Here is a 108,216-nt window from a genome sequence, read left to right on the forward strand (position 1 = left end):
CCACTATATATACAGCAGAATGAGGACACCCCTTCATCCACTATATATACAGCAGTATGTGGACACCCCTTCATCCACTATATATACAGCAGTATGTGGACACCCCTTCATCCACTATATATACAGCAGTATGTGGACACCCCTTCATCCACTATATATACAGCAGTATGAGGACACCCCTTCATCCACTATATATACAGCAGTATGTGGACACCCCTTCATCCACTATATATACAGCAGTATGAGGACACCCCTTCATCCACTATATATACAGCAGAATGAGGACACCCCTTCATCCACTATATATACAGCAGAATGAGGACACCTCTTCATCCACTATATATACAGCAGTATGTGGACACCCCTTCATCCACTATATATACAGCAGTATGTGGACACCCCTTCATCCACTATATATACAGCAGTATGTGGACACCCCTTCATCCACTATATATACAGCAGTATGAGGACACCCCTTCATCCACTATATATACAGCAGTATGTGGACACCCCTTCATCACTATATATACAGCAGTATGAGGACACCCCTTCATCCACTATATATACAGCAGTATGAGGACACCCCTTCATCCACTATATATACAGCAGAATGAGGACACCCCTTCATCCACTATATATACAGCAGTATGAGGACACCCCTTCATCCACTATATATACAGCAGTATGTGGACACCCCTTCATCCACTATATATACAGCAGTATGTGGACACCCCTTCATCCACTATATATACAGCAGTATGTGGACACCCCTTCATCCACTATATATACAGCAGTATGAGGACACCCCTTCATCCACTATATATACAGTAGTATGAGGACACCCCTTCATCCACTATATATACAGCAGTATGAGGACACCCCTTCATCCACTATATATACAGCAGTATGAGGACACCCCTTCATCCACTATATATACAGCAGTATGAGGACACCCCTTCATCCACTATATATACAGCAGTATGTGGACACCCCTTCATCCACTATATATACAGTAGTATGAGGACACCCCTTCATCCACTATATATACAGCAGTATGAGGACACCCCTTCATCCACTATATATACAGCAGTATGAGGACACCCCTTCATCCACTATATATACAGCAGTATGTGGACACCCCTTTGCGACTATATATACAGCAGAATGAGGACACCCCTTCATCCACTATATATACAGCAGAATGAGGACACCCCTTCATCCACTATATATACAGCAGTATGAGGACACCCCTTCATCCACTATATATACAGCAGTATGTGGACACCCCTTCATCCACTATATATACAGCATTATGAGGACACCCCTTCATCCACTATATATACAGTAGTATGAGGACACCCCTTCATCCACTATATATACAGCAGTATGGACACCCCTTCATCCACTATATATACAGCAGTATGAGGACACCCCTTCATCCACTATATATATATACAGCAGTATGTAGACACCCCTTCATACACTATATATACAGCAGTATGTGGACACCCCTTCATCCACTATATATACAGCAGTATGAGGACACCCCTTCATCCACTATATATACAGCAGTATGTGGACACCCCTTCATCCACTATATATACAGCAGTATGAGGACACCCCTTCATCCACTATATATACAGCAGTATGAGGACACCCCTTCATCCACTATATATACAGCAGTATGAGGACACCCCTTCATCCACTATATATACAGCAGTATGAGGACACCCCTTCATCCACTATATATACAGCAGTATGAGGACACCCCTTCATCCACTATATATACAGCAGTATGTGGACACCCCTTCATCCACTATATATACAGCAGTATGAGGACACCCCTTCATCCACTATATATACAGCAGTATGAGGACACCCCTTCATCCACTATATATACAGCAGTATGAGGACACCCCTTCATCCACTATATATACAGCAGTATGAGGACACCCCTTCATCCACTATATATACAGCAGTATGAGGACACCCCTTCATCCACTATATATACAGCAGTATGAGGACACCCCTTCATCCACTATATATACAGCAGTATGTGGACACCCCTTCATCCACTATATATACAGCAGTATGAGGACACCCCTTCATCCACTATATATACAGCAGTATGAGGACACCCCTTCATCCACTATATATACAGCAGTATGAGGACACCCCTTCATCCACTATATATACAGCAGTATGAGGACACCCCTTCATCCACTATATATACAGCAGTATGTGGACACCCCTTCATCCACTATATATATATACAGCAGAATGAGGACACCCCTTCATCCACTATATATACAGCAGTATGAGGACACCCCTTCATCCACTATATATACAGCAGTATGTGGACACCCCTTCATCCACTATATATACAGCAGTATGAGGACACCCCTTCATCCACTATATATACAGCAGTATGAGGACACCCCTTCATCCACTATATATACAGCAGTATGAGGACACCCCTTCATCCACTATATATACAGCAGTATGAGGACACCCCTTCATCCACTATATATACAGCAGTATGTGGACACCCCTTCATCCACTATATATATATATACAGCAGAATGAGGACACCCCTTCATCCACTATATATACAGCAGTATGTGGACACCCCTTCATCCACTATATATACAGCAGTATGTGGACACCCCTTCATCCACTATATATACAGTAGTATGTGGACACCCCTTCATCCACTATATATACAGCAGTATGAGGACACCCCTTCATCCACTATATATACAGCAGTATGTGGACACCCCTTCATCCACTATATATACAGCAGTATGAGGACACCCCTTCATCCACTATATATACAGCAGTATGAGGACACCCCTTCATCCACTATATATATACAGCAGTATGAGGACACCCCTTCATCCACTATATATACAGCAGTATGAGGACACCCCTTCATCCACTATATATATATATATCAGCAGAATGAGGACACCCCTTCATCCACTATATATACAGCAGTATGTGGACACCCCTTCATCCACTATATATACAGCAGTATGAGGACACCCCTTCATCCACTATATATACAGCAGTATGAGGACACCCCTTCATCCACTATATATACAGCAGTATGTGGACACCCCTTCATCCACTATATATACAGCAGTATGTGGACACCCCTTCATCCACTATATATACAGCAGTATGTGGACACCCCTTCATCCACTATATATACAGCAGTATGTGGACACCCCTTCATCCACTATATATACAGCAGTATGAGGACACCCCTTCATCCACTATATATACAGCAGTATGTGGACACCACTTCATCCACTATATATACAGCAGTATGTGGACACCACTTCATCCACTATATATACAGCAGTATGAGGACACCCCTTCATCCACTATATATACAGCAGTATGAGGACACCCCTTCATCCACTATATATATATATACAGCAGTATGAGGACACCCCTTCATCCACTATATATACAGCAGTATGAGGACACCCCTTCATCCACTATATATACAGCAGTATGAGGACACCCCTTCATCCACTATATCTACAGTAGTATGAGGACACCCCTTCATCCACTATATATACAGCAGTATGAGGACACCCCTTCATCCACTATATATACAGCAGTATGAGGACACCCCTTCATCCACTATATATACAGCAGTATGAGGACACCCCTTCATCCACTATATATACAGTAGTATGAGGACACCCCTTCATCCACTATATATACAGCAGTATGTGGACACCCCTTCATCCACTATATATACAGCAGTATGAGGACACCCCTTCATCCACTATATATACAGCAGTATGAGGACACCCCTTCATCCACTATATATACAGCAGACTGAGGACACCCCTTCATTCACTATATATACAGTAGTATGAGGACACCCCTTCATCCACTATATATACAGCAGTATGTGGACACCACTTCATCCACTATATATACAGCAGTATGAGGACACCCCTTCATCCACTATATATACAGCCGTATGAGGACACCCCTTCATCCACTATATATACAGCAGTATGTGGACACCCCTTCATCCACTATATATACAGCAGTATGTGGACACCCCTTCATCCACTATATATACAGCAGTATGAGGACACCCCTTCATACACTATATATACAGCAGTAAGAGGACACCCCTTCATACACTATATATACAGCAGTATGAGGACACCCCTTCATCCACTAAATATACAGCAGTATGTGGACACCCCTTCATCCACTATATATACAGCAGTATGTGGACACCCCTTCATACACTATATATACAGCAGTATGTGGACACCCCTTCATCCACTATATATACAGCAGTATGTGGACACCCCTTCATCCACTATATATACAGCAGTATGAGGACACCCCTTCATCCACTATATATACAGCAGTATGTGGACACCACTTCATCCACTATATATACAGCAGTATGTGGACACCACTTCATCCACTATATATACAGCAGTATGAGGACACCCCTTCATCCACTATATATACAGCAGTATGAGGACACCCCTTCATCCACTATATATATATATATACAGCAGTATGAGGACACCCCTTCATCCACTATATATACAGCAGTATGAGGACACCCCTTCATCCACTATATATACAGCAGTATGAGGACACCCCTTCATCCACTATATCTACAGTAGTATGAGGACACCCCTTCATCCACTATATATACAGCAGTATGAGGACACCCCTTCATCCACTATATATACAGCAGTATGAGGACACCCCTTCATCCACTATATATACAGCAGTATGAGGACACCCCTTCATCCACTATATATACAGTAGTATGAGGACACCCCTTCATCCACTATATATACAGCAGTATGTGGACACCCCTTCATCCACTATATATACAGCAGTATGAGGACACCCCTTCATCCACTATATATACAGCAGTATGAGGACACCCCTTCATCCACTATATATACAGCAGACTGAGGACACCCCTTCATTCACTATATATACAGTAGTATGAGGACACCCCTTCATCCACTATATATACAGCAGTATGTGGACACCACTTCATCCACTATATATACAGCAGTATGAGGACACCCCTTCATCCACTATATATACAGCCGTATGAGGACACCCCTTCATCCACTATATATACAGCAGTATGTGGACACCCCTTCATCCACTATATATACAGCAGTATGTGGACACCCCTTCATCCACTATATATACAGCAGTATGAGGACACCCCTTCATACACTATATATACAGCAGTAAGAGGACACCCCTTCATACACTATATATACAGCAGTATGAGGACACCCCTTCATCCACTATATATACAGCAGTATGTGGACACCCCTTCATCCACTTTATATACAGCAGTATGTGGACACCCCTTCATCCACTATATATACAGCAGTATGTGGACACCCCTTCATCCACTATATATACAGCAGTATGTGGACACCCCTTCATCCACTATATATACAGCAGTATGAGGACACCCCTTCATCCACTATATATACAGCAGTATGTGGACACCACTTCATCCACTATATATACAGCAGTATGTGGACACCACTTCATCCACTATATATACAGCAGTATGAGGACACCCCTTCATCCACTATATATACAGCAGTATGAGGACACCCCTTCATCCACTATATATATATATACAGCAGTATGAGGACACCCCTTCATCCACTATATATACAGCAGTATGAGGACACCCCTTCATCCACTATATATACAGCAGTATGAGGACACCCCTTCATCCACTATATCTACAGTAGTATGAGGACACCCCTTCATCCACTATATATACAGCAGTATGAGGACACCCCTTCATCCACTATATATACAGCAGTATGAGGACACCCCTTCATCCACTATATATACAGCAGTATGAGGACACCCCTTCATCCACTATATATACAGTAGTATGAGGACACCCCTTCATCCACTATATATACAGCAGTATGTGGACACCCCTTCATCCACTATATATACAGCAGTATGAGGACACCCCTTCATCCACTATATATACAGCAGTATGAGGACACCCCTTCATCCACTATATATACAGCAGACTGAGGACACCCCTTCATCCACTATATATACAGTAGTATGAGGACACCCCTTCATCCACTATATATACAGCAGTATGTGGACACCACTTCATCCACTATATATACAGCAGTATGAGGACACCCCTTCATCCACTATATATACAGCCGTATGAGGACACCCCTTCATCCACTATATATACAGCAGTATGTGGACACCCCTTCATCCACTATATATACAGCAGTTTGAGGACACCCCTTCATCCACTATATATACAGCAGTATGTGGACACCCCTTCATCCACTATATATACAGCAGTATGTGGACACCCCTTCATCCACTATATATACAGCAGTATGAGGACACCCCTTCATCCACTATATATACAGCAGTATGTGGACACCCCTTCATCCACTATATATACAGCAGTATGAGGACACCCCTTCATCCACTATATATACAGCAGAATGAGGACACCCCTTCATCCACTATATATACAGCAGAATGAGGACACCTCTTCATCCACTATATATACAGCAGTATGTGGACACCCCTTCATCCACTATATATACAGCAGTATGTGGACACCCCTTCATCCACTATATATACAGCAGTATGTGGACACCCCTTCATCCACTATATATACAGCAGTATGAGGACACCCCTTCATCCACTATATATACAGCAGTATGTGGACACCCCTTCATCACTATATATACAGCAGTATGAGGACACCCCTTCATCCACTATATATACAGCAGTATGAGGACACCCCTTCATCCACTATATATACAGCAGAATGAGGACACCCCTTCATCCACTATATATACAGCAGTATGTGGACACCCCTTCATCCACTATATATACAGCAGTATGAGGACACCCCTTCATCCACTATATATACAGCAGAATGAGGACACCCCTTCATCCACTATATATACAGCAGTATGAGGACACCCCTTCATCCACTATATATACAGCAGTATGTGGACACCCCTTCATCCACTATATATACAGCAGTATGTGGACACCCCTTCATCCACTATATATACAGCAGTATGTGGACACCCCTTCATCCACTATATATACAGCAGTATGTGGACACCCCTTCATCCACTATATATACAGCAGTATGAGGACACCCCTTCATCCACTATATATACAGCAGTATGAGGACACCCCTTCATCCACTATATATACAGCAGTATGAGGACACCCCTTCATCCACTATATATACAGCAGTATGAGGACACCCCTTCATCCACTATATATACAGCAGTATGTGGACACCCCTTCATCCACTATATATACAGCAGTATGTGGACACCCCTTCATCCACTATATATACAGCAGTATGTGGACACCCCTTCATCCACTATATATACAGCAGTATGAGGACACCCCTTCATCCACTATATATACAGTAGTATGAGGACACCCCTTCATCCACTATATATACAGCAGTATGAGGACACCCCTTCATCCACTATATATACAGCAGTATGAGGACACCCCTTCATCCACTATATATACAGCAGTATGAGGACACCCCTTCATCCACTATATATACAGCAGTATGTGGACACCCCTTCATCCACTATATATACAGCAGTATGAGGACACCCCTTCATCCACTATATATACAGCAGTATGAGGACACCCCTTCATCCACTATATATACAGCAGTATGAGGACACCCCTTCATCCACTATATATACAGCAGTATGTGGACACCCCTTCATCCCACTATATATACAGCAGTATGAGGACACCCCTTCATCCACTATATATACAGCAGAATGAGGACACCCCTTCATCCACTATATATACAGCAGTATGAGGACACCCCTTCATCCACTATATATACAGCAGTATGTGGACACCCCTTCATCCACTATATATACAGCATTATGAGGACACCCCTTCATCCACTATATATACAGCAGTATGAGGACACCCCTTCATCCACTATATATACAGCAGTATGGGGACACCCCTTCATCCACTATATATACAGCAGTATGAGGACACCCCTTCATCCACTATATATATTACAGCAGTATGTAGACACCCCTTCATCCACTATATATACAGCAGTATGTGGACACCCCTTCATCCACTATATATACAGTAGTATGAGGACACCCCTTCATCCACTATATATACAGCAGTATGTGGACACCCCTTCATCCACTATATATACAGTAGTATGAGGACACCCCTTCATCCACTATATATACAGCAGTATGAGGACACCCCTTCATCCACTATATATACAGCAGTATGAGGACACCCCTTCATCCACTATATATACAGCAGTATGAGGACACCCCTTCATCCACTATATATACAGCAGTATGAGGACACCCCTTCATCCACTATATATACAGCAGTATGAGGACACCCCTTCATCCACTATATATACAGCAGTATGTGGACACCCCTTCATCCACTATATATACAGCAGTATGAGGACACCCCTTCATCCACTATATATACAGCAGTATGAGGACACCCCTTCATCCACTATATATACAGCAGTATGAGGACACCCCTTCATCCACTATATATACAGCAGTATGAGGACACCCCTTCATCCACTATATATACAGCAGTATGAGGACACCCCTTCATCCACTATATATACAGCAGTATGAGGACACCCCTTCATCCACTATATATACAGCAGTATGTGGACACCCCTTCATCCACTATATATACAGCAGTATGAGGACACCCCTTCATCCACTATATATACAGCAGTATGAGGACACCCCTTCATCCACTATATATACAGCAGTATGAGGACACCCCTTCATCCACTATATATACAGCAGTATGAGGACACCCCTTCATCCACTATATATACAGCAGTATGTGGACACCCCTTCATCCACTATATATATATACAGCAGAATGAGGACACCCCTTCATCCACTATATATACAGCAGTATGAGGACACCCCTTCATCCACTATATATACAGCAGTATGTGGACACCCCTTCATCCACTATATATACAGCAGTATGAGGACACCCCTTCATCCACTATATATACAGCAGTATGAGGACACCCCTTCATCCACTATATATACAGCAGTATGAGGACACCCCTTCATCCACTATATATACAGCAGTATGAGGACACCCCTTCATCCACTATATATACAGCAGTATGTGGACACCCCTTCATCCACTATATATATATATACAGCAGAATGAGGACACCCCTTCATCCACTATATATACAGCAGTATGTGGACACCCCTTCATCCACTATATATACAGCAGTATGTGGACACCCCTTCATCCACTATATATACAGCAGTATGAGGACACCCCTTCATCCACTATATATACAGCAGTATGAGGACACCCCTTCATCCACTATATATACAGCAGTATGTGGACACCCCTTCATCCACTATATATACAGCAGTATGAGGACACCCCTTCATCCACTATATATACAGCAGTATGAGGACACCCCTTCATCCACTATATATACAGCAGTATGAGGACACCCCTTCATCCACTATATATACAGCAGTATGAGGACACCCCTTCATCCACTATATATACAGTAGTATGAGGACACCCCTTCATCCACTATATATACAGCAGTATGTGGACACCCCTTCATCCACTATATATACAGCAGTATGAGGACACCCCTTCATCCACTATATATACAGCAGTATGAGGACACCCCTTCATCCACTATATATACAGCAGACTGAGGACACCCCTTCATCCACTATATATACAGTAGTATGAGGACACCCCTTCATCCACTATATATACAGCAGTATGTGGACACCACTTCATCCACTATATATACAGCAGTATGAGGACACCCCTTCATCCACTATATATACAGCCGTATGAGGACACCCCTTCATCCACTATATATACAGCAGTATGTGGACACCCCTTCATCCACTATATATACAGCAGTATGTGGACACCCCTTCATCCACTATATATACAGCAGTATGAGGACACCCCTTCATCCACTATATATACAGCAGTAAGAGGACACCCCTTCATCCACTATATATACAGCAGTATGAGGACACCCCTTCATCCACTATATATACAGCAGTATGTGGACACCCCTTCATCCACTATATATACAGCAGTATGTGGACACCCCTTCATCCACTATATATACAGCAGTATGTGGACACCCCTTCATCCACTATATATACAGCAGTATGTGGACACCCCTTCATCCACTATATATACAGCAGTATGAGGACACCCCTTCATCCACTATATATACAGCAGTATGTGGACACCACTTCATCCACTATATATACAGCAGTATGTGGACACCACTTCATCCACTATATATACAGCAGTATGAGGACACCCCTTCATCCACTATATATACAGCAGTATGAGGACACCCCTTCATCCACTATATATATATATATACAGCAGTATGAGGACACCCCTTCATCCACTATATATACAGCAGTATGAGGACACCCCTTCATCCACTATATATACAGCAGTATGAGGACACCCCTTCATCCACTATATATACAGTAGTATGAGGACACCCCTTCATCCACTATATATACAGCAGTATGAGGACACCCCTTCATCCACTATATATACAGCAGTATGAGGACACCCCTTCATCCACTATATATACAGCAGTATGAGGACACCCCTTCATCCACTATATATACAGCAGTATGAGGACACCCCTTCATCCACTATATATACAGCAGTATGTGGACACCCCTTCATCCACTATATATACAGCAGTATGAGGACACCCCTTCATCCACTATATATACAGCAGTATGAGGACACCCCTTCATCCACTATATATACAGCAGACTGAGGACACCCCTTCATCCACTATATATACAGTAGTATGAGGACACCCCTTCATCCACTATATATACAGCAGTATGTGGACACCCCTTCATCCACTATATATACAGCAGTATGAGGACACCCCTTCATCCACTATATATACAGCCGTATGAGGACACCCCTTCATCCACTATATATACAGCAGTATGTGGACACCCCTTCATCCACTATATATACAGCAGTATGAGGACACCCCTTCATCCACTATATATACAGCAGTATGTGGACACCCCTTCATCCACTATATATACAGCAGTATGTGGACACCCCTTCATCCACTATATATACAGCAGTATGAGGACACCCCTTCATCCACTATATATACAGCAGTATGTGGACACCCCTTCATCCACTATATATACAGCAGTATGAGGACACCCCTTCATCCACTATATATACAGCAGAATGAGGACACCCCTTCATCCACTATATATACAGCAGTATGAGGACACCTCTTCATCCACTATATATACAGCAGTATGTGGACACCCCTTCATCCACTATATATACAGCAGTATGTGGACACCCCTTCATCCACTATATATACAGCAGTATGTGGACACCCCTTCATCCACTATATATACAGCAGTATGAGGACACCCCTTCATCCACTATATATACAGCAGTATGTGGACACCCCTTCATCACTATATATACAGCAGTATGAGGACACCCCTTCATCCACTATATATACAGCAGTATGAGGACACCCCTTCATCCACTATATATACAGCAGAATGAGGACACCCCTTCATCCACTATATATACAGCAGTATGAGGACACCCCTTCATCCACTATATATACAGCAGTATGTGGACACCCCTTCATCCACTATATATACAGCAGTATGTGGACACCCCTTCATCCACTATATATACAGCAGTATGTGGACACCCCTTCATCCACTATATATACAGCAGTATGAGGACACCCCTTCATCCACTATATATACAGCAGTATGAGGACACCCCTTCATCCACTATATATACAGCAGTATGAGGACACCCCTTCATCCACTATATATACAGCAGTATGAGGACACCCCTTCATCCACTATATATACAGCAGTATGAGGACACCCCTTCATCCACTATATATACAGCAGTATGTGGACACCCCTTCATCCACTATATATACAGTAGTATGAGGACACCCCTTCATCCACTATATATATATACAGCAGTATGTAGACACCCCTTCATACACTATATATACAGCAGTATGTGGACACCCCTTCATCCACTATATATACAGTAGTATGAGGACACCCCTTCATCCACTATATATACAGCAGTATGTGGACACCCCTTCATCCACTATATATACAGTAGTATGAGGACACCCCTTCATCCACTATATATACAGCAGTATGAGGACACCCCTTCATCCACTATATATACAGCAGTATGAGGACACCCCTTCATCCACTATATATACAGCAGTATGAGGACACCCCTTCATCCACTATATATACAGCAGTATGAGGACACCACTTCATCCACTATATATACAGCAGTATGAGGACACCCCTTCATCCACTATATATACAGCAGTATGTGGACACCCCTTCATCCACTATATATACAGCAGTATGAGGACACCCCTTCATCCACTATATATACAGCAGTATGAGGACACCCCTTCATCCACTATATATACAGCAGTATGAGGACACCCCTTCATCCACTATATATACATAAGTATGAGGACACCCCTTCATCCACTATATATACAGCAGTATGAGGACACCCCTTCATCCACTATATATACAGCAGTATGAGGACACCCCTTCATCCACTATATATACAGCAGTATGTGGACACCCCTTCATCCACTATATATACAGCAGTATGAGGACACCCCTTCATCCACTATATATACAGCAGTATGAGGACACCCCTTCATCCACTATATATACAGTAGTATGAGGACACCCCTTCATCCACTATATATACAGCAGTATGAGGACACCCCTTCATCCACTATATATACAGCAGTATGTGGACACCCCTTCATCCACTATATATATATACAGCAGAATGAGGACACCCCTTCATCCACTATATATACAGCAGTATGAGGACACCCCTTCATCCACTATATATACAGCAGTATGTGGACACCCCTTCATCCACTATATATACAGCAGTATGAGGACACCCCTTCATCCACTATATATACAGCAGTATGAGGACACCCCTTCATCCACTATATATACAGTAGTATGAGGACACCCCTTCATCCACTATATATACAGCAGTATGAGGACACCCCTTCATCCACTATATATACAGCAGTATGTGGACACCCCTTCATCCACTATATATATATATATACAGCAGAATGAGGACACCCCTTCATCCACTATATATACAGCAGTATGTGGACACCCCTTCATCCACTATATATACAGCAGTATGTGGACACCCCTTCATCCACTATATATACAGTAGTATGTGGACACCCCTTCATCCACTATATATACAGCAGTATGAGGACACCCCTTCATCCACTATATATACAGCAGTATGTGGACACCCCTTCATCCACTATATATACAGCAGTATGAGGACACCCCTTCATCCACTATATATACAGCAGTATGAGGACACCCCTTCATCCACTATATATACAGCAGTATGAGGACACCCCTTCATCCACTATATATACAGCAGTATGAGGACACCCCTTCATCCACTATATATATATATATATAGCCGAATGAGGACACCCCTTCATCCACTATATATACAGCAGTATGTGGACACCCCTTCATCCACTATATATACAGCAGTATGAGGACACCCCTTCATCCACTATATATACAGCAGTATGAGGACACCCCTTCATCCACTATATATACAGCAGTATGTGGACACCCCTTCATCCACTATATATACAGCAGTATGTGGACACCCCTTCATACACTATATATACAGCAGTATGTGGACACCCCTTCATCCACTATATATACAGCAGTATGTGGACACCCCTTCATCCACTATATATACAGCAGTATGAGGACACCCCTTCATCCACTATATATACAGCAGTATGTGGACACCACTTCATCCACTATATATACAGCAGTATGTGGACACCACTTCATCCACTATATATACAGCAGTATGAGGACACCCCTTCATCCACTATATATACAGCAGTATGAGGACACCCCTTCATCCACTATATATATATATATACAGCAGTATGAGGACACCCCTTCATCCACTATATATACAGCAGTATGAGGACACCCCTTCATCCACTATATATACAGCAGTATGAGGACACCCCTTCATCCACTATATCTACAGTAGTATGAGGACACCCCTTCATCCACTATATATACAGCAGTATGAGGACACCCCTTCATCCACTATATATACAGCAGTATGAGGACACCCCTTCATCCACTATATATACAGCAGTATGAGGACACCCCTTCATCCACTATATATACAGTAGTATGACGACACCCCTTCATCCACTATATATACAGCAGTATGTGGACACCCCTTCATCCACTATATATACAGCAGTATGAGGACACCCCTTCATCCACTATATATACAGCAGTATGAGGACACCCCTTCATCCACTATATATACAGCAGACTGAGGACACCCCTTCATCCACTATATATACAGTAGTATGAGGACACCCCTTCATCCACTATATATACAGCAGTATGTGGACACCACTTCATCCACTATATATACAGCAGTATGAGGACACCCCTTCATCCACTATATATACAGCCGTATGAGGACACCCCTTCATCCACTATATATACAGCAGTATGTGGACACCCCTTCATCCACTATATATACAGCAGTATGTGGACACCCCTTCATCCACTATATATACAGCAGTATGAGGACACCCCTTCATACACTATATATACAGCAGTAAGAGGACACCCCTTCATACACTATATATACAGCAGTATGAGGACACCCCTTCATCCACTATATATACAGCAGTATGTGGACACCCCTTCATCCACTATATATACAGCAGTATGTGGACACCCCTTCATACACTATATATACAGCAGTATGTGGACACCCCTTCATCCACTATATATACAGCAGTATGTGGACACCCCTTCATCCACTATATATACAGCAGTATGAGGACACCCCTTCATCCACTATATATACAGCAGTATGTGGACACCACTTCATCCACTATATATACAGCAGTATGTGGACACCACTTCATCCACTATATATACAGCAGTATGAGGACACCCCTTCATCCACTATATATATATATATACAGCAGTATGAGGACACCCCTTCATCCACTATATATACAGCAGTATGAGGACACCCCTTCATCCACTATATATACAGCAGTATGAGGACACCCCTTCATCCACTATATCTACAGTAGTATGAGGACACCCCTTCATCCACTATATATACAGCAGTATGAGGACACCCCTTCATCCACTATATATACAGCAGTATGAGGACACCCCTTCATCCACTATATATACAGCAGTATGAGGACACCCCTTCATCCACTATATATACAGTAGTATGAGGACACCCCTTCATCCACTATATATACAGCAGTATGTGGACACCCCTTCATCCACTATATATACAGCAGTATGAGGACACCCCTTCATCCACTATATATACAGCAGTATGAGGACACCCCTTCATCCACTATATATACAGCAGACTGAGGACACCCCTTCATCCACTATATATACAGTAGTATGAGGACACCCCTTCATCCACTATATATACAGCAGTATGTGGACACCACTTCATCCACTATATATACAGCAGTATGAGGACACCCCTTCATCCACTATATATACAGCCGTATGAGGACACCCCTTCATCCACTATATATACAGCAGTATGTGGACACCCCTTCATCCACTATATATACAGCAGTATGAGGACACCCCTTCATCCACTATATATACAGCAGTATGAGGACACCCCTTCATCCACTATATATACAGCAGTATGTGGACACCCCTTCATCCACTATATATACAGCAGTATGAGGACACCCCTTCATCCACTATATATATATATATATATATATACAGCAGAATGAGGACACCCCTTCATCCACTATATATACAGCAGTATGAGGACACCCCTTCATCCACTATATATACAGCAGTATGAGGACACCCCTTCATCCACTATATATACAGCAGTATGTGGACACCCCTTCATCCACTATATATACAGCAGTATGAGGACACCCCTTCATACACTATATATACAGCAGTATGTGGACACCCCTTCATCCACTATATATACAGCAGAATGAGGACACCCCTTCATCCACTATATATACAGCAGTATGAGGACACCCCTTCATCCACTATATATACAGCAGTATGAGGACACCCCTTCATCCACTATATATACAGCAGAATGAGGACACCCCTTCATCACTATATATACAGCAGTATGTGGACACCCCTTCATCCACTATATATACAGCAGTATGTGGACACCCCTTCAAATTAGTGGATTCGGCTGTTTCAGCCACTCCCCGTCGCTGACAGGTGTATAAAACCGAGCACACAGCCATGCAATCTCCATAGACAAACAGTGGCAGTAGAATGGCCCATACTGATGAGCTCAGTAACTTTCAATGTGGCCCTGTCATAGGATGCCACCTTTCCAACAAGTCAGTTTGTCAAATTTCTGCCCTGCTAGAGCTGTTCCAGTCTACTGTAAGGGCTGTTATTGTGAAGTGGACACATCTAAGAGCAACAATGGCTCAGCTGCGAAGTGGTAGGCCACACAAGCTCACAGAACGGGACCACAGAGTGCTGAAGCGTGTAAAAATTGTATGTCACACTCACTATCGAGTTCCAAACTGCCTCTGGAAGAAACATCAGCACAAGAACTGTTCGTCGGGAGCTTCATGAAATGGGTTTCCATGGCCGAGCAGTCGCACAGAAGCTTAAGATCACCATGCGAAATGCCCAGCATCGGTAGGAGTGCTGTAAAGCTCGCCGCCATTGGACTCTGGAGCAGTGGAAATGCGTTCTCTGGAGTGATGAATCACGCTTCACCATCTGGCAGTCCGATGGACGAATCTGGGTTTGGCAGATACCAGGAGAACGCTACCTGCCCCAATGCATTGTGCCAACTGTAAAGGTGGAGGAGGAATAATGGTCTGGGGCTGTTTTTCACGGTTCAGGCCCCTTAGTTCCAGTGAAGGGAAATCTTAACACTACAGTATACAATGACATTCTAGACTATTCTGTGCTTCCAACTTTCTGGAAACATTTTGGTGAAGGTCCTTTCCTGTTTCAGCATGACAACGCCCCCCAGTGCACAAAACGAGGTCCGTACAGAAATGGTTTGTCAAGATCGGTGTGGAAGAACTTGACTGGCCTGCACAGAGCCCTGACCTCAACCCCATCGAACACCTTTGGGACGAATTGGAACGCCGACTGAGAGCCTGGCCCAAATGTACTAAAGCCATATCATCATCAAACACATGGCCTGGGCCATCTGTCTCTCTGTGTACTCTGATCTGCTTCAGAAAACAGCAGAACCTGTTTTTAAGGAGATAGCAGGGATGCAAACTGGTGAGGGCCCAAAAAAGTTGACACTGAAACATGCAAAAAAAATAAATCCCTGTTAGGGGGGAAATGCAGGTTAACTAATGAAACAACACAGAATATGATCTACATGATCAGTCTCTGTGTGTAAAATAACAAGTGGTTCAAGTGAACCTAATTCACAGCTAAAATGTAAAGAAAACAATCCAATGTTATTTGTTGTCTAGACTTTACTGCAAATGACACTCGAGTCTTGAGAACAAAACAATCCACTAATATTACAATTAGCCATGACAGCCTTTACAATAGAACGCTTGTTACCATGACAGCCTTTATAATAGAACGCTTGTTACCACGACAGCCTTTACAATAGAACGCTTGTTACCATGACAGCCTTTATAATAGAACGCTTGTTACCACGACAGCCTTTATAATAGAACGCTTGTTACCACGACAGCCTTTATAATAGAACGCTTGTTACCATGACAGCCTTTATAATAGAATGCTTGTTACCACGACAGCCTTTATAATAGAACGCTTGTTACCACGACAGCCTTTATAATAGAACGCTTGTTACCACGACAGCCTTTATAATAGAACGCTTGTTACCATGACGGCCTTTATAATAGAACGCTTGTTACCACGACAGCCTTTATAATAGAACGCTTGTTACCACGACAGCCTTTATAATAGAACGCTTGCTACCATGACAGCCTTTATAATAGAACGCTTGTTACCACGACAGCCTTTATAATAGAACGCTTGTTACCATGACAGCCTTTATAATAGAACGCTTGTTAACACGACAGCCTTTATAATATAAGGCTTGTTACCATGACAGCCTTTATAATAGAACGCTTGTTACCACGACAGCCTTTATAATAGAACGCTTGTTACCATGACAGCCTTTATAATAGAACGCTTGTTACCACGACAGCCTTTACAATAGAACGCTTGTTACCATGACAGCCTTTATAATAGAACGCTTGTTACCATGACAGCCTTTATAATAGAACGCTTGTTACCATGACAGCCTTTATAATAGAACGCTTGTTACCACGACAGCCTTTATAATAGAACGCTTGTTACCATGACAGCCTTTATAACAGAACGCTTGTTACCACGACAGCCTTTATGTTACCATGACAGCCTTTATAATAGAACGCTTGTTACCACGACAGCCTTTATAATAGAACGCTTGTTACCATGACAGCCTTTATAATAGAACGCTTGTTACCACGACAGTCTTTATAATAGAACGCTTGTTACCATGACAGCCTGTATAATAGAACGCTTGTTACCACGACAGCCTGTATAATAGAACGCTTGTTACCATGACAGCCTTTATAATAGAACGCTTGTTACCATGACAGCCTTTATAATAGAACGCTTGTTACCACGACAGCCTTTATAACAGAACGCTTGTTACCATGACAGCCTTTATAATAGAACGCTTGTTACCATGACGGCCTTTATAATAGAACGCTTGTTACCACGACGGCCTTTATAATAGAACGCTTGTTACCATGACAGCCTTTATAATAGAACGCTTGTTACCACGACAGCCTTTATAATAGAACGCTTGTTACCACGACAGCCTTTATAATAGAACGCTTGTTACCACGACAGCCTTTATAATAGAACGCTTGTTACCACGACAGCCTTTATAATAGAACGCTTGTTACCACGACAGCCTTTATAATAGAACGCTTGTTACCACGACAGCCTTTATAATAGAACGCTTGTTACCACGACAGCCTTTATAATAGAACGCTTGTTACCACGACGGCCTTTATAATAGAACGCTTGTTACCACGACGGCCTTTATAATAGAACGCTTGTTACCACGACGGCCTTTATAATAGAACGCTTGTTACCACGACGGCCTTTATAATAGAACGCTTGTTACCACGACGGCCTTTATAATAGAACGCTTGTTACCACGACAGCCTTTATAATAGAACGCTTGTTACCACGACGGCCTTTATAATAGAACGCTTGTTACCACGACGGCCTTTATAATAGAACGCTTGTTACCACGACGGCCTTTATAATAGAACGCTTGTTACCACGACGGCCTTTATAATAGAACGCTTGTTACCACGACGGCCTTTATAATAGAACGCTTGTTACCACGACGGCCTTTATAATAGAACGCTTGTTACCATGACGGCCTTTATAATAGAACGCTTGTTACCACGACAGCCTTTATAATAGAACGCTTGTTACCATGACGGCCTTTATAATAGAACGCTTGTTACCACGACAGCCTTTATAATAGAACGCTTGTTACCACAACGGCCTTTATAATAGAACGCTTGTTACCACGACAGCCTTTATAATAGAACGCTTGTTACCACGACAGCCTTTACAATAGAACGCTTGTTACCACGACAGCCTTTATAATAGAACGCTTGTTACCATGACAGCCTTTATAATAGAACGCTTGTTACCACGACAGCCTTTACAATAGAACGCTTGTTACCACGACAGTCTTTATAATAGAACGCTTGTTACCATGACAGCCTTTATAATAGAACGCTTGTTACCATGACAGCCTGTATAATAGAACGCTTGTTACCATGACAGCCTTTATAATAGAACGCTTGTTACCACGACAGTCTTTATAATAGAACGCTTGTTACCACGACAGCCTGTATAATAGAACGCTTGTTACCACGACGGCCTTTATAATAGAACGCTTGTTACCATGACAACCTTTATAATAGAACGCTTGTTACCATGACGGCCTTTATAATAGAACGCTTGTTACCACGACGGCCTTTATAATAGAACGCTTGTTACCACGACAGCCTTTATAATAGAACGCTTGTTACCACGACAGCCTTTATAATAGAACGCTTGTTACCACGACAGCCTTTATAATAGAACGCTTGTTACCACGACAGCCTTTATAATAGAACGCTTGTTACCACGACAGCCTTTATAATAGAACGCTTGTTACCACGACAGCCTTTATAATAGAACGCTTGTTACCACGACAGCCTTTATAATAGAACGCTTGTTACCACGACAGCCTGTATAATAGAACGCTTGTTACCATGACAGCCTTTATAATAGAACGCTTGTTACCACGACAGCCTTTATAATAGAACGCTTGTTACCATGACAGCCTTTATAATAGAACGCTTGTTACCATGACAGCCTTTACAATAGAACGCTTGTTACCACGACAACCTTTATAATAGAACGCTTGTTACCATGACAGCCTTTATAATAGAACGCTTGTTACCATGACAGCCTTTATAATAGAACGCTTGTTACCATGACAGCCTTTATAATAGAACGCTTGTTACCACGACAGCCTTTATAATAGAACGCTTGTTACCACGACAGCCTGTATAATAGAACGCTTGTTACCACGACAGCCTGTATAATAGAACGCTTGTTACCACGACAGCCTTTATAATAGAACGCTTGTTACCATGACAGCCTTTATAATAGAACGCTTGTTACCACGACAGCCTGTATAATAGAACGCTTGTTACCATGACAGCCTTTATAATAGAACTCTTGTTACCATGACAGCCTTTATAATAGAATGCTTGTTACCATGACAGCCTTTATAATAGAACTCTTGTTACCATGACAGCCTTTATAATAGAATGCTTGTTACCATGACAGCCTTTATAATAGAACGCTTGTTACCACGACAGCCTTTATAATAGAACGCTTGTTACCACAACAGCCTTTATAATAGAACGCTTGTTACCATGACAGCCTTTATAATAGAACGCTTGTTACCATGACAGCCTTTACAATAGAACGCTTGTTACCACGACAGCCTTTATAATAGAACGCTTGTTACCACGACAGCCTTTATAATAGAACGCTTGTTACCACGACGGCCTTTATAATAGAACGCTTGTTACCATGACAACCTTTATAATAGAACGCTTGTTACCATGACGGCCTTTATAATAGAACGCTTGTTACCATGACAGCCTTTATAATAGAACGCTTGTTACCACGACAACCTTTATAATAGAACGCTTGTTACCACGACAGCCTTTATAATAGAACGCTTGTTACCATGACAGCCTTTATAATAGAACGCTTGTTACCACGACAGCCTTTATAATAGAACGCTTGTTACCATGACAGCCTTTATAATAGAACGCTTGTTACCACGACAGCCTTTATAATAGAACGCTTGTTACCACGACAGCCTTTATAATAGAACGCTTGTTACCATGACAGCATTTATAATAGAACGCTTGTTACCATGACAGCCTTTACAATAGAACGCTTGTTACCACGACAACCTTTATAATAGAACGCTTGTTACCATGACAGCCTTTATAATAGAACGCTTGTTACCATGACAGCCTTTATAATAGAACGCTTGTTACCATGACAGCCTTTATAATAGAACGCTTGTTACCACGACAGCCTTTATAATAGAACGCTTGTTACCACGACAGCCTGTATAATAGAACGCTTGTTACCACGACAGCCTGTATAATAGAACGCTTGTTACCATGACAGCCTTTATAATAGAACTCTTGTTACCATGACAGCCTTTATAATAGAACGCTTGTTACCACGACAGCCTGTATAATAGAACGCTTGTTACCATGACAGCCTTTATAATAGAATGCTTGTTACCACGACAGCCTTTATAATAGAATGCTTGTGACCACACACATCTAAATATTGCACTTGGGAAAGAAAAAAACTTCTTCAAGTAGTAATAGAATGAAACAAACAGGCATTCTATTGTTGTTCTATTATAGTGGCCACTATTTTAAACACCGATCAAGTGCAGAAGGCTACATGTGTGGAAAAATAACATGCTCTGAGTAAAACATGTAATAATCCCCCTTAATCACACGTTTTACTGTCAAATTCAACACAACTAAAGCAATATCTTTGGGCTACACATTATTACATTGTACACTTTCTGCCTGTGGACATCTGTTCTACAATGTGCTAGCAGAGCATGATACCCCAGAGCATGATACCTCAGAACATGATACCCCAGAGCATGATACCCCAGAGCATGATACCCCAGAGCATGATACCCCAGAGCATGATACCCCAGAGCATGATACCCCAGAGCATGATACCCCAGAGCATGATACCCCAGAGCATGATACCCCAGAGCATGATACCCCAGAGCATGATACCCCAGAGCATGATACCCCAGAGCATGATACCCCAGAGCATGATACCCCAGAGCATGATACCCCAGAGCATGATACCCTCAGAGCATGATACCCCAGAGCATGATACCCCAGAGCATGATACCCCAGAGGATGATACCCCAGAGCATGATACCCCAGAGCATGATACCCCAGAGCATGATACCCCAGAGCATGATACCCCAGAGCATGATACTGCTCATGATGTAGCTTCATCACCTTCTCACCCCCCGGTCTCCGTGGTCAGGTTTCTCACCTAACGTTACCTCTCCGTTACCATTCAGGGGAGGTGCTGCTGTAACCTTCTCACTCCCCAATCTCCGTGGTCAGGTTTCTCACCTAACGTTACCTCTCCGTTACCGTTCAGGGAGACCCGCTGCTGTAACCTTCTCACCCCCCGGTCTCCGTGGTCAGGCTTCTCACCTAACGTTACCTCTCCGTTACCGTTCACGGAGACGCGCTGCTGTAAGTTAACTGACAAACTGCCTTTCAACTCTCCCGCTCTTTCCAGAGCGCGTTGATGCTGTCACTAGCACGTTGGTTGTCTCTTCTCTCTCGTGTCTCGTGCTGCGTTCTGTTGTTATGTGAACGATTGGCTGAGCCTTGGATACGGCCAGTTTTGGTCCAAACACGCATCACTCGTTCGTTTACAGCCAGTAGTGATCCAACCCCCCCCCCCACCCCGCCCCGCCCAAACTTTTCTCATAGGATCTACACAAATCACGTAGGTCACCTATTTTGGATTCAAAACAGGTGAATTTCGCAGAAAGCTGACTAGTTTGTATCCCTGAGATAGACAAGCGGGGCTCACTGGACAGACAGACAGGTCTACTGCTGCTAGACAGCTAATACTGGTGGGCATGCTCTACTCTCTGAGGGGGGCACGTTCAGTTAACCCCTCTGTCTGTCTCTCAGTGACAGGGTCATGGCAGGCGGGTGCAGGGGGAGGGAGAGGAGGGAAGTAGGGAGACACACAGACTTTCTGCTGACAGGTTCCATAGCAATGCAGTCAAACTTAAATCGGTTTTATCTCATTTCTACCAGCATGTCACATGAGCAACCAGAGTCGAAAAAAACTCCAGACCACCTTTACTCCACACACAGAGAAAAGCTCTCCCTCACCCTCCATTTGGAAAATCTGACCATAATTCTATCCTCCTGATTTCTGCTTAAAAGCAAAAATTAAAGCAGGAAGCACCAGTGAAAAAAGTGGTCAGATGAAGCAGATGCTAAACTACAGGACTGTTTTGCTATCACAGACTGGAACATGTTCCCGGGACTCTTCCGATGGCATTGAGGAGTACACCACATCAGTCACTGGCTTCATCAATAAGTGCATCGATGACGTCGTCCCCACAGTGACTGTACGTACATACCCCAACCAGAAGCCATGGCTTACAGGCAACATTCACACAGAGCTAAAGGGTAGAGCTGCCGCTTCAAGGTGCGGGACTCTAACCCGGAAGCTTATAAGAAATCCTGCTATGCCCTGCGACAAACCATTAAACAGGCAAAGCGTCAATACAGGACTAAGATTGAATAGTACTACACCGGCTCCTACGCTCGTCTTATGTGGCAGGGCTTGCAAACTATTACAGACTACAAAGGGAAGCACAGCCGTGAGCTGCCCAGTGACACGAGCCTACCAGACGAGCTAAATCACTTCTATGCTCGCTTCGAGGCAAGCAACACTGAGGCATGCATGAGAGCATCAGCTGTTCCGGACAACTGTGTGATCATGCTCTCCGTAGCCGATGTGAGTAAGACCTTTAAACAGGTCAACATTCACAAGGCGCGGGGCCAGACGGATTACCAGGATGTGTTCTCCGGGCATGTGCTCACCAACTGGCAGGTGTCTTCACTGACATTTTCAACATGTCCCTGATTGAGTCTGTAATACCAACATGTTTCAAGCAGACCACCATAGTCCCTGTGCCCAAGAACACTAAGGTAACCTGCCTAAATGACTACCGACCCGTAGTACTCACGTCTGTAGCCATGAAGTGCTTTGAAAGGCTGGTAATGGCTCACATCAACACCATTATCCCAGAAACCCTAGACCCACTCCAATTTGCATAGCACACCAACAGATCCACAGATGATGCAATCTCTTTTGCACTCCACACTGCCCTTTCCCACCTGGACAATGGAACACCTATGTGAGAATGCTGTTCATTGACTACAGCTCAGTGTTCAACACCATAGTGCCTATAAAGCTCATCACTAAGCTAAGGATCCTGGGATTAAACACCTCCCTCTGCAACTGGATCCTGGACTTCCTGACGGGCCGCCCCCAGGTGGTGAGGGTATGTAGCAACACATCTGCCATGCTGATCCTCAACATTGGAGGTGCGTGCTCAGTCCCCTCCTGTACTCCCTGTTCACCCATCGGGGCTGTAGTGGAGCAGGTTGAGAGCTTCAAGTTCCTTGGTGTCCACATCACCAACAAACTAGAATGGTCCAAACACACCAAGAAAGTCGTGAAGAGGGCACGACAAAGCCATTTCCCCCTCAGGAAACTAAAAAGATTTGGCATGGGTCCTCAGATCCTCAAAAGGTTCTACAGCTGCACCATCGAGAGCATCCTGACTGGTTGCATCACTGCCTGGTACGGCAACTGCTCAGCCTCCGACCACAAGGTGGCACTACAGAGGGTAGTGCGTACGGCCCAGTACATCACTGGGGCCAAGCTGCCTGCCATCCAGGACCTCTACACCAGGCGGTGTTCAGAGGAAGGCCCTAAAAATTGTCAAAGACCCCAGCCACCCCAGTCATAGACTGTTCTCTCTACTACCGAATGGCAAGCGGTACCGGAGTGCCAAGTCTAGGACAAAAAGGCTTCTAAACAGTTTTTACCCCCAAGCCATAAGACTCCAGAACAGGTAATCAAATGGCTACCCGGACTACTTGCATTGTATACCCCCCCAACCCCTATTTTACATTGCATATATGATAAACAGAGAGTAGCAGCATAGTCACTTTAAATATACATTCATGTACATACTACCTCAATTGGCCCAACCAACCAGTGCCCCCGAACATTGGCTAACCGGGCTATCTGCATTGTATCCCGCCACCCGCCAACCCCTCTTTTTACGCTACTGCTACTCTCTGTTCATCATATATGCATAGTCACTTTAACCATATCTACATGTACATACTACCTCAATCAGCCTGACTAACCAGTGTCTGTATATAGCCTCTCTACTGCTACTCTCTGTTCATCATATATGCATAGTCACTTTACCATATCTACATGTACATACTACCTCAATCAGCCTGACTAACCAGTTCTGTATGTAGCCTCTCTACTGTATGTAGTCTCTCTACTGTATATAGTCTCTCTACTGTATGTAGCCTCACTACTGCATATAGCCTCACTACTGTATATAGCCTCTACTGTATGTAGCCTCTCTACTGTATATAGCCTCTCTACTGTATATAGCCTCTCTACTGTATATAGCCTCACTACTGTATATAGCCTCTCTACTGTATATAGTCTCTCTACTGCATATAGCCTCACTACTGTATATAGCCTCTACTGTATGTAGCCTCTCTACTGTATATAGCCTCTCTACTGTATATAGCCTCTCTACTGTATATATCCTCTCTACTGTATATAGCCTCTCTACTGTATATAGCCTCACTACTGTATATAGCCTCTCTACTGTATATAGTCTCTCTACTGCATATAGCCTCACTACTGTATATAGCCTCTACTGTATGTAGCCTCTCTACTGTATATAGCCTCTCTACTGTATATAGCCTCTCTACTGCATATAGCCTCTCTACTCTATATAGTCTCTCTACTGTATATAGCCTCTACTGTATATAGCCTCTACTGTATATAGCCTCTCTACTGTATATAGCCTCTCTGCTGTATAAAGCCTCTCTACTGTATATAGCCTCTCTACTGTATATAACCTCTACTGTATATAGCCTCTCTACTGTATATAGCCTCTCTACTGTATATAACCTCTCTACTGTATATAGTCTCTCTACTGTATATAGCCTCTCTACTGTATATAGCCTCTCTACTGTATATAGCCTCTCTACTGTATAAAGCCTCTCTACTGTATATAACCTCTCTACTGTATATAGCCTCTCTACTGTATATAGCCTCTCTACTGTATATAGCCTCTCTACTGTATATAACCTCTCTACTGTATATAGTCTCTCTACTGTATATAGCCTCTCTACTGTATATAGCCTCTCTACTGTATATAGCCTCTCTACTGTATAAAGCCTCTCTACTGTATATAACCTCTCTACTGTATATAGCCTCTCTACTGTATATAGCCTCTCTACTGTATATAGCCTCTCTACTGTATATAACCTCTCTACTGTATATAGCCTCTCTACTGTATATAGCCTCTCTACTGTATATAACCTCTCTACTGTATATAGCCTCTCTACTGTATATAGCCTCTCTACTGCTATTTTTCACTGTCTTTTTACTGTTGTTTTATTTCTTTACTTACATATTGTTCACCTAATACCTTTTTTGCACTGTTGGTTAGAGCCTGTAAGTAAGCATTTCACTGTAAGGTCTACTACACCTGTTGTATTCAGCATTTCACTGTAAGGTCTACTACACCTGTTGTATTCAGCATTTCACTGTAAGGTCTACTACACCTGTTGTATTCAGCATTTCACTGTAAGGTCTACTACACCTGTTGTATTCAGCATTTCACTGTAAGGTCTACTACACCTGCTGTATTCAGCATTTCACTGTGAGGTCTACTACACCTGTTGCATTCAGCATTTCACTGTAAGGTCTACACACCTGTTGTATTCAGCATTTCACTGTAAGGTCTACAGCTGTTGTATTCAGCATTTCACTGTAAGGTCTACTACACCTGTTGTATTCAGCATTTCACTGTAAGGTCTACACCTGTTGTATTCAGCATTTCACTGTAAGGTCTACTACACCTGTTGTATTCAGCATTTCACTGTAAGGTCTACTACACCTGTTGTATTCAGCATTTCACTGTAAGGTCTACTACACCTGTTGTATTCAGCATTTCACTGTGAGGTCTACTACACCTGTTGTATTCAGCATTTCACTGTAAGGTCTACTACACCTGTTGTATTCAGCATTTCACTGTGAGGTCTACACCTGTTGTATTCAGCATTTCACTGTAAGGTCTACTACACCTGTTGTATTCAGCATTTCACTGTCAGGTCTACTACACCTGTTGTATTCAGCATTTCACTGTGAGGTCTACACCTGTTGTATTCAGCATTTCACTTTGAGGTCTACTACACCTGTTGTATTCAGCATTTCACTGTAAGGTCTACTACACCTGTTGTATTCAGCATTTCACTGTAAGGTCTACTACACCTGTTGTATTCAGCATTTCACTGTGAGGTCTACACCTGTTGTATTCAGCATTTCACTGTAAGGTCTACTACACCTGTTGTATTCAGCATTTCACTGTGAGGTCTACTACACCTGTTGTATTCAGCATTTCACTGTAAGGTCTACTACACCTGTTGTATTCAGCATTTCACTGTAAGGTCTACACCTGTTGTATTCAGCATTTCACTGTAAGGTCTACTACACCTGTTGTATTCAGTATTTCACTGTAAGGTCTACTACACCTGTTGTATTCTGCATTTCACTGTAAGGTCTACACCTGTTGTATTCAGCATTTCACTGTAAGGTCTACTACACCTGTTGTATTCAGCATTTCACTGTAAGGTCTACTACACCTGTTGTATTCAGCATTTCACTGTGAGGTCTACTACACCTGTTGTATTCAGCATTTCACTGTAAGGTCTACACCTGTTGTATTCGGCGCACATGACAAAAACTTTGATTTGATCCCTTGTATGACCGTCTTAAAACAATTCCACATGTTCGCTTAGCAGAACCCCAACCCCCATTTGAGAATGATACAATATGGATGCTGAATAGCCATTATATTCTCAATAAAAAGATTACACACAAACAGAACCGTTTTCATGCACTTCTTTAATATATCTGTTTTTCCATATTCACAACAAATACATTAAGCTCTTTCATCATCTTTTTATATAATACAGTTCTTAAATTATTTCATTTTTTTTTTTTTTTACACAACATTTTTTTCTCAGAATGTCATTCTATCAAAATGTCTTCTTAATCCCTTTATTTCTTCATTTTAAAACATTTTATATATCTCATTCCATGTTGAGAGTCACCATGCCTCCTATTTAAAAACGGCCAGTATCTCCTTTATACAGCTATTTACAGACGACAACAATCATCTTCCAGAAGGATGAAGGTCTCAGTTGGAGGGGGCTTGTGGGAAACGTAGGCTTAAGGTGCAGGCAAGGACAGATGGGGGGGGGGTTACAGAAAATAAAAAGAACAGCGAGAAAGGTTAGAAACCGTCTTACAGTAAAGTAATACAAATAGAAGTAAACCATAACAGGCAAAGCTTTGATGGAGAGAGGGACAACTCAACAGGTTGTCAGTAGAGTCCCATAGCTTTGATGGAGAGAGGGACAACTCAACAGGTTGTCAGAGTCTCATAGCTTTGATGGAGAGAGGGACAACTCAACAGGTTGTCAGTAGAGTCTCATAGCTTTGATGGAGAGAGGGACAACTCAACAGGTTGTCAGTAGAGTCCCATAGCTTTGATGGAGAGAGGGACAACTCAACAGGTTGTCAGTAGAGTCCCATAGCTTTGATGGAGAGAGGGACAACTCAACAGGTTGTCAGTAGAGTCTCATAGCTTTGATGGAGAGAGGGACAACTCAACAGGTTGTCAGTAGAGTCTCATAGCTTTGATGGAGAGAGGACAACAGGTTGTCAGTAGAGTCCCATAGCTTTGATGGAGAGAGGACAACTCAACAGGTTGTCAGTAGAGTCCCATAGCTTTGATGGAGAGAGGACAACAGGTTGTCAGAGTCTCATAGCTTTGATGGAGAGAGGGACAACTCAACAGGTTGTCAGTAGAGTCTCATAGCTTTGATGGAGAGAGGGACAACTCAACAGGTTGTCAGTAGAGTCTCATAGCTTTGATGGAGAGAGGGACAACTCAACAGGTTGTCAGTAGAGTCCCATAGCTTTGATGGAGAGAGGACAACTCAACAGGTTGTCAGTAGAGTCCCATAGCTTTGATGGAGAGAGGACAACAGGTTGTCAGTAGAGTCCCATAGCTTTGATGGAGAGAGGGACAACTCAACAGGTTGTCAGTAGAGTCCCATAGCTTTGATGGAGAGAGGACAACAGGTTGTCAGTAGAGTCCCATAGCTTTGATGGAGAGAGGACAACAGGTTGTCAGTAGAGTCCCATAGCTTTGATGGAGAGAGGGACAACTCAACAGGTTGTCAGTAGAGTCCCATAGCTTTGATGGAGAGAGGACAACAGGTTGTCAGTAGAGTCCCATAGCTTTGATGGAGAGAGGACAACAGGTTGTCAGTAGAGTCCCATAGCTTTGATGGAGAGAGGGACAACTCAACAGGTTGTCAGTAGAGTCCCATAGCTTTGATGGAGAGAGGACAACAGGTTGTCAGTAGAGTCCCATAGCTTTGATGGAGAGAGGACAACAGGTTGTCAGTAGAGTCCCATAGCTTTGATGGAGAGAGGGACAACTCAACAGGTTGTCAGTAGAGTCCCATAGCTTTGACAGACCAATGCTTGTGAAGACATCCACCTTTTTGCTGCAACAGCATATATATCATAACATAAAGAACATGGCTGTATGCATCCCAAATGGCACCATACTCCCTACATAGAGCCCTGTGGGCCCTGGTCAAAGGGGGGCACTATAAAGGGAATAGGGTGCCATTTGGGATGCCTGTCAATCTGTAAAATAATAAGGGCACTCGTAACAACTCCTTCCTGCCGTTAGCTCCCCGGGTCATATTTATTTCATCCTTTATTTAACAAGTCAGTTAAGGACAAATTCTTATTTACAATGATGGCCTACCCCTGGGCCAAACCCGGACGACGCTGGGTCAATTATGCGCCGCCCCTATGGGACTCCCAATCATCGGCCGGTTGTGATACAGCCTGGAATCGAACCAGGGTCTGTAGTGATGCCTCTAGCACTGAGAAGCAGTGCCTTAGACTGCTGCGCCACTCGGGAAAAAAAAACTTTATTTTACAGATATGCGCTGTTAGTTCCTCGGGGGGTCATATCCGCCGTTAGTTCCTCGGGGGGTCATATCCGCCGTTAGTTCCTCGGGGGGTCATATCCGCCGCTAGTTCCTCGGGGGGTCATATCCTCGGGGGTCACATCCGCCGTTAGTTCCTCGGGGGTCACATCCGCCGTTAGTTCCTCGGGGGTCATATCCGCCGCTAGTTCCTCGGGGGGTCATATCCTCGGGGGTCACATCCGCCGTTAGTTCCTCGGGGGTCACATCCGCCGTTAGTTCCTCGGGGGTCATATCCGCCGTTAGTTCCTCGGGGGTCATATCCGCCGTTAGTTCCTCAGGGGTCATATCCGCCACTAGTTCCTCGGGGGTCACATCCGCCGTTAGTTCCTCGGGGGGTCATATCCGCCACTAGTTCCTCGGGGGTCATATCCGCCGTTAGTTCCTCGGGGGGTCATATCCGCCGTTAGTTCCTCGGGGGTCATATCCGCCGTTAGTTCCTCGGGGGGTCATATCCGCCGTTAGTTCCTCGGGGGGTCATATCCGCCGTTAGTTCCTCGGGGGTCATATCCGCTGTTAGTTCCTCGGAGGGTCATATCCTCGGGGGTCATATCCGCCGTTAGTTCCTCGGGGGGTCATATCCGCTGTTAGTTCCTCGGAGGGTCATATCCTCGGGGGTCATATCCGCCGTTAGTTCCTCGGGGGGTCATATCCGCCGCTAGTTCCTCGGGGGGGTCATATCCGCCGCTAGTTCCTCGGGGGGGTCATATCCGCTGTTAGTTCCTCGGAGGGTCATATCCTCGGGGGGTCATATCCGCCGTTAGTTCCTCGGGGGGTCATATCCGCCGCTAGTTCCTCGGGGGGTCACATCCGCCGTTAGTTCCTCGGGCGTCATATCCTCGGGGGGTCATATCCGCTGTTAGTTCCTCGGGGGTCATATCCTCGGGGGTCATATCCGCCGTTAGTTCCTCGGGGGTCATATCCGCCGTTAGTTCCTCGTGGGGTCATATCCGCCGTTAGTTCCTCGGGGGGTCATATCCGCCGCTAGTTCCTCGGGGGGTCATATCCGCCGCTAGTTCCTCGGGGGGTCATATCCTCGGGGGTCATATCCGCCGTTAGTTCCTCGGGGGGTCATATCCGCCGCTAGTTCCTCGGGGGTCATATCCGCCGCTAGTTCCTCGGGGGGTCATACCCGCCGCTAGTTCCTCGGGGGGTCATACCCGCCGCTAGTTCCTCGGGGGGTCATATCCGCCGCTAGTTCCTCGGGGGGTCACATCCGCCGCTAGTTCCTCGGGGGTCATATCCGCCGCTAGTTCCTCGGGCGTCACATCCGCCGCTAGTTCCTCGGGGGTCATATCCGCCGCTAGTTCCTCGGGGGGTCATATCCGCCGCTAGTTCCTCGGGGGGTCATACCCGCTGTTAGTTCCTCGGGGGTCATATCCGCTGTTAGTTCCTCGGGGGTCATATCTTGGGTTGTGTCACAGTGAACTGAAGACAATGACCCAGTGTAATGGGAACGATGTCCTTCAGAAAAATCCATGACATTATACATCTCATGGCAGAAGTCTACATCTCTATTCTGGTTCATCTCCAGTATTCAAATTTGCTCTCCTGGACCTAATATATGGGCCAGTTTCCCAGACACAGTTTAAGCATAGTCCAGAACTAATAATGTAAAATGGTAGATTCTCCATTGAAAAAGTTATGACTCGTTTCTCAGCTGTAGAATATCTGTTCAGAGGTTCATAGAGGTCCTTTATCAAGTGTTTAATTCTTCACGTGACGACCGTGTCCCAAATGGAGCCCCTATTCCTTCTCCGGAACACTACCTGAGCCCCAAGTGCACCGTTAAAGGGAATAGGGAACTGTTTGGGATGTAGCCAATGCCCATTTTACACAGCCTTTGGCTTCCCCAGCAGAACATCCACTGTGTTTCCTTACAGATGGAACATGATGCGTTTAGGGTGTTATTCATCAACTCAAAATTCATGTTGTGACGGGATTTATTTGTTAATTAAAAAAATAATATAAAATAAAGGGAAGTCACCATTTTTGCTTCTTCGATACATCTCTCACAAAGACACAAGCAGTTAAAACAAGACAGATGGCTCTCTCTCCCGGTCTCAAAGACAATTCAGAAAATGGCATTAACAAATTAGACAATATTTTTTTTTCGCAGGCCTGCCTGTCAACAAAATAAAAAAAAAGGCAAAACGACATCAACAAAAGACAAGTTAAAAACAGCTCCTTCGACCTTTCGACACACCGGAATGACAAATACAGCTGCTCGACTATAGAAAGGATAGGCATAAAAAAAAATCAGACCACAGATTCCATTTTAATCCCCCACTCAAAAACACAGCTTCGGAGTGAAGTTTCCCCTTGGTACAGGTCTAGGATCAGCTGCTCCTACCCCAATCAGAACCTTAACCAACGGTGAGGGACATCCAATCAGTCCAGGGGCAACTTTAACCTACTCCCAACAACAACAAAACAAACCATTAAAATCCCACTAGTCTTTCAGCAGGCAGGAAGGTGATAGCAGCCATCTTGTTTACAGGTGCAAACAGGTGAATTGAGCTTCTGCTTCCTGTGTCTGTGATTAAAAAAAACAATAATGCAATGTAAAACCTCAGACTACAAGCAGCTGCTATCCAACATGTAGACTAAAGCAGAACCCTATTCAATCGTTCACTTCCGAGCGGGAATCTTGGGACGTAGCCTGGGATCTTCCTTCCTTCAGACTTCACTCGGACCTTCAGATAGAGGGAGTCCCATTGTACGGTGTTCTTGTAGCTTCCATCCTTCCTCGTACAAACTCACTACAAAAAGTCCGTCCCCCCCCCTTCTCCAAAATAAAGATGGTCAAACGTGTGGCATGTCGGTCAGAGAGACTCCCCGTCCTCCACACCCCTGTAGACTCCGTAATAGAGGATTGGGCTCTCCCGCCCCCTTCCCCCCCAAAACACCAAGTCTAAAGAGGCACTGGCAGCCATCTTAGATTCACAGTTTCTTTCTAACAAACCTGTTGATAAAAGCGATGTGCTATCCCTTCAAAATAACAATCCTCGGCTGATTTAAAAAAAAAAGGTTCTTTATGACGCTAACGTAGCGAGGGTGAGTTCCCCCACTTCTGGTTTTCAGGGGAAAAGGAAGTTAGGTTGAACATTACTGTATACCTGAAAAGCTGATGCTGGCGTTTTCTGGTCGACTCCACATCAGCTATCAAATGATCCAAAACAGGGGTTAAAACATGGAGTTTTGTTGAGGCAAATGACAAGGCAAGATCCCGGAGTCTGGCAAAAATGTGGAAAGGGCATCCTTCATTTCGAAAATGGACAGATCTGTGAGAGGCGAGGGAAAGTCTCAGAACCTCTGTCCTTTCAGTGAAGCTTGAGTCGAGTGTATTCGCGTGTGGCCTATCACCGGGTAGGAATGCTTTGTAGTGACAGTAAAAACATTAACGATCTCGCCAACAAAGAAAAGCTCAGAACAGCATCCCCCCCCCACCAATATCCTTAAAATCCCAAAAACAAACAAGAACTGGGGATTTATTTTCTTCAATAAATTAATCTTTCAAGTCCTCTTCCCACAGGGTCGACTCCACCCCCGTGAAATCCAGCTTATCAGCGATTGGCTTAGACCTGGCCCCTTCATCTCAGGTAACCAATGAGCAGGCAGGGAAGAAGTGTGGTTTCCTGTGCCTGTAGCGCCGCCCCTCTTCGTCAGGGAGGGGAATGAGAAGGGGTGTGCTGCCCAAACCCTCAACCTCTAACCTCTCTTGACCCCCTAACCCCAATCCTGTCCTTGTGCTCTCAGTTACACTCCTCCTTCATCAGACCTACAGTCAAGAAGTGCTGTTCTCTCCTTTTGCACGATTCCCTTCTTCCTCTGGTTTGGTGTAACATTTCTTCAGTGTGTCTTCATTTGTGTATCTGCTATATGTGTCATTCAAGTTTTTCCTATTTTTTAATCAGATTTTGTAAAAGTTTTTTCGATGTGGTGATTCCCCCAGCAGAGAAATCATCTGTAGTACTCCTGAGACGTGGAGCGGAGAGAGGAAGAAGCCGTCTTGTCTCTTCAGGTGTGGGAAGTAGAAAACAGCACGTTCTTTGAGACTAGTATGTTGGTTTTTGGTTAATGGATGAAGAAATCCACGGCAGGAACACAAGACTTGTTGAAGAGTGACGAGGGATGGACTGGCTGACTGGTGGAATCTGGATCAGCATCTTATTTAAATGCTGAAAACTCCCCTGGAAGGAAGAGACCAGAGATACGATCAGTGTGGAAGGAAGGAGAGATATGATCAGGTTGGAAGGAAGGAGAGATATGGTCAGTGTGGAAGGGAGGGGAGAGAGACAGATCAGGTTGGAAGGAGACGAGAGAGACAGCAGCAGTACAGCGTGGAAGGGAGAGAGACAGCAGCAGTACAGCGTGGAAGGGAGAGAGAGAGACAGCAGCAGTACAGCGTGGAAGGGACGAGAGAGACAGCAGCAGTACAGCGTGGAAGGGAGAGAGGAGAGAGACAGCAGCAGTATAGCGTGGAAGGGAGAGAGGAGAGAGACAGCAGCAGTACAGCGTGGAAGGGAGAGAGGAGAGAGACAGCAGCAGTACAGCGTGGAAGGGGAGAGGAGAGAGAGCAGCAGTACAGCGTGGAAGGGAGAGAGGAGAGAGACAGCAGTACAGCGTGGAAGGGAGAGAGGAGAGAGACAGCAGTACAGCGTGGAAGGGAGAGAGGAGAGAGACAGCAGTACAGCGTGGAAGGGAGAGAGGAGAGAGACAGCAGTACAGCGTGGAAGGGAGAGAGGAGAGAGACAGCAGTACAGCGTGGAAGGGAGAGAGGAGAGAGACAGCAGTACAGCGTGGAAGGGAGAGAGGAGAGAGACAGCAGTACAGCGTGGAAGGGAGAGAGGAGAGAGACAGCAGTACAGCGTGGAAGGGAGAGAGGAGAGAGACAGCAGTACAGCGTGGAAGGGAGAGAGGAGAGAGAGCAGCAGTACAGCGTGGAAGGGAGAGAGGAGAGAGACAGCAGTACAGCGTGGAAGGGAGAGAGAGAGAGAGACAGCAGTACAGCGTGGAAGGGAGAGAGGAGAGAGACAGCAGTACAGCGTGGAAGGGAGAGAGGAGAGAGACAGCAGTACAGCGTGGAAGGGAGAGAGAGAGAGAGACAGCAGTACAGCGTGGAAGGGAGAGAGGAGAGAGACAGCAGTACAGCGTGGAAGGGAGAGAGGAGAGAGACAGCAGTACAGCGTGGAAGGGAGAGGAGAGAGAGACAGCAGTACAGCGTGGAAGGGAGAGAGGAGAGAGACAGCAGTACAGCGTGGAAGGGAGACAGCAGTTCTGTTCTGATGTGATAAATGAGCCTTATTCATTGTGTCTATGTTACAATCCTATCTATTATTTCAACAGGCCAAATCGTTGATGACAGAATAGTTACGTGAGCACGTTTAAAATGGCAGTAACACTCTTTACATGGAGAGATGATGGGAACCCCCTCACCATATCCCCCCTGTATAGGGGTTTTGGGGGAGGCGCAGGCGTACAGGCTGAAGTCCTCCGTCTGGAACCCGGCTCGGTTCAGTGAGGGTTCCGACGCGGAGCGGTGGATCTTGGGTAAAGAACGCGCCAGAAGCTCAATGGACGCCAGGATCTGACGGAGGAGGTCAGAGGTTAAAAAGAGACGGTCACCACCAACAAGGTTAATAAGTCATCACTAGCCAATCACCTATCTCGAATCACTCGTCTCAAATAGGGACAAAGCTGACAGCAAGTCAGAGAATCTTAGATTCAGGCTGTCAGCAGAACCTCAGCTGGGCTTTCCAGCAGCTTTTAAACACAGTGAGACGTCAGTGTGAATTTATTTCTAATGCTCTGAGGCCACCTGGTGGTGGAACTAACACGTTCTCCTTCAGCCATACAAGCAAAACAACTCCAAGGAGGGCTGGCTCGGTCCCCACACAGGTTACCAGCCTTAACCCACACAGGTTACCAGCCTTAACCCACACAGGTTACCAGCCTTAACCCACACAGGTTACCAGCCTTAACCCACACAGGTTACCAGCCTTAACCCACACAGGTTACCAGCCTTTTAACCTGTCTGGGCCAGTGGGAGGCTTGCGTCCCACCCTAATCAACAGCCAGTGGAATCGCGTCGCGCTAAATGCAAAACCTCACAAATGCTATAACTTCAATTTCTCAAACATATGACTATTTTACACCGTTTTATAGATACACCTCTCCTGAATCGAACCACGTTGTCCGATTTCAAAAAGGCTTTACAGCAAAAGCAAAACATTAGATTATGTCAGCAGAGTACCCAGCCAGAAATAATCACACAGCCATTTTCAAAGCAACTAGCATGCATCACAAATACCCAAAACACAGCTAAATGCAGCACTAACCTTTGACAACCTTCATCAGATGACACTCCTAGGACATCATGTTACACAACACATGCATTTTTTGTTCGATAAAGTTCATATTTATATATAAAAACAGCATTTTACATCGGCGCATGACGTTCAGAAAATCTTTTCCCTCAAATGCTTCCGATGATCAGCGCTACAATTTACAAAATTACTATTCGAAAACATTGTTAAAATGTAATATTGTCATTCAAAGACTTATAGATTAACATGTCTTGAATGCCATCTCTTTGCCAGATTTAAAAATAACTTTACTGGGAAATCACACTTTGCAATAAACGACGTGGTATGCCCAGAAAAATAGTCTAGGCTATAAATGTTGGAGCCATCTTGGAACGATCAACCATCTAAAATACTATTGTAAATAATCCCTTACCTTTGATTATCTTTATCAGAAGGCACTTCTAGGAATCCCAGGTCCATAACAAATGTAGTTTTGTTCAAAAAAGTTAATAATTTATGTCCCAATAGTGTTAGCGCTCCGAAGGCTAGTGAAAATGTACCGTGTGCGTCTGACTTGTCGTCAGGAATGAGCAAAAAAATATATTTAAGTTCGTTCAAACATGTCAAACGTTGTATAACATAAATCTTTAGGGGCTTTTTCAACCAGGGCTTCAATAATATTCCATTGGGACGGTTGCATTGTCTTTCAAAACGTTTCGAAAAGGGAGAGTACCCATGGGCGCCCGACGTCACAATGGTAATGGCCCATCCCCTGTGACCAAGGTAAACATCCTCTCTTTCAGTCAATTTTGATAGAGGAGACTCAAACCACTTTGTAAAGACTGGGGACATCTAGTGGAAGCCATAGGAAGTGCTAAATGAATCACAAGCCCCTGTGTGTTTCAATGGCAAATGTTTGAAGTGATATCCACACATCAGATTTCAGTTTCCTGTCAGGATTTGTCTCAGGGTTTTGACTGCCATATGAGTTCTGTTATACTCACAGACACCATTCAAACAGTTTTAGAAACTTTAGGGTGTTTTCTATCCAAATCAAACAATTATATGCATATTCTAGTTACTGGGCAGGAGTAGTAACCAGATTTAAATCGGGTACGTTTTTTTATCCGGCCGTGCAAATACTGCCCACTAGCCCTAACAGGTTTTAACCCAGAACAGGTTACCAGCCTTAAAACCCACAACAGGTTACCAGCCTTAAAACCCACAACAGGTTACCAGCCTTAAAACCCACAACAGGTTACCAGCCTTAAAACCCACAACAGGTTACCAGCCTTAAAACCCACAACAGGTTACCAGCCTTAACCCACAACAGGTTACCAGCCTTAAAACCCACAACAGGTTACCAGCCTTTAAACCCACAACAGGTTACCAGCCTTAAACCCACAACAGGTTACCAGCCTTAAACCCACAACAGGTTACCAGCCTTAACCCACAACAGGTTACCAGCCTTAACCCACAACAGGTTACCAGCCTTAACCCACAACAGGTTACCAGCCTTTAACCCACAACAGGTTACCAGCCTTTAACCCACAACAGGTTACCAGCCTTAACCCACAACAGGTTACCAGCCTTAACCCACAACAGGTTACCAGCCTTTTAACCCACAACAGGTTACCAGCCTTTTAACCCACAACAGGTTACCAGCCTTTTAACCCACAACAGCTTACCAGCCTTAACCACATGAGCAGGAAGATGTTTCTGTTGAGGTGGATATCTTGGTCATTTTAAAACATTCAGCTCAACCCCTGGCATGTACAGTGAAGAGGCCTCCAGGGTTACCCGGGGGAACAGGGCCCGTCTCCAGCGTTACCCGGGGGAACAGGGTCCCGTCTCCAGGGTTACCCGAGGGAACAGGGTCCCGTCTCCAGGGTTACCCGAGGGAACAGGGTCCCGTCTCCAGGGTTACCCGAGGGAACAGGGTCCCGTCTCCAGGGTTACCCGAGGGAACAGGGTCCCGTCTCCAGGGTTACCCGAGGGAACAGGGTCCCGTCTCCAGGGTTACCCGAGGGAACAGGGTCCCGTCTCCAGGGTTACCCGAGGGAACAGGGTCCCGTCTCCAGGGTTACCCGAGGGAACAGGGTCCCGTCTCCAGGGTTACCCGAGGGAACAGGGTCCCGTCTCCAGGGTTACCCGAGGGAACAGGGTCCCGTCTCCAGGGTTACCCGAGGGAACAGGGTCCCGTCTCCAGGGTTACCCGAGGGAACAGGGTCCCGTCTCCAGGGTTACCCGAGGGAACAGGGTCCCGTCTCCAGGGTTACCCGAGGGAACAGGGTCCCGTCTCCAGGGTTACCTGAGGGAACAGGGTCCCGTCTCCAGGGTTACCCGAGGGAACAGGGTCCCGTCTCCAGGGTTACCCGAGGGAACAGGGTCCCGTCTCCAGGGTTACCTGAGGGAACAGGGGTCCGTCTCCAGGGTTACCCGGGGGAACAGGGGTCCGTCTCCAGGGTTACCTGAGGGAACAGGGTCCCGTCTCCAGGGTTACCCGGGGGAACAGGGGTCCGTCTCCAGGGTTACCCGAGGGAACAGGGTCCCGTCTCCAGGGTTACCCGGGGGAACAGGGGTCCGTCTCCAGCGTTACCCGAGGGAACAGGGTCCCGTCTCCAGGGTTACCCGGGGGAACAGGGGTCCGTCTCCAGGGTTACCTGAGGGAACAGGGTCCCGTCTCCAGGGTTACCCGGGGGAACAGGGGTCTGTCTCCAGCGTTACCTGAGGGAACAGGGTCCCGTCTCCAGGGTTACCCGGGGGAACAGGGGTCCGTCTCCAGGGTTACCTGAGGGAACAGGGTCCCGTCTCCAGGGTTACCTGGGGGAACAGGGTCCCGTCTCCAGGGTTACCCGGGGGAACAGGGTCCGTCTCCAGGGTTACCTGAGGGAACAGGGTCCCGTCTCCAGGGTTACCTGAGGGAACAGGGGCCGTTCCTCTCTCTTCTTCTTCATACAGTCAGCCATCAGCCTCCTCATGGCTTTAGGACAGTTGGAGCGCACCTTACTGAGGTCAGGAGACAGGTAGCCCCGACCCACCATGAAGATTATCTAGAGGAGAGAGGTAGAGGATCAGGTCAGGGGTAGGAGACCTTGCTCAGGTAGGACAGGACCCCAGACATCAACTCATAGAGAACATTATAAATATATAAATAAATATAAATATATAAATAAATATAAATATATAAATAAATAAATAAATATAATAAATATAAATATATAAATAAATAAATAAATATATATATAAATATATAACAGTAGAGATATCTACCTGGTCTCTGTTATTGATGTTGGAGTAGGGCAAGGCCCCAGACATCAACTCATAGAGAACAATCCCGAAGGCGTAAACGTCAGACTGGAAGCTGTAAGGGTTCTTATCCTGCAGGCGGATCACTTCTGGGGCCTACAGACAGACAGGGAGCAGCAGAGTCACACAGTTTACCAGATACACAGCCACACTGGCAGGGTTGGGCTCAATTCCAGTCAAGTCAGGAAGTACACTGACAATTGCAATTCTCGTCCAGGAGGAACATTTGGAATTAGAATTGTTTTGGTTTACTTCCTGAATTGACTTGAACCCTGGGTCTCAAAAGTATTGTCCTTGTTCCTGCCATCATCGCCTCCCTCTCAAACCGCACTGGAGGACAAGATTTGAGGTACCTCCCCCCAGACCATTTCCTCCAATGAGTTGAGGTACCTCCCCCCAGACCATTTCCTCCAATGAGTTGAGGTACCCCCCCAGACCCTCTCCTCCAATGAGTTTTGAGATGGAGGCCAGAAGAGAGGTGGTAAGGAACTGAGGAAAGACTAATTGTGTCAGAGCTCATGTCACATTCAGACTGATGCATTTATTCACTGTTTTCCTAAAAACAACTGATATCTGATCCTTTCAGAGCAGCTCTGATAACGTACATCACATTCTAATAATGTAGAATAATGTGGTTAGAGGGTTGGGCCAGTAACCGGAAGGTTGCTGGATCGAATTCCCCGAGCTGACAAGGTAAAGAAATCTGTCATTCTGCCCCCGAGCAAGGCAGAAGAGTTTGTGGGTTAAATGCGGAAGACATATTTCAGTTGAATACATTTAGTTGGACAACTGACTAGGTATCCCCCTTTCCCTAGATTGAATTCTCTTGCTAGTTGTTTAGTCTATTCAGGTTCTCCTCTTTATCCCTGCAGTATCACTCACCATCCACAGGATGGAGCCAGAGAGCTGTTCAAACTGGTGGGAGCCGCTCCAGCGTGACTTCACTGTGGCCAGGCCGAAGTCTCCTATCTTCACCGTCAGGTCCTCGTGTAAGAAGATGTCTGGGAGGAGAGGGGTTAAGGAAAAGAGAGAGAGGGGAGCTAGCTCCGTCTGGGGGGAGGGGAGCTAGCTCTCCGTCTGGGGGGAGGGGAGCTAGCTCTCCGTCTGGGGGGAGAGGGGAGCTAGCTCTCGTCTGGGGGGAGAGGGGAGCTAGCTCCGTCTGGGGCGAGGAGGGGAGCTAGCTCCGTCTGGGGGAGGAGAGAGGGGAGCTAGCTCCGTCTGGGGGAGGGGGGAGCTAGCTCCGTCTGGGGGGAGGAGGGAGCTAGCTCCGTCTGGGGGAGGAGAGGGGGAGCTAGCTCCGTCTGGGGGAGAGAGGGGAGCTAGCTCCGTCTGGGGGGGAGAGAGGGGAGCTAGCTCCGTCTGGGGGAGAGAGGGGGAGCTAGCTCCGTCTGGGGGAGGAGAGGGGGAGCTAGCTCCGTCTGGGGGGAGGGAGAGGGGAGCTAGCTCCGTCTGGGGGGAGGAGAGGGGGAGCTAGCTCCGTCTGGGGGGAGGGAAGGGGAGCTAGCTCCGTCTGGGGGGGAGAGAGAGGGGGAGCTAGCTCCGTCTGGGGGGAGGAGAGAGGGGAGCTAGCTCCGTCTGGGGGGGAGAGAGAGGGGAGCTAGCTCCGTCTGGGGGGAGAGAGAGGGAGCTAGCTCCGTCTGGGGGGAGGAGAGAGGGGAGCTAGCTCCGTCTGGGGGGAGGAGAGAGGGGGAGCTAGCTCCGTCTGGGGGGAGGAGAGAGGGGAGCTAGCTCCGTCTGGGGGGAGAGAGAACCATGGATGTATCGGCTGGTGGCTGTCCATGCCAATTCATCAACTAACACCCTTGTCTTTGTCTCACCTAGTTCACCTGAAGACGGCTGCACTAACAGGAAGTCCCTCTGGATAACAGCGTCCTGCTAAATGACTCTACAACGTAAAAACAGATCTGAACACAGGACTATATCGTATCAACGACTTGTGATCAGGTGACACAGCAGAGAGAGGTGATTATGACGGCCTCCCTTATAGGTGGGTCAAAGGTCAAACAAGACTGTGAAAGGTGCCTGTTGGAACAGGTGAAAGGTCAGGGGTCAGAGAGGATACTGTTGCTCTTCAGGTCTCTGTGGATGATGGATTTGGCGTGCAGATAACTAGGGAGGAAAAACCACAAGAATCCCAGGATAGTTAGTACCGTAAATTCTGGACTATAAGCCGCAACTTTTTTCCCCACGCTTTGAACCTCGCGGCTTAAAACAATGACGCGGTTAATATATGGATTTTTCCAGCTTTCAAATTTTTTTTCTCCAAAAAAAACACATTCTGTGACGTGCTCATTTTTTTGGCGGCATGAAGCTTTCATCAGACCAATGAAATTGCCGAACGGGTTAAGGTCAAACAACTTTTTTGTTTACTGTTAAATTTGTTTACTGTTGTTTACTGATTAAATCGAGCGCTCTCAAACTTCCCATCATTCTGATTACGGTAGTCATTTTGTCACCCTCATCATGGCAAAGACACGGAGAAATGCATATGATGCAGCTTTCAAGTTGAAGGCGATTGATCTGGCTGTTGGAAAAGGAAATAGAGCTGCTGCACGGGAGCTTGGTCTTAATGAGTCGATGATAAGACGTTGGAAACAGCAGCGTGAGGAATTGACTCAGTGCAAAAAGACAACCAAATCTTACTGCTAATTTTTAATTTTTGTTACAAGCCGTGTTTCGTTAAAGCCTATTTATTTTTGTTACAAGCCGTGTTTCGTTAAAGCCTGTATAAAGTTCATTTGTTTCAATGTACCGGTAGGCACCTGCGGCTTATAGACATTCAGTGGGTGCGGCTTATATTCAGGTGCGCTTAATAGTCCGGAAATTACGGTAATCAATAAACAGTACACATGTTTACAGTCCCAGGTTAGTTAGTAATCAAACGTTTACAGTCCCAGTTAGTTAGTATCATAACATGTTTACAGCCCAGGTTAGTTAGTAATCAATAAACACTGGTACACCAGTCTGTCCATGTTAAGACTCTCCTAACCTCCACTGTACCAGTCTGTCCATGTTAAGACTCTCCTAACCTCCACTGTACCAGTCAGTCCATGTTAAGACTCTCCTAACCTCCACTGTACCAGTCAGTCCATGTTAAGACTCTCCTAACCTCCACTGTACCAGTCTGTCCATGTTAAGACTGTCCTAACCTCCACTGTACCAGTCTGTCCATGTTAAGCCTCTCCTAACCTCCACCGTACCCAGTCTGTCCATGTTAAGACTCTCCTAACCTCCACTGTACCAGTCAGTCCATGTTAAGACTCTCCTAACCTCCACTGTACCAGTCTGTCCATGTTAAGACTCTCCTAACCTCCACTGTACCAGTCAGTCCATGTTAAGACTCTCCTAACCTCCACTGTACCAGTCTGTCCATGTTAAGACTCTCCTAACCTCCACTGTACCAGTCTGTCCATGTTAAGACTCTCCTAACCTCCACTGTACCAGTCTGTCCATGTTAAGACTGTCCTAACCTCCACTGTACCAGTCTGTCCATGTTAAGACTCCCAACCTCCACTGTACCAGTCTGTCCATGTTAAGACTCTCCTAACCTCCACTGTACCAGTCTGTCCATGTTAAGACTCTCCTAACCTCCACTGTACCAGTCTGTCCATGTTAAGACTCTCCTAACCTCCACTGTACCAGTCTGTCCATGTTAAGACCCTCCTAACCTCCACTGTACCAGTCTGTCCATGTTAAGCCTCTCCTAACCTCCACTGTACCAGTCTGTCCATGTTAAGACTCTCCTAACCTCCACTGTACCAGTCTGTCCATGTTAAGACTCTCCTAACCTCCACTGTCCCAGTCAGTCCATGTTAAGCCTCTCCTAACCTCCACTGTACCAGTCAGTCCATGTTAAGACTCTCCTAACCTCCACTGTACCAGTCAGTCCATGTTAAGCCTCTCCTAACCTCCACTGTACCAGTCTGTCCATGTTAAGACTCTCCTAACCTCCACTGACCCAGTCAGTCCATGTTAAGACTCTCCTAACCTCCACTGTACCAGTCAGTCCATGTTAAGACTCTCCTAACCTCCACTGTACCAGTCTGTCCATGTTAAGACTCTCCTAACCTCCACTGTACCAGTCTGTCCATGTTAAGACTCTCCTAACCTCCACTGTACCAGTCTGTCCATGTTAAGACTCCCAACCTCCACTGTACCAGTCTGTCCATGTTAAGACTCTCCTAACCTCCACTGTACCAGTCTGTCCATGTTAAGCCTCTCCTAACCTCCACTGTACCAGTCTGTCCATGTTAAGACTCTCCTAACCTCCACTGTACCAGTCTGTCCATGTTAAGACTCTCCTAACCTCCACTGTACCAGTCTGTCCATGTTAAGACTCTCCTAACCTCCACTGTCCCAGTCAGTCCATGTTAAGCCTCTCCTAACCTCCACTGTACCAGTCTGTCCATGTTAAGACTCTCCTAACCTCCACTGTACCAGTCTGTCCATGTTAAGACTCTCCTAACCTCCACTGTACCAGTCTGTCCATGTTAAGACTAACCTCCACTGTACCAGTCTGTCCATGTTAAGACTCTCCTAACCTCCACTGTACCAGTCAGTCCATGTTAAGACCCTCCTAACCTCCACTGTCCCAGTCTGTCCATGTTAAGACTCTAACCTCCACTGTACCAGTCTGTCCATGTTAAGACTCTCCTAACCTCCACTGTACCAGTCTGTCCATGTTAAGACTCTCCTAACCTCCACTGTACCAGTCAGTCCATGTTAAGACTAACCTCCACTGTACCAGTCTGTCCATGTTAAGACTCTCCTAACCTCCACTGTACCAGTCTGTCCATGTTAAGACTCTCCTAACCTCCACTGTACCAGTCAGTCCATGTTAAGACTCTCCTAACCTCCACTGTACCAGTCTGTCCATGTTAAGACTCTCCTAACCTCCACTGTACCAGTCTGTCCATGTTAAGACTCTCCTAACCTCCACTGTACCAGTCAGTCCATGTTAAGACTCTCCTAACCTCCACTGTACCAGTCTGTCCATGTTAAGCCTCTCCTAACCTCCACTGTACCAGTCTGTCCATGTTAAGACTCTCCTAACCTCCACTGTACCAGTCAGTCCATGTTAAGACTCTCCTAACCTCCACTGTACCAGTCTGTCCATGTTAAGCCTCTCCTAACCTCCACTGTACCAGTCTGTCCATGTTAAGACTCTCCTAACCTCCACTGTACCAGTCTGTCCATGTTAAGCCTCTCCTAACCTCCACTGTACCAGTCTGTCCATGTTAAGACTCTCCTAACCTCCACTGTACCAGTCTGTCCATGTTAAGCCTCTCCTAACCTCCACCGACCCAGTCAGTCCATGTTAAGCCTCTCCTAACCTCCACTGTACCAGTCAGTCCATGTTAAGCCTCTCCTAACCTCCACTGTACCAGTCTGTCCATGTTAAGACTCTCCTAACCTCCACTGTACCAGTCAGTCCATGTTAAGACTCTCCTAACCTCCACTGTACCAGTCTGTCCATGTTAAGACTCTCCTAACCTCCACTGTACCAGTCTGTCCATGTTAAGACTCTCCTAACCTCCACTGTACCAGTCTGTCCATGTTAAGACTCTCCTAACCTCCACTGTACCAGTCTGTCCATGTTAAGACTCTCCTAACCTCCACCGACCCAGTCTGTCCATGTTAAGACTCTCCTAACCTCCACTGTACCAGTCAGTCCATGTTAAGCCTCTCCTAACCTCCACTGTACCAGTCTGTCCATGTTAAGACTCTCCTAACCTCCACCGACCCAGTCTGTCCATGTTAAGACTCTCCTAACCTCCACTGTACCAGTCAGTCCATGTTAAGATGCATCCCAAATAGCAGCCTATTCCCTATGGTCTGAGACTAGTTCTGGGAACAGGGTGCTAGTCGGGGTGCATCCCGTGTGTTGTGGATTAACTCACTCCATGCCCTGTGCCGTCTGCCGGGCGATGTCTATGAGCTTGATCATCTCAAACTTGGTCTCTATGATGTGTAGGTGGTGGTAGAGGGAGGAGCCCTCACACCACTGGGTCACGATGGCCAGCTGAGGCTTGGTGGTGTAACCCATGAACAACAGGATGTTGACGTGACGCGTCTTCCTGTTAGGGAACAGGGGGAGGACATCAAAACCACTGAGAAGGAGCTTTCAGCTCTCCATCCGGCATGTTATTTCATGGCAAAAACAGAAGCCCCGTTTACACATGACAAAAACAGAAGCCCCGTTTACACATGACAAAAACAGAAGCCCCGTTTACACATGGCAAAAACGGAAGCCCCGTTTACACATGGCAAAAACAGAAGCCCCGTTTACACATGGCAAAAACAGAAGCCCCGTTTACACATGACAAAAACAGAAGCCCCGTTTACACATGACAAAAACAGAAGCCCCGTTTACACATGACAAAAACAGAAGCCCCGTTTACACATGACAAAAACAGAAGCCCCGTTTACACATGACAAAAACAGAAGCCCCGTTTACACATGACAAAAACAGAAGCCCCGTTTACACATGACAAAAACAGAAGCCCCGTTTACACATGGCAAAAACAGAAGCCCCGTTTACACATGACAAAAACAGAAGCCCCGTTTACACATGACAAAAACAGAAGCCCCGTTTACACATGACAAAAACAGAAGCCCCTTTACACATGACAAAAACAGAAGCCCCGTTTACACATGACAAAACGGAAGCCCCGTTTACACATGACAAAAACAGAAGCCCCGTTTACACATGACAAAAACAGAAGCCCCGTTTACACATGGCAAAAACAGAAGCCCCGTTTACACATGACAAAAACAGAAGCCCCGTTTACACATGACAAAACAGAAGCCCCGTTATTTCATGACAAAACAGAAGCCCCGTTTACACTATACTTGTCGGTTAGACTGTATATCCCAACACACCTAAGACCTGGAAGGTAGCAGTTAATTACCTCAACATCTGCAGTAAAACTAGTATTCTACATGACTTAACCGTTAATGCGTCTTACCGGAGGACTCCCACTTCGTTCTTAAAGGCCTGTAGCTGCTGTGGGGTGGGAGCTGTAACGTTCAGCATCTTTACCGCCACGTCGCCGTGCCACTTGCCCTTGAAAACGGTTCCAAAGGATCCAGATCCTATCCTCTGACCCAGGGTGATCTGACCTTCTGGGATCTCCCAGTCGTCACTAGAGTCCCGTCTGCCCAGGGTTTTCTACGGAGGGGGGGACACACACACAGAGACGGTTTACTTCCTGCTTTACAACAGAGCCGGTGCAGTCTTAAAGTGGCGGCGCACGGTTGAAGGGCTCTGTGCATTTCACCACACTAATGTGTTTTTTTTTTACTAGGTCTTTCTCCATCTGAATAGCTGGGCATTTATAGCCATCTTGCCAATTCCTAGTGTCATTGTTTGGCATCTCCATCTTATTGTAAACTTATTGATCCTGCTTTGTGATACACCAATCAGCTCTAAGAAGGTCTGTGTTACTTATACACCAATCAGCTCTAAGAAGGTCTGTGTTACTTATACACCAATCAGCTCTAAGAAGGTCTGTGTTATACACCAATCAGCTCTAAGAAGGTCTGTGTTTTGTAGCGGTCGCGTCTCACCATCTTATTGCGGTCGTCAGACGAGGACGATGACTTCCTCTCTCTCTGTGGACACGGAGACTTCTGAGGAGCCTTCACATTGGTCAATGAGCCAGGCAGCGAGGCCGGAGGCGTGGCCGACAGCCCTGCAGTCGACCCTAATTGGAAGTAGGAGAGGGAGGGAGGGGTTAGGGAGGGAGGGAGGGAGGGGGGGGTAGGGTGGAGGAGGAAAACAAAACAAAAGATGAGGATGAGAAGAAACGGAGGGCCAACAGAAGGCAGTAGGAGGAGGAAGAGGAGGAAGACAGGGATTGAGTGACAAGAGAAGGGATATGTCCAGTCCCAAACTGACCCCTAGACCCTATGCCCTAGGATCGACCCCTAGACCCTATGAGGTCGATAATAGGGTCAACCATAGGGTCTAGGGGTCAACCATAGGGCAGGGTTTCCCAATGGGCGATTTTATTTGGCCCCCAAAATGTTCAGATCAAAAATATTTTGTATAAATTGTATTAATAATTTTTCATTAAATTAGACAAAAAGAGAGTGTAAAATCATCAGAAAATGAGTTCAGTGATTTTAAATTTAGGAAATCTGTCCAACTATTCCAACACATAAATAGAGACTGACGTGATCGTATCCCAATGTAATCAAGGTTTGAAATGATTCTGTTTTTCCTGAAATATTATATTTCTCTGTTTGGGATACTTGCAGTCAATTTGCAGCGATACAAATGATTTATAACTATGTTCCAGAAACCATTTACCATCCTCTCAAGGATGGTAAACAAATTGGACCCACTGCTGAATGTAATTGGGGATCCTTGGCGTAGGGTCTAGGGGTCAGTTTGGGATTGGGCCATAGAGGGAGTAGGGTCTAGGGGTCAGTTTGGGATTGGGCCATAGAGTGGGTTTCAGAGAACAGGAGGGTTGAGGGGAGTCAGTGTTGTGTCCTGGGGGTGTTGGAGGTAGGGGGGGTGTCACAGTGGGAGGTGGTACTGATGTTAACAGAACTGATGACTTCTACTCTTGTGGCTAGAGCACAGCACTCTTCTCCTAACCCGTCAAATTCTCCCCAACGGGCCACGTCAAATTCTGCCCAACGTGCCACGTCAAATTCTGCCCAGCGTGCCACGTCAAATTCTGCCCAGCGTGCCACGTCAAATTCTGCCCAGCGTGCCACGTCAAATTCTGCCCAGCGTGCCACGTCAAATTCTGCCCAGCGTGCCACGTCAAATTCTGCCCAGCGTGCCACGTCAAATTCTGCCCAGCGTGCCACGTCAAATTCTGCCCAGCGTGCCACGTCAAATTCTGCCCAACGTGCCACGTCAAATTCTTCATCTAGCCACAACCGTAGAAGCCATTAGTTCAGAGGAAACCATCAGTGTCACCAGTGTGTGAAGGAGAGGGTGTTGCTGGGATAGGGTGGTGTGGTGCCTGGTGCAGTAGGGAACTCTGGGTAATGTTGTACTTTAACTGCATCCTCTACTTTATAACCAATACGTCTCAATGTGGCTTCCAACATTACATTAAAAAGACAAAAACCTACTCACACTGGAAGGTAGGGAATACACTACACCGTCAACTACAGTCAGCCAATACACTACACCGTCAACTACAGTCAGCCAATACACTACACCGTCAACTACAGTCAGCCAATGAATACATTACACCGTCAACTACAGTCAGCCAATGAATACATTACACCGTCAACTAGTCAGCCAATGAATACATTACACCGTCAACTAGTCAGCCAATGACTACACTACACCGTCAACTACAGTCAGCCAATGACTACACTACACCGTCAACTACAGTCAGCCAGTCAATACATTACACCGTCAACTACAGTCAGCCAGTCAATACATTACACCGTCAACTACAGTCAGTCAGTCAATACATTACACCGTCAACTACAGTCAGCCAGTCAATACATTACACCGTCAACTACAGTCAGCCAATGAATACATTACACCGTCAACTACAGTCAGCCAATGAATACATTACACCGTCAACTACAGTCAGCCAATGAATACACTACACCGTCAACTACAGTCAGCCAATGAATACACTACACCGTCAACTACAGTCAGCCAATGACTACACTACACCGTCAACTACAGTCAGCCAATGACTACACTACACCGTCAACTACAGTCAGCCAATGACTACACTACACCGTCAACTACAGTCAGCCAATGACTACACTACCCCGTCAACTACAGTCAGCCAATGACTACACTACCCCGTCAACTACAGTCAGCCAATGACTACACTACACCGTCAACTACAGTCAGCCAATGACTACACTACCCCGTCAACTACAGTCAGCCAATGACTACACTACCCCGTCAACTACAGTCAGCCAATACATTCCACTACACCGTCAACTACAGTCATCCAATACATTCCACCGTCAACTACAGTCAGCCAATACATTCCACCGTCAACTACAGTCAGCCAATACATTCCACCGTCAACTACAGTCAGCCAATACATTCCACCGTCAACTACAGTCAGCCAATACATTCCACCGTCAACTACAGTCAGCCAATACATTACACCGTCAACTAGTCAGCCAATGAATACATTACACCGTCAACTACAGTCAGCCAATGACTACACTACACCGTCAACTACAGTCAGCCAATGACTACACTACACCGTCAACTACAGTCAGCCAATGACTACACTACACCGTCAACTACAGTCAGCCAATGACTACACTACCCCGTCAACTACAGTCAGCCAATACATTCCACCGTCAACTACAGTCAGCCAATACATTCCACCGTCAACTAGTCAGCCAATACATTCCACCGTCAACTACAGTCAGCCAATACATTCCACCGTCAACTACAGTCAGCCAATACATTACACCGTCAACTACAGTCAGCCAATACACTACACCGTCAACTACAGTCAGCCAATACACTACACCGTCAACTACAGTCAGCCAATACATTCCACCGTCAACTACAGTCAGCCAATACATTCCACCGTCAACTACAGTCAGCCAATACATTCCACCGTCAACTACAGTCAGCCAATACATTCCACCGTCAACTACAGTCAGCCAATACATTCCACCGTCAACTACAGTCAGCCAATACATTCCACCGTCAACTACAGTCAGCCAATACATTACAGCGTCAACTACAGTCAGCCAATACATTACAGCGTCAACTACAGTCAGCCAACACATTCCACCGTCAACTACAGTCAGCCAATACATTCCACCGTCAACTACAGTCAGCCAATACATTCCACCGCCAACTACAGTCAGCCAATACATTCCACCGTCAACTACAGTCAGCCAATACATTACAGCGTCAACTACAGTCAGCCAATACATTACAGCGTCAACTACAGTCAGCCAATACATTACAGCGTCAACTACAGTCAGCCAATACATTACAGCGTCAACTACAGTCAGCCAATACATTACAGCGTCAACTACAGTCAGCCAATACATTACACCGCCAACTACAGTCAGCCAACACATTACACCGTCAACTACAGTCAGCCAACACATTCCACCGTCAACTACAGTCAGCCAATACATTACACCGTCAACTAGTCAGCCAATGAATACATTACACCGTCAACTACAGTCAGCCAATGACTACACTACACCGTCAACTACAGTCAGCCAATGACTACACTACACCGTCAACTACAGTCAGCCAATGACTACACTACACCGTCAACTACAGTCAGCCAATGACTACACTACCCCGTCAACTACAGTCAGCCAATACATTCCACCGTCAACTACAGTCAGCCAATACATTCCACCGTCAACTAGTCAGCCAATACATTCCACCGTCAACTACAGTCAGCCAATACATTACACCGTCAACTACTGTCAGCCAATACATTACACCGTCAACTACAGTCAGCCAATACATTCCACCGTCAACTACAGTCAGCCAATACATTCCACCGTCAACTACAGTCAGCCAATACATTCCACCGTCAACTACAGTCAGCCAATACACTACACCGTCAACTACAGTCGGCCAATACACTACACCGTCAACTACAGTCAGCCAATACATTCCACCGTCAACTACAGTCAGCCAATACATTCCACCGTCAACTACAGTCAGCCAATACATTCCACCGTCAACTACAGTCAGCCAATACATTCCACCGTCAACTACAGTCAGCCAATACATTCCACCGTCAACTACAGTCAGCCAATACATTACAGCGTCAACTACAGTCAGCCAATACATTACAGCGTCAACTACAGTCAGCCAACACATTCCACCGTCAACTACAGTCAGCCAATACATTCCACCGTCAACTACAGTCAGCCAATACATTCCACCGTCAACTACAGTCAGCCAATACATTCCACCGTCAACTACAGTCAGCCAATACATTACAGCGTCAACTACAGTCAGCCAATACATTACAGCGTCAACTACAGTCAGCCAATACATTACAGCGTCAACTACAGTCAGCCAATACACTACAGCGTCAACTACAGTCAGCCAATACATTACAGCGTCAACTACAGTCAGCCAATACATTACAGCGTCAACTACAGTCAGCCAATACATTACACCGCCAACTACAGTCAGCCAATACATTACACCGTCAACTACAGTCAGCCAACACATTCCACCGTCAACTACAGTCAGCCAATACATTACACCGCCAACTACAGTCAGCCAATACATTACACCGTCAAGTGGTATGTCAGTTCTGAGGAGGTTTATAAAATGTTCTTTACATCTATACTGTACTCTCCTATTCCGTGATCAGAGCCCGGATCCAAAGCATCTCAGACTAGGATCTGGTTTCCCTTCTAGATCATAATGAATGAGACTATATGGACAGATCCTAGATGCACAGTCCTACTCAGAGATGCCTTGTGGACACAGGCCCTGAACACAAAAACCCTCCCATATGAGAGTTTTGGAAGCAGAGGGGGAGGGGGGGGGGACGGAAGGACGACGACGGGTAGTGACAGTGTGAGGGATCATGGTAGTGAGAGAAAACGTAAGGAAAGAGGGTGAAGAGTGAAACACAGATGGACAGTGGGAGGGCCAAAACACAGGTGGTGGGTGAGGACACACACACACACACACACACCACAATACACACACGCCACAATATACACACACCACAATACACACACACCACAATACACACACACACACACACACACACCACAATACACACACAGAGGCACACCACAGAAGCCTAGCTACCTCGGTACACAGGCTCGGACTCAAAATCAAAGACTATGTCATTGGGGTAGGAGTATAGGAGGGGGCTTGAGGTCCGTGTTCGGTGCTTCCTCAAGCAGCGGGCGGGTGGGTGGGTCTGCAAGGGGGGGCTGCAAGGGGGGAAGAGAGAGACACAGCAGGATCACTGGCCCTGAAGACCAGCTACTGGGCCCACCTGACCCTACTTCTCTATGGTACCTACTGTAGGCCTGATCCAAAATGGACGCCTAGTCACTGTACTGTGCTCTACTTTTGGCCAGAGCCCAATGAGTGCCAATGAGGAGAATGCATGAATCTGTAGAAATAGAATTCTGACTGGACAAAATGAGCTTCAAGGGCCTTGTAAAACAAGAGAGAAAGAGAACACAGATGCAGGATGTGGGGGACGGGGCGACGGGACGGGGACTTGTTGATTGAATTACTGATGATGATGATAACTTCCTTACCTCCTTCTGACCTCTGTAAACCTTGGTCTCGAATCAAGTCCTGAAAGAGAGAGAGAGGAAATAACAGAGAATCACAATACTGTGAAGACAGCTGGGCATCTAGATTCCAGACAAACGCTACAAGCTGGGTTATATCTTGGTAACTGGTATAACAGTGGAACTGACAGCGTTTTAACTGCTTTGCAGATATGAAAACAGACAAATCATATTAGTAAAAAAATATATCAAAAATTCCCAGTTTATGCTTACAAAACCAACTTTATAAAGAGGTTTTAAAAACAGGTTACATTTGACTCAAAATGTTATGACGTACACTAAAGGCATTGATGGCAGAACAGATGGATGTAGTTCAATGCACGATTTATATAATAAACCAATACATGTCTTGGTGGTCCAGAAAATATTGCTATCATGTTGTAAATCACAGCGGACATGGTACCATTCAGAATGCACTGTCTCAGTTTCAATGGCTCAATATTTTGGACAAAAAAAAAATAAAGGACGAATGCAACTAAGGCTGGGAATGACAATATAATCAAACTAGCAAGGCCTAATGATCACAAGTCAGCAATAACGTGGCTAATAGGCTAGCGTATCTATTTATGTAGCAAGCTAAAAACACGGAGCCTAACATTAGCTAGCGAGCTAGCTGCTAGGAGGATGTCATGTCATTGGAGAAGTGGGTGACTTTTCCTCCATCTTGTTTTTTCCGGTGGCTACACACAGTTAGAGATGCAGGTGTCATTGGGTAAAAGCTAGCAAGAACTAGAACGGCTTTAAACAGTTAGCATATCTCTCGCATTCGTAAATTCAGAGCGAAGAATAACTGATGAACTTAACGCGCAACACCTGCTGAATATGACCGGGGTCAGTAAACGTAGGCAAAGTAATAGTTAGTCAAGAGCGCTCTAGATAGCATGTAAACGGCTCTGCTAGAGCGCTCTAGATAGCATGTAAACGGCTCTGCTAGAGCGCTCTAGATAACAGGTAAACGGCTCAGCTAGAGCGCTCTAGATAACAGGTAAACGGCTCAGCTAGAGCATTCTAGATAGCGTGTAAACGGCTCTGCTAGAGCGCTCTAGATAGCGTGTAAACGGCTCAGCTAGAGCGCTCTAGATAGCATGTAAGCGCCTCCGCTAGAGCGCTCTAGATAGCATGTAAACGGCTCCGCTAGAGCGCTCTAGATAGCGTGTAAACGGCTCCGCTAGAGCGCTCTAGATAGCGTGTAAACGGCTCCGCTAGAGCGCTCTAGATAGCGTGTAAACGGCTCCGCTAGAGCGCTCTAGATAGCATGTAAACGGCTCCGCTAGAGCGCTCTAGATAGCATGTAAACGGCTCTGCTAGAGCGCTCTAGATAGCATGTAAACGGCTCTGCTGGAGCGCTCTAGATAACATGTAAACGGCTCTGCTAGAGCGCTCTAGATAGCATGTAAACGGCTCTGCTGGAGCGCTCTAGATAACATGTAAACACCTCTGCTAGGCGGAGTCAGGTTGTCAGAGTAAGGTGTTACTAATTTATGTCTGGAAGTAGCTAGCTAGCTAACAAGGTAGCCAACATTTGACAGTTGGCTTGTGTGCTTGGCTGGGACAAGCATGCATTGTTGGCAGGCAAACTGCAGAAATACGAGGAGGCTACAATTCCTCCATCGATTACCAGTGCAATTTTGACAGACAAAATTAGGTGAAAAAGTTTCAGAGGGTTTATTTAATGTTACTTTGGTAGATCATCTTTCTCTGGCTAGCATTAGCTGTTGATGATGTATATAACTGAAGGAGAGAGACACTGCCTTGTCATGGTTGTTTGATCAACAGGACTGTAATGTTCCCAAATGTAAGAAATATTTGCAGAAATCCATTCAGGTGTATTTTGTGGCTTTTGGTGAATGTGTTCTATTGATCTAAAGTCGCTCTGTTGCTACTTCCTGTTAACACACAGTCCAGTTCATAGTGAATGATGACAGGTCCTACTGCCTGTAAACACACAGTCCAGTTCATAGTGAATGATGACAGGTCCTACTTCCTGTAAACACACAGTCCAGTTCATAGTGAATGATGGCAGGTCCTACTGCCTGTAAACACACAGTCCAGTTCATAGTGAATGATGACAGGTCCTACTGCCTGTAAACACACAGTCCAGTTCAAAGTGAATGATGACAGGTCCTACTTCCTGTAAACACACAGTCCAGTTCATAGTGAATGATGGCAGGTCCTACTTCCTGTAAACACACAGTCCAGTTCATAGTGAATGATGGCAGGTCCTACTGCCTGTAAACACACAGTCCAGTTCAACGTGAATGATGACAGGCCTCTGTGCAAATGGCTTGTTTGTATACTGTAGCTACTGTAGCTCTGATTGGCTATGGTGCACCAGTCTGCGTAAACTCTGGTCCTGGACGAGACAGATGGGATTTTAAATCAGGTTTTATTTCCTGCAGTGTCAATGAACTGTATGAACCATACAGTTAAATGTCCAAAAGCACAGCTGCTTTCCCACTCTATATTGCTATAGAATTTTCACAAATGCCCAAACATTCTATGAATTTATAAAAACATGAAAACGACCGTATCTAAGTGCTCGCTTTAAAAAAAAAAAGAAGGCTAATATTCTTCCTGGGGCGTATATAAAAAGATTAAGACTTCACGTTGCTAAAAACACTGTCAGTTCCTCTTTAAGTATCTCTTTAAGGGGCTCCCGAGTGGCGCAGCGCTCTAAAGGCATTACATCTCAGTTTCTAGAGGCGGCACTACAGACACCCTGGTTCGATTCCAGGCTGTATCACAACCGTCCGTGATTGGGAGTCCCATAGGGGCGGCGCACAATCGGCCCAGCGTCGTCCAGGTTCGGCCGGTGGTAGGCCGTCATTGTAAATAACAATTTGTTCTCAACTGACTTGCCTGGTTAAAATAAAAGGTTAAATATATACAAGTATGATTACTATGGTGGTATTTGGCCAAGAATTACAGTACACGACTTAACCCAGATGAGCACCCCCTTTAACTAGTGCTGGCACATACACATTGTACATTAGCAGTACTACTTGTCTCCAGCAGGGGGAAGTGTCTGAGCTCTCAGACACACAGACAACAGGAGACGTTGGACTCACGTCTATGTTGACGGGTTCGATGGTGTTGATGTGGACGTTGGGAGCGGAGGACGAGCGGTCTCTCTGTCCAAACTGGTTCCTGTGGTCCTCTTCTCCGGGCCTGAAATTCTGGGGGATAGGGATGGACTTGGACGGGGACACGCTGGTGTGGCACAGGGACCTGGGGGTCAGAGAGACAGAGAGAGAGAGGTCAGAGAGGATGGGTGTTGAAACTCTGGAGGGGGTGGAGATGGACGTGGACAGGGACCTGGGGGTCAGAGAGACAGAGAGGTCAGTGGTCAGGGAGAATGGGGGTTGAAATTCTGGGGAGATGGACGTGGACAGGGACCTGGGGGTCAGAGAGCGGTTAAGAGGGGAGGAACAGGGTGGGTCATCTCACTGGGGACATATGGCACAGCATTAGCAGAGATTCCAGTCTACATTGAATCTAGCGAGGAGACACAAGACGATCAAGTCTGTCTGTTTAAGGTAGTCTTAAAAATGGCTTCCTCTCCTCGTCTCCTTTCCTTCAACTGTGCCGAGGTGAGAATGGGATCAGGACAGCTGTGAGACTCACCCGGTGGAGTCGGACGGAGGCAGTGAAGGGTAGACCTCGGACACGGGGGTGGTGCCCTCTGATGACACCTCCTCCTGGGTGATGGGGTGGTGCTCAAAGAACTTCGACACCAGCAACAAACTGCAGCAGAGAGATAACCTACAGGTTAGACCTGGTAGAGAGCCCCAACATACAGGTTAGACCTGGTAGAGCCCCAACATACAGGTTAGACCTGGTAGAGCCCCAACATACAGGTTAGACCTGGTAGAGAGCCCCAACCTACAGGTTAGACCTGGTAGAGAGCCCCAACCTACAGGTTAGACCTGGTAGAGAGCCCCAACCTACAGGTTAGACCTGGTAGAGAGCCCCAACCTACAGGTTAGACCTGGTAGAGAGCCCCAACATACAGGTTAGACCTGGTAGAGAGCCCCAACATACAGGTTAGAACTGGTAGAGAGCCCCAACATACAGGTTAGAACTGGTAGAGCCCCCAACATACAGGTTAGTCCTGGTAGAGAGCCCCAACATACAGGTTAGAACTGGTAGAGAGCCCCAACATACAGGTTAGAACTGGTAGAGCCCCCAACATACAGGTTAGACCTGGTAGAGAGCCCCAACATACAGGTTAGAACTGGTAGAGAGCCCCAACATACAGGTTAGAACTGGTAGAGAGCCCCAACATACAGGTTAGAACTGGTAGAGAGCCCCAACATACAGGTTAGACCTGGTAGAGAGCCCCAACATACAGGTTAGAACTGGTAGAGAGCCCCAACATACAGGTTAGAACTGGTAGAGCCCCAACATACAGGTTAGACCTGGTAGAGAGCCCCAACATACAGGTTAGAACTGGTAGAGAGCCCCAACATACAGGTTAGAACTGGTAGAGCCCCCAACATACAGGTTAGAACTGGTAGAGCCCCCAACATACAGGTTAGAACTGGTAGAGCCCCCAACATACAGGTTAGACCTGGTAGAGAGCCCCAACATACAGGTTAGACCTGGTAGAGAGCCCCAACATACAGGTTAGACCTGGTAGAGCCCCAACATACAGGTTAGAACTGGTAGAGAGCCCCAACATACAGGTTAGACCTGGTAGAGCCCCAACATACAGGTTAGAACTGGTAGAGAGCCCCAACATACAGGTTAGACCTGGTAGAGAGCCCCAACATACAGGTTAGAACTGGTAGAGAGCCCCAACATACAGGTTAGACCTGGTAGAGCCCCAACATACAGGTTAGAACTGGTAGAGAGCCCCAACATACAGGTTAGAACTGGTAGAGCCCCAACATACAGGTTAGAACTGGTAGAGAGCCCCAACATACAGGTTAGAACTGGTAGAGACCCCAACATACAGGTTAGAACTGGTAGAGCCCCAACATACAGGTTAGACCTGGTAGAGCCCCAACATACAGGTTAGAACTGGTAGAGCCCCAACATACAGGTTAGAACTGGTAGAGCCCCAACATACAGGTTAGAACTGGTAGAGCCCCCAACATACAGGTTAGAACTGGTAGAGCCCCCAACATACAGGTTAGACCTGGTAGAGCCCCCAACATACAGGTTAGAACTGGTAGAGCCCCCAACATACAGGTTAGACCTGGTAGAGCCCCCAACCTACAGGTTAGAACTGGTAGAGAGCCCCAACATACAGGTTAGACCTGGTAGAGCCCCAACATACAGGTTAGACCTGGTAGAGAGCCCCAACATACAGGTTAGAACTGGTAGAGAGCCCCAACATACAGGTTAGAACTGGTAGAGAGCCCCAACATACAGGTTAGAACTGGTAGAGCCCCCAACATACAGGTTAGACCTGGTAGAGCCCCCAACATACAGGTTAGACCTGGTAGAGCCCCAACATACAGGTTAGACCTGGTAGAGCCCCAACATACAGGTTAGAACTGGTAGAGCCCCCAACATACAGGTTAGAACTGGTAGAGCCCCCAAACATACAGGTTAGACCTGGTAGAGAGCCCCAACATACAGGTTAGACCTGGTAGAGAGCCCCAACATACAGGTTAGAACTGGTAGAGCCCCAACATACAGGTTAGACCTGGTAGAGCCACAACATACAGGTTAGACCTGGTAGAGCCACAACATACAGGTTAGACCTGGTAGAGCCCCAACATACAGGTTAGAACTGGTAGAGCCCCCCAACATACAGGTTAGACCTGGTAGAGCCCCCCAACATACAGGTTAGACCTGGTAGAGCCCCAACATACAGGTTAGACCTGGTAGAGCCCCCAACATACAGGTTAGAACTGGTAGAGCCCCCAACATACAGGTTAGAACTGGTAGAGAGCCCCAACATACAGGTTAGACCTGGTAGAGCCCCAACATACAGGTTAGACCTGGTAGAGCCCCAACATACAGGTTAGAACTGGTAGAGCCCCCAACATACAGGTTAGAACTGGTAGAGAGCCCCAACATACAGGTTAGAACTGGTAGAGCCCCCAACATACAGGTTAGACCTGGTAGAGCCCCAACATACAGGTTAGAACTGGTAGAGAGCCCCAACATACAGGTTAGAACTGGTAGAGCCCCAACATACAGGTTAGAACTGGTAGAGCCCCCAACATACAGGTTAGAACTGGTAGAGCCCCAACATACAGGTTAGAACTGGTAGAGCCCCCCAACATACAGGTTAGACCTGGTAGAGCCCCAACATACAGGTTAGAACTGGTAGAGCCCCAACATACAGGTTAGAACTGGTAGAGCCCCCAAACATACAGGTTAGACCTGGTAGAGAGCCCCAACATACAGGTTAGACCTGGTAGAGAGCCCCAACATACAGGTTAGAACTGGTAGAGCCCCAACATACAGGTTAGAACTGGTAGAGAGCCCCAACATACAGGTTAGAACTGGTAGAGAGCCCCAACATACAGGTTAGAACTGGTAGAGACCCCAACATACAAGTTAGACCTGGTAGAGCCCCCCAACATACAGGTTAGAACTGGTAGAGAGCCCCAACATACAGGTTAGACCTGGTAGAGCCCCAACATACAGGTTAGAACTGGTAGAGCCCCACAACATACAGGTTAGAACTGGTAGAGAGCCCCAACATACAGGTTAGACCTGGTAGAGCCCCAACATACAGGTTAGACCTGGTAGAGAGCCCCAACATACAGGTTAGACCTGGTAGAGAGCCCCAACATACAGGTTAGACCTGGTAGAGCCCCCCAACATACAGGTTAGAACTGGTGGAGAGCCCCAACCTACAGGTTAGAACTGGTAGAGAGCCCCAACCTACAGGTTAGACCTGGTAGAGCCCCAACATACAGGTTAGAACTGGGACACTAGCAATACTAGAAGGGGCAGATCAGGCCAAACGTCTGTCTCGGGGACAGGTCAAGTTAACTTCAGTCTCAAACAAGGAAAAAAACGACAGAATTACATGACACATCAAGTTAAAACTGCCCATCCCGTCCACCTTTCCTCAATGAGTTGAATTGATTAATTTGATCGATAACTCACTCTAGCTGGTCGTAGTTGACACACATGAGCGGCACCTCTGTGCTGCAACGTTGGTGAAACTTATAGCCACACGTCTGACATCGGAACCCCTGGAACAGAAGCTTCCGGCAAAAATCGCAGAATGCCAACGTAAAAAAGGTCTTCCTCACCTGGGGAACAGACAGAAACAGAGACAGAAAATAGAGTAGGAAACGTCAGGGAGCAGGGTTGGTTGTACCTTCTGTCCCATCCACGGAGATATACAAAAGTGAGTCGTCTTTCTATGTGCCATCTCCATTTTGAAGTAGTCCATGTTCTTCTTCTATTGTGTTTGAAACAGAAAGTGTAAAGCTAACATTGATTATTTACCGCCACCTGCTGGACTCCTGAACCAACTCTTGTCATAAAATGTAATTGTGGCCACTAGATGGCAGTGCTATAGCTTCGAAAAGACATTTACAAAACCAAAAAGACCATCCAATTTGAAGAAGACAATGCTCCGATCATATGGGAATCCAACCCATTGGATTCACAACCCAGTTGACTAATAAAAACAAAATGGTGGAATCCCTCAAAAGGTGATGTCCCAGGCTAAAACAAGATCTTTTCCATCTAGGAGCCCTCTTTCTACCTCTGTGTTTCTGTTCTTGTCTAACGTACAGTATATGCACGTGCCATTGTGAATGCAGGTGTTCCAATCATTGAGGACATTGGAGGTACATAGTTGCTCTTTCCTTCAGTGAATGAACTTGCTCTGATTTAACAAATAGTTTATTTGCCCGGGTCTACATGCATGGCCAGAAACAAACACGAGGGTCAACTCAACAATGGACTGAACCTTGCACTGTTTTGGACAGTTCATCCTCCTAGTTAAGTCTTTCTAGTGGCGTTTCCCAGTAACATCCCATCCCCAGCTGGTTCCAGAAGTCTAGTTCCATAGTTCTACACTGAACAAAAATATAAAAACGCAACATTTAAAAAAAAAAGTGTTGGTCCCATGTTTCATGAGCTGAAATAAATAATCCCAGAAATGTTTCATACGCACAAAAAGCGTATTTCTTTCAACATGTTGTGTAAAAATCTGTTTACGTCCCCTGTTAGTGAGCATTTCTCCTTTGCCAATATAATCCATCCATCTGACAGGTGTGGCATATCAGGAAGCTGATAAAACAGCATGATCATTACACAGGAGCACCTTGTGCTCCGGACAATAAAAGGCCACTTAAATAAATGTGCAGTTTTGTCACAACAACACAATGTCACAGATGTCTCAAGTTTTGAAGGAATGTGCAATTGGCATGCAAACTGCAGGATTGTCCAACAGAGCAGTTGTCAGAGAATGTAATGTTCATTTCTCTACCATAAGCCTGAGGGGTATTTGTGTTTGTAATAAAGCCCTTTTGTCGGAAAAAAACTCATTCTGATTGGCTGGGCTTGACTCCCAAGTGGGTGGGCCTGGCTGCCAAGTGGGTGGGCCCATGCCCTCCCAGGCCCACCCATGGCTGCACCCCTGCCCAGTCATATGAAATTCTAGTTCCAGTCGTACTCACAAAGTTGTGTGTGGTAAGAGGAACGTTCTCCAGCACTTCCACGTGTAGCTCCTCCCCTGTCAGCCAGGAGATGTCCGTGTCCCAGCCAAGAGGCTTCATCTCTCTGAGACAGGTGACAGGAAGCAGAGTTCACCGGGTCGTGGTTGAGTTTAGTACACACGTGGGTTGTTGTTGATGTTGTTGTTGTAAAAGAGAATGTGTTCTCAATGATTTACCTTGTTCAACAAAGTACAATAAAATAAACTGAATTGTGCGAGTGTGTACCTGTCAATTGCCCTCTCACCGTGTGTACCTGCACATTGCCCTCTCACCGTGTGTACCTGCACATTGCCCTCTCACCGTGTGTACCTGCACATTGCCCTCTCACCGTGTGTACCTGCACATTGCCCTCTCACCGTGTGTACCTGCACATTGCCCTCTCACCGTGTGTACCTGCACATTGCCCTCTCACCGTGTGTACCTGCACATTGCCCTCTCACCGTGTGTACCTGCACATTGCCCTCTCACCGTGTGTACCTGCACATTGCCCTCTCACCGTGTGTACCTGCACATTGCCCTCTCACCGTGTGTACCTGCACATTGCCCTCTCACCGTGTGTACCTGCACATTGCCCTCTCACCGTGTGTACCTGCACATTGCCCTCTCACCGTGTGTACCTGCACATTGCCCTCTCACCGTGTGTACCTGCACATTGCCCTCTCACCGTGTGTACCTGCACATTGCCCTCTCACCGTGTGTACCTGCACATTGCCCTCTCACCGTGTGTACCTGCACATTGCCCTCTCACCGTGTGTACCTGCACATTGCCCTCTCACCGTGTGTACCTGCACATTGCCCTCTCACTGTGTGTACCTGTACATTGCCCTCTCACCGTGTGTACTGTGCTGAAATGATTATAAAGTTGGGCAGGAGCATCAATTGACAGAATGTGGAGATTTTATCTTTTTGGCCAAGGTATACGTGTGTGTGTGTGTGTGTGTGTGTGTGTGTGTGTGTGTGTGTGTGTGTTGTGTGTGTCTTACCCATCCTGTATCCTGTAGACAGCACAGCACTCAGGGATTAGTCCCCTCATCATTAAAGCCTTCTTCAGAGAGTCTCTGACTGTCATGCCACAGCGGGCTGGGACCTGGGACAGACACAGAGGAACCATACAGTTAGTTTCAGGGACGGAACAGCAGGTATGGACCATATACAGCTGAAGTCAGAAGTTTACATACACCTGAGCCAAATACATTTTAACTCCTGTTTTTCCACAATTCCTGATATTTAATCCTAGTAACAATTCCCTGTCTTAGGTCAGTTAGGATCACCACTTTATTTTAAGAATGTGAAATGCCAGAATAATAGTAGAGAGAATGATTTATTTCAGCTTTTATTTTTTTCATCACATTCCCAGTGGGTCAGAAGTTTACATACACTCAATTAGTATTTGGTAGCATTGCCTTTAAATTGTTTAACTTGGGTCAAACGTTTCAGGTAGCCTTCCACAAGCTTCCCACAATAAGTTGGGTGAATTTTGGCCCATTCCTCCTGACAGAGCTGGTGTAACTGAGTCAGGTTTGTAGGCCTCCTTGCTCGCACACGCTTTTTCAGTTCTGCCCACAAATTTTCTATGGGACTGAGGTCAGGGCTTTGTGATGGCCACTCCAATACCTTGACTTTGTTGTCCTTAAGCCATTTTGCCACAACTTTGGAAGTATGCTTGGGGTCATTGTCCATTTGGAAGACCCATTTGCGACCAAGCTTTAATTTCCTGAATTGATGTCTTGAGATGTTGCTTCAATATATCCACATAATTTTCCATCCTCATGATGCCATCTATTTCGTGAAGTGCATCAGACCCTCCTGCAGCAAAGCACCCCCACAACATGATGCTGCCAACCCCTGTGCTTCACAGTTGGGATGGTGTTCTTCAGGCTTGCAAGCCTCCCTCTTTTTCCTCCAAACATAACGATGGTCATTATGGCCAAACAGGTCTATTTTTGTTTCATCTGACCAGAGGACATTTCTCCAAAAAGTACAATCTTTGTCCCCATGTGCAGTTGCAAACCGTAGTCTGGCTTTTTTTGAATGGCGGTTTTGGAGCAGTGGTTTCTTCCTTGCTGAGCGGCCTTTCAGGTTATGTCGATATAGGACTCGTTTTACTGTGGATTGTCGTGGAAAATTGCAAGATTATGTTATAATGCTTGTATTGTATTATAATGGGTGTTTTATTCGACCGAATAGAGTATTCTGTTCACTATTGTGTGTGTGTGTTCTACTGAGGATGGGGCCTCTGGGAGATAATACTGACAGAGGAGATTTACGATGTCTTTTGGGTGATAAAACCTAAAGAGCATTCCAGATAACATGAGTTAATGTTTCTGTTCTATACCGTACCAGGGAGAGATGGTTCCAGTTTGGAGTAGGAGGACCAGATACTGGTCTATACAATGAAAACTGTTGACACAGTAATAACTGTCTGCTATGTATTATAGATACCTTTCATACAAATCTTAACCTTGTGACCCATTCTATGTATCTGTGGTTCGTCATGTACGTTGAGAGGGGTGTATCTTGGCTATAAAAGATCTTTGTACTTTTGTGTAATCACTTTTCAATGGTTCATTAGAAATGGTGCACCATTGAAAGTCAAGTGCTTTTGCAAAAGCTCTTAATTATTAAAGATGTAGTTTAAGTATAACTCTGACTGGTGTGTGAAGTTTGTCTCTCTCCTCATTTGGTAATACAGCAATTAACCACCACAGGATATAGATACTTTTGTACCCGTTTCCTCCAGCATCTTCACAAGGTCCTTTGCTGTTGTTCTGGGATTGATTTGCACTTTTCGCACCAAAGTACGTTCATCTCTAGGAGACAGAACGCGTCACCTTCCTGAGCGGTATGACGGCTGCGTGGTCCCATGGTGTTTATACTTGCGTACTATTGTTTGTACAGATGAACGTGGTACCTTCAGGCATTTGGAAATTGCTCCCAAGGATGAACCAGACTTGTGGAGGTCCACCATTTCTTTCTGGGGTCTTGGCTGATTTATTTTGGATTTTCTCATGATGTCAAGCAAAGAGGTACTGAGTTTGAAAGTAGGCCTTGAAATTCATCCACAGGTACACCTCCAATTGACTCAAATTATGTCAATTAGCCTATCAGAAGCTTCTAAAGCCATGACATCATTTTCTGGAATTTTCCAAGCTGTTTAAAGGCACAGTCAACTTAGTGTATGTAAACTTCTGACCCACTGGAATTGTGATACAGTGAATTATAAGTGAAATAATCTGTCTGTAAACAATTGTTGGAAAGATGACTTGTGTCATGCACAAAGTAGATGTCCTAACCGACTTGCCAAAACTATAGTTTGTTAACAAGAAATTTGTGGAGTGTTTGAAAAACGAGTTTTAATGACTCCAACCTTGGTGTATGTAAACTTCCGACTTCAACTGTACATAGGTTATACGCATGGTCCAATATGTTCAAATCATTTTACCAACATCCCGCAAGGGCCGAAACTGGTTAAATCAGAATTTCCACGTTATTTCAACCCCCAAAAATATAATGTGGTGATGTTGACTCAACATGGAAAACTGATTGGATTTGTAACATTTAATCAAAGAAATTTCTTTTTTTTTTTTCTCCACCTAACTTTTAAATTAAAATGACTTTTTTTTGTGTTATTATTTCACGTTGAATTCACGTCAGTTGACAACTCAACCAAAAGTAAATCCAAACTAGACGTCGAAACTGCCGTGCGATGTGATTCGGCTCATTTCTGAAGGTGGAAAGTAGATTTGAAATGGTGTAGAGATGTTTAAACCGTCCAGACAGGCTAGAACACTTTACAATGCAGGAAGATACCACCTAGTCCTAAACAGAAGGGTTTGTTGGTTATCTGTATATGAAATCAGCTATGGCTCAGTTGGTAGAGCATGGTGTGTGCAACGCCAGGGTTGTGGGTTCGATTCCCAAGGGGGGGCCAGTACAAAAAAAATAAATAATAAAAAGAAGCATGATATGAAATGTATGAAATGTATGTATTCACTACTGTAAGTCGCTCTGGATAAGAGTGTCTGCTAAATGACTAAAATGTAAAAAAAAAAAGCTGAATAACTTAATGCATGACACACTAATATGTCATGCATAATATGCATTCACCTGTACTGTGAATAAGACCTAGTCTACACCTTGATTTACCCTGTTTTAAAAATCAATCATTTATCTTTCAAATACAACACTCCTCTGCATTAGTTCAATGTCATGTTGAAGTATGAATGGCGATAGGAGGAGTAGGCCACACAGCATCAGGCCACACAGCATCAGGCCACACAGCATCAGGCCACACAGCATCAGGCCACACAGCATCAGGCCACACAGCATTAGGCCACACAGCATCAGGCCACAGCATCAGGCCACACAGCATCAGGCCACACAGCATTAGGCCACACAGCATCAGGCCACACAGCATTAGGCCACACAGCATTAGGCCACACAGCATTAGGCCACACAGCATCAGGTCACACAGCATTAGGCCACACAGCATTAGGCCACACAGCATTAGGCCACACAGCATTAGGCCACACAGCATTACAGGAGAGAAGCAAGCGTACTTCTACCAAAGACACAGACTGGGCTCCAATCACACTGATGGCAACAGAGCTGTGCTTATTATTGTCAATGAGCAAATAGCCTAGCCTAGCATCACAACCCTAAGTCCTGTAGCTAAGTCATCTGTCCTTTAAGCTACATCCCCTTATGTAGCATGACACTTCTAATGAAGACTTGACCTTCCAGTTAAAAAACAGAACAGGAAACTAAATGTATAATACAACACCAACCTCTAGTTGTAATTATGGCAAAAGGCTGTGGTTTTTAAACTGACATACCAAACGATGAGGAAATGCATCAACGCAATAAAGAGTGAAACAATTACAGAGGTAGAGAGTATGCTGCAACCTGCACAGCAGAGGCCCAGGCCAACTCTCCCTAACATCATCAATACAGGCCATCTCTCCCTAACATCATCAATACAGGCCATCTCTCCCTAACATCATCAATACAGGCCAACTCTCCCTAACATCATCAATACAGGCCATCTCTCCCTAACATCATCAATACAGGCCATCTCTCCCTAACATCATCAATACAGGCCATCTCTCCCTAACATCATCAATACAGGCCATCTCTCCCTAACATCATCAATACAGGCCATCTCTCCCTAACATCATCAATACAGGCCATCTCTCCCTAACATCATCAATACAGGCCATCTCTCCCTAACATCATCAATACAGGCCATCTCTCCCTAACATCATCAAGACAGGCCATCTCTCCCTAACATCATCAATACAGGCCAACTCTCCCTATCATCATCAATACAGGCCATCTCTCCCTAACATCATCAATACAGGCCATCTCTCCCTAACATCATCAATACAGGCCAACTCTCCCTAACATCATCAATACAGGCCATCTCTCCCTAACATCATCAATACAGGCCATCTCTCCCTAACATCATCAATACAGGCCATCTCTCCCTAACATCATCAATACAGGCCATCTCTCCCTAACATCATCAATACAGGCCATCTCTCCCTAACATTGTCATCATCAATACAGGCCATCTCTCCCTAACATCATCAATACAGACCATCTCTCCCTAACATCATCAATACAGGCCATCTCTCCCAAACTATTGTCTAATATCATCAATACAGGCCATCTCTCCCTAACATCATCAATACAGGCCATCTCTCCCTAACATCATCAATACAGGCCATCTCTCCCTAACTATTGTCAAATCATCAATACAGGCCATCTCTCCCTAACATCATCAATACAGACCGTCTCTCCCTAACATCATCAATACAGGCCGTCTCTCCCTAACATCATCAATACAGGCCATCTCTCCCTAACATCATCAATACAGGCCATCTCTCCCTAACATCATCAATACAGGCCATCTCTCCCTAACATCATCAATACAGGCCATCTCTCCCTAACATCATCAATACAGGCCAACTCTCCCCAACATCATCAATACAGACCATCTCTCCCTAACATCATCAATACAGGCCATCTCTCCCTAACATCATCAAGACAGGCCATCTCTCCCTAACATCATCAATACAGGCCATCTCTCCCTAACAGCATCAATACAGGCCATCTCTCCCTAACATCATCAATACAGGCCATCTCTCCCTAACATCATCAATACAGACCATCTCTCCCTAACATCATCAATACAGACCATCTCTCCCTAACATCATCAATACAGGCCATCTCTCCCTAACATCATCAATACAGACCATCTCTCCCTAACATCATCAATACAGGCCATCTCTCCCTAACATCATCAATACAGACCATCTCTCCCTAACATCATCAATACAGGCCATCTCTCCCTAACATCATCAATACAGGCCATCTCTCCCTAACATCATCAATACAGGCCAACTCTCCCTAACATCATCAATACAGGCCAACTCTCCCTAACATCATCAATACAGACCATCTCTCCCTAACATCATCAATACAGGCCATCTCTCCCTAACATCATCAATACAGGCCATCTCTCCCTAACATCATCAATACAGGCCATCTCTCCCTAACATCATCAATACAGGCCATCTCTCCCTAACATCATCAATACAGGCCATCTCTCCCTAACATCATCAATACAGGCCATCTCTCCCTAACATCATCAATACAGGCCATCTCTCCCTAACATCATCAATACAGGCCATCTCTCCCTAACATCATCAATACAGGCCATCTCTCCCTAACATCATCAATACAGGCCATCTCTCCCTAACATCATCAATACAGGCCATCTCTCCCTAACATCATCAATACAGGCCATCTCTCCCTAACATCATCAATACAGGCCATCTCTCCCTAACATCATCAATACAGGCCATCTCTCCCTAACATCATCAATACAGACCATCTCTCCCTAACATCATCAATACAGGAACCATCTCTCCCTAACTATTGTCTAATATCATCAATACAGGCCATCTCTCCCTAACATCATCAATACAGACCATCTCTCCCTAACATCATCAATACAGGCCATCTCTCCCAAACTATTGTCTAATATCATCAATACAGGCCATCTCTCCCTAACTATTGTCTAATATCATCAATACAGGCACCATCTCTCCCTAACTATTATCATCAATACAGGCCATCTCTCCCTAACATCATCAATACAGGCCATCTCTCCCTAACATCATCAATACAGACCATCTCTCCCTAACATCATCAATACAGGCCATCTCTCCCTAACATCATCAATACAGGCCATCTCTCCCTAACATCATCAATACAGGACAAACCATCTCTCCCTAACATCATCAATACAGGCCATCTCTCCCCTTTGTCAACATCATCAATACAGGCCATCTCTCCCCAACATCATCAATACAGGCCATCTCTCCCTAACATCATCAATACAGGCCATCTCTCCCTAACATCATCAATACAGGCCATCTCTCCCTAACATCATCAATACAGGCCATCTCTCCCTAACATCATCAATACAGGCCATCTCTCCCTAACATCATCAATACAGGCCATCTCTCCCTAACATCATCAATACAGGCCATCTCTCCCCTAACATCATCAATACAGACCATCTCTCCCTAACATTCACATCAATACAGGCCATCTCTCCCTAACATCATCAATACAGGCCATCTCTCCCTAACATCATCAATACAGGCCATCTCTCCCTAACATCATCAATACAGGCCATCTCTCCCTAACATCATCCATACAGACCATCTCTCCCTAACATCATCAATACAGGCCATCTCTCCCTAACATCATCAATACAGGCCATCTCTCCCTAACATCATCAATACAGGCCATCTCTCCCTAACATCATCAATACAGGCCATCTCTCCCCTAACATCATCAATACAGGCCAACTCTCCCTAACATCATCAATACAGACCATCTCTCCCTAACATCATCAATACAGGCCATCTCTCCCTAACATCATCAATACAGGCCATCTCTCCCTAACATCATCAATACAGGCCATCTCTCCCTAACATCATCAATACAGGCCATCTCTCCCTAACATCATCAATACAGGCCATCTCTCCCTAACATCATCAATACAGGCCATCTCTCCCTAACATCATCAATACAGGCCATCTCTCCCTAACATCATCAATACAGGCCATCTCTCCCTAACATCATCAATACAGGCCATCTCTCCCTAACATCATCAATACAGACCATCTCTCCCTAACATCATCAATACAGGCCATCTCTCCCTAACTATTGTCTAATATCATCAATACAGACCATCTCTCCCTAACTATTGTCTAATATCATCAATACAGGACAGACCATCTCTCCCTAACATCATCAATAGAGACCATCTCTCCCTAACTATTGTCTAATATCATCAATACAGACCATCTCTCCCTAACTATTGTCTAATATCATCAATACAGGACAGACCATCTCTCCCTAACTATTGTCTAATATCATCAATACAGGCCATCTCTCCCTAACTATTGTCTAATATCATCAATACAGACCATCTCTCCCTAACTATTGTCTAATATCATCAATATAGGCCATCTCTCCCTAACTATTGTCTAATATCATCAATACAGGACAGACCATCTCTCCCTAACTATTGTATAATATCATCAATACAGACCATCTCTCCCTAACTATTGTCTAACATCATCAATACAGGCCATCTCTCCCTAACATCATCAATACAGGCCATCTCTCCCTAACATCATCAATACAGGCCATCTCTCCCTAACATCATCAATACAGGCCATCTCTCCCTAACATCATAAATACAGGCCATCTCTCCCTAACATCATAAATACAGGCCATCTCTCCCTAACATCATCAATACAGGCCATCTCTCCCTATCATCATCAATACAGGCCATCTCTCCTAACTATTGTCTAACATCATCAATACAGGCCATCTCTCCCTAACATCATCAATACAGGCCATCTCTCCCTAACATCATCAATACAGGCCATCTCTCCCTAACATCATCAATACAGGCCATCTCTCCCTAACATCATCAATACAGGCCATCTCTCCCTAACATCATCAATACAGGCCATCTCTCCCTAACATCATCAATACAGGCCATCTCTCCCAAACTATTGTCTAATATCATCAATACAGGCCATCTCTCCCTAACATCATCAATACAGGCCATCTCTCCCTAACATCATCAATACAGGCCATCTCTCCCAAACTTTCTAATATCATCAATACAGGCCATCTCTCCCTAACATCATCAATACAGGCCATCTCTCCCTAACATCATCAATACAGGCCATCTCTCCCTAACATCATCAATACAGGCCATCTCTCCCTAACATCATCAATACAGACCATCTCTCCCTAACATCATCAATACAGGCCATCTCTCCCTAACATCATCAATACAGGCCATCTCTCCCTAACATCATCAATACAGGCCATCTCTCCCCAACATCATCAATACAGGCCATCTCTCCCCAACATCATCAATACAGGCCATCTCTCCCTAACATCATCAATACAGGCCATCTCTCCCTAACATCATCAATACAGGCCATCTCTCCCTAACATCATCAATACAGGCCATCTCTCCCTAACATCATCAATACAGGCCATCTCTCCCTAACATCATCAATACAGGCCATCTCTCCCTAACATCATCAATACAGGCCAACTCTCCCTAACATCATCAATACAGACCATCTCTCCCTAACATCATCAATACAGGCCATCTCTCCCTAACATCATCAATACAGGCCATCTCTCCCTAACATCATCAATACAGGCCATCTCTCCCTAACATCATCCATACAGGCCATCTCTCCCTAACATCATCAATACAGGCCAAATCTCCCTAACATCATCAATACAGACCATCTCTCCCTAACATCATCAATACAGGCCATCTCTCCCTAACATCATCAATACAGGCCATCTCTCCCTAACATCATCAATACAGGCCAACTCTCCCTAACATCATCAATACAGGCCAACTCTCCCTAACATCATCAATACAGGCCATCTCTCCCTAACATCATCAATACAGGCCATCTCTCCCTAACATCATCAATACAGGCCATCTCTCCCTAACATCATCAATACAGGCCATCTCTCCCTAACATCATCAATACAGGCCATCTCTCCCTAACATCATCAATACAGGCCATCTCTCCCTAACATCATCAATACAGGCCATCTCTCCCTAACATCATCAATACAGGCCATCTCTCCCTAACATCATCAATACAGGCCATCTCTCCCTAACATCATCAATACAGGCCATCTCTCCCTAACATCATCAATACAGGCCATCTCTCCCTAACATCATCAATACAGACCATCTCTCCCTAACATCATCAATACAGGCCATCTCTCCCTAACTATTGTCTAATATCATCAATACAGACCATCTCTCCCTAACTACTATCATCAATACAGGACAGACCATCTCTCCCTAACATCATCAATAGAGACCATCTCTCCCTAACTATTGTCTAATATCATCAATACAGACCATCTCTCCCTAACTATTGTCTAATATCATCAATACAGGACAGACCATCTCTCCCTAACTATTGTCTAATATCATCAATACAGGCCATCTCTCCCTAACTATTGTCTAATATCATCAATACAGACCATCTCTCCCTAACTATTGTCTAATATCATCAATATAGGCCATCTCTCCCTAACTATTGTCTAATATCATCAATACAGACCATCTCTCCCTAACTATTGTCTAATATCATCAATACAGGACAGACCATCTCTCCCTAACTATTGTATAATATCATCAATACAGACCATCTCTCCCTAACTATTGTCTAACATCATCAATACAGGCCATCTCTCCCTAACATCATCAATACAGGCCATCTCTCCCTAACATCATCAATACAGGCCATCTCTCCCTAACATCATCAATACAGGCCATCTCTCCCTAACATCATCAATACAGGCCATCTCTCCCTAACATCATCAATACAGGCCATCTCTCCCTAACATCATCAATACAGGCCATCTCTCCCTAACATCATCAATACAGGCCATCTCTCCCTAATATCATCAATACAGGCCATCTCTCCCTAACTATTGTCTAATATCATCAATACAGACCATCTCTCCCTAACTATTGTCTAACATCATCAATACAGGCCATCTCTCCCTAACATCATCAATACAGGCCATCTCTCCCTAACATCATCAATACAGGCCATCTCTCCCTAACATCATCAATACAGGCCATCTCTCCCTAACATCATCAATACAGGCCATCTCTCCCTAACATCATCAATACAGACCATCTCTCCCTAACATCATCAATACAGGCCATCTCTCCCTAACATCATCAATACAGGCCATCTCTCCCTAACATCATCAATACAGGCCATCTCTCCCTAACATCATCAATACAGGCCATCTCTCCCTAACATCATCAATACAGGCCATCTCTCCCTAACATCAAAACAGACCATCTCTCCCTAACATCATCAATACAGACCATCTCTCCCTAATATCATCAATACAGGCCATCTCTCCCTAACTATTGTCTAATATCATCAATACAGGCCATCTCTCCCTAACATCATCAATACAGGCCATCTCTCCCTAACTATTGTCTAACATGATCAATACAGGCCATCTCTCCCTAACATCATCAATACAGGCCATCTCTCCCTAACATCATCAATACAGGCCAACTCTCCCTAACATCATCAATACAGGCCATCTCTCCCTAACATCATCAATACAGGCCATCTCTCCCTAACATCATCAATACAGGCCATCTCTCCCTAACATCATCAATACAGGCCATCTCTCCCTAACATCATCAATACAGGCCATCTCTCCCTAACATCATCAATACAGGCCATCTCTCCCTAACATCATCAATACAGGCCATCTCTCCCTAACATCATCAATACAGGCCATCTCTCCCTAACATCATCAATACAGGCCATCTCTCCCTAACATCATCAATACAGGCCATCTCTCCCTAACATCATCAATACAGACCATCTCTCCCTAACATCATCAATACAGGCCATCTCTCCCTAACTATTGTCTAATATCATCAATACAGACCATCTCTCCCTAACTATTGTCTAATATCATCAATACAGGACAGACCATCTCTCCCTAACATCATCAATAGAGACCATCTCTCCCTAACTATTGTCTAATATCATCAATACAGACCATCTCTCCCTAACTATTGTCTAATATCATCAATACAGGACAGACCATCTCTCCCTAACTATTGTCTAATATCATCAATACAGGCCATCTCTCCCTAACTATTGTCTAATATCATCAATACAGACCATCTCTCCCTAACTATTGTCTAATATCATCAATATAGGCCATCTCTCCCTAACTATTGTCTAATATCATCAATACAGACCATCTCTCCCTAACTATTGTCTAATATCATCAATACAGGACAGACCATCTCTCCCTAACTATTGTATAATATCATCAATACAGACCATCTCTCACTAACTATTGTCTAACATCATCAATACAGGCCATCTCTCCCTAACATCATCAATACAGGCCATCTCTCCCTAACATCATCAATACAGGCCATCTCTCCCTAACATCATCAATACAGGCCATCTCTCCCTAACATCATCAATACAGGCCATCTCTCCCTAACATCATCAATACAGGCCATCTCTCCCTAACTATTGTCTAATATCATCAATACAGACCATCTCTCCCTAACTATTGTCTAATATCATCAATACAGGCAGACCATCTCTCCCTAACTATTGTCTAACATCATCAATACAGGCCATCTCTCCCTAACATCATCAATACAGGCCATCTCTCCCTAACATCATCAATACAGGCCATCTCTCCCTAACATCATCAATACAGGCCATCTCTCCCTAACATCATCAATACAGGCCATCTCTCCCTAACATCATCAATACAGGCCATCTCTCCCTAACATCATCAATACAGACCATCTCTCCCTAACATCATCAATACAGGCCATCTCTCCCTAACTATTGTCTAATATCATCAATACAGGCCATCTCTCCCTAACATCATCAATACAGACCATCTCTCCCTAACATCATCAATACAGGCCATCTCTCCCAAACTATTGTCTAATATCATCAATACAGGCCATCTCTCCCTAACATCATCAATACAGGCCATCTCTCCCTAACATCATCAATACAGGCCATCTCTCCCTAACATCATCAATACAGGCCATCTCTCCCTAACATCATCAATACAGACCATCTCTCCCTATCATCATCAATACAGGCCATCTCTCCCTAACATCATCAATACAGGCCATCTCTCCCTAACATCATCAATACAGGCCATCTCTCCCTAACATCATCAATACAGGCCATCTCTCCCCAACATCATCAATACAGGCCATCTCTCCCCAACATCATCAATACAGGCCATCTCTCCCTAACATCATCAATACAGGCCATCTCTCCCTAACATCATCAATACAGGCCATCTCTCCCTAACATCATCAATACAGGCCATCTCTCCCTAACATCATCAATACAGGACATCTCTCCCTAACATCATCAATACAGGCCATCTCTCCCTAACATCATCAATACAGGCCAACTCTCCCTAACATCATCAATACAGACCATCTCTCCCTAACATCATCAATACAGGCCATCTCTCCCTAACATCATCAATACAGGCCATCTCTCCCTAACATCATCAATACAGGCCATCTCTCCCTAACAGCATCAATACAGGCCATCTCTCCCTAACATCATCCATACAGACCATCTCTCCCTAACATCATCAATACAGGCCAAATCTCCCTAACATCATCAATACAGACCATCTCTCCCTAACATCATCAATACAGGCCATCTCTCCCTAACATCATCAATACAGGCCAACTCTCCCTAACATCATCAATACAGGCCAACTCTCCCTAACATCATCAATACAGGCCATCTCTCCCTAACATCATCAATACAGGCCATCTCTCCCTAACAGCATCAATACAGGCCATCTCTCCCCTAACATCATCAATACAGGCCATCTCTCCCTAACATCATCAATACAGGCCATCTCTCCCTAACATCATCAATACAGGCCATCTCTCCCTAACATCATCAATACAGGCCATCTCTCCCTAACATCATCAATACAGGCCATCTCTCCCTAACATCATCAATACAGGCCATCTCTCCCTAACATCATCAATACAGGCCATCTCTCCCTAACATCATCAATACAGACCATCTCTCCCTAACATCATCAATACAGGCCATCTCTCCCTAACTATTGTCTAATATCATCAATACAGACCATCTCTCCCTAACTATTGTCTAATATCATCAATACAGGACAGACCATCTCTCCCTAACATCATCAATAGAGACCATCTCTCCCTAACTATTGTCTAATATCATCAATACAGACCATCTCTCCCTAACTATTGTCTAATATCATCAATACAGGACAGACCATCTCTCCCTAACTATTGTCTAATATCATCAATACAGGCCATCTCTCCCTAACTATTGTCTAATATCATCAATACAGACCATCTCTCCCTAACTATTGTCTAATATCATCAATATAGGCCATCTCTCCCTAACTATTGTCTAATATCATCAATACAGGACAGACCATCTCTCCCTAACTATTGTCTAATATCATCAATACAGACCATCTCTCCCTAACTATTGTCTAACATCATCAATACAGGCCATCTCTCCCTAACATCATCAATACAGGCCATCTCTCCCTAACATCATCAATACAGGCCATCTCTCCCTAACATCATCAATACAGGCCATCTCTCCCTAACATCATAAATACAGGCCATCTCTCCCTAACATCATAAATACAGGCCATCTCTCCCTAACATCATCAATACAGGCCAACTCTCCCTATCATCATCAATACAGGCCATCTCTCCCTAACATCATCAATACAGGCCATCTCTCCCTAACATCATCAATACAGGCCATCTCTCCCTAACATCATCAATACAGGCCATCTCTCCCTAACATCATCAATACAGGCCATCTCTCCCTAACATCATCAATACAGGCCATCTCTCCCTAACATCATCAATACAGACCATCTCTCCCTAACATCATCAATACAGGCCATCTCTCCCAAACTATTGTCTAATATCATCAATACAGGCCATCTCTCCCTAACATCATCAATACAGACCATCTCTCCCTAACATCATCAATACAGGCCATCTCTCCCTAACTATTGTCTAATATCATCAATACAGGCCATCTCTCCCTAACATCATCAATACAGGCCATCTCTCCCTAACATCATCAATACAGGCCATCTCTCCCTAACATCATCAATACAGGCCATCTCTCCCTAACATCATCAATACAGACCATCTCTCCCTAACATCATCAATACAGGCCATCTCTCCCTAACATCATCAATACAGGCCATCTCTCCCTAACATCATCAATACAGGCCATCTCTCCCCAACATCATCAATACAGGCCATCTCTCCCCAACATCATCAATACAGGCCATCTCTCCCTAACATCATCAATACAGGCCATCTCTCCCTAACATCATCAATACAGGCCATCTCTCCCTAACATCATCAATACAGGCCATCTCTCCCTAACATCATCAATACAGGCCATCTCTCCCTAACATCATCAATACAGGCCATCTCTCCCTAACATCATCAATACAGGCCAACTCTCCCTAACATCATCAATACAGACCATCTCTCCCTAACATCATCAATACAGGCCATCTCTCCCTAACATCATCAATACAGGCCATCTCTCCCTAACAGCATCAATACAGGCCATCTCTCCCTAACATCATCCATACAGACCATCTCTCCCTAACATCATCAATACAGGCCAAATCTCCCTAACATCATCAATACAGACCATCTCTCCCTAACATCATCAATACAGGCCATCTCTCCCTAACATCATCAATACAGGCCATCTCTCCCTAACATCATCAATACAGGCCATCTCTCCCTAACATCATCAATACAGGCCAACTCTCCCTAACATCATCAATACAGGCCATCTCTCCCTAACATCATCAATACAGGCCATCTCTCCCTAACATCATCAATACAGGCCATCTCTCCCTAACATCATCAATACAGGCCATCTCTCCCTAACATCATCAATACAGGCCATCTCTCCCTAACATCATCAATACAGGCCATCTCTCCCTAACATCATCAATACAGGCCATCTCTCCCTAACATCATCAATACAGGCCATCTCTCCCTAACATCATCAATACAGGCCATCTCTCCCTAACATCATCAATACAGGCCATCTCTCCCTAACATCATCAATACAGGCCATCTCTCCCTAACATCATCAATACAGGCCATCTCTCCCTAACTATTGTCTAATATCATCAATACAGACCATCTCTCCCTAACTATTTCAAATCATCAATACAGGACGACCATCTCTCCCTAACATCATCAATAGAGGCCATCTCTCCCTAACTATTGTCTAATATCATCAATACAGACCATCTCTCCCTAACTATTGTCTAATATCATCAATACAGGACAGACCATCTCTCCCTAACTATTGTCTAATATCATCAATACAGGCCATCTCTCCCTAACTATTGTCTAATATCATCAATACAGCACCATCTCTCCCTAACTATTGTCTAATATCATCAATACAGGCCATCTCTCCCTAACTATTGTCTAATATCATCAATACAGACCATCTCTCCCTAACTATTGTCTAATATCATCAATACAGGCAGACCATCTCTCCCTAACTATTGTCTAATATCATCAATACAGACCATCTCTCCCTAACTATTGTCTAACATCATCAATACAGGCCATCTCTCCCTAACATCATCAATACAGGCCATCTCTCCCTAACATCATCAATACAGGCCATCTCTCCCTAACATCATCAATACAGGCCATCTCTCCCTAACATCATCAATACAGGCCATCTCTCCCTAACATCATCAATACAGGCCATCTCTCCCTAACATCATCAATACAGGCCATCTCTCCCTAACATCATCAATACAGGCCATCTCTCCCTAATATCATCAATACAGGCCATCTCTCCCTAACTATTGTCTAATATCATCAATACAGACCATCTCTCCCTAACTATTGTCTAACATCATCAATACAGGCCATCTCTCCCTAACATCATCAATACAGGCCATCTCTCCCTAACATCATCAATACAGGCCATCTCTCCCTAACATCATCAATACAGGCCATCTCTCCCTAACATCATCAATACAGGCCATCTCTCCCTAACATCATCAATACAGGCCATCTCTCCCTAACATCATCAATACAGGCCATCTCTCCCTAACATCATCAATACAGGCCATCTCTCCCTAACATCATCAATACAGGCCATCTCTCCCTAACATCATCAATACAGGCCATCTCTCCCTAACATCATCAATACAGGCCATCTCTCCCTAACATCAAAACAGACCATCTCTCCCTAACATCATCAATACAGACCATCTCTCCCTAATATCATCAATACAGGCCATCTCTCCCTAACTATTGTCTAATATCATCAATACAGGCCATCTCTCCCTAACATCATCAATACAGGCCATCTCTCCCTAACTATTGTCTAACATGATCAATACAGGCCATCTCTCCCTAACATCATCAATACAGGCCATCTCTCCCTAACATCATCAATACAGGCCATCTCTCCCTAACATCATCAATACAGGCCATCTCTCCCTAACATCATCAATACAGGCCATCTCTCCCTAACATCATCAATACAGGCCATCTCTCCCTAACATCATCAATACAGGCCATCTCTCCCTAACATCATCAATACAGGCCATCTCTCCCTAACATCATCAATACAGGCCATCTCTCCCTAACATCATCAATACAGGCCATCTCTCCCTAACATCATCAATACAGGCCATCTCTCCCTAACATCATCAATACAGGCCATCTCTCCCTAACATCATCAATACAGGCCATCTCTCCCTAACATCATCAATACAGGCCATCTCTCCCTAACATCATCAATACAGGCCATCTCTCCCTAACTATTGTTAAATCATCAATACAGGCCATCTCTCCCTAACTATTGTCTAATATCATCAATACAGGACAACCATCTCTCCCTAACATCATCAATAGAGACCATCTCTCCCTAACTATTGTCTAATATCATCAATACAGACCATCTCTCCCTAACTATTGTCTAATATCATCAATACAGGACAGACCATCTCTCCCTAACTATTGTCTAATATCATCAATACAGGCCATCTCTCCCTAACTATTGTCTAATATCATCAATACAGGCCATCTCTCCCTAACTATTTCTAATATCATCAATACAGGCCATCTCTCCCTAACTATTGTCTAATATCATCAATACAGACCATCTCTCCCTAACTATTTCTAATATCATCAATACAGGACAGCCATCTCTCCCTAACTATTGTATAATATCATCAATACAGGCCATCTCTCCCTAACTATTGTCTAACATCATCAATACAGGCCATCTCTCCCTAACATCATCAATACAGGCCATCTCTCCCTAACATCATCAATACAGGCCATCTCTCCCTAACATCATCAATACAGGCCATCTCTCCCTAACATCATCAATACAGGCCATCTCTCCCTAACATCATCAATACAGGCCATCTCTCCCTAACATCATCAATACAGGCCATCTCTCCCTAATATCATCAATACAGGCCATCTCTCCCTAACTATTGTCTAATATCATCAATACAGACCATCTCTCCCTAACTATTGTCTAACATCATCAATACAGGCCATCTCTCCCTAACATCATCAATAGAGGCCATCTCTCCCTAACATCATCAATACAGGCCATCTCTCCCTAACATCATCAATACAGGCCATCTCTCCCTAACATCATCAATACAGGCCATCTCTCCCTAACATCATCAATACAGACCATCTCTCCCTAACATCATCAATACAGACCATCTCTCCCTAACATCATCAATACAGGCCATCTCTCCCTAACATCATCAATACAGGCCATCTCTCCCTAACATCATCAATACAGGCCATCTCTCCCTAACATCATCAATACAGGCCATCTCTCCCTAACATCATCAATACAGGCCATCTCTCCCTAACATCAAAACAGACCATCTCTCCCTAACATCATCAATACAGACCATCTCTCCCTAATATCATCAATACAGGCCATCTCTCCCTAACTATTGTCTAATATCATCAATACAGGCCATCTCTCCCTAACATCATCAATACAGGCCATCTCTCCCTAACTATTGTCTAACATGATCAATACAGGCCATCTCTCCCTAACATCATCAATACAGGCCATCTCTCCCTAACATCATCAATACAGGCCAACTCTCCCTAACATCATCAATACAGGCCATCTCTCCCTAACATCATCAATACAGGCCATCTCTCCCTAACTATTGTCTAATATCATCAATACAGACCATCTCTCCCTAACTATTGTCTAATATCATCAATACAGGACAGACCATCTCTCCCTAACTATTGTCTAACATCATCAATACAGGCCATCTCTCCCTAACATCATCAATACAGGCCATCTCTCCCTAACATCATCAATACAGGCCATCTCTCCCTAACATCATCAATACAGGCCATCTCTCCCTAACATCATCAATACAGGCCATCTCTCCCTAACATCATCAATACAGGCCATCTCTCCCTAACATCATCAATACAGGCCATCTCTCCCTAACATCATCAATACAGGCCATCTCTCCCTAACATCATCAATACAGGCCATCTCTCCCTAACATCATCAATACAGGCCATCTCTCCCTAACATCATCAATACAGGCCATCTCTCCCTAACATCATCAATACAGGCCATCTCTCCCTAACATCATCAATACAGGCCATCTCTCCCTAACATCATCAATACAGACCATCTCTCCCTAACATCATCAATACAGGCCATCTCTCCCTAACATCATCAATACAGGCCATCTCTCCCTAACATCATCAATACAGGCCATCTCTCCCTAACATCATCAATACAGGCCATCTCTCCCTAACTATTGTCTAATATCATCAATACAGGACCATCTCTCCCTAACTATTGTCTAATATCATCAATACAGGACAGACCATCTCTCCCTAACTATTGTCTAATATCATCAATACAGGCCATCTCTCCCTAACTATTGTCTAATATCATCAATACAGGCCATCTCTCCCTAACTATTGTCTAATATCATCAATACAGGCCATCTCTCCCTTACTATTGTCTAATATCATCAATACAGACCATCTCTCCCTAACATCATCAATACAGGCCATCTCTCCCTAACGTCATCAATACAGGCCATCTCTCCCTAACTATTGTCTAATATCATCAATACAGACCATCTCTCCCTAACTATTGTCTAATATCATCAATACAGGACAGACCATCTCTCCCTAACTATTGTCTAATATCATCAATACAGGCCATCTCTCCCTAACTATTGTCTAATATCATCAATACAGGCCATCTCTCCCTAACTATTGTCTAATATCATCAATACAGGCCATCTCTCCCTTACTATTGTCTAATATCATCAATACAGACCATCTCTCCCTAACATCATCAATACAGGCCATCTCTCCCTAACGTCATCAATACAGGCCATCTCTCACTAACATCAATACAGGCCATCTCTCCCTAACATCATCAATACAGACCATCTCTCCCTAATATCATCAATACAGGCCATCTCTCCCTAACTATTGTCTAATATCATCAATACAGGCCATCTCTCCCTAACATCATCAATACAGGCCGTCTCTCCCTAACTATTGTCTAACATCATCAATACAGACCATCTCTCCCTAACATCATCAATACAGGCCATCTCTCCCTAACATCATCAATACAGGCCATCTCTCCCTAACATCATCAATACAGGCCATCTCTCCCTAACATCATCAATACAGGCCATCTCTCCCTAACATCATCAATACAGGCCATCTCTCCCTAACATCATCAATACAGGCCATCTCTCCCTAACATCATCAATACAGGCCATCTCTCCCTAACATCATCAATACAGGCCATCTCTCCCTAACATCATCAATACAGACCATCTCTCCCTAACATCATCAATACAGGCCATCTCTCCCTAACATCATCAATACAGGCCATCTCTCCCTAACATCATCAATACAGGCCATCTCTCCCTAACATCATCAATACAGGCCATCTCTCCCTAACTATTGTCTAATATCATCAATACAGACCATCTCTCCCTAACTATTGTCTAATATCATCAATACAGGACAGACCATCTCTCCCTAACTATTGTCTAATATCATCAATACAGGCCATCTCTCCCTAACTATTGTCTAATATCATCAATACAGGCCATCTCTCCCTAACTATTGTCTAATATCATCAATACAGGCCATCTCTCCCTTACTATTGTCTAATATCATCAATACAGACCATCTCTCCCTAACATCATCAATACAGGCCATCTCTCCCTAACGTCATCAATACAGGCCATCTCTCCCTAACATCAATACAGGCCATCTCTCCCTAACATCATCAATACAGGCCATCTCTCCCTAACATCATCAATACAGGCCATCTCTCCCTAACATCATCAATACAGGCCGTCTCTCCCTAACTATTGTCTAACATCATCAATACAGGCCATCTCTCCCTAACATCATCAATACAGGCCATCTCTCCCTAACATCATCAATACAGGCCATCTCTCCCTAACATCATCAATACAGGCCATCTCTCCCTAACATCATCAATACAGGCCATCTCTCCTTAACTATTGTCTAACATCATCAATACAGGACAGACCATCTCTCCCTAACTATTGTCTAATATCATCAATACAGGACAGACCATCTCTCCCTAACTATTGTCTAATATCATCAATACAGACCATCTCTCCCTAACTATTGTCTAATATCATCAATACAGACCATCTCTCCCTAACTATTGTCTAATATCATCAATACAGGACAGGCCATCTCTCCCTAACTAGTGTCTAACATCATCAATACAGGACAGGCCATCTCTCCCTAACTATTGTCTAATATCATCAATACAGACCATCTCTCCTTAACATCAATACAGGCCATCTCTCCCTAACTATTGTCTAATATCATCAATACAGACCATCTCTCCCTAACTATTGTCTAATATCATCAATACAGGACAGGCCATCTCTCCCTAACTATTGTCTAATATCATCAATACAGGCCATCTCTCCCTTACTATTGTCTAATATCATCAATACAGACCATCTCTCCCTAACATCATCAATACAGGCCATCTCTCCCTAACATCATCAATACAGGCCATCTCTCCCTAACATCATCAATACAGGCCATCTCTCCCTAACATCAATACAGACCATCTCTCCCTAACATCATCAATACAGACCATCTCTCCCTAATATCATCAATACAGGCCATCTCTCCCTAACTATTGTCTAATATCATCAATACAGGCCATCTCTCCCTAACATCATCAATACAGGCCATCTCTCCCTAACTATTGTCTAACATCATCAATACAGGCCATCTCTCCCTAACATCATCAATACAGGCCATCTCTCCCTAACTATTGTCTAATATCATCAATACAGACCATCTCTCCCTAACTATTGTCTAACATCATCAATACAGGACAGACCATCTCTCCCTAACTATTGTCTAACATCATCAATACAGGCCATCTCTCCCTAACATCATCAATACAGGCCATCTCTCCCTAACATCATCAATACAGGCCATCTCTCCCTAACATCATCAATACAGGCCATCTCTCCCTAACATCATCAATACAGGCCATCTCTCCCTAACATCATCAATACAGGCCATCTCTCCCTAACATCATCAATACAGGCCATCTCTCCCTAACATCATCAATACAGGCCATCTCTCCCTAACATCATCAATACAGGCCATCTCTCCCTAACATCATCAATACAGGCCATCTCTCCCTAACATCATCAATACAGGCCATCTCTCCCTAACATCATCAATACAGGCCATCTCTCCCTAACATCATCAATACAGGCCATCTCTCCCTAACTATTGTCTAATATCATCAATACAGACCATCTCTCACTAACTATTGTCTAATATCATCAATACAGGACAGACCATCTCTCCCTAACTATTGTATAATATCATCAATACAGGCCATCTCTCCCTAACTATTGTCTAATATCATCAATACAGGCCATCTCTCCCTAACTATTGTCTAATATCATCAATACAGGCCATCTCTCCCTTACTATTGTCTAATATCATCAATACAGACCATCTCTCCCTAACATCATCAATACAGGCCATCTCTCCCTAACATCATCAATACAGGCCATCTCTCCCTAACATCATCAATACAGGCCATCTCTCCCTAACATCATCAATACAGGCCATCTCTCCCTAACATCATCAATACAGGCCATCTCTCCCTAACATCATCAATACAGGCCATCTCTCCCTAACATCATCAATACAGGCCATCTCTCCCTAACATCATCAATACAGGCCATCTCTCCCTAACATCATCAATACAGGCCATCTCTCCCTAACATCATCAATACAGACCATCTCTCCCTAATATCATCAATACAGGCCATCTCTCCCTAACTATTGTCTAATATCATCAATACAGGCCATCTCTCCCTAACATCATCAATACAGGCCATCTCTCCCTAACTATTGTCTAACATCATCAATACAGGGCATCTCTCCCTAACATCATCAATACAGGCCATCTCTCCCTAACATCATCAATACAGGCCATCTCTCCCTAACATCATCAATACAGGCCATCTATCCCTAACTATTGTCTAATATCATCAATACAGGACAGACCATCTCTCCCTAACTATTGTCGAATATCATCAATACAGGACAGGCCATCTCTCCCTAACTATTGTCTAATATCATCAATACAGACCATCTCTCCTTAACATCAATACAGGCCATCTCTCCCTAACTATTGTCTAATATCATCAATACAGACCATCTCTCCCTAACTATTGTCTAATATCATCAATACAGGACAGGCCATCTCTCCCTAACTATTGTCTAATATGATCAATACAGACCATCTCTCCCTAACATCATCAATACAGGCCATCTCTCCCTAACATCATCAATACAGGCCATCTCTCCCTAACATCATCAATACAGGCCATCTCTCCCTAACATCATCAAAACAGACCATCTCTCCCTAATATCATCAATACAGGCCATCTCTCCCTAACTATTGTCTAATATCATCAATACAGGCCATCTCTCCCTAACATCATCAATACAGGCCATCTCTCCCTAACTATTGTCTAACATCATCAATACAGGACAGACCATCTCTCCCTAACTATTGTCTAACATCATCAATACAGGCCATCTCTCCCTATTCATCATCAATACAGGCCATCTCTCCCTAACATCATCAATACAGGCCATCTCTCCCTAACATCATCAATACAGGCCATCTCTCCCTAACATCATCAATACAGGCCATCTCTCCCTAACATCATCAATACAGGCCATCTCTCCCTAACATCATCAATACAGGCCATCTCTCCCTAACATCATCAATACAGGCCATCTCTCCCTAACATCATCAATACAGGCCATCTCTCCCTAACATCATCAATACAGGCCATCTCTCCCTAACATCATCAATACAGGCCATCTCTCCCTAACATCATCAATACAGGCCATCTCTCCCTAACATCATCAATACAGGCCATCTCTCCCTAATATCATCAATACAGGCAATCTCTCCCTAACTATTGTCTAATATCATCAATACAGGCCATCTCTCCCTAACATCATCAATACAGGCCATCTCTCCCTAACATCATCAATACAGGCCATCTCTCCCTAACTATTGTCTAATATCATCAATACAGACCATCTCTCCCTAACTATTGTCTAATATCATCAATACAGGACAGACCATCTCTCCCTAACTATTGTCTAATATCATCAATACAGGCCATCTCTCCCTAACTATTGTCTAATATCATCAATACAGGCCATCTCTCCCTAACTATTGTCTAATATCATCAATACAGGCCATCTCTCCCTTACTATTGTCTAATATCATCAATACAGACCATCTCTCCCTAACAATTGTCTAATATCATCAATACAGGCCATCTCTCCCTAACATCATCAATACAGGCCATCTCTCCCTAACATCATCAATACAGACCATCTCTCCCTAATATCATCAATACAGGCCATCTCTCCCTAATATCATCAATACAGGCCATCTCTCCCTAACTATTGTCTAATATCATCAATACAGGCCATCTCTCCCTAACATCATCAATACAGGCCATCTCTCCCTAACTATTGTCTAACATCATCAATACAGGCCATCTCTCCCTAACATCATCAATACAGGCCATCTCTCCCTAACATCATCAATACAGGCCATCTCTCCCTAACATCATCAATACAGGCCATCTCTCCCTAACATCATCAATACAGGCCATCTATCCCTAACTATTGTCTAATATCATCAATACAGGACAGACCATCTCTCCCTAACTATTGTCTAATATCATCAATACAGACCATCTCTCCCTAACTATTGTCTAATATCATCAATACAGGACAGGCCATCTCTCCCTAACTAGTGTCTAACATCATCAGTACAGGACAGGCCATCTCTCCCTAACTATTGTCTAATATCATCAATACAGACCATCTCTCCCTAACTATTGTCTAATATCATCAATACAGACCATCTCTCCCTAACTATTGTCTAATATCATCAATACAGGACAGGCCATCTCTCCCTAACTATTGTCTAATATCATCAATACAGGCCATCTCTCCCTAACTATTGTCTAACATCATCAATACAGGACAGACCATCTCTCCCTAACTATTGTCTAATATCATCAATACAGGCCATCTCTCCCTAACTATTGTCTAATATCATCAATACAGACCATCTCTCCCTAACTATTGTCTAATATCATCAATACAGGCCATCTCTCCCTAACTATTGTCTAATATCATCAATACAGACCATCTCTCCCTAACTATTGCCTAATATCATCAATACAGACCATCTCTCCCTAACTATTGTCTAATATCATCAATACAGGACAGGCCATCTCTCCCTAACTATTGTATAATATCATCAATACAGGCCATCTCTCCCTAACATCATCAATACAGACCATCTCTCCCTAACATCATCAATACAGACCATCTCTCCCTAACTATTGTCTAATATCATCAATACAGGCCATCTCTCCCTAACTATTGTCTAACATCATCAATACAGACCATCTCTCCCTAACTATTGTCTAATATCATCAATACAGGACAGACCATCTCTCCCTAACTATTGTCTAACATCATCAATACAGGCCATCTCTCCCTAACTATTGTCTAATATCATCAATACAGGCAATCTCTCCCTAACTATTGTCTAATATCATCAATACAGGACAGGCCATGTCTCCCTAACCACTCCCATAGCCCCCCCTAACCCCTCCCATAGCCCCCCCTAACCCCTCCCATAGCATTCCCATAGCCCCCTAACCCCTCCCATAGGCCCCCCTAACCCCTTCCATAGCCCTCCCATAGCCCCCCTAACCCCTCCCATAGCCCCCCTAACCCCTCCCATAGCCCCCCCCCATAGCCCCCCTAACCCCTCCCATAGCCTACACCAAGTGGTATATGTATTATAACCACTCGTTACTCACCACGGTCCGCTGTTTGTTGGGCAGGAACACCCTGACGATGGGTTTCTGAGGGGAGCGGGGATTGGCCCGTCCGTCTGTAGGGGTCTGGAGGACAGCCAGGGTGTTTGGGGCGGAGGGGAGAAGGAACTGGGTGCCCCCGGATCCCCCAGAACAGCTCAAACCCCCATCTAGGAGGGAAGGGGGCGTAGGAGAGGAGGAGTAGAAGTCTGTCCCGTTTCCCATGGCCTCCAGCAGCTGCTGCTCCCTCTGCTGCAGAGCATCCAGCTTACTGGTGTACTCCTCATAGGCCTACAGAGAGAATTCACAAATTTTTTTAAACATCCATCACGAGTCAAAAGTTCAGACACACATACTCATTCCAGGGTTTTTTTCTCCTCACTATTTTCTACATTGTAGAATTAGTGAAGACATCAAAACTATGAAATAACACGTATGAAATCATGTAGTAACCAAAAAAAAAAAAGTGTTAAACAAAATCTAAATATATTTTAGATTTGAGATTCTTCAAAGTAGCCACCCTTTGCCATGATCACAGCTTTGCACACTCTTGGCATTCTCTCAACCAGCTTCACCTGGAATGCTTTTACAACAGTCTTGAAGGAGTTCCCACATATGCTGAGCACTTTCTGGCTGCTTTTCCTTCACTCTGCGGTCCAACTCATCCCAAACCATCTCAATTGGGTTGAGGTCGAGGGATTGTGGAGACCAGGTCATCTGACGCAGCACTCCATCACTCTCCTTCTTGGTCAAATAGCCCTTACACAGCCTGGAGGTGTGTTGGGTCATTGTCCTGTTTAAAAACAAATTATAGTCCCACTAAGCACAAACCAGATGGGATGCTGCGGTAGCCATGCAGGTTAAGCGTACCTTGAATTCTAAATAAATCACAGACAGTGGCACCAGCAAAGCATCCCCACACCATCACACCTCCTCCTCCATGCTTCACGGTGGGAACCACACATGCGGAGATCATCCATTCACCTACTCTGCGTCTCACAAAGACACGGCGGTTGGAATCAAAAATCTCAAATTTGGACTCATCAGATCAAAGGACAGATTTCCACCGGTGTAATGTCCATTGCTCGTGTTTCTTGGCCCAAGCAAGTCTCTTCTTATTGGTGTCCTTAAGTAGTGGTTTCTTTGCAGCAATTCGACCATGAAGGCCTGATTCACGCAGTCTCCTCTGAACAGTTGATGTTGAGATGTGTCTAACTTGAACTCTGAGAAGCATTTATTTGGGCTGCAATCCGAGGTGAGGTTAACTCTAATGAACTTATCCTCTGCAGCAGAGGTAACTCTGGGTATTCATTTCCTGTGGCGGTCCTCATGAGACATTTTCATCATAGGGCTTGATGGTTTTTGTGACAGAAATTTTCCAGATTGACTGACCTTCATGTCTTAAAGTAATGATGGACTGTCGTTTTTCTTTGCTTATTTGAGCTGTTCTTTCCATAATATGGACTTGGTCTTTTACCATACAGGGCTATCTTCTGTATAGCACCCCTACCTTGTCACAACACAACTGATTGGCTCAAAAGCATTAAGGAAAGACATTCCACAAACTAACAAGGCACACAAGTTAATTGAAATGCATTGCAGGTGACTACCTTCATGAAGCAGGTTGAGAGAACACCAAGAGTGTGCAAAGCTGTCTTCAAGGCAAAGGGTGGCTACTTAAACATTAAATATTTGGATTTGTTTAACACTTTTTTGGTTACTACATGATTCCATGTTAGTTATTTCATAGTTTTGATATCTTCACTATTATTCTACAATGTAGAAAATAGCAAAAATAAAGAAAAACCCTTGAATGAGTAGATGTGTCCAAACTATTGTCTGGTACTGTATCTATATACACACACATCTCTATATACATAATGTGTACACACACGCCTCCCTCTGCTGCAGAGCATCCAGCTTACTGGTGTACTCGCCACACAGGGTAACTCACCTCCAGATATATGGCCGGAGGGTTACATTCTCCTCACAGGGTAACTCACCTCCAGATATATGGCCGGAGGGTTTACATTCTCCTCACAGGGTAACTCACCTCCAGATATATGGCCGGAGGGTTTACATTCTCCTCACAGGGTAACTCACCTCCAGATATATGGCCGGAGGGTTTACATTCTCCTCACAGGGTAACTCACCTCCAGATATATGGCCGGAGGGTTACATTCTCCTCACAGGGTAACTCACCTCCAGATATATGGCCGGAGGGTTACATTCTCCTCACAGGGTAACTCACCTCCAGATATATGGCCGGAGGGTTACATTCTCCTCACAGGGTAACTCACCTCCAGATATATGGCCGGAGGGTTTACATTCTCCTCACAGGGTAACTCACCTCCAGATATATGGCCGGAGGGTTTACATTCTCCTCACAGGGTAACTCACCTCCAGATATATGGCCGGAGGGTTACATTCTCCTCACAGGGTAACTCACCTCCAGATATATGGCCGGAGGGTTACATTCTCCTCACAGGGTAACTCACCTCCAGATATATGGCCGGAGGGTTACATTCTCCTCACAGGGTAACTCACCTCCAGATATATGGCCGGAGGGTTTACATTCTCCTCACAGGGTAACTCACCTCCAGATATATGGCCGGAGGGTTTACATTCTCCTCACAGGGTAACTCACCTCCAGATATATGGCCGGAGGGTTTACATTCTCCTCACAGGGTAACTCACCTCCAGATATATGGCCGGAGGGTTTACATTCTCCTCACAGGGTAACTCACCTCCAGATATATGGCCGGAGGGTTACATTCTCCTCACAGGGTAACTCACCTCCAGATATATGGCCGGAGGGTTACATTCTCCTCACAGGGTAACTCACCTCCAGATATATGGCCGGAGGGTTACATTCTCCTCACAGGGTAACTCACCTCCAGATATATGGCCGGAGGGTTACATTCTCCTCACAGGGTAACTCACCTCCAGATATATGGCCGGAGGGTTTACATTCTCCTCACAGGGTAACTCACCTCCAGATATATGGCCGGAGGGTTTACATTCTCCTCACAGGGTAACTCACCTCCAGATATATGGCCGGAGGGTTTACATTCTCCTCACAGGGTAACTCACCTCCAGATATATGGCCGGAGGGTTACATTCTCCTCACAGGGTAACTCACCTCCAGATATATGGCCGGAGGGTTTACATTCTCCTCACAGGGTAACTCACCTCCAGATATATGGCCGGAGGGTTTACATTCTCCTCACAGGGTAACTCACCTCCAGATATATGGCCGGAGGGTTTACATTCTCCTCACAGGGTAACTCACCTCCAGATATATGGCCGGAGGGTTTACATTCTCCTCACAGGGTAACTCACCTCCAGATATATGGCCGGAGGGTTACATTCTCCTCACAGGGTAACTCACCTCCAGATATATGGCCGGAGGGTTACATTCTCCTCACAGGGTAACTCACCTCCAGATATATGGCCGGAGGGTTACATTCTCCACCAAACTTGTCCAGTAGTGCCTCTAAGTGCTCCTGTGTCAGCTTGATCATCTGTTTGATATTCCAGATCTAAGGACACAAAACACACACTTTAATTATGAAAGTCACATCATACCGTTATATAGCCTACTTGCATTGACTGAAATGGTCACTATAGACATTGCAGAGGCATAGCATGTCTATGTTCCAAATGGAGCCCTATTCCCTATATAGTGCACTACTTTAGACCAGAGCCCTATATAGTACACTACTTTAGACCAGAGCCCTATTCCCTATATAGTGCACTACTTTAGACCAGAGCCCTATTCCCTATATAGTACACTACTTTAGACCAGAGCCCTATTCCCTATATAGTACACTACTATAGACCAGAGCCCTATTCCCTATATAGTGCACTACTTTAGACCAGAGCCCCATTCCCTATATAGTGCACTACTTTAGACCAGAGCCCTATTCCCTATATAGTGCACTACTTTAGACCAGAGCCCTATTCCCTATATAGTGCACTACTTTAGACCAGAGCCCTATTCCCTATATAGTGCACTACTTTAGACCAGAGCCCTATTCCCTATATAGTGCACTACTATAGACCCAGAGCCCTATTCCCTATATAGTGCACTACTTTAGACCAGAGCCCTATTCCCTATATAGTACACTACTTTAGACCAGAGCCCTATTCCCTATACAGTACACTACTATAGACCAGAGCCCTATTCCCTATATAGTGCACTACTATAGACCAGAGCCCTATTCCCTATATAGTACACTACTATAGACCAGAGCCCTATTCCCTATATAGTGCACTACTATAGACCAGAGCCCTATTCCCTATATAGTACACTACTTTAGACCAGAGCCCTATTCCCTATACAGTACACTACTATAGACCAGAGCCCTATTCCCTATGTAGTGCACTACTATAGACCAGAGCCCTATTCCCTATATAGTGCACTACTATAGACCAGAGCCCTATTCAGTGCACTACTTTAGACCAGAGCCCTATTCCCTACATAGGGCTCTGGTCTAAAGTAGTGCACTATGGGTCCCTATGGGTCGTGGTGAAAAGTAGAGCACTAGGCTAAAAATAAAAGGACTAGGGTGCTGTTTTGGAAGCATTAGACACTAGTAGTGGAAGACTAAGCTAATTGTTGTTCTTACTGGTCGCTGCCCAACTTCACAACCGACCGGCAACATTAAAATCTAAATCATTACACAACTGACAGTCTCAATGAAATCACAAATCACTGTTAGTCTCCTCTCCACCCTGGGAGAGCAGGGTCAGTCTCCTCTCCACCCTGGGAGAGCAGGGTCAGTCTCCTCTCCACCCTGGGAGAGCAGGGGGGGTCAGTCTCCTCTCCACCCTGGGAGAGCAGGGTCAGTCTCCTCTCCACCCTGGGAGAGCAGGGTCAGTCTCCTCTCCACCCTGGGACAGCAGGGGGTCAGTCTCCTCTCCACCCTGGGAGAGCAGGGGGGGGGGGTCAGTCTCCTCTCCACCCTGGGAGAGCGGGGGGGGGTCAGTCTCCTCTCCACCCTCAGCCATGTCTTCCACACAACAACCACCAGATAAAATGCAATGCTTGTCTTTGTATAGACAGTATACCAGCATAACAAACCAATCCCTCTTTAGGGGTTTCAGTTAGTATACGTGTTCAATGTAAGAAAATGCTTCATAAACCAGTGTCTCTACCGTGGGCCATGGATCCTAAAATAACCAGTCACACCAACCTTCCCCATCACTGGTTAAATGCATGGAAGCATCTGTACATCCAGAGAGTAGGCCTAGAACTAAGACAAGCCCCCCCCCTGCCCTCAGATATTCAGAACGTGATTTGACATTAGGGCTGTCTCGAAAAAGCCAAACCAAATCCTTTCTAGCATTTTAGGGGTCTCATTGAAAATGATCAAAAGGATCGTAAACTACATAAGAGTTTGATTCTCTGATCAATCTTGAGTGGTTTGAGTACCGTACACATTCTTTATGAGCACAAATGTATTTGTATGTACAGTGCCTTCGGAAAGTACTCAGACCCCTTGACTTTTTACACATTTTGTTACGTTACAGCCTTATTCTAAAATCGCTTAAAATACTCAGCAATCTACACACAATACCCCATAATGACATCACAATATCCCATAATGACATCACAATATCCCATAATGACAAAGCCAAAACAGGTTTTTAGAAATGTATTAAAAACAAAACAGAAATTAGCTTATTAACATAAGTATTTAGACCCTTTGCTATGAGACTCGAGAATGAGCTCAGGTGCATCCTGTTTCCATTGATCATCCTTCAGATGTTTCTACAACTTGATTGGGGTCCACCTGTGGTAAATTCTATTGATTGGACATGATTTGGAAAGGCACATAACTGTCTATAAAAAGGTCCCACAGTTGACAGGGCACGTCAGAGCAAAAACCAAGCCATGAAGTCGATGGAATTGTCCATAGACCTCCGAGACAGGATTGCGTTGAGGCACATATCTGGGGAAGGGTACCAAAAAATGTCAGCAGCATTGAAGGTCCCCAAGTGCCCTCCATCATTCTTAAAATGGAAGAAGTTTGGAACCACCAAGACTCTTCATAGAGCTGGCTGCCCGGCCAAACTGAGCAATCAGGGTAGAAGGTCCTTGGTCAGGCAGGTGACCAAGAACCTGACTGTCACTGACAGAGCTACAGAGTTCCTCTGTGGAGATGGGAGAACCTTCCAGAAGGACAACCATCTCTGCAGCACTCCACCAATCAGGCCTTTATGGTAGAGTGGCCAGACGGAAGCCACTCCTCAGTAAAAGGCATATGACAGCCTGCTTGGAGTTTGCCAAACAGGCACTTGAAGGACTCTCAGACTATGAGAAACAAGATTCTCTGGTCTGATGAAACCAAGATTGAACTCTTTGGCCTGAATGCCAAGCGTCGCGTCTGGAGGAAACCTGGTACTATCCCTATGGTGAAGCATGGTGGTGGCAGCATCATGCTGTGGGAATGTTTTTCAGCGGCAGGGAGTGGGAGACTAGTCAGGATCGAGGGAAAGATGAACGGAGCAAAGTACAGAGAGATCCTTGATGAAAACCTGCTCCAGAGTTCTCAGAACGCTCAGACTGGGGCGAAGGTTCATCTTCCAACAGGACAACGACCCTAAGCACACAGACAAGACAACGCAGGAGTGACTTCGGGACAAGTCTCTAAAATGTCCTTGAGTGGCCCAGCCAGAGCCCGGACTTGAACCCGATCAAACATCTCTGGAGAGACCTGAAAATACCTGTGCAGCGATGCTACCCATCCAACCTGACAGACCTTGAGAGGATCTGCAGAGAAGAATGGGAGGAACTCCCACTTTTAATACGGTATGACTACTCGCATAAAAACCGTGGATAGAAACGTGAGGCCGCAGAGTACTGTTTCATGAAAATAACTCCAAATGCGCACATCATGTGCATATCTGGGGCAGGTGGATGTGAGACCTCTGGACTCTTAATGCTGTTTGGCCTCAGTCTGGACAATGTTTTACTGTTTTGGGGCAATAGAATTCAAATTCAATGACATTCTCTGATTCTATGACCATTAAAGAGATCCTCCGGTACTTTTTAGCCAGTAGTTCTGAAAGTAGAGCTCACTAGCCAATAGTGGTTGTGGAGAATATTGCGTACTACGTCACATTGGAACAGATATGTGCACCACGTCATTACTCTCTCCACTCTGCATCTTGATTCGTTGTCACTCAAATGGCGAGGGGCTGAAGCTCATTGGCTAGAAATCAAATTGCTAAGGGGGCTAGCCCACGTGGGAGGAGGGGTAGTGGGGGGGAAAAAAATGGCGCAGCACAGCTTCCAGAAATACTGTCGCTTTCAAACTCGGGATTCCGTGTCTCATTAAGGTAAGACAGTATTTCTTGCGCATAGATTATGCATGTATGAACTACACATTGACACATCCAGCCCAAAGCTGGAGGTTTCAAAAATACTTTCTAGTAGCCCAAATTCTGGAGGCTGTCTAACTGTTCTATTTGAATTCTGTTTGATTATATGTGCATTCTATGTGCATTCTATTTGAATTCGGTTTGATTCTATGTGCATTCTATGTGCATTCTATTTGAATTCGGTTTGATTCTATGTGCACTCTATTTGAATTCTATTTGATTCTATGTGCATTCTATTTGAATTCTATGTGCATTCTATTTGATTCTATGTGCATTCTATTTGATTCTATGTGCATTCTATTTGATTCTATGTGCATTCTATTTGAATTCTGTTGACTGCTGAATGGGGGGCAATATTATTCACTCAGCTCGGAAGATATCCTGAAGATTTACAGATATCCCGCGCGGACAAAATTTCAACAGAATAAAGATATAGTATTTATTGTGAAGGCATACAATAACATCAGTCAAGCACTTTTGGGAAGGAGAAAGTTTAGCTACCTGAGTATACCTTTAAAACAAAACAAAAAAATCTGACTAATTAGGCCTACTAATTGATCTAATTACCTGGATCCCAGGTGAATTGGTTTATGAGTTCTACTGTAACCAGAGAAACCACTAGTATCAACAGCAGGTTAGTCAAGGTCCCAAAGTAAAGCTGACAGAGAATTGATTGAGGATTTTGGTTTGGCTCTTTGCACAACTTACAGATTTTTCTATTTGACTAATAAATACAATATGATGCAATTGTGATATTGGCATCATTTTTATCTTATGGTCAATTGGATAAGCCTGATATGTCACTCACAAAATACCTCTTGACTGTTGCATGATGTCCTTTATTTTAATTTCATGTCTTCGATACAGGCCTTCTTGCATTGAAACCAAAAATATTTTTGAAAATAGCTGTTAAAATATGGTTTAACTTTACATAAATGTAACGTTAGCTAGGAGCATATCATTTGAGCCATGATGATGGAAGAGGCCTAGCTAGCGTATGACTATTACAAATCGTGCGCTAATAATTCTGCATGAACCTCCATATCAATGATTTATATTGTAAAATAATGTACATTTTATCAAGCAAAACAAAGCCGATCTTTGCACCGACATATCAGCTCCCGTCGACAGACAGCCCACGAAGGGGATTCTCTGTATCGAATAGACGGAAACCGTAAATCCCTGATGAATTGTTCAGAAGTAGAAATAAGTTTGTCAGTTCGCTATATGGATATAAAACGAGGCATTATCAACCCGTACGCGGTAGATCGGTGAAGCCAGCCGGTGCCAGCTAGCAAACAGAGAGCTGGATGCAGCAGCCGCCGCAGAGAGAGAGAGAGAGAGAGAGAGAGAGAGAGAGAGAGAGAGAGAGAGAGCCTGCTGGAGAGAAGAAGAAAAAAAACTCGAAAAGCAAATGAAATATAGGCAGGCCTGAAATAAACATTGGCGTCAGCGGATATATAACTTGATCAATGTAGTCTAACGCAAAATGCACCTTAAGGAATAACGGCAAATGCAAAGAGGACGAAGGACACGTTAGTGATGGAAATCATTTCCATTTTAGTGCATCATTTCGCCCCCTGCAATGCATCCCCACGATCCATATTACAGCCGGTGTTTCCTAAAGATCCTCATCCAGCTACCTCCACTCGGTACCCCCGTCTCACCATGCCCAGCTTCACCCCCGTCTCCCCGGTCCATACCTCCTCGTCCTGCGGACATTCTGGGATCCCCACCGAACAGGCTGGGTCCAGGCAGGCTCCCAGCTCCTCCAGTCCCCGCTCCCGCTCCGGGTCTCGGTCCATCGTGTCACCGTTGAAGACGGGCGGTGGGGACTCGGCGTTACTCAACGCCGCCATTTTAAACTGCGAGTAACTGAGTGGAAAAGAATCGAGGAGAGGAGACAGGAGGGGGAGACATATTCAAGAAATGTAGCTGGCTGGTGAAGCACTGGGATGTGATGCTTTGGGGGTACACGGGGAAATTAGGGTACCACTTTCCTCCTTTCTCTGTCAGTGACCATTGTTTTAATAAGTCAATAACGAGTATTTCATTTGTTTCAGTGAGCGCATATGATTTTTGCTGACTGATTAGTAGCTGGTCCAATTACAACTGCATCAAGTGCACCTGCCAAATAAAAAGCAGCCCAAAAAATACAAAAAACACATTTACCACAAAAACAACTGTATAGCACCAACCTGTGTAGGTCTCCCACCATACACAGACATGCAAACCAAACTGTAGCTGAGATTTTACCTCCAGTAGTTCAAACCGACCAGAGAGGAAAAAGGAGAAACTAGAGGGGTAAATGTGTCTCCTCCAGCAGGTGGCGTATTTTCGTCCGCCAGACGAGGAGTATCTGTACGGAGACCAACGGAGCCGCAGGAAATGAAAAACCAGTGAAGAACAAACACCAATGTAAATACAACCCATATTTATGTTGATTTATTTTCCCTTTTTTTTGTACTTTAACTATTTACACATCGTTACAACACTGTATATATACATAATATGACATTTGAAATTAATGTATTATTTTTGAACTTTTGTGAGTGTAATGTTTACTGTTAATTTTTTATTGTTTATTTCACTTTTGTTTATTATCTATTTCACTTGCTTTGGCAATGTTAACATATGTTTACCATGCCAATAAAGCACCTTAAATTGAAATTGAATTGATTATCTGTACTCTGTCAGAGATACGATGCAGAGACAGATCCTTACCAAGTACAGGCTGAGTGACCACCAAATGGCAATAGAAACAGGCAGACATAACAAGACATGGCTACCCAAAGAGGAGTGTGTATGTGGTCACTGCACGACAGGCAGGTAGAAACAGAGATGCACTTTCTCCTTTACTGGGAGAAATATTCCTCACCAAGAGATTCATTATTCTTAGAAATTACTACATTTATTCCACATTTGATCTTATTTAAACCCAGAGGAAAAACAACAAATTCTCATGGGTGAAGGAGCAACGGCTCCTATTGCAGCCAAATATGTATTTGCCTGCCATAGCCTGAGAGACACTGAATAATTAACTTAATTATTATTATGGTTGTGGTTATTATTCCAAATAGTAGTGGTACGGGTAGTAAGGGTGATGATAATGATATCAGTGTAATTAATGGTGGTTGTGGTGGTGGTGGTATAGTACTGTAGTAGTAATGATGGTGCTAGTTGTAGTACTGATGTAATGGTGGTTGTGGTAGTGGTGGTATAGTACTGTAGTAGTAATGATGGTGCTAGTTGTAGTACTGATGTAATGGTGGTTGTGGTAGTGGTGGTATAGTACTGTAGTAGTAATGATGGTGCTAGTTGTAGTACTGATGTAATGGTGGTTGTGGTAGTGGTGGTATAGTACTGTAGTAGTAATGATGGTGCTGGTTGTAGTACTGATGTAATGGTGGTTGTGGTAGTGGTGGTATAGTACTGTAGTAGTAATGATGGTGCTAGTTGTAGTACTGATGTAATGGTGGTTGTGGTAGTGGTGGTATAGTACTGTAGTAGTAATGATGGTGCTGGTTGTAGTACTGATGTAATGGTGGTTGTGGTAGTGGTGGTATAGTACTGTAGTAGTAATGATGGTGCTGGTTGTAGTACTGATGTAATGGTGGTTGTGGTAGTGGTGGTATAGTACTGTAGTAGTAATGATGGTGCTAGTTGTAGTACTGATGTAATGGTGGTTGTGGTAGTGGTGGTATAGTACTGTAGTAGTAATGATGGTGCTAGTTGTAGTACTGATGTAATGGTGGTTGTGGTAGTGGTGGTATAGTACTGTAGTAGTAATGATGGTGCTAGTTGTAGTACTGATGTAATGGTGGTTGTGGTAGTGGTGGTATAGTACTGTAGTAGTAATGATGGTGCTAGTTGTAGTACTGATGTAATGGTGGTTGTGGTAGTGGTGGTATAGTACTGTAGTAGTAATGATGGTGCTAGTTGTAGTACTGATGTAATGGTGGTTGTGGTAGTGGTGGTATAGTACTGTAGTAGTAATGATGGTGCTAGTTGTAGTACTGATGTAATGGTGGTTGTGGTAGTGGTGGTATAGTACTGTAGTAGTAATGATGGTGCTAGTTGTAGTACTGATGTAATGGTGGTTGTGGTAGTGGTGGTATAGTACTGTAGTAGTAATGATGGTGCTAGTTGTAGTACTGATGTAATGGTGGTTGTGGTAGTGGTGGTATAGTACTGTAGTAGTAATGATGGTGCTAGTTGTAGTACTGATGTAATGGTGGTTGTGGTAGTGGTGGTATAGTACTGTAGTAGTAATGATGGTGCTGGTTGTAGTACTGATGTAATGGTGGTTGTGGTAGTGGTGGTATAGTACTGTAGTAGTAATGATGGTGCTAGTTGTAGTACTGATGTAATGGTGGTTGTGGTAGTGGTGGTATAGTACTGTAGTAGTAATGATGGTGCTGGTTGTAGTACTGATGTAATGGTGGTTGTGGTAGTGGTGGTATAGTACTGTAGTAGTAATGATGGTGCTGGTTGTAGTACTGATGTAATGGTGGTTGTGGTAGTGGTGGTATAGTACTGTAGTAGTAATGATGGTGCTGGTTGTAGTACTGATGTAATGGTGATTGTGGTAGTGGTGGTATAGTACTGTAGTAGTAATGATGGTGCTAGTTGTAGTACTGATGTAATGGTGGTTGTGGTAGTGGTGGTATAGTACTGTAGTAGTAATGATGGTGCTAGTTGTAGTACTGATGTAATGGTGGTAGTGGTGGTATAGTACTGTAGTAGTAATGATGGTGCTAGTTGTAGTACTGATGTAATGGTGGTTGTGGTAGTGGTGGTATAGTACTGTAGTAGTAATGATGGTGCTAGTTGTAGTACTGATGTAATGGTGGTTGTGGTAGTGGTGGTATAGTACTGTAGTAGTAATGATGGTGCTAGTTGTAGTACTGATGTAATGGTGGTTGTGGTAGTGGTGGTATAGTACTGTAGTAGTAATGATGGTGCTAGTTGTAGTACTGATGTAATGGTGGTTGTGGTAGTGGTGGTATAGTACTGTAGTAGTAATGATGGTGCTAGTTGTAGTACTGATGTAATGGTGGTTGTGGTAGTGGTGGTATAGTACTGTAGTAGTAATGATGGTGCTAGTTGTAGTACTGATGTAATGGTGGTTGTGGTAGTGGTGGTATAGTACTGTAGTAGTAATGATGGTGCTAGTTGTAGTACTGATGTAATGGTGGTTGTGGTAGTGGTGGTATAGTACTGTAGTAGTAATGATGGTGCTAGTTGTAGTACTGATGTAATGGTGGTTGTGGTAGTGGTGGTATAGTACTGTAGTAGTAATGATGGTGCTAGTTGTAGTACTGATGTAATGGTGGTTGTGGTAGTGGTGGTATAGTACTGTAGTAGTAATGATGGTGCTAGTTGTAGTACTGATGTAATGGTGGTTGTGGTAGTGGTGGTATAGTACTGTAGTAGTAATGATGGTGCTAGTTGTAGTACTGATGTCATGGTGGTTGTGGTAGTGGTGGTATAGTACTGTAGTAGTAATGATGGTGCTAGTTGTAGTACTGATGTAATGGTGGTTGTGGTAGTGGTGGTATAGTACTGTAGTAGTAATGATGGTGCTGGTTGTAGTACTGATGTAATGGTGGTTGTGGTAGTGGTGGTATAGTACTGTAGTAGTAATGATGGTGCTAGTTGTAGTACTGATGTAATGGTGGTTGTGGTAGTGGTGGTATAGTACTGTAGTAGTAATGATGGTGCTAGTTGTAGTACTGATGTAATGGTGGTTGTGGTTGTGGTGGTATAGTACTGTAGTAGTAATGATGGTGCTGGTTGTAGTACTGATGTAATGGTGGTTGTGGTAGTGGTGGTATAGTACTGTAGTAGTAATGATGGTGCTGGTTGTAGTACTGATGTAATGGTGGTTGTGGTAGTGGTGGTATAGTACTGTAGTAGTAATGATGGTGCTAGTTGTAGTACTGATGTAATGGTGGTTGTGGTAGTGGTGGTATAGTACTGTAGTAGTAATGATGGTGCTGGTTGTAGTACTGATGTAATGGTGGTTGTGGTAGTGGTGGTATAGTACTGTAGTAGTAATGATGGTGCTGGTTGTAGTACTGATGTAATGGTGGTTGTGGTAGTGGTGGTATAGTACTGTAGTAGTAATGATGGTGCTAGTTGTAGTACTGATGTAATGGTGGTTGTGGTAGTGGTGGTATAGTACTGTAGTAGTAATGATGGTGCTAGTTGTAGTACTGATGTAATGGTGGTTGTGGTTGTGGTGGTATAGTACTGTAGTAGTAATGATGGTGCTGGTTGTAGTACTGATGTAATGGTGGTTGTGGTAGTGGTGGTATAGTACTGTAGTAGTAATGATGGTGCTAGTTGTAGTACTGATGTAATGGTGGTTGTGGTAGTGGTGGTATAGTACTGTAGTAGTAATGATGGTGCTAGTTGTAGTACTGATGTAATGGTGGTTGTGGTAGTGGTGGTATAGTACTGTAGTAGTAATGATGGTGCTAGTTGTAGTACTGATGTAATGGTGGTTGTGATAGTGGTGGTATAGTACTGTAGTAGTAATGATGGTGCTGGTTGTAGTACTGATGTAATGGTGGTTGTGGTGGTGGTGGTATAGTACTGTAGTAGTAATGATGGTGCTAGTTGTAGTACTGATGTAATGGTGGTTGTGGTAGTGGTGGTATAGTACTGTAGTAGTAATGATGGTGCTGGTTGTAGTACTGATGTAATGGTGGTTGTGGTAGTGGTGGTATAGTACTGTAGTAGTAATGATGGTGCTAGTTGTAGTACTGATGTAATGGTGGTTGTGGTAGTGGTGGTATAGTACTGTAGTAGTAATGATGGTGCTGGTTGTAGTACTGATGAGTTAGTTGTAGTTTCATTTTCCATGTTTAGCCTTTTTTCGTCCCTATTTATTTATTATTTTTCTACTATTAATTGTTACCATTTTATTAGTTTTATTTGTATTATTTATTACCATTTGATATTATTATTCTGCATTATTTTATAAACAATTTATATTGTATACATTGTTGCTTTGGCAATATTGACGCAATGTTTTTCATGCCAATAAAGCAGCTTGAAATGTAATTTGATTTGACTAACCTAACGTGGCAGGCGTAAAATAATACATTTGAGTGTCGACTTTGGTCAACAAAAAAGTGTAATGGCTTATTTGCTACGTGAGGCTTATTTGATTGAATAGAAGATTTGTAATGTTTAGGTTGTTACGAGCGTGCTGATATAAGTAGAACACGTGACATCCCGGCAACTTTGAGAAAAAATAACACTTTATATCAGTTTATCCCGGTTCTTGACAGTCCTATTCACGACGCGTCTCACTCTCCACGTAATACAGACTGGTGACGTCAACAACCCTCATCGAATATTCAACAAAATATTCAAATAAACTAGATGTATCCACCAATCCAAAGAGAGGTGGGAGCGTGACAGGCTGTCTTTCCCGCCCTATGGACAACAGTTTCAATTGTCAGGGTGGAGACGTACAGTAGGTATCTCTTCATTTTATCTGAATCTCTGGTCTAAACCAAACTGCAGGTTTAATCTGTAGGCAAGTCAACTATTACAATTATACTGAACAAAAATATAAACGCAACATGCAACAATTTCAAAGATTTTACTGAGTTTCAGTTCATGTAAGGAAATCAGTCAATTGAAATAAATTAATTAGGACCTAATCTATCAATTTCATGACTAGGAATAAAGATATGCATCTGTTGGTCACAGAAACCTTTAAAAAATAAAAGGTAGGGGTGTGGATCAGAAAACCAGTCAGTCAGCCACCATTTGCCTCATGCAGCGCGACACATCTCCTTCACATAGAGTTGATCAGGTTGTTGATTGCGGCCTGTTGGAATGTTGTCTCACTCCTCTTCAACGGCTGTGTGAAATTACTGGATATTGGCGGGAACTGGAACACGCTGTCGTACACGTCGATCCAGAGCATCCCAAACATGCTCAACGGGTGTCATGTCTGGTGAGTATGCAGGCCATGGAAGAACTGGGACATTTTCAGCTTCCAGGAATTGTGTACAGATCCTAGCGACATGGGGCCGTGCATTATCATGCTGAGACATGAGGTGATGGAGGAGGATGAATGGCATGACAATGGGCCTCAGGATTTTGTCACGGAATCTCTGTGCATTTAAATTGGCATTGATAAAATGCTATTGTTTTCACTGTCCGTAGCTTATACCTACACATACCATAACCCAACCAGCACCTTGGGCACTCTGTTCACAAGGTTGACATCAGCAAACCGCTTGCACACACAACACCATACACGTGGTTGTGCATTGCGAGGCCGGTTGGACATCAGCAAACCGCTTGCACACACAACACCATACACGTGGTTGTGCATTGCGAGGCCGGTTGGACGTACTGCCAAATTCTTTAAAACGACATTGGAGGTGGCTTATGGTAGAGAAATACACATTAAATTCTCTGGCAACAGCTCTGGTGGACATTCCAACAGTCAACATGCCAATTACACGCTCCCTCAAAAGTTGAGATATCTGTGGCATTGTTGTGTAACAAAACTGCACATTTAAGAGTGGCCTTTCATTGTCCCCAGCACAAGGTGCACCTGTGTAACGATCATTCTGTTTAATCAGCTTCTTGATATGCCACTCCTGTCAGGTAGATGTGTAATCTCGGTAAAGGAGAACTGCTCACTAACAGGGATGTAAACACATTTGAGTCTAGCATTGGAGAGAAATAAGCTTTTTGTGCATATGGAACATTTCTGGGATCTTTTATTTCAGCTCATGGAACCAACACCTTACATGTTGCGTTTATATTTTTGTTCAGTGTACAAGGGCTGCATCTCCTCATCTCTCCTTTGACCCTACGACACACCATGCTGAGTGCACACCAGCGGGGAACATAGTCAAAAACAACACATCTTACAAGTCAAGTCCTACATTCACGGACTGAAACCTATCATTGGGGTTATGTTAAATGTTTTATCGTGGACATAATAATCAAGCAGCTGAACAAATTACACAAGATTATGGTTCAGAGAGAGAGAGAAGGGCTCTGGTCTATAGTAGTGCACTATATAGGGAATAGGGCTCTGGTCTATAGTAGTGTACTATATAGGGAATAGGGCTCTGGTCTATAGTAGTGCACTATATAGGGAATAGGGCTCTGGTCTATAGTAGTGCACTATATAGGGAATAGGGCTCTGGTCTATAGTAGTGCACTATATAGGGAATAGGGCTCTGGTCTAAAGTAGTGTACTATATAGGGAATAGGGCTCTGGTCTATAGTAGTGTACTATATAGGGAATAGGGCTCTGGTCTAAAGTAGTGCACTATATAGGGAATAGGGCTCTGGTCTATAGTAGTACACTATATAGGGAATAGGGCCCTGGTCTATAGTAGTACACTATATAGGGAATAGGGCTCTGGTCTATAGTAGTGTACTATATAGGGAATAGGGCTCTGGTCTATAGTAGTACACTATATAGGGAATAGGGCTCTGGTCTATAGTAGTGCACTATATAGGGAATAGGGCTCTGGTCTATAGTAGTGCACTATATAGGGAATAGGGCTCTGGTCTACAGTAGTACACTATATAGGGAATAGGGCTCTGGTCTATAGTAGTGTACTATATAGGGAATAGGGCTCTGGTCTATAGTAGTGCGCTATATAGGGAATAGGGCCCTGGTCTATAGTAGTACGCTATATAGGGAATAGGGCTCTGGTCTAAAGTAGTGCACTATATAGGGAATAGGGCTCTGGTCTATAGTAGTACACTATATAGGGAATAGGGCCCTGGTCTAAAGTAGGGCACTATATAGGGAATAGGGCTCTGGTCTATAGTAGTACACTATATAGGGAATAGGGCCCTGGTCTATAGTAGTGCACTATATAGGGAATAGGGCTCTGGTCTATAGTAGTGCACTATATAGGGAATAGGGCTCTGGTCTATAGTAGTGTACTATATAGGGAATAGGGCTCTGGTCTATAGTAGTGCACTATATAGGGAATAGGGCTCTGGTCTATAGTAGTGTACTATATAGGGAATAGGGCTCTGGTCTATAGTAGTGCACTATATAGGGAATAGGGCTCTGGTCTAAAGTAGTGTACTATATAGGGAATAGGGCTCTGGTCTAAAGTAGTGCACTATATAGGGAATAGGGTTCTGGTCTAAAGTAGTGCACTATATAGGAGGGTTCTGGTCTATAGTAGTGCACTATATAGGGAATAGGGCTCTGGTCTATAGTAGTGCACTATATAGGGAATAGGGCTCTGGTCTAAAGTGGTGCACAACACAGGGAATAGGGTTCTGGTCTAAAGTAGTGCACTACATAGGGAATAGGGCTCTGGTCTAAAGTAGTGCACTATGTAGGGAATAGGGCTCTGGTCTAAAGTAGTGCACTACATAGGGAATAGGGCTCTGGTCTAAAGTAGTGCACTATATAGGGAATAGGGCTCTGGTCTATAGTAGTGCACTATATAGGGAATAGGGCTCTGGTCTATAGTAGTGCACTATATAGGGAATAGGGCTCTGGTCTAAAGTAGTGTACTATATAGGGAATAGGGCTCTGGTCTAAAGTAGTGCACTATATAGGAGGGTTCTGGTCTATAGTAGTGCACTATATAGGGAATAGGGCTCTGGTCTATAGTAGTGCACTATATAGGGAATAGGGCTCTGGTCTAAAGTGGTGCACAACAGGGAATAGGGCTCTGGTCTAAAGTGGTGCACTACATAGGGAATAGGGCTCTGGTCTATAGTAGTGCACTACATAGGGAATAGGGCTCTGGTCTATAGTAGTGCACTATATAGGGAATAGGGCTCTGGTCTATAGTAGTGCACTATATAGGGAATAGGGCTCTGGTCTATAGTAGTGCACTATATAGGGAATAGGGCTCTGGTCTAAAGTAGTGCACTATATAGGGAATAGGGCTCTGGTCTAAAGTAGTGCACTATATAGGGAATAGGGCTCTGGTCTAAAGTAGTGCACTACATAGGGAATAGGGCTCTGGTCTAAAGTAGTGCACTATATAGGGAATAGGGCTCTGGTCTAAATTAGTTCACTACATAGGGCTCTGGTCTAAAGTAGTGCACTATATAGGGAATAGGGTTCTGGTCTAAAGTAGTGCACTACATAGGGAATAAGGCTCTGGTCTATAGTAGTGCACTATATAGGGAATAGGGCTCTGGTCTAAAGTAGTGCACTACATAGGGAATAGGGCTCTGGTCTAAAGTAGTGCACTACATAGGGAATAGGGCTCTGGTCTATAGTAGTGCACTATATAGGGAATAGGGCTCTGGTCTATAGTAGTGCACTATATAGGGAATAGGGCCCTGGTCTATAGTAGTGCACTACATATAGGGCTCTGGTCTATAGTAGTGCACTACATAGGGAATAGGGCTCTGGTCTAAAGTAGTGCACTACATAGGGAATAGGGCTCTGGTCTAAAGTAGTGCACTATATAGGGAATAGGGCTCTGGTCTATAGTAGTGCACTACATAGGGAATAGGCTCTGGTCTAAAGTAGTGCACTACATAGGGAATAGGGCTCTGGTCTAAAGTAGTGCACTACATAGGGAATAGGGCTCTGGTCTAAAGTAGTGCACTACATAGGGAATAGGGCCCTGGTCTAAAGTAGTGCACTACATAGGGAATAGGGCTCTGGTCTATAGTAGTGCACTACATAGGGAATAGGGCTCTGGTCTATAGTAGTGCACTACATAGGGAATAGGGCCCTGGTCTAAAGTAGTGC

At 44.5% G+C, this 108,216-nt stretch overlaps 1 protein-coding gene and 1 long non-coding RNA gene across 7 annotated transcripts; one reads left to right on the forward strand and one right to left on the reverse strand.

The window, feature by feature from the left end:
- The first annotated feature begins 29,113 nt into the window (after positions 1 to 29,113).
- LOC106609856 (uncharacterized) lies at positions 29,114 to 30,264 on the forward strand. Of its 2 annotated transcripts, none has more exons than XR_006760216.1 (3): positions 29,114 to 29,141; positions 29,483 to 29,575; positions 29,723 to 30,264. It is a non-coding gene; the product is annotated as an uncharacterized lncRNA (long non-coding RNA). The 2 variants fall into 2 exon arrangements; XR_006760215.1 differs by lacking the exon at positions 29,114 to 29,141 and adding an exon at positions 29,168 to 29,191.
- Positions 30,265 to 33,094: 2,830 nt separating this feature from the next.
- Positions 33,095 to 98,626, reverse strand: LOC106596021 (serine/threonine-protein kinase B-raf). Of its 5 annotated transcripts, XM_045700333.1 has the most exons (19): positions 98,186 to 98,626; positions 92,534 to 92,635; positions 89,097 to 89,384; positions 63,350 to 63,453; positions 62,328 to 62,430; positions 60,799 to 60,947; positions 57,349 to 57,468; positions 56,793 to 56,952; positions 53,681 to 53,728; positions 53,225 to 53,339; positions 48,022 to 48,158; positions 47,421 to 47,623; positions 46,353 to 46,529; positions 42,515 to 42,561; positions 41,335 to 41,453; positions 40,417 to 40,548; positions 40,062 to 40,196; positions 36,275 to 36,425; positions 33,095 to 35,028 (listed from the first exon to the last, which is right to left on the reverse strand). In XM_045700333.1, the coding sequence occupies exons 1-19, from the start codon at positions 98,339 to 98,341 to the stop codon at positions 35,006 to 35,008; spliced, it is 2,469 nt and encodes an 822-aa protein (XP_045556289.1). In that variant the 5' UTR covers positions 98,342 to 98,626; the 3' UTR covers positions 33,095 to 35,005. The 5 variants fall into 5 exon arrangements, with proteins under 5 accessions (XP_045556289.1, XP_045556285.1, XP_045556286.1 ...); XM_045700329.1 differs by lacking the exon at positions 53,225 to 53,339 and having other exon boundaries at positions 53,689 to 53,728; positions 98,186 to 98,620; XM_045700330.1 differs by lacking the exons at positions 53,225 to 53,339; positions 92,534 to 92,635; positions 98,186 to 98,626 and adding an exon at positions 91,247 to 92,479 and having other exon boundaries at positions 53,689 to 53,728.
- Positions 98,627 to 108,216: the final 9,590 nt, after the last annotated feature.

Source organism: Salmo salar, chromosome ssa17 (assembly GCF_905237065.1).
Source record: "Salmo salar chromosome ssa17, Ssal_v3.1, whole genome shotgun sequence".
Classification (NCBI taxonomy): Eukaryota; Metazoa; Chordata; class Actinopteri; order Salmoniformes; family Salmonidae; genus Salmo; species Salmo salar.

Coding starts and splice junctions, on each gene's coding strand:
- LOC106596021 (XM_045700333.1), bottom strand. CDS start 98,341: ATGGCGGCGTTGAGTAACGCCGAGTCCCCACCGCCCGTCTTCAACGGT. Junction 53,729..56,792: donor TCGAACCCGTCAACATAGAC/GTGAGTCCAACG, acceptor TCTCTCTTTCAG/GACTTGATTCGAGACCAAGG. Junction 36,426..40,061: donor AACGGCCCCTGTTCCCTCAG/GTAACCCTGGAG, acceptor CTCCTCCGTCAG/ATCCTGGCGTCCATTGAGCT.